Here is a 144,179-nt window from a genome sequence, read left to right as displayed (position 1 = left end):
TGGAATGATGTGTGGAATGCTGTGTGGAATGATGTGTGGAATGATGTATGGAATGACGTGCGGAATAATCTGTGGAATGATGTATTGAATGATGTGAGGAATGATGTGTGAAATGAGGTGTGGAATGATGTTTGAAATGATGTGTGGAATGAGGTGTGTACTGATTTGTGGAATGTTGTTTGGAATGTTAAGGAATGTTGTGGAATGATGTGTGGAATGATGTGTGGAATGATGGGTGGAATGAGATGTGGAATGATGTTAGGAATGATGTGTGGAATGATGTTTGGAATGATGCTTTGAATGAGGTGTGGAATGAGGTGTGGAATGATGTGTGGAATGATGTGTGGAATGATGGGTGGAATGAGGTGTGGAATGAGGTGTGGAATGATGTGTGGAATGACGCGTGGAATGATGTGTGTAATGATGTATGGAATGATATGTGGAATGGTGAATTGAATGATTTGTGGAATGATGTGTGGAATGATGTGTGGAATGATGTGTGGATTGATGTGAGGAATGCTGTGTGGAATGATGTGTGGAATGCTGTGTGGAATGATGTGTGGAATGATGTATGGAATGACGTGCGGAATGATGGGTGGAATGATGTGTGGAATGAGATGTGGAATGTTCCGTGGAATTATATGTGGAATGAGGTGTGCAATGATATTTGGATTGATGTGTGGAATGATGTGTGCAATGCTGTCTAGAATGCTTGTGGAATGATGTGTGGAATGATGTGTGGAATGATATGTGGAAAAATGTATTGAATGATGTGTGGAATGATGTGTGGAATGAGGTGAGGAATGATGTGTGAAATGAGGTGTGGACTGATGTGTTGAATGATGTGTGGAATGATGTGTGGAATGTTATGTGGCATGATGTGTGGAATGATGTGTGGCATGATATGTGGAATAATTAATTGAATGATGTGTGGAATGATGTTTGGAATGAGGTGAGGAATAATGTGTGAAATGAGGTGTGGAATGATGTTTGGAATGATGTGTGGAATGAGGTGTGGACTGATGTGTGGAATGATGTGCGGAATGTTGAGGAATGTTGTGGAATGATGTGTGCAATGACGTTTGGAATGATGGGTGGAATGAGATGTGGAATGATGTTTGGAATGATGTGTGGAATGATGTTTGGAATGTTGCGTGGAATGATGTGTGGAATGAGGTGTGGAATGATGTGTGGAATGATGTGTCGAATGATGTGTGGAATGAGGTGTGGAATGATGTATGGAATGATGAATGGAATGACGTGCGGAAAGATGTGTGGAATGAGGTGTGGAATGATATGAGGAATGAGATGTCGAATGATGCGTAGAATGATATGTGGAATGAGGTTTGGAATGATATTTGGAATGCTGTGTGGAATGATGTGTGGAATGATGTATTGAATGAAGTATTGAATGATGTGTGGAATGATGTGTGGAATGAGGTGAGGAATGATGTGTGGAATGATGTGTGGAATGCGGTGTGGAATGATGTGTGGAATGAGGTGTGGAATGATGTGTGGAATGAAGTGTGGAATGATGTTTGGAATGATGTGTCGAATGATGTGTGGAATAATGTAAGGAATGATGTGTGGAATGAGGTGAGGAATGATGTGTGGACTGAAATGTGGAATGATATGTGGAATGAAGTGTGGAATGATACTTGGAATGATGTGTGGAATGATGTGTGGAATGATGTGTGGAATGATGTGTGGAATGAGGTGAGGAATGATGTGTGGAATGATGTTTGGAATGATGTGTGGAATGATGTGTGGAATGAGGTGTGGACTGATGTGTGGAATGAGGTGTGGAATGATGTATGGAATGATGTGTGGAATGATGTGTGGAATGATGTGTGGAATGATATGTGTAATGAAGTGTGGAATGATATTTGGAATGATGTGTGGAATGATGTGTGGATTGATGTGTGGACTAATGTGTGGAATGATGTGTGGATTGATGTGTGGAATGACATGTGGAACGAGGAGTGTATGATATTTGGATTGAAGTGTGGATGATATTTGGAATGTTGTGTGGAATGATGTGTTGAATGATGTGTGGAATGAGGTGTCGTATGATGTGTGCAATGATGTGTGGAATGTTGTGTGGAATGATGTGTGGAATGGTATGTGGAATGATGTATTGAATGATGTGTGGAATGAGATGAGGAAAAATGTATTGAATGATGTGTGGAATGAAGTGTGGAATGAGGTGAGGAATGATGTGTGAAATGAGGTTTGGACTGATGTGTGGAAAGATGTGTGGAATGAGGTGTGGAATGTTATTTGGAATGATGTGTGGAATGATGTGTGGAATGATATGTGGAATAATGAATTGAATGATGTGTGGAATGATGTTTGGAATGAGGTGAGGAATAATGTGTGAAATGAGGTGTGGAATGATGTTTGGAAAGATGTGTGGAATGAGGTGTGGACTGATGTGTGGAATGATGTGCGGAATGTTGAGGAATGTTGTGGTGTGTGTGCAATGACGTTTGGAATGATAGGTGGAATGAGATGTGGAGTGATGTTTGGAATGATGTGTGGAATGATGTTTGGAATGTTGCGTGGAATGAGGTGTGGAATGAGGTGTGGAATGATGTGTGGAATGATGTGTCGAATGATGGGTGGAATGAGGTGTGGAATGATGTTTGGAATGATGAATGGAATGACGTGCGGAAAGATGTGTGGAATGAGTTGTGGAATGATATGTGGAATGAGATGTCGAATGATGCGTAGAATGATATGTGGAATGAGGTGTGGAATGATATTTGGAATGCTGTGTGGAATGATGTGTGGAATGATGTATTGAATGATGTATTGAATGATGTGTGGAATGATGTGTGGAATGAGGTGAGGAATGATGTGTGGAATGATGTGTGGAATGCGGTGTGGAATGATGTGTGGAATGATGTGTGGAATGAGGTGTGGAATGATGTGTGGAATGAGGTGTGGAATGATGTGTGGAATGAAGTGTGGAATGATGGGTGTAAAGAGGTGTGGAATGATGTGTGGAATGAGGTGTGGAATGATGTTTGGAATGATATGTGGAATGATGTGTGTAATGATGTGTGGAATGATGTGTGTAATGTTGTGTGGAAATATATGTGGAATGGTGAATTGAATGGTTTGTGGAACGATGTATGGAATGATGTGTCGGAATGATGTGTGGAATGATGTGTGGAATGAGGTGTGGAATGATGTGTGGAATGAAGTGTGGAATGCTGTGTGGAATGATGTGTGGAATGCTGTGTGGAATGATGTGTGGAATGATGTATGGAATGACGTGCGGAATAATCTGTGGAATGATGTATTGAATGATGTGAGGAATGATGTGTGAAATGAGGTGTGGAATGATGTTTGAAATGATGTGTGGAATGAGGTGTGTACTGATTTGTGGAATGTTGTTTGGAATGTTAAGGAATGTTGTGGAATGATGTGTGGAATGATGTGTGGAATGATGGGTGGAATGAGATGTGGAATGATGTTTGGAATGATGTGTGGAATGATGTTTGGAATGATGCGTGGAATGAGGTGTGGAATGAGGTGTGGAATAATGTGTGGAATGACGCGTGGAATGATGTGTGTAATGATGTGTGGAATGGTATGTGGAATGGTGAATTGAATGATTTGTGGAATGATGTGTGGAATGATATGTCGGAATGATGTGTCGTAATGATGTGTTGAATGATGTGTGGAATGAGGTGTGGAATGATGTGTGGAAAGAGATGTGGAATGATGCGTGGAATGATGTGTGGAATGCTGTGTGGAATGATGTGTGGAATGCTGTGTGGAATGATGTGTGGAATGATGTGTGGAATGATGTGAGGAATGCTGTGTGGAATGATGTGTGGAATGCTGTGTGGAATGATGTGTGGAATGATGTATGGAATGACGTGCGGAATGATGTGTGGAATGATGTGCGGAATGAGATGTGGAATGTTCCGTGGAATGATATGTGGAATGAGGTGTGAAATGATATTTGGATTGATGTGTGGAATGATTTGTGCAATGCTGTCTGGAATGCTTGTGGAATGATGTGTAGAATGATGTGTGGAATGATATGTGGAAAAATGTATTGAATGATGTGTGGAATGATGTGTGGAATGAGGTGAGGAATGATGTGTGAAATGAGGTGTGGACTGATGTGTTGAATGATGTGTGGAATGATGTGTGGAATGTTATGTGGAATGATGTGTGGAATGATGTGTGGCATGATATGTGGAATGATGTATTGAATGATGTGTGGAATGATGTTTGGAATGAGGTGAGGAATAATGTGTGAAATGAGGTGTGGAATGATGTTTGGAATGATGTGTGGAATGAGGTGTGGACTGATGTGTTGAATGATGTGCGGAATGTTGAGGAATGTTGTGGAATGATGTGTGCAATGACGTTTGGAATGATGGGTGGAATGAGATGTGGAATGATGTGTGGAATGATGTGTGGAATGATGTTTGGAATGTTGCATGGAATGATGTGTGGAATGAGGTGTGGAATGATGTTTGGAATGATGTGTCGAATGATGTGTGGAATAATGTAAGGAATGATGTGTGGAATGAGGTGAGGAATGATGTGTGGACTGAAATGTGGAATGATATGTGGAATGAAGTGTGGAATGATACTTGGAATGATGTGTGGAATGATGTGTGGAATGATGTGTGGAATGATGTGTGGAATGAGGTGAGGAATGATGTGTGGAATGATGTTTGGAATGATGTGGGGAATGATGTGTGGAATGAGGTGTGGACTGATGTGTGGAATGAGGTGTGGAATGATGTATGCAATGATGTGTGGAATGATGTGTGGAATGATGTGTGGAATGATATGTGGAATGAAGTGTGGAATGATATTTGGAATGATGTGTGGAATGATGTGTGGATTGATGTGTGGACTAATGTGTGGAATGATGTGTGGATTGATGTGTGGAATGACATGTGGAACGAGGAGTGTATGATATTTGGATTGAAGTGTGGATGATATTTGGAATGTTGTGTGGAATGATGTGTTGAATGATGTGTGGAATGAGGTTTGGTATGATGTGTGCAATGATGTGTGGAATGTTGTGTGGAATGATGTGTGGAATGGTATGTGGAATGATGTATTGAATGATGTGTGGAATGAGATGAGGAATGATGTATGGAATGAAGTGTGGAAAGATGTGTGGAATGATGTGTCGAATGAAATCTGGAATGATGTATGGAATGATGTGTGGAATGATGCGTGGAATGATGTTTGGAATGATATGTGGAATGATGCATTGGATGATGTGTGGAATGATGTGTGGAATGATGTGAGGAATGCTGTGTGGAATGATGTGTGGAATGCTGTGTGGAATGATGTGTGGAATGATGTATGGAATGACGTGCGGAATGATGTGTGGAATCATATGTGGAATGAGATTTGGAATGATCCGTGGAATGATATGTGGAATGAGGTGTGGAATGATATTTGGATTGATGTGTGGAATGATGTGTGCAATGCTGTCTGGAATGCTTGTGGAATGATGTGTGGAATGATGTGTGGAATGATATGTGGAAAAATGTTTTGAATGATGTGTGGAATGATGTGTGGAATGAGGTGAGGAATGATGTGTGAAATGAGGTTTGGACTGATGTGTGGAAAGATGTGTGGAATGATGTGTGGAATGTTATTTGGAATGATGTGTGGAATGATGTGTGGAATGATATGTGGAATAATGAATTGAATGATGTGTGGAATGATGTTTGGAATGAGGTGAGGAATAATGTGTGAAATGAGGTGTGGAATGATGTTTGGAATGATGTGTGGAATGAGGTGTGGACTGATGTGTGGAATGTTGTGCGGAATGTTGAGGAATGTTGTGGAATGATGTGTGCAATGACGTTTGGAATGATAGGTGGAATGAGATGTGGAATGATGTTTGGAATGATCTGTGGAATGATGTTTGGAATGTTGCGTGGAATGAGGTGTGGAATGAGGTGTGGAATGATGTGTGGAATGATGTGTCGAATGATGGGTGGAATGAGGTGTGGAATGATGTTTGGAATGATGAATGGAATGACGTGCGGAAAGATGTGTGGAATGAGGTGTGGAATGATATGTGGAATGACATGTCGAATGATGCGTAGAATGATATGTGGAATGAGGTGTGGAATGATATTTGGAATGCTGTGTGGAATGATGTGTGGAATGATGTATTGAATGATGTATTGAATGATGTGTGGAATTATGTGTGGAATGAGGTGAGGAATGATGTGTGGAATGATGTGTGGAATGCGGTGTGGAATGATGTGTGGAATGATGTGTGGAATGAGGTGTGGAATGATGTGTGGAATGAGGTGTGGAATGATGTGTGGAATGAAGTGTGGAATGATGGGTGTAAAGAGGTGTGGAATGATGTGTGGAATGAGGTGTGGAATGATGTTTGGAATGATGTGTGGAATGATGTGTGTAATGATGTGTGGAATGATGTGTGTAATGTTGTGTGGAAATATATGTGGAATGGTGAATTGAATGGTTTGTGGAACGATGTATGGAATGATGTGTCGGAATGATGTGTGGAATGATTAGTGGAATGAGGTGTGGAATGATGTGTGGAATGAAGTGTGGAATGCTGTGTGGAATGATGTGTGGAATGCTGTGTGGAATGATGTGTGGAATGATGTATGGAATGACGTGCGGAATAATCTGTGGAATGATGTATTGAATGATGTGAGGAATGATGTGTGAAATGAGGTGTGGAATGATGTTTGAAATGATGTGTGGAATGAGGTGTGTACTGATTTGTGGAATGTTGTTTGGAATGTTAAGGAATGTTGTGGAATGATGTGTGGAATGATGTGTGGAATGATGGGTGGAATGAGATGTGGAATGATGTTAGGAATGATGTGTGGAATGATGTTTGGAATGATGCTTTGAATGAGGTGTGGAATGAGGTGTGGAATGATGTGTGGAATGATGTGTGGAATGATGGGTGGAATGAGGTGTGGAATGAGGTGTGGAATGATGTGTGGAATGACGCGTGGAATGATGTGTGTAATGATGTATGGAATGATATGTGGAATGGTGAATTGAATGATTTGTGGAATGATGTGTGGAATGATGTGTGGAATGATGTGTGGATTGATGTGAGGAATGCTGTGTGGAATGATGTGTGGAATGCTGTGTGGAATGATGTGTGGAATGATGTATGGAATGACGTGCGGAATGATGGGTGGAATGATGTGTGGAATGAGATGTGGAATGTTCCGTGGAATTATATGTGGAATGAGGTGTGGAATGATATTTGGATTGATGTGTGGAATGATGTGTGCAATGCTGTCTAGAATGCTTGTGGAATGATGTGTGGAATGATGTGTGGAATGATATGTGGAAAAATGTATTGAATGATGTGTGGAATGATGTGTGGAATGAGGTGAGGAATGATGTGTGAAATGAGGTGTGTACTGATGTGTTGAATGATGTGTGGAATGATGTGTGGAATGTTATGTGGCATGATGTGTGGAATGATGTGTGGCATGATATGTGGAATAATTAATTGAATGATGTGTGGAATGATGTTTGGAATGAGGTGAGGAATAATGTGTGAAATGAGGTGTGGAATGATGTTTGGAATGATGTGTGGAATGAGGTGTGGACTGATGTGTGGAATGATGTGCGGAATGTTGAGGAATGTTGTGGAATGATGTGTGCAATGACGTTTGGAATGATGGGTGGAATGAGATGTGGAATGATGTTTGGAATGATGTGTGGAATGATGTTTGGAATGTTGCGTGGAATGATGTGTGGAATGAGGTGTGGAATGATGTGTGGAATGATGTGTCGAATGATGTGTGGAATGAGGTGTGGAATGATGTATGGAATGATGAATGGAATGACGTGCGGAAAGATGTGTGGAATGAGGTGTGGAATGATATGAGGAATGAGATGTCGAATGATGCGTAGAATGATATGTGGAATGAGGTTTGGAATGATATTTGGAATGCTGTGTGGAATGATGTGTGGAATGATGTATTGAATGAAGTATTGAATGATGTGTGGAATGATGTGTGGAATGAGGTGAGGAATGATGTGTGGAATGATGTGTGGAATGCGGTGTGGAATGATGTGTGGAATGATGTGTGGAATGAGGTGTGGAATGAGGTGTGGAATGAGGTGTGGAATGATGTGTGGAATGAAGTGTGGAATGATGTTTGGAATGATGTGTCGAATGATGTGTGGAATAATGTAAGGAATGATGTGTGGAATGAGGTGAGGAATGATGTGTGGACTGAAATGTGGAATGATATGTGGAATGAAGTGTGGAATGATACTTGGAATGATGTGTGGAATGATGTGTGGAATGATGTGTGGAATGATGTGTGGAATGAGGTGAGGAATGATGTGTGGAATGATGTTTGGAATGATGTGTGGAATGATGTGTGGAATGAGGTGTGGACTGATGTGTGGAATGAGGTGTGGAATGATGTATGGAATGATGTGTGGAATGATGTGTGGAATGATGTGTGGAATGATATGTGTAATGAAGTGTGGAATGATATTTGGAATGATGTGTGGAATGATGTGTGGATTGATGTGTGGACTAATGTGTGGAATGATGTGTGGATTGATGTGTGGAATGACATGTGGAACGAGGAGTGTATGATATTTGGATTGAAGTGTGGATGATATTTGGAATGTTGTGTGGAATGATGTGTTGAATGATGTGTGGAATGAGGTGTCGTATGATGTGTGCAATGATGTGTGGAATGTTGTGTGGAATGATGTGTGGAATGGTATGTGGAATGATGTATTGAATGATGTGTGGAATGAGATGAGGAAAAATGTATTGAATGATGTGTGGAATGAAGTGTGGAATGAGGTGAGGAATGATGTGTGAAATGAGGTTTGGACTGATGTGTGGAAAGATGTGTGGAATGAGGTGTGGAATGTTATTTGGAATGATGTGTGGAATGATGTGTGGAATGATATGTGGAATAATGAATTGAATGATGTGTGGAATGATGTTTGGAATGAGGTGAGGAATAATGTGTGAAATGAGGTGTGGAATGATGTTTGGAAAGATGTGTGGAATGAGGTGTGGACTGATGTGTGGAATGATGTGCGGAATGTTGAGGAATGTTGTGGTGTGTGTGCAATGACGTTTGGAATGATAGGTGGAATGAGATGTGGAGTGATGTTTGGAATGATGTGTGGAATGATGTTTGGAATGTTGCGTGGAATGAGGTGTGGAATGAGGTGTGGAATGATGTGTGGAATGATGTGTCGAATGATGGGTGGAATGAGGTGTGGAATGATGTTTGGAATGATGAATGGAATGACGTGCGGAAAGATGTGTGGAATGAGTTGTGGAATGATATGTGGAATGAGATGTCGAATGATGCGTAGAATGATATGTGGAATGAGGTGTGGAATGATATTTGGAATGCTGTGTGGAATGATGTGTGGAATGATGTATTGAATGATGTATTGAATGATGTGTGGAATGATGTGTGGAATGAGGTGAGGAATGATGTGTGGAATGATGTGTGGAATGCGGTGTGGAATGATGTGTGGAATGATGTGTGGAATGAGGTGTGGAATGATGTGTGGAATGAGGTGTGGAATGATGTGTGGAATGAAGTGTGGAATGATGGGTGTAAAGAGGTGTGGAATGATGTGTGGAATGAGGTGTGGAATGATGTTTGGAATGATATGTGGAATGATGTGTGTAATGATGTGTGGAATGATGTGTGTAATGTTGTGTGGAAATATATGTGGAATGGTGAATTGAATGGTTTGTGGAACGATGTATGGAATGATGTGTCGGAATGATGTGTGGAATGATGTGTGGAATGAGGTGTGGAATGATGTGTGGAATGAAGTGTGGAATGCTGTGTGGAATGATGTGTGGAATGCTGTGTGGAATGATGTGTGGAATGATGTATGGAATGACGTGCGGAATAATCTGTGGAATGATGTATTGAATGATGTGAGGAATGATGTGTGAAATGAGGTGTGGAATGATGTTTGAAATGATGTGTGGAATGAGGTGTGTACTGATTTGTGGAATGTTGTTTGGAATGTTAAGGAATGTTGTGGAATGATGTGTGGAATGATGTGTGGAATGATGGGTGGAATGAGATGTGGAATGATGTTTGGAATGATGTGTGGAATGATGTTTGGAATGATGCGTGGAATGAGGTGTGGAATGAGGTGTGGAATAATGTGTGGAATGACGCGTGGAATGATGTGTGTAATGATGTGTGGAATGATATGTGGAATGGTGAATTGAATGATTTGTGGAATGATGTGTGGAATGATATGTCGGAATGATGTGTCGTAATGATGTGTTGAATGATGTGTGGAATGAGGTGTGGAATGATGTGTGGAAAGAGATGTGGAATGATGCGTGGAATGATGTGTGGAATGCTGTGTGGAATGATGTGTGGAATGCTGTGTGGAATGATGTGTGGAATGATGTGTGGAATGATGTGAGGAATGCTGTGTGGAATGATGTGTGGAATGCTGTGTGGAATGATGTGTGGAATGATGTATGGAATGACGTGCGGAATGATGTGTGGAATGATGTGCGGAATGAGATGTGGAATGTTCCGTGGAATGATATGTGGAATGAGGTGTGAAATGATATTTGGATTGATGTGTGGAATGATTTGTGCAATGCTGTCTGGAATGCTTGTGGAATGATGTGTAGAATGATGTGTGGAATGATATGTGGAAAAATGTATTGAATGATGTGTGGAATGATGTGTGGAATGAGGTGAGGAATGATGTGTGAAATGAGGTGTGGACTGATGTGTTGAATGATGTGTGGAATGATGTGTGGAATGTTATGTGGAATGATGTGTGGAATGATGTGTGGCATGATATGTGGAATGATGTATAGAATGATGTGTGGAATGATGTTTGGAATGAGGTGAGGAATAATGTGTGAAATGAGGTGTGGAATGATGTTTGGAATGATGTGTGGAATGAGGTGTGGACTGATGTGTTGAATGATGTGCGGAATGTTGAGGAATGTTGTGGAATGATGTGTGCAATGACGTTTGGAATGATGGGTGGAATGAGATGTGGAATGATGTGTGGAATGATGTGTGGAATGATGTTTGGAATGTTGCATGGAATGATGTGTGGAATGAGGTGTGGAATGATGTTTGGAATGATGTGTCGAATGATGTGTGGAATAATGTAAGGAATGATGTGTGGAATGAGGTGAGGAATGATGTGTGGACTGAAATGTGGAATGATATGTGGAATGAAGTGTGGAATGATACTTGGAATGATGTGTGGAATGATGTGTGGAATGATGTGTGGAATGATGTGTGGAATGAGGTGAGGAATGATGTGTGGAATGATGTTTGGAATGATGTGGGGAATGATGTGTGGAATGAGGTGTGGACTGATGTGTGGAATGAGGTGTGGAATGATGTATGCAATGATGTGTGGAATGATGTGTGGAATGATGTGTGGAATGATATGTGGAATGAAGTGTGGAATGATATTTGGAATGATGTGTGGAATGATGTGTGGATTGATGTGTGGACTAATGTGTGGAATGATGTGTGGATTGATGTGTGGAATGACATGTGGAACGAGGAGTGTATGATATTTGGATTGAAGTGTGGATGATATTTGGAATGTTGTGTGGAATGATGTGTTGAATGATGTGTGGAATGAGGTTTGGTATGATGTGTGCAATGATGTGTGGAATGTTGTGTGGAATGATGTGTGGAATGGTATGTGGAATGATGTATTGAATGATGTGTGGAATGAGATGAGGAATGATGTGTGGAATGAAGTGTGGAAAGATGTGTGGAATGATGTGTCGAATGAAATCTGGAATGATGTATGGAATGATGTGTGGAATGATGCGTGGAATGATGTTTGGAATGATATGTGGAATGATGCATTGGATGATGTGTGGAATGATGTTTGGAATGAGGTGAGGAATGATGTGTGAAATGAAGTGTGGAATGATGTTTGGAATGATGTGTGGAATGAGGTGTGGACTGATGTGTGGAATGATGTGTGGAATGTTGAGGAATGTTGTGGAATGATGTGTGGAATGACGTGTGGAATGATGGGTGGAATGAGATGTGGAATGATGTTTGGAATGATGTGTGGAATGATGTGTGGAATGATGTGAGGAATGCTGTGTGGAATGATGTGTGGAATGCTGTGTGGAATGATTGTGGAATGATGTATGGAATGACGTGCGGAATGATGTGTGGAATGATGTGTGGAATGAGATGTGGAATGATCCGTGGAATGATATGTGGAATGAGGTGTGGAATGATATTTGGATTGATGTGTGGAATGATGTGTGCAATGCTGTCTGGAATGCTTGTGGAATGACGTGCGGAATGATGGGTGGAATGATGTGTGGAATGAGATGTGGAATGATCCGTGGAATGATATGTGGAATGAGGTGTTGAATGATATTTGGATTGATGTGTGGAATGATGTGTGCAATGCTGTCTGGAATGCTTGTGGAATGACGTGCGGAATGATGGGTGGAATGATGTGTGGAATGAGATGTGGAATGATCCGTGGAATGATATGTGGAATGAGGTGTGGAATGATATTTGGATTGATGTGTGGAATGATGTGTGCAATGCTGTCTGGAATGCTTGTGGAATGATGTGTGGAATGATGTGTGGAATGATATATGGAAAAATGCATTAAATGATGTGTGGAATGATGTGTGGAATGAGGTGAGGAATGATGTGTGAAATGAGGTGTGGACTGATGTGTTGAATGATGTGTGGAATGATGTGTGGAATGTTATGTGGAATGATGTGTGGAATGATGTGTGGCATGATATGTGGAATAATTAATTGAATGATGTGTGGAATGATGTTTGGAATGAGGTGAGGAATAATGTGTGAAATGAGGTGTGGAATGATGTTTGGAATGATATGTGGAATGAGGTGTGGACTGATGTGTGGAATGATGTGCGGAATGTTGAGGAATGTTGGGGAATGATGTGTGCAATGACGTTTGGAATGATGGGTGGAATGAGATGTGGAATGATGTTTGGAATGATGTGTGGAATGATGTTTGGAATGTTGCGTGGAATGATGTGTGGAATGAGGTGTGGAATGATGTGTGGAATGATGTGTCGAATGATGGGTGGAATGAGGTGTGGAATGATGCATGTAATGATGAATGGAATGACGTGCGGAAAGATGTGTGGAATGAGGTGTGGAATGATATGAGGAATGAGATGTCGAATGATGAGTAGAATGATATGTGGAATGAGGTGTGGAATGATATTTGGAATGCTGTGTGGAATGATGTGTGGAATGATGTATTGAATGATGTATTGAATGATGTATGGAATGATGTGTGGAATGAGGTGAGGAATGATGTGTGGAATGATGTGTGGAATGCGGTGTGGAATGATGTGTGGAATGATGTGTGGAATGAGGTGTGGAATGAGGTGTGGAATGAGGTGTGGAATGATGTGTGGAATGAAGTGTGGAATGATGGGTGGAAAGAGGTGTGGAATGATGTGTGGAATGAGGTGTGGAATGATATTTGGAATGATGTGTGGAATGATGTGTGTAATGATGTGTGGAATGATGTGTGTAATGATGTGTGGACTAATATGTGGAATGGTGAATTGAATGGTTTGTGGAACGATGTATGGAATGATGTGTCGGAATGATGTGTGGAATGATCTGTGGAATGTGGTGTGGAATGATGTGTGGAATGAAGTGTGGGATGCTGTGTGGAATGATGTGTGGAATGCTGCGTGGAATGATGTGTGGAATGATGTGTGGAATGAGGTGAGGAATGATGTGTGAAATGAGTTGTGGAATGATGTTTGAAATGATGTGTGGAATGAGGTGTGGACTGATGTGTGGAATGTTGTGTGGAATGTTGAGGAATGTTGTGGAATGATGTGTGGAATGATGTGTGGAATGAGGTGTGGAATGATATTTGCAATGATGTGTGGAATGATGTGTGCAATGCTTTGTGGAATGTTATGTGGAATGATGTGTGGAATGATGTGTGGAATGATATGTGGAATGATGTATTGAATGATGTGTGGAATGATGTGTGGAATGAGGTGAGGAATGATGTGTGAAAGGAGGTGTGGAATGATGTTTGAAATGATGTGTGGAATGAGGTGTGGACTGAAGTGTTGAATGTTGTGTGGAATGTTAAGGAATGTTGTGGAATGATGTGTGGAATGATGTGTGGAATGATGGGTGGAATGAGATGTGGAATGATGTTTGAAATGATGTGTGGAATGATGTTTGGAATGATGCGTGGAATGAGGTGTGGAATGAGGTGTGGAATGATGTGTGGAATGATGTGTGGAATGATGGGTGGAATCATGTGTGGAATGATGTGTGGAATGAGGTGTGCAATGATGTGTGGAATGCTGTGTGGAATGATGTGTGAAATGATGAATGGAATGACGTGCGGAATGATGTGTGGAATGATGTGCGGAATGATGTGTGGAATGATGTGCGGAAGGAGATGTGGTATGATGCGTGGAATGGTATTTGGAATGCTGTGTAGAATGATGTGTGCAATGATGTGTGGAATGATGTGTGGAATGCGGTGTTGAATGCATGTGGAATAATATGTGGAATGATGCATGGAATGATGTATGGAATAACGTGCGGAATGAGATGTGAAATGATGCGTGGAATGATATTTGGAATGCTGTGTAGAATGAGGTGTGCAATGATGTGTGGAATGCTGCGTGGAATGATGTGTGGAATGATGTATGGAATGATTTGTGGAATGAGATGTGGAATGATGGTGGAATGATATTTGGAATGCTGTGTGGAATGATGTGTGCAATGATGTGTGGAATGATGTGTTGAATGCGGTGGGAATGATGTGTGGAATTCTGTGGTGTGGAATGATATGTGGAATGAAGTGTGGAATGATGTTTGGAATGATGTGTGGAATGATGTGTGGAATGATGTGTGGAATGAGGTGAGGAATGATGTGTGGAATGAAGTGTGGAATGATGTTTGGAATGGTGTGTGGAATGATGTGTGGAATGATGTGTGGAATGATGTGTGCAATGAAGTGTGGAATGATGTTTGGAATGATGTGTCGAATGCTGTGTGGAATGATGCGTGGAATGATGTGTGGAATGAGGTGAGGAATGATGTGTGGAATGAAATGTGGAATGATATGTGGAATGAAGTGTGGAATGATGTTTGGAACGATGTGTGGAATGATGTGTGGAATGATGTTTGGAATGATGTGTGGAATGATGTGTGTAATGATGTTTGGAATGATGTGTGGAATGATGTGTGGAATGATGTGTGGAATGAAGTGTGGAATGATGTTTGGAATGGTGTGTGGAATGATGTGTGTTATGATGTGTGAAATGATGTGTGGAATGAAGTGTGGATGATGTTTGGAATGATGTGTCGAATGATGTGTGGAATAATGTAAGGAATGATGTTTGGAATGAGGTGAGGAATGATGTGTGGACTGAAATGTGGAATGATATGTGGAATGAAGTGTGGAATGATATTTGGAATGATGTGTGGAATGATGTGTAGAATGATGTGTGGACTGATGTGTGGAATGAGGTGAGGAATGATGTGTGGAATGATGTTTGGAATGATGTGTGGAATGATGTGTGGATTGAGGTGTGGACTGATGTGTGGAATGAGGTGTGGAATGATGTATGGAATGATGTGTGGAATGATGTGTGGAATGATATGTGGAATGATATGTGGAATGAAGTGTGAAATGATGTTTGGAATGATGTGTGGAATGATGTGTGGATTGATGTGTGGAATGAGATGTGGAATGAGGAGTGGATGATATTTGGAATGTTGTGTGGAATGATGTGTTGAATGATATGTTGAATGATATGTGGAAATATGTATTGAATGATGTGTGGAATGATGTGTGGAATGATGTGTGGACTAATGTGTGGAATGATGTGTGGATTGATGTGTGGACTAATGTGTGGAATGATGTGTGGATTGATGTGTGGAATGATATGTGGAACGAGGAGTGGATGATATTTGGATTGAAGTGTGTATGATATTTGGAATGTTGTGTGGAATGATGTGTTGAATGATATGTGGAATGAGGTGTGGTATGATGTGTGGAATGATGTGTGGAATGGTATGTGGAATGATGTATTGAATGATGTGTGGAATGAGATGAGGAATGATGAGTGGAATGAAGTGTGGAAAGATGTGTGGAATGATGTGTCGAATGGAATCTGGAATGATGTATGGAATGATGTGTGGAATGATGTGTGGAATGATGTGTGGAATGATATGTGGAATGATGCATTGGATGATGTGTGGAATGATGTTTGGAATGAGGTGAGGAATGATGTGTGAAATGAGGTGTGGAATGATGTTTGGAATGATGTGTGGAATGTTGAGGAATGTTGTGGAATGATGTGTGGAATGTCGTGTGGAATGATGGGTGGAATGATGTGTGCAATGAAGTGTGGAATGCTGTGTGGAATTATGTGTGGAATGATGTGTGGAATGATGTGTTGAATGATATGTGGAAACATGTATTGAATGATGTGTGGAATGATGATTGGAATGATGTGTAAAATAATGTGTGGACTAATGTGTAGAATGATGTGTGGAATAATGTGTGGAATGATATGTGGAATGGTGCATTGAATGATGTATTGAATGATGTGTGGAATGATGTGTGAAATGAGGTGAGGAATGATGTTTGGAATGATGTTTGGAATGATGTGTGGAATGATGTGTGGAATGATGTGTGGAATGAGGTGTGGAATGATGTGTGGAATGAGGTGTGGACTGATGTGTGGAATGATGTGTGGAATGATGTGTGGAATGGTGTGTGGAATGATGTGTGGAATGATGTGTGCAATGAAGTGTGGAATGCTGTGTGGAATTATGTGTGGAATGATGTGTGAAATGATGTGTTGAATGATATGTGGAAACATGTATTGAATGATGTGTGGAATGATGATTGGAATGATGTGTAAAATAATGTGTGGACTAATGTGTAGAATGATGTGTGGAATAATGTGTGGAATGATATGTGGAATGGTGCATTGAATGATGTATTGAATGATGTGTGGAATGATGTGTGAAATGAGGTGAGGAATGATGTTTGGAATGATGTTTGGAATGATGTGTGGAATGATGTGTGGAATGATGTGTGGAATGAGGTGTGGAATGATGTGTGGAATGAGGTGTGGACTGATGTGTGGAATGATGTGTGGAATGATGTGTGGAATGATGTGTGGAATGATGTGTGGAATGATATGTGGAATGAAGTGTGGAATGATGTTTGGAATGATGTGTGGAATGAGGTGTGGATTAATGTGTGGAATGATATGTGGAATGAGGAGTGAATGATATATAGGATCGTTGTGTGGAATGATGTGTTGAATGATATGTTGAATGATATGTGGAAATATGTATTGAATGATGTGTGGAATGATGAGTGGAACGATGTGTGGAATGATGTGTGGAATAATGAGTGGAATGATGTGTGGTTTGATGTGTGGAATAATATGTGGAATGCTGTGTGGAATGATGTGTGGAATGATGTGTGGAATGAGATGTGGAATGATCCGTGGAATGATATGTGGAATGAGGTGTGGAATGATATTTGGATTGATGTGCGGAATGATGTGTGGAATGCTATGTGGAAAAATGTATTGAATGATGTATGAAATGATGTGTGGAATGAGGTGAGGAATGATATGTGAAATGAGGTGTGGACTGATGTGTGGAATGATGTGTGGAATGATGTGTGGAATGTTATGTGGAATGATGTTTGGAATGATGTGTGGAATGATGTTTGGAATGATGCTTGGAATGAGGTGTGGAATGAGGTGTGGAATGATGTGTGGAATGATGGGTGGAATGAGGTGTGGAATGAGGTGTGGAATGATGTGTGGAATGACGCGTGGAATGATGTGTGTAATGATGTATGGAATGATATGTGGAATGGTGAATTGAATGATTTGTGGAATGATGTGTGGAATGATATGTCGGAATGATGTGTCGTAATGATGTGTTGAATGATGTGTGGAATGAGGTGTGGAATGATGTGTGGAAAGAGATGTGGAATGATGCGTGGAATGATGTGTGGAATGATGTGTGGAATGATGTGTGGAATGCTGTGTGGAATGATGTGTGGAATGATGTGTGGAATGATGTGAGGAATGCTGTGTGGAATGATGTGTGGAATGCTGTGTGGAATGATGTGTGGAATGATGTATGGAATGACGTGCGGAATGATGGGTGGAATGATGTGTGGAATGAGATGTGGAATGTTCCGTGGAATTATATGTGGAATGAGGTGTGGAATGATATTTGGATTGATGTGTGGAATGATGTGTGCAATGCTGTCTAGAATGCTTGTGGAATGATGTGTGGAATGATGTGTGGAATGATATGTGGAAAAATGTATTGAATGATGTGTGGAATGATGTGTGGAATGAGGTGAGGAATGATGTGTGAAATGAGGTGTGGACTGATGTGTTGAATGATGTGTGGAATGATGTGTGGAATGTTATGTGGCATGATGTGTGGAATGATGTGTGGCATGATATGTGGAATAATTAATTGAATGATGTGTGGAATGATGTTTGGAATGAGGTGAGGAATAATGTGTGAAATGAGGTGTGGAATGATGTTTGGAATGATGTGTGGAATGAGGTGTGGACTGATGTGTGGAATGATGTGCGGAATGTTGAGGAATGTTGCGGAATGATGTGTGCAATGACGTTTGGAATGATGGGTGGAATGTGATGTGGAATGATGTTTGGAATGATGTGTGGAATGATGTTTGGAATGTTGCGTGGAATGATGTGTGGAATGAGGTGTGGAATGATGTGTGGAATGATGTGTCGAATGATGGGTGGAATGAGGTGTGGAATGATGTATGGAATGATGAATGGAATGACGTGCGGAAAGATGTGTGGAATGAGGTGTGGAATGATATGAGGAATGAGATGTCGAATGATGCGTAGAATGATATGTGGAATGAGGTTTGGAATGATATTTGGAATGCTGTGTGGAATGATGTGTGGAATGATGTATTGAATGAAGTATTGAATGATGTGTGGAATGATGTGTGGAATGAGGTGAGGAATGATGTGTGGAATGATGTGTGGAATGCGGTGTGGAATGATGTGTGGAATGATGTGTGGAATGAGGTGTGGAATGAGGTGTGGAATGAGGTGTGGAATGATGTGTGGAATGAAGTGTGGAATGATGTTTGGAATGATGTGTCGAATGATGTGTGGAATAATGTAAGGAATGATGTGTGGAATGAGGTGAGGAATGATGTGTGGACTGAAATGTGGAATGATATGTGGAATGAAGTGTGGAATGATACTTGGAATGATGTGTGGAATGATGTGTGGAATGATGTGTGGAATGATGTGTGGAATGAGGTGAGGAATGATGTGTGGAATGATGTTTGGAATGATGTGTGGAATGATGTGTGGAATGAGGTGTGGACTGATGTGTGGAATGAGGTGTGGAATGATGTATGGAATGATGTGTGGAATGATGTGTGGAATGATGTGTGGAATGATATGTGTAATGAAGTGTGGAATGATATTTGGAATGATGTGTGGAATGATGTGTGGATTGATGTGTGGACTAATGTGTGGAATGATGTGTGGATTGATGTGTGGAATGACATGTGGAACGAGGAGTGTATGATATTTGGATTGAAGTTTGGATGATATTTGGAATGTTGTGTGGAATGATGTGTTGAATGATGTGTGGAATGAGGTGTGGTATGATGTGTGCAATGATGTGTGGAATGTTGTGTGGAATGATGTGTGGAATGGTATGTGGAATGATGTATTGAATGATGTGTGGAATGAGATGAGGAAAAATGAATTGAATGATGTGTGGAATGAAGTGTGGAATGAGGTGAGGAATGATGTGTGAAATGAGGTTTGGACTGATGTGTGGAAAGATGTGTGGAATGATGTGTGGAATGTTATTTGGAATGATGTGTGGAATAATGTGTGGAATGATATGTGGAATAATGAATTGAATGATGTGTGGAATGATATTTGGAATGAGCTGAGGAATAATGTGTGAAATGAGGTGTGGAATGATGTTTGGAAAGATGTGTGGAATGAGGTGTGGACTGATGTGTGGAATGATGTGCGGAATGTTGAGGAATGTTGTGGAATGATGTGTGCAATGACGTTTGGAATGATAGGTGGAATGAGATGTGGAATGATGTTTGGAATGATGTGTGGAATGATGTTTGGAATGTTGCGTGGAATGAGGTGTGGAATGAGGTGTGGAATGATGTGTGGAATGATGTGTCGAATGATGGGTGGAATGAGGTGTGGAATGATGTTTGGAATGATGAATGGAATGACGTGCGGAAAGATGTGTGGAATGAGTTGTGGAATGATATGTGGAATGAGATGTCGAATGATGCGTAGAATGATATGTGGAATGAGGTGTGGAATGATATTTGGAATGCTGTGTGGAATGATGTGTGGAATGATGTATTGAATGATGTATTGAATGATGTGTGGAATGATGTGTGGAATGAGGTGAGGAATGATGTGTGGAATGATGTGTGGAATGCGGTGTGGAATGATGTGTGGAATGATGTGTGGAATGAGGTGTGGAATGATGTGTGGAATGAGGTGTGGAATGATGTGTGGAATGAAGTGTGGAATGATGGGTGTAAAGAGGTGTGGAATGATGTGTGGAATGAGGTGTGGAATGATGTTTGGAATGATATGTGGAATGATGTGTGTAATGATGTGTGGAATGATGTGTGTAATGTTGTGTGGAAATATATGTGGAATGGTGAATTGAATGGTTTGTGGAACGATGTATGGAATGATGTGTCGGAATGATGTGTGGAATGATGTGTGGAATGAGGTGTGGAATGATGTGTGGAATGAAGTGTGGAATGCTGCGTGGAATGATGTGTGGAATGCTGTGTGGAATGATGTGTGGAATGATGTATGGAATGACGTGCGGAATAATCTGTGGAATGATGTATTGAATGATGTGAGGAATGATGTGTGAAATGAGGTGTGGAATGATGTTTGAAATGATGTGTGGAATGAGGTGTGTACTGATTTGTGGAATGTTGTTTGTAATGTTAAGGAATGTTGTGGAATGATGTGTGGAATGATGTGTGGAATGATGGGTGGAATGAGATGTGGAATGATGTTTGGAATGATGTGTGGAATGATGTTTGGAATGATGCGTGGAATGAGGTGTGGAATGAGGTGTGGAATAATGTGTGGAATGACGCGTGGAATGATGTGTGTAATGATGTGTGGAATGATATGTGGAATGGTGAATTGAATGATTTGTGGAATGATGTGTGGAATGATATGTCGGAATGATGTGTCGTAATGATGTGTTGAATGATGTGTGGAATGAGGTGTGGAATGATGTGTGGAAAGAGATGTGGAATGATGCGTGGAATGATGTGTGGAATGCTGTGTGGAATGATGTGTGGAATGCTGTGTGGAATGATGTGTGGAATAATGTGTGGAATGATGTGAGGAATGCTGTGTGGAATGATGTGTGGAATGCTGTGTGGAATGATGTGTGGAATGATGTATGGAATGACGTGCGGAATGATGTGTGGAAAGATGTGCGGAATGAGATGTGGAATGTTCCGTGGAATGATATGTGGAATGAGGTGTGAAATGATATTTGGATTGATGTGTGGAATGATGTGTGCAATGCTGTCTGGAATGCTTGTGGAATGATGTGTGGAATGATGTGTGGAATGATATGTGGAAAAATGTATTGAATGATGTGTGGAATGATGTGTGGAATGATGTGAGGAATGATGTGTGAAATGAGGTGTGGACTGATGTGTTGAATGATGTGTGGAATGATGTGTGGAATGTTATGTGGAATGATGTGTGGAATGATGTGTGGCATGATATGTGGAATAATTAATTGAATGATGTGTTGAATGATGTTTGGAATGAGGTGAGGAATAATGTGTGAAATGAGGTGTGGAATGATGTGTGGAATGATGTGTGGAATGAGATGTGGAATGTTCCGTGGAAGGATATGTGGAATGAGGTGTGGAATGATATTTGGATTGATGTGTGGAATGATGTGTGCAATGCTGTCTGGAATGCTTGTGGAATGATGGGTGGAATGATGTGTGGAATGATATGTGGAAAAACGTATTGAATGATGTGTGGAATGATGTGTGGAATGAGGTGAGGAATGATGTGTGAAATGAGGTATGGACTGATGTGTTGAATGATGTGTGGACTGATGTGTGGAATGTTATGTGGAATGATGTGTGGAATGATGTGTGGCATGATATGTGGAATAATTAATTGACTGATGTGTGGAATGATGTTTGGAATGAGGTGAGGAATAATGTGTGAAATGAGGTGTGGAATGATGATTGGAATGATGTGTGGAATGAGGTGTGGACTGATGTGTGGAATGATGTGCGGAATGTTGAGGAATGTTGTGGAATGATGTGTGCAATGACGTTTGGAATGATGGGTGGAATGAGATGTGGAATGATGTTTGGAATGATGTGTGGAATGATGTTTGGAATGTTGCGTGGAATGATGTGTGGAATGAGGTGTGGAATGATGTGTGGAATGATGTGTCGAATGATGGGTGGAATGAGGTGTGGAATGATGTATGGAATGATGAATGGAATGACGTGCGGAAAGATGTGTGGAATGAGGTGTGGAATGATATGAGGAATGAGATGTCGAATGATGCGTAGAATGATATGTGGAATGAGGTGTGGAATGATATTTGGAATGCTGTGTGGAATGATGTGTGGAATGATGCATTGAATGATGTATTGAATGATGTGTGGAATGATGTGTGGAATGAGGTGAGGAATGATGTGTGGAATGATGTGTGGAATGCGGTGTGGAATGATGTGTGGAATGATGTGTGGAATGAGGTGTGGAATGAGGTGTGGAATGAGGTGTGGAATGATGTGTGGAATGAAGTGTGGAATGATGTTTGGAATGATGTGTCGAATGATGTGTGGAATAATGTAAGGAATGATGTGTGGAATGAGGTGAGGAATGATGTGTGGACTGAAATGTGGAATGATATGTGGAATGAAGTGTGGAATGATACTTGGAATGATGTGTGGAATGATGTGTGGAATGATGTGTGGAATGATGTGTGGAATGATGTGTGGAATGAGGTGAGGAATGATGTGTGGAATGATGTTTGGAATGATGTGTGGAATGATGTGTGGAATGAGGTGTGGACTGATGTGTGGAATGAGGTGTGGAATGATGTATGGAATGATGTGTGGAATGATGTGTGGAATGATGTGTGGAATGATATGTGGAATGAAGTGTGGAATGATATTTGGAATGATGTGTGGAATGATGTGTGGATTGATGTGTGGACTAATGTGTGGAATGATGTGTGGATTGATGTGTGGAATGACATGTGGAACGAGGAGTGTATGATATTTGGATTGAAGTGTGGATGATATTTGGAATGTTGTGTGGAATGATGTGTTGAATGATGTGTGGAATGAGGTTTGGTATGATGTGTGCAATGATGTGTGGAATGTTGTGTGGAATGATGTTTGGAATGGTATGTGGAATGATGTATTGAATGATGTGTGGAATGAGATGAGGAATGATGTGTGGAATGAAGTGTGGAAAGATGTGTGGAATGATGTGAGGAATGCTGTGTGGAATGATGTGTGGAATGCTGTGTGGAATGATTGTGGAATGATGTATGGAATGATGTGTGGAATGATGTGTGGAATGAGGTGTGGAATGATGTGTGGAATGAGGTGTGGACTGATGTTTGGAATGATGTGTGTAATGATGTGTGGAATGATGTGTGGAATGATGTGTGGAATGATATGTGGAATGAAGTGTGGATTAATGTGTGGAATGATATGTGGAATGAGGAGTGAATGATATATAGGATCGTTGTGTGGAATGATGTGTTGAATGATATGTTGAATGATATGTGGAAATATGTATTGAATGATGTGTGGAATGATGAGTGGAACGATGTGTGGAATGATGTGTGGAATAATGAGTGGAATGAGATGTGGAATGATCCGCGGAATGATATGTGGAATGATATGTGAAATGATGTGTGGAATGAGATGTGGAATGATGTTTGGAATGATGTGTGGAATGATGTTTGGAATGTTGCGTGGAATGAGGTGTGGAATGAGGTGTGGAATGAGGTGTGGAATGATGTGTGCAATGATGTGTGGAATGATGTGTGGAATGATGTGTGGAATGCTGTGTGGAATGATGTGTAGAATGATGTTTGGAATGATGAATGGAATGACGTGCGGAATGATGTGTGGAATGATGTGTGGAATGAGATTTGGAATGATCAGTGAAATGATATGTGGAATGCTTGTGGAATGATGTGTGGAATGATGTGTGGAATGATATGTGGAAAAATGTATTGAATGATGTGTGGAATGATGTGTGGAAGGAGGTGAGGAATGATGTGTGAAATGAGGTGTGGAATGATGTTTGGAATGATGTGTGGAATCATGTTTGGAAAGTTGCGTGGAATGAGGTGTGGAATGAGGTGTGGAATGAGGTGTGGAATGATGTGTGCAATGATGTGTGGAATGCTGTGTGGAATTATGTGTGGAATGATGTGTGGAATGATTTGTTGAATGATATGTGGAAATATATATTGAATGATGTGTGGAATGATGAGTGGAATGATGTGTGCAATGATGTGTGGAATGCTGTGTGGAATTATGTGTGGAATGATGTGTGGAATATTATGTGGAATGATGTATTGAATGATGTATTGAATGATGTGTGGAATGATGTGTGGAATGAGGTGAGGAATGATGTCTGAAATGAAGTTTGGAATGATGTGTGGAATGTTCTGTGGAATGAGGAGTGGAATGATGTTTGGAATGATGTTTGGAATGATGTGTGGAATGATGTGTGTAATAAAGTGTGGAATGAGGTGTGGAATGAGCTGTGGAATGAGGTGTGGAATGATGTGTGGAATGATGTATGGAATGATGTGTGTAATGAGGTGTGGAATGAGGTGTGGAATGAGGTATGGAATGATGTATGGAATGATATGTGGAATGATGTGTGGAATGAGGTGTGGAATGAGGTGTGGAATGATGTTTGTAATGATGTGTGGAATGATGTGTGAAATGATGCGTGGAATGTTATGTGGAATGCGGTGTGGAATGAGGTGTGGAATGAAGTTTGGAATGATGTGTGGAATGATGTATTGAATGATGTGTGGAATGATATGTGGAACGAGGTGTGTAATGATGTGTGGAATGATGTGTATAATGATGTGTGGAATGATTAGTGGAATGGTGAATTGAATGATTTGTGGAATGATGTGTGGAATAATGTGTGGAATGCTGTATGGAATGATGTGTGGAATGCTGTGTGGAATGATGTGTGGAATGATGTGTGGAATGACGTGCGGAATGATGTGTGGAATAAAGTGTGGAATGAGATGTAGAATGATCCGTGGAATGATATGTGGAATGAGGTGTGGAATTATATTTGGATTGATGTGCGGAATGATGTGTGCAATGCTGTCTGGAATGCTTGTGGAATGATGTGTGGAATGATGTGTTGAATGTTATGTGGAAAAATGTATTGAATGATGTGTGGAAAGATGTGTGGAATGAGGTGAGGAATGATGTTTGAAATGAGGTGTGGACTGATGTGTGGAATGATGTGTGGAATGATGTGTGGAATGTTATGAGGAATGATGTGTGGAATGATGTGTGGAATGATATGTGGAATGATGTATTGAATGATGTGTGGAATGATGTTTGGAATGAGGTGAGGAATGATGTGTGAAATGAGGTGTGGAATGATGTTTGGAATGATGTGTGGAATGAGGTGTGGGCTGATGTGTGGAAGGATGTGCGGAATGTTGAGGAATGTTGTGGAATGATGTGTGGAACTACGTGTGGAATGATGAATGGAATGAGATGTGGAATGATGTTTGGAATGATGTGTGGAATGATGTTTGGAATGTTGCGTGGAATGAGGTGTGGAATGAGGTGTGGAATGATGTGTGAAATGATGTGTCGAATGACGTGCGGAAAGATGTATGGAATGAGGTGTGGAATGATATGTGGAATGAGATGTGGAATGATGCGTGGAATGAAAGCTGGAATGAGGTGTGGAATTATATTTGGAATGCTGTGTGGAATGATGCGGAATGATGTATTGAATGATGTATTGAATGCTGTGTGGAATGATGTGTGGAATGAGGTGAGGAATGATGTGTGGAATGATGTGTGGAATGATGTGTGGAATGATGTCTGGAATGATGTGTGGAATGATGTGTGGAATGATGTGTGGAATGATATGTGGAATGATGTATTAAATGATTTATTGAATGATGTGTGGAATGATGTGTGGAATGAGGTGAGGAATGATGTGTGAAATGAAGTGTGGAATGATGTATGGAATGTTATGTGGAATGAGGTGTGTAGTTACGTTTGGAATGATGTTTGGAATGATGTGTGGAATGATGTGTGGAATGAGGTGTGGAATGAGGTGTGGAATGAGGTGTGGAATGATGTGTGGAATGATGTGTGGAATGATGGGTGGAATGAGGTGTGGAATGAGGAGTGGAATGAGGTGTGGAATGATGTTTGGAATGATCTGTGAATGATGTGTGGAATGAGGTGTGGAATGATGTGTCAATGATGTGTGGAATGATTTGTGGAATGATGTGTGTAATGACGTGTGTAATGATGTGTGGAATGCTGTGTGGAATGATGTGTGGAATGATGAATGGAATGACATGCGGAATGATGTGTGGAATGATGTGCGGAATGAGATGTGGAATGATGTGTGGAATGCGGTGTGGAATGCTGTGTGGAATGATGTGTGGAATGCTGTGTGGAATGATGTGTGGAATGATGTGTGGAATGATGTGTGGAATGCTGTGTGGAATGATGTGTGGAATGCTGTGTGGAATGATGTGTGGAATGATGTATGGAATGACGTGCGGAATGATCTGTGGAATGATATGTGGATTGAGATGTGGAATGATCCGTGGAATGATATGTGGAATGAGGTGTGGAATGATATTTGGAATGATCTGTGGAATGATGTGTGCAATTCTGTGTGGAATGTTACGTGGAATGATGTGTGGAATGATGTGTGGAATGATATGTGGAATGATGTATTGAATGATGTGTGGAATGATGTGTGGAATGAGGTGAGGAATGATGTGTGAAATGAGGTGTGGAATGAAGTTTGGAATGATGTGTGGAATGAGGTGTGGGCTAATGTGTGGAATGATGAGTGGAATGTTGAGGAATGTTGTGGAATGATGTGTGGAATGATGTGTGGAATGATGGGTGGAATGAGATGTGGAATGATGTTTGGAATAACGTGTGGAATGATGTGTGGAATGTTGTGTGGAATGTGTGCTATGATGCGTGGAATGCTGTGTGGAATGATGTGTGGAATGATGAATGGAATGACATGCGGAATGATGTGTGGAATGCAGTGTGGAATGCTTGTGGAATGATATGTGGAATGATGTTTGGAATGATGAAAGGAATGACGTGCGGAATGTGATGTGGAATGATGCGTGGAATGATATTTGGAATGCTGTGTGGAATGAGGTGTGCAATGATGTGTGGAATGCTGTGTGGAATGATGTGTGGAATTATGTATGGAATGACGTGCGGAATGAGATGTGGAATGATGGTGGAATGATATTTGGAATGCTGTGTGGAATGATGTGTGCAATGATGTGTGGAATGATGTGTTGAATGCGGTGCGGAATGATGTGTGGAATTCTGTTTGGAATGATATGTGGAATGAAGTGTGGAATGATGTTTGGAATGATATGTGGAATTATGTGTGGAAATTATGTGTGGAATGATGTGTGGAATGAGGTGAGGAATGATGAGTGAAATGATGTTTGGAATGATGTGTGGAATGAGGTGAGGAATGATGAGTGGAATGAAAAGTGGAATGATATGTGGAATGAAGTGTGGAATGATATGTGGAATGATGTGTGGAATGAGGTGTGGAATGATATGTGGAATGATGTGTGGAATGATGTGTGGACTGAGGTGTGGAATGATGTGTGGAATGAGGTGTGGACTGATGTGTGGAATGATGTGTGGAATGATGTGTGGAGTGATGTGTGGAAAGATGTGTGGAATGAGGTGAGGAATGATGTGTGGAATGATGTTTGGAATGATGTGTGGAATGATGTGTGGAATGATGTGTGGAATGATGTGTGGAATGAGGTGTGGACTGATGTGTGGAACGATGTGTGGAATGATGTGTGGAATGATGTGTGGAAAGATGTGTGGAATGAGGTGAGGAATGATGTGTGGAATGATGTTTGGAATGATGTGTGGAATATGTGTGGAATGATGTGTGGAATGATGTGTGGAATGAGGTGTGGACTGATGTGTGGAATGATGTGTGGAATGAGGTGCGGACTGATGTGTGGAATGATGTGTGGAGTGATGTGTGGAATGATGTGTGGAATGATGTGTGGAATGATGTGTGGAATGAGGTGAGGAATGATGTGTGGAATGAAATGTGGAATGTTATGTGGAATGAAGTGTGAAATGATGTGTGGAATGATGTGTGGAATGAGGTGTGCTATGATGTGTGGAATGTTGTGTGGAATGATGTGTGGAATGATGAATGGAATGACATGCGGAATGATGTGTGGAATGATGTGCGGAATGAGATGTGGAATGATGTGTGGAATGCGGTGTGGAATGCTTGTGGAATGATATGTGGAATGATGTATGGAATGATGTAAGGAATGACGTGCGGAATGAGATGTGGAATGATGCGTGGAATGATATTTGGAATGCTGTGTGGAATGAGGTGTGCAATGATGTGTGGAATGCTGTGTGGAATGATATGTGGAATGATGTGTGGAATAATGTGTTGAATGATGTGTGGAATGAGCTGAGGAATGATGTGTGAAATGATTTTTGGAATGATGTGTGGAATGAGGTGAGGAATGATGAGTGGAATATAATGTGGAATGATATGTGGAATGAAGTTTGGAATGATGTGTAGAATGATGTGTGGAATGAGGTGTGGAATGATGTGTGGAATGATGTGTGGAATGAGGTTTGGACTGAGGTGTGGAATGATGTGTGGAATGAGGTGTGGACTGATGTGTGGAATGATGTGTGGAATGATGTGTGGAAAGATGGTTGAAATGATGTGTGGAATGAGGTGAGGAATGATGTGTGGAATGATATTTGGAATGATGTGTGGAATGATGTGTGGAATGATGTGTGGAATGAGGTGTGGACTGATGTGTGGAATGATGTGTGGAATGAGGTGTGGACTGATGTGTGGAATGATGTGTGGAATGATGTGTGGAATGATGTGTGGAATGACGTGCGGAATGAGATGTGGAATGATGCGTGGAATGATATTTGGAATGCTGTGTGGAATTAGGTGTGCAATGATGTGTGGAATGCTGTGTGGAATGATGTGTGGAATGAGGTGTGGGCTGATGTGTGGAAGGATGTGCGGAATGTTGAGGAATGTTGTGGAATGATGTGTGGAATGACGTGTGGAATGATGATTGGAATGAGATGTGGAATGATGTTTGGAATGATGTGTGGAATGATGTTTGGAATGTTGCGTGGAATGAGGTGTGGAATGAGGTGAGGAATGATGTGTGAAATGATGTGTCGAATGACGTGCGGAATGATGTATGGAATGAGGTGTGGAATGATATGTGGAATGAGATGTGGAATGATGCGTGGAATGAAAGCTGGAATGAGGTGTGGAATGATATATGGAATGCAGTGTGGAATGATGTGGAATGATGTATTGAATGATGTATTGAATGATGTGTGGAATGATGTGTGGAATGAGGTGAGGAATGATGTGTGGAATGATGTGTGGAATGATGTGTGGAATGATGTCTGGAATGATGTGTGGAATGATGTGTGGAATGATGTGTGGAATGATATGTGGAATGATGTATTAAATGATTTATTGAATGATGTGTGGAATGATGTGTGGAATGAGGTGAGGAATGATGTGTGAAATGAAGTGTGGAATGATGTATGGAATGTTATGTGGAATGAGGTGTGTAGTTAAGTTTGGAATGATGTTTGGAATGATGTGTGGAATGATGTGTGGAATGAGGTATGGAATGAGGAGTGGAATGAGGTGTGGAATGATGTTTGGAATGATCTGTGGAATGACGTGTGGAATGAGGTGTGGAATGATGTGTCAATGATGTGTGGAATGATTTGTGGAATGATGTGTGTAATGACGTGTGTAATGATGTGAGTAATGATGTGAGGAATGATACGTGGAATGGTGAATTGAATGATTTGTGCAACGATGTGTGGAATGATGTGTCGGAATGATGTGAGGAATGATGTGTGGAATGAGGTGTGGAATGATGTGTCAATGATGTGTGGAATGATTTGTGGAATGATTTGTGGAATGATGTGTGGAATGTGATGTGGAATGATGTGTGGAAAGAGATGTGGAATGATGTGTGGAATGATGTGTGGAATGCTGTGTGGAATGATGTGTGGAATGCTGTGTGGAATGATGTGTGGAATGATGTGTGGAATGATGTGTGGAATGCTGTGTGGAATGATGTGTGGAATGCTCTGTGGAATGATGTGTGGAATGATGTATGGAATGATCTGTGGAATGAAGTGTGCAATTCTGTGTGGAATGTTAAGTGGAATGATGTGTGGAATGATGTGTGGAATGCTGTGTGGAATGATGTGTGGAATGCTCTGTGGAATGAGGTGTGGAATGATATTTGGAATGATCTTTGGAATGAAGTGTGCAATTCTGTGTGGAATGTTAAGTGGAATGATGTGTGGAATGATGTGTGGAATGATATGTGGAATGATGTATTGAATGATGTGTGGAATGATGTGTGGAATGAGGTGAGGAATGATGTGTGAAATGAGGTGTGGAATGATGTTTGGAATGATGTGTGGAATGAGGTGTGAGCTGATGTGTGGAATGATGAGTGGAATGTTGAGGAATGTTATGGAATGATGTGTGGAATGATGTGTGGAATGATGATGGAATGAGATGTGGAATGATGTTTGGAATAATGTGTGGAATGATGTGTGGAATGTTGTGTGGAATGAGGTGTGCTATGATGTGTGGAATGCTGTGTGGAATGATGTGTGGAATGATGAATGGAATGACATGCGGAATGATGTGTGGAATGATGTGCGGAATGATATGTGGAATGATGTGTGGAATGCAGTGTGGAATGCTTGTGGAATGATATGTGGAAAGATGTTTGGAATGATGTAAGGAATGACGTGCGGAATGTGATGTGGAATGATGCGTGGAATGATATTTGGAATGCTGTGTGGAATGAGGTGTGCAATGATGTGTGGAATGCTGTGTGGAATGATGTGTGGAATGTTGTATGGAATGACGTGCGTAATGAGATGTGGAATGATGGTGGAATAATATTTGGAATGCTGTGTGGAATGATGTGTGCAATGATGTGTGGAATGATGTGTTGAATGCGGTGTGGAATGATGTGTGGAATTCCGTTTGGAATGATATGTGGAATGAAGTGTGTAATGATGTTTGGAATGATATGTGGAATTATGTGTGGAACTATTTGTAGAATGATGTGTGGAATGATGTGAGGAATGATGTGTGAAATGATGTTTGGAATGATGTGTGGAATGAGGTGAGGAATGATGAGTGGAATGAAATGTGGAATGATATGTGGAATGAAGTGTGTAATGATATGTGGAATGATGTGTGGAATGAGGTGTGGAATGATATGTGGAATGATGTGTGGAATGATGTGTGGACTGAGGTGTGGAATGATGTGTGGAATGAGGTGTGGATTGATGTGTGGAATGATGTGATGAATGATGTTTGGACTGATGTGTGGAAAGATGTGTGGAATGAGGTGAGGAATGATGTGTGGAATGATGTTTGGAATGATGTGTGGAATGATGTGTGGAATGATGTGTGGAATGATGTGTGGAATGAGGTGTGGAGTGATGTGTGGAATGATGTGTGGAATGAGGTGTGGACTGATGTGTGGAATGATGTGTGGAATGATGTGTGGAATGATGTGTGGAATGATGTGTGGAATGATGTGTGGAATGAGGTGAGGAATGATGAGTGGAATGAAATGTGGAATGATATGTGGAATGAAGTGTGGAATGATGTGTGGAATGATGTGTAGAATGAGGTGTGCTATGATGTGTGGAATGCTGTGTGGAATGATGTGTGGAATGATGAATGGAATGACATGCGGAATGATGTGTGGAATGATGTGCGGAATGAGATGTGGAATGATGTGTGGAATGCGGTGTGGAATGCTTGTGGAATGATATGTGGAATGATGTATGGAATGATGTAAGGAATGACGTGCGGAATGAGATGTGGAATGTTGCGTGGAATGATATTTGGAATGCTGTGTGGAATGAGGTGTGCAATGATGTGTGGAATGCTGTGTGGAATGATGTGTGGAATGATGTATGGAATGACGTGCGGAATGAGATGTGGAATGATGGTGGAATGATATTTGGAATGCTGTGTGGAATGATGTGTGCAATGATGTGTGGAATGATGTGTTGAATGCGGTGTGGAATGATGTGTGGAATTCTGTTTGGAATGCTATGTGGAATGAAGTGTGGAATGATGTTTGGAATGATATGTGGAATGATGTGTGGAAGAATGTGTTGAATGATGTGTGGAATGAGCTGAGGAATGATGTGTGAAATGATTTTTGGAATGATGTGTGGAATGAGGTGAGGAATGATGAGTGGAATGAAATGTGGAATGATATGTGGAATGAAGTTTGGAATGATGTGTAGAATGATGTGTGGAATGAGGTGTGGAATGATGTGTGGAATGATGTGTGGAATGAGGTTTGGACTGAGGTGTGGAATGATGTGTGGAATGAGGTGTGGACTGATGTGTGGAATGATGTGTGGAATGATGTGTGGAAAGATGTGTGGAATGAGGTGTGGAATGAGGTGAGGAATGGTGTGTGGAATGATGTTTGGAATGATGTGTGGAATGACGTGTGGAATGATGTGTGGAATGAGGTGTGGAATGAGGTGTGGACTGATGTGTGGAATGATGTGTGGAATGAGGTGTGGACTGATGTGTGGAATTATGTGTGGAATGATGTGTGGAATGATATGTGGAATGATGTGTGGAATGATGAGTGGAATGAGTTGAGGAATGTTGTGTGGAATGAAATGTGGAATGATATGTGGAATGAAGTGTGGAATGATGTTTGGAATGATGTGTGGAATTATGTGTGGAATGACGTGCGGAATGAGATGTGGAATGATGCGTGGAATGATGTGTGGAATGACGTGCGGAATGAGATGTGGAATGATGCGTGGAATGATATTTGGAATGCTGTGTGGAATTAGGTGTCCAATGATGTGTGGAATGCTGTGTGGAATGATGTGTGGAATGAGGTGTGGGCTGATGTGTGGAAGGATGTGCGGAATGTTGAGGAATGTTGTGGAATGATGTGTGGAATGACGTGTGGAATGATGATTGAAATGAGATGTGGAATGATGTTTGGAATGATGTGTGGAATGATGTTTGGAATGTTGCGTGGAATGAGGTGTGGAATGAGGTGAGGAATGATGTGTGAAATGATGTGTCGAATGACGTGCGGAATGATTAATGGAATGAGGTGTGGAATGATATGTGGAATGAGATGTGGAATGATGCGTGGAATGAAAGCTGGAATGAGGTGTGGAATGATATATGGAATGCTGTGTGGAATGATGTGGAATGATGTATTGAATGATGTATTGAATGATGTGTGGCATGATGTGTGGAATGAGGTGAGGAATGATGTGTGGAATGATGTGTGGAATGATGTGTGGAATGATGTCTGGAATAATGTGTGGAATGATGTGTGGAATGATGTGTGGAATGATATGTGGAATGATGTATTAAATGATTTATTGAATGATGTGTGGAATGATGTGTGGAATGATGTTTGGAATGATGTGTGGAATGATGTGTGGAATGAGGTGAGGAATGATGAGTGGAATGAAATGTGGAATGATATGTGGAATGAAGTGTGGAATGATGTGTGGAATGAGGTGAGGAATGATGTGTGGAATGATGTTTGGAATGATGTGTGGAATGATGTGTGGAATGATGTGTGGAATGATGTGTGGAATGAGGTGTTGAGTGATGTGTGGAATGATGTGTGGAATGAGGTGTGGACTGATGTGTGGAATGATGTGTGGAATGATGTGTGGAATGATGTGTGGAATGATGTGTGGAATGATGTGTGGAATGAGGTAAGGAATGATGAGTGGAATGAAATGTGGAATGATATGTGGAATGAAGTGTGGAATGATGTGTGGAATGAGGTGTGGACTGATGTGTGGAATGATGTGTGGAATGATGTGTGGAAAGATGTGTGGAATGATGTGTGGAATGAGGTGAGGAATGATGTGTGGAATGATGTTTGGAATGATGTGTGGAATGATGTGTGGAATGATGTGTGGAATGAGGTGTGGAATGAGGTGTGGACTGATGTGTGGAATGATGTGTGGAATGAGGTGTGGACTGATGTGTGGAATTATGTGTGGAATGATGTGTGGAATGATGTGTGGAATGATGTGTGGAATGATGAGTGGAATGAGTTGAGGAATGTTGTGTGGAATGAAATGTGGAATGATATGTGGAATGAAGTGTGGAATGATGTTTGGAATGATGTGTGGAATGATGTGTGGAATGATGTGTGGAATGATGTGTGGAATGAGGTGTGGACTGATGTGTGGAATGATATGTGGAATGAGGTGTGGACTGATGTGTGGAATGATGTGTGGAACGATGTGTGGAATGATGTGTGGAATGACGTGCGGAATGAGATGTGGAATGATGCGTGGAATGATATTTGGAATGCTGTGTGGAATTAGGTGTGCAATGATGTGTGGAATGATGTGTTGAATGCGGTGTGGAATGATGTGTGGAATTCTGTTTGAAATGATATGTGGAATGAAGTGTGGAATGATGTTTGGAATGATATGTGGAATGATGTGTGGAATGATGTGTGGAATGATGTGTGGAATGAGGTGAGGAATGATGTGTGAAATGATGTTTGGAATGATGTATGGAATGATGTGTGGAATGATGTGAGGAATGATGTGTGGAATGAGGTGAGGAATGATGTGTGGAATGATGTTTGGAATGATGTTTGGAATGATGTGTGGAATGATGTGTGGAATGATGTGTGGAATGATGTGTGGAATGAGGTGTGGACTGATGTGTGGAATGATGTGTGGAATGAGGTGTGGACTGATGTATGGAATGATGTGTGGAATGATGTGTGGAATGATGTGTGGAATGATGTGTGGAATGAGGTGAGGAATGATGTGTGGAATGAAATGTGGAATGATATGTGGAATGAAGTGTGGAATGATATTTGGAATGATGTGTGGAATTAGGTGTGCAATGATATGTGGAATGCTGTGTGGAATGATGTGTGGAATGATGTATGGAATGACGTGCGGAATGAGATGTGGAATAATGGTGGAATGTTATGTGGAATGAAGTGTGGAATGATGTTTGGAATGATGTGTGGAATGATGTGTGGAATGATGTGTGGAATGATGTGTGGAATGATGTGTGGAATGATGTGTGCAATGATGTGTGGAATGAGGTTGGGACTGAGGTGTGGAATGATGTGTGGAATGAGGTGTGGACTGATGTATGGAATGATGTGTGGAATGATGTGTGGAATGATGTGTGGAATGAAGTGTGGAATGATATTTGGAATGCTGTGTGGAATTAGGTGTGCAATGATGTGTGGAATGCTGTGTGGAATGATGTGTGGAATGATGTATGGAATGACGTGCGGAATGAGATGTGGAATGATGGTGGAATAATATTTGGAATGCTGTGTGGAATGATGTGTGCACTGATGTGTGGAATGATGTGTTGAATGCGGTGTGGAATGATGTGCGGAATTCTGTTTGGAATGCTATGTGGAATGAAGTGTGGAATGATGTTTGGAATGATACGTGGAATGATGTCTGGAATAATGTGTTGAATGATGTGTGGAATGAGGTGAGGAATGATGTGTGAAATGATGTTTGGAATGATGTGTGGTATGAGGTGAGGAATGATGAGTGGAATGAAGTGTGGAATGATGTGTAGAATGATGTGTGGAATGAGGTGTGGAATGATGTGTGGAATGATGTGTGGAATGAGGTTTGGACTGAGGTTTAGAATGATGTGTGGAATGAGGTGTGGACTGATGTGTGGAAAGATGTGTGGAATGATCTGTGGAATGATGTGTGGAATGATGTGTGGAATGAGGTGAGGAATGATGTGTGGAATGATGTTTGGAATGATGTGTGGAATGAGTTGTGGACTGCTGTGTGGAATGATGTGTGGAATGAGGTGTGGACTGATGTGTGGAATGATGTGTGGAATTATGTGTGGAATGATGTGTGGAATGATGTGTGGAATGAGGTGAGGAATGATGTGTGGAATGAAATGTGGAATGATATGTGGAATGAAGTTTGGAATGATGTGTAGAATGATGTGTGGAATGAGGTGTGGAATGATGTGTGGAATGATGTGTGGAATGAGGTTTGGACTGAGGTGTGGAATGATGTGTGGAATGAGGTGTGGACTGATGTGTGGAATGATGTGTGGAATGATGTGTGGAAAGATGTGTGGAATGATGTGTGGAATGAGGTGAGGAATGATGTTTGGAATGATGTGTGGAATGATGCGTGGAATGATGTGTGGAATGATGTGTGGAATGAGGTGTGGATTGATGTGTGGATTGATGTGTGGAATGATGTGTGGAATGAAGTGTGGACTGATTTGTGGATCTATGTGTGGAATGATGTGTGGAATGATGTGTGGAATGATGTGTGGAATGATGTGTGGAATGAGGTGAAGAATGTTGTGTGGAATGAAATGTGGAATGATATGTGGAATGAAGTGTGGAATGATGTTTGGAATGATGTGTGGAATGATGTGTGGAATGATGTGTGGAATGATGTGTGGAATGAGCTGTGGACTGATGTGTGGAATGATGTGTGGAATGAGATGTGGACTGATGTGTGGAATGATGTGTGGAATGATGTGTGGAATGATGTGTGGAATGACGTGCGGAATGAGATGTGGAATGATGCGAGGAATGATATTTGGAATGCTGTGTGGAATTAGGTGTGCAATGATGTGTGGAATGCTGTGTGGAATGATGTGTGGAATGATGTATGGAATGACGTGCGGAATGAGATGCGGAATGATGGTGGAATGATATTTGGAATGCTGTGTGGAATGATGTGTGCAATGATGTGTGGAATGATGTGTTGAATGCAGTATGGAATGATGTTTGGAATTCTGTTTGAAATGATATGTGGAATGAAGTGTGGAATGATGTTTGGAATGATATGTGGAATGATGTGTGGAATGATGTGTGGAATGATGTGTGGAATGAGGTGAGGAATGATGTGTGAAATGATGTTTGGAATGATGTATGGAATGATATGTGGAATGAGGTGAGGAATGATGTGTGGAATGAAATGTGGAATGATATGTGGAATGAAGTGTGGAATGATTTTTGGAATGATGTGTGGAATGATGTGTGGAATGATGCGTGGAATGATGTGTGGAATGATGCGTGGAATGATATTTGGAATGCTGCGTGGAATGAGGTGTGCAATGATGTGTGGAATGCTGTGTGGAATGATGTGTGGAATGATGTATGGAATGACGTGCGGAATGAGATGTGGAATGATGGTGGAATGATATTTGGAATGCTGTGTGGAATGATGTGTGCAATGATGTGTGGAATGAGGTTTGGACTGAGGTGTGGAATGATGTGTGGAATGAGGTGTGGACTGATGTAAGGAATGATGTGTGGAATGATGTGTGGAATGATGTGTGGAATGATGTGTGGAATGAGGTGAGGAATGATGTGTGGAATGATGTTTGGAATGATGTGTGGAATGATGTGTGGAATGATGTGTGGAATGATGTGTGGAATGAGGTGTGGACTGATGTGTGGAATGTTGTGTGGAAAGAGGTGTGGACTGATGTGTGGAATGATGTGTGGAATGATGTGTGGAATGATGTGTGGAATGACGTGCGGAATGAGATGCGGAATGATAGTGGAATGATATTTGGAATGCTGTGTGGAATCATGTGTGCAATCATGTGTGGAATGATGCGTTGAATGCGGTGTGGAATGATGTGTGGAATTCTGTTTGAAATGATATGTAGAATGAAGTGTGGAATGATGTTTGGAATGCTATGTGGAATGATGTGTGGAATGATGTGTGGAATAATGTGTGGAATGAGGTGAGGAATGATGTCTGAAATGATGTTTGGAATGATGTATGGAATGATGTGTGGAATGAGGTGAGGAATGATGTGTGGAATGAAATGTGGAATGATATGTGGAATGAAGTGTGGAATGATTTTTGGAATGATGTGTGGAATGATGTGTGGAATGATGTGTGGAATGATGTGTGGAATGATGCGTGGAATGATATTTGGAATACTGTGTGGAATGAGGTGTGCAATGATGTGTGGAATGCTGTGTGGAATGATGTGTGGAATGATGTATGGAATGACGTGCGGAATGAGATGTGGAATGATGGTGGAATGATATTTGGAATGCTGTGTGGAATGATGTGTGCAATGATGTGTGGAATGAGGTTTGGACTGAGGTGTGGAATGATGTGTGGAATGAGGTGTGGACTGATGAAAGGAATGATGTGTGGAATGATGTGTGGAATGATGTGTGGAATGATGTGTGGAATGAGGTGAGGAATGATGTGTGGAATGATGTTTGGAATGATGTGTGGAATGATGTGTGGAATGATGTGTGGAATGATGTGTGGAATGAGGTGTGGACTGATGTGTGGAATGATGTGTGGAATGAGATGTGGACTGATGTGTGGAATGATGTGTGGAATGATGTGTGGAATGATGTGTGGAATGATGTGTGGAATGATGTGTGGAATGAGGTGAGGAATGATGTGTGGAATGAAATGTGGAATGATATGTGGAATGAAGTGTGGAATGATGTTTGGAATGATGTGTGGAATAATGTGTGGAATGATGTGTGGAATGATGTGTGGAATGAGGTGTGGACTGATGTGTGGAATGATGTGTGGAATGAGGTTCTGGACTGATGTGTGGAATGATGTGTGGAATGATGTGTGGAATGATGTGTGGAATGACGTGCGGAATGAGATGTGGAATGATGCGTGGAATGATATTTGAAATGCTGTGTGGAATAAGGTGTGCACTGATGTGTGGAATGCTGTGTGGAATGATGTGTGGAATGAGGTGAGGAATGATGTGTGAAATGAAGTTTGGAATGATGTTTGGAATGATGTGTGGAATGAGGTGAGGAATGATGTGTGGAATGAAATGTGGAATGATATGTGGAATGAAGTGTGGAATGATGTTTGGAATGATGTGTGGAATGATGTGTGGAATGATGTGTTGAATGATGTGTGGAATGAGGTGAGGAATGATGTGTGGAATGATGTTTGGAATGATGTGTGGAATGATGTGTGGAATGATGCGTGGAATGATATTTGGAATGCTGTGTGGTATGAGGTGTGCAATGATGTGTGGAATGCTGTGTGGAATGATGTGTGGAATGATGTATGGAATGACGTGCGGAATGAGATGTGGAATGATGGTGGAATGATATTTGGAATGCTGTGTGGAATGATGTGTGCAATGATGTGTGGAATGATGTGTTGAATGCGGTGTGGAATGATGTGTGGAATTCTGTTTGGAATGCTATGTGGAATGAAGTGTGGAATGATGTTTGGAATGATATGTGGAATGATGTGGGGAATAATGTGTTGAATGATGTGTGGAATGAGGTGAGGAATGATGTGTGAAATGATGTTTGGAATGATGTGTGGAATGAGGTGAGGAATGATGAGTGGAATGAAGTGTGGAATGATGTGTAGAATGATGTGTGGAATGAGGTGTGGAATGATGTGTGGAATGATGTGTGGAATGAGGTTTGGACTGAGGTGTGTAATCATGTGTGGAATGAGGTGTGGACTGATGTGTGGAATGATGTGTGGAATGATGTGTGGAATGATGTGTGGAATGATGTGTGGAATGATGTGTGGAATGATGTGTGGAATGAGGTGTGGACTGATGTGAGGAATGCTGTGTGGAATGAGGTGTGGACTGATGTGTGGAATGATGTGTGTAATGATGTGTGGAATGATGTGTGGAATGAGGTGTGGAATGATGTGTGGAATGAGGTGAGGAATGATGTGTGGAATGAAATGTGGAATGATATGTGGAATGAAGTGTGGAATGATGTTTTGAATGATGTGTGGAATGATGTGTAGAATGATGTGTGGAATGATGTGTGGAATGAGGTGTGGACTGATGTGTGGAATGATGTGTGGAATGAGGTGTGGACTGATGTGTGGAATGATGTGTGGAATGATGTGTGGAATGATGTGTGGAATGATGTGCGGAATGAGATGTGGAATGTTGCGTGGAATGATATTTAGAATGCTGTGTGGAATTAGGTGTGCAATGATGTGTGGAATGCTGTGTGGAATGATGTGTGGAATGATGTATGGATTGACGTGCGGAATGAGATGCGGAATGAAGGTGGAATGAAATTTGGAATGCTGTGTGGAATGATGTGTGCAATGATGTGTGGAATGATGTGTTGAATGCGGTGTAGAATGATGTGTGGAATTCTGTTTGAAATGATATGTGGAATGAAGTGTGGAATGATGTTTGGAATGATATGTGGAATGATGCGTGGAATGATGTGTGAAATGATGTGTGGAATGAGGTGAGGAATGATGTGTGAAATGATGTTTGGAATGATGTATGGAATGATGTGTGGAATGAGGTGAGGAATGATGTGTGGAATGAAATGTGGAAAGATATGTGGAATGAAATGTGGAATGAAGTTTGGAATGATGTGTGGAATGATGTGTGGAATGATGTGTTGAATGATGTGTGGAATGAGTGAGGAATGATGTGTGGAATGATGTTTGGAATGATGTGTGGAATGATGTGTGGAACGATGTGTGGAATGATGTGTGGAATGAGGTGTGGACTGATGTGTGGAATGATCTGTGGAATGATGTGTGGAATGATGTGTGGAATGATGTGTGGACTGATGTGTGGAATGATATGTGGCATGATGTGTGGAATGATGTGTGGAATGATGTGTGGAATGAGGTGTGCACTGAGGTGTGGAATGATGTGTGGAATGAGGTGTGGACTGATGTGTGGAATGATGTGTGGAATGATGTGTGGAATGATGTGTGGAATGATGTGTGAATGATGTGTGGAATGATGTGTGGAATGATATGTGGAATGAAGTGTGGAATGATGTTTGGAATGATGTGTGGAATGATGTGTGGATTGAAGTGTGGAATGATATGTGGAATGAGGAGTGGATGATATTTGGAATGTTGTGTGGGTTGATGTGTTGAATGATGCGTTGAATGATATGTGGAAATATGTATTGAATGATGTGTGGAATGATGAGTGGAATGATCTGTGAAATGATGTGTGGACTAATGTGTGGAATGATGTGTGGATTGATGTGTGGAATGATATGTGGAAAGAGGAGTGGATGATATTTGGAATGTTGTGTGGAATGATGTATTGAATGATGTGTGGAATGAGGTGAGGAATGATGTGTGGAATGAAGTGTGGAAAGATGTGTGGAATGATGTGTCGAAGGAACTCTGGAATGATGTATGGAATAATGTTTGGAATGATGTGTGGAATGATGTGTGGAATGAAATGTGGAATGATGTATTGAATAATGTGTGGAATAATGTTTGGAATGAGGTGAGGAATGATGTGTGGAATGATGTGTGGAATGTTGAGGAATGTTGTGGAATGATGTGTGGAATGACATGTGGAATGATGGGTGGAATGAGGTGTGGACTGATGTGTGGAATGATGTGTGGAATGAGGTTTGGACTGAGGTGTGGAATGATGTGTGGAATGAGGTATGGAATGATGTGTGGAATGATGTGTGGAATGAGATTTGGACTGAGGTGTGGAATGATGTGTGGAATGAGGTGTGGACTGATGTGTGGAATGATGTGTGGAATGATGTGTGGAATGATGTGTGGAATGATGTGTGGTATGAGGTGAGGAATGATGTGTGGAATGATGTTTGGAATGATGTACGGAATGATGTGTGGAATGATGTGTGGAATGAGGTGTGGACTGATGTGTGGAATGATGTGTGGAATGATGTGTGGAATGATGTGTGGAATGATGTGTGAATGATGTGTGGAATGATATGTGGAATGATATGTGGAATGAAGTGTGGAATGATGTTTGGAATGATGTGTGGAATGATGTGTGGATTGAAGTGTGGAATGATATGTGGAATGAGGAGTGGATGATATTTGGAATGTTGTGTGGGTTGATGTGTTGAATGATGTGTTGAATGATATGTGGAAATATGTATTGAATGATGTGTGGAATGATGAGTGGAATGATCTGTGAAATGATGTGTGGACTAATGTGTGGAATGATGTGTGGATTGATGTGTGGAATGATATGTGGAAAGAGGAGTGGATGATATTTGGAATGTTGTGTGGAATGATGTATTGAATGATGTGTGGAATGAGGTGAGGAATGATGTGTGGAATGAAGTGTGGAAAGATGTGTGGAATGATGTGTCGAAGGAACCCTGGAATGATGTATGGAATAATGTTTGGAATGATGTGTGGAATGATATGTGGAATGAAATGTGGAATGATGTATTGAATAATGTGTGGAATAATGTTTGGAATGAGGTGAGGAATGATGTGTGGAATGATGTGTGGAATGTTGAGGAATGTTGTGGAATGATGTGTGGAATGACATGTGGAATGATGGGTGGAATGAGGTGTGGACTGATGTGTGGAATGATGTGTGGAATGAGGTTTGGACTGAGGTGTGGAATGATGTGTGGAATGAGGTATGGAATGATGTGTGGAATGATGTGCGGAATGAGGTTTGGACTGAGGTGTGGAATGATGTGTGGAATGAGGTGTGGACTGATGTGTGGAATGATGTGTGGAATGATGTGTGGAATGATGTGTGGAATGATGTGTGGTATGAGGTGAGGAATGATGTGTGGAATGATATTTGGAATGATGTACGGAATGATGTGTGGAATGATGTGTGGAATGAGGTGTGGAATGATGTGTGGAATGAGGTGTGGACTGATGTGTGGAATGATGTGTGGAATGAGGTGTGGACTGATGTGTGGAATGATGTGTGGAATGATGTGTGGAATGATGTGTGGAATGATGTGTGGAATGAGGTGAGGAATGATGTGTGGAATGAAATGTGGAATGATATGTGGAATGAAGTGTGGAATGAGGTTTGGAATGATGTGTGGAATGATGTGTGTAATGATGAGTGGAATGATGTGTGGAATGAGGTGTGGACTGATGTGTGGAATGATGTGTGGAATGAGGTGTGGACTGATGTGTGGAATGATGTGTGGAATGATGTGTGGAATGATGTGTGGAATGACGTGCGGAATTATATGTGGAATGATGCGTGGAATGATATTTGGAATGCTGTGTGGAATTAGGTGTGCAATGATGTGTGGAATTCTGTGTGGAATGATGTGTGGAATGATGTATGGAATGACGTGCGGAATGAGATGCGGAATGATGGTGGAATGATGTTTGCAATGATGTGTGGAATGATGTGTTGAATGCGGTGTGGAATGATGCGTGGAATTCTGTTTGAAATGATATGTGGAATGAAGTGTGGAATGATGTTTGGAATGATATGTGGAATGATGTGTGGAATGATGTGTGGAATGAGGTGAGGAATGATGTGTGAAATGAAGTTTGGAATGATGTATGGAATGATGTTTGGAATGATGTGTGGAATGAAGTGTGGAATGATATGTTGAATGATGTGTGGAATGAGGTGAGGAATGATGTGTGGAATGATGTTTGGAATGATGTGTGGAATGATGTGTGGAATGATGCGTGGAATGATATTTGGAATGCTGTGTGGAATGAGGTGTGCAATGATGTGTGGAATGCTGTGTGGAATGATGTGTGGAATGATGTATGGAATGACGTGCGGAATGAGATGTGGAATGAAGGTGGAATGATATTTGGAATGCTGTGTGGAATGATGTGTGCAATGATGTGTGGAATGATGTGTTGAATGCGGTGTGGAATGATGTGTGGAATTCTTTTTGGAATGCTATGTGGAATGAAGTGTGGAATGATGTTTGGAATGATATGTGGAATGATGTGTGCAATAATGTGTTGAATGATGTGTGGAATGAGGTGAGGAATGACGTGTGAAATGATGTTTGGAATGATGTGTGGAATGAGGTGAGGAATAATGAGTGGAATGAAGTGTGGAATGGTGTGTAGAATGATGTGTGGAATGAGGTGTGGAATGATGTGTGGAATGATGTGTGGAATGAGGTTTGGACTGAGGTGTGGAATGATGTGTGGAATGAGGTGTGGACTGATGCGTGGAATGATGTGTGGAATGATGTGTGGAATGATGTGTGGAATGATGTGTGGTATGAGGTGAGGAATGATGTGCGGAATGATGTTTGGAATGATGTGTGGAATGATGTGTGGAATGATGTGTGGAATGAGGTGTGGAATGATGTGTGGAATGAGGTGTGGACTGATGTGTGGAATTATGTGTGGAATGAGGTGTGGACTGATGTGTGGAATGATGTGTGGAATGATGTGTGGAATGATGTGTGGAATGATGTGTGGAATGATGTGTGGAATGAGGTGAGGAATGATGTGTGGAATGAAATGTGGAATGATATGTGGAATGAAGTGTGGAATGATGTTTGGAATGATGTGTGGAATGATGTGTGGAATGATGTGTGGAATGATGTGTGGAATGCGGTGTGGACTGATGTGTGGAATGTTGTGTGGAATGAGGTGTGGACTGATATGTGGAATGATGTGTGGAATGATGTGTGGAATGATGTGTGGAATGATGTGCGGAATGAGATGTGGAATGATGCGTGGAATGATATTTGGAATGCTGTGTGGAATTAGGTGTGCAATGATGTGTGGAATGCTTTGTGGAATGAAGTGTGGAATGATATATGGAATGACGTGCGGAATGAGATGCGGAATGATGGTGGAATGATATTTGGAATGCTGTGTGGAATGATGTGTGCAATGATGTGTGGAATGATGTGTTGAATGCGGTGTAGAATAATGTGTGGAATTATGTTTGAAATGATATGTGGAATGACGTGTGGAATGATGTTTGGAATGATATGTGGAATGATGTGTGGAATGATGTGTGGAATGATGTGTGGAATGAGGTGAGGAATGATGTGTGGAATGATGTGTGGAATGAGGTGAGGAATGATGTGTGAAATTTTGTTTGGAATGATGTATGGAATGATGTGTGGAATGAGGTGAGGAATGATGTGTGGTATGAGGTGAGGAATGATGTGCGGAATGATGTTTGGAATGATGTGTGGAATGATGTGTGGAATGATGTGTGGAATGAGGTGTGGAATGATGTGTGGAATGAGGTGTGGACTGATGTGTGGAATGATGTGTGGAATGATGTGTGGAATGATGTGTGGAATGATGTTTGGAATGATGTGTGGAATGATGTGTGAAATGATGTGTGGAATGATGTGTGGAATGAGGTGAGGAATGATGTGTGGAATGATATTTGGAATGATGTGTGGAATGATGTGTGGAATGATGTGTGGAATGATGTGTGGAATGAGGTGTGGACTGATGTGTGGAATGATGTGTGGAATGAGGTGTGGACTGATGTGTGGAATGATCTGTGGAATGATGTGTGGAATGATGTGTGGAATGATGTGTGGAATGAAGTGTGGAATGAGGTGAGGAATGATGTGTGGAATGAAATGTCGAATGATATGTGGAATGAAGTGTGGAATGATGTTTGGAATGATGTGTGGAATGATGTGTGGAATGATGTGTGGAATGATGTGTGGAATGAGGTGTGGACTGATGTGTGGAATGATGTGTGGAATGATGTGTGGACTGATGTGTGGAATGATATGTGGCATGATATGTGGAATGATGTGTGGAATGATGTGTGGAATGAGGTTTGGACTGAGGTGTGGAATGATGTTTGGAATGAGCTGTGGACTGGTGTGTGGAATGATGTGTGGAATGATGTGTGGAATGATGTGTGGAATGATGTGTGAATGATGTGAGGCCAATTCACTAAATATATTCAAAAGGAGTTTGATGAGGTACTTACTGCTAGGGGGATCAAGGGGTATGGCGAGAAAGCAGGAATGGGGTACTGAAGTTGAATGTTCAGCCATGAACTCATTGAATGGCGGTGCAGGCTAGAAGGGCCGAATGGCCTACTATGCACCTATTTTCTATATTTCTATGTTTCTATGATGTATGGAATGTTATGTGGAATGAAGTGTGGAATGATGTTTGGAATGATGTGTGGAATGATGTGTGGATCGATGTGTGGAATGATATGTGGAATGAGGAGTGGATGATATTTGGAATGTTGTGTGGGTTGATGTGTTGAATGATGTGTTGAATGATATGTGGAAATATGTATTGAATGATGTGTGGAATGATGAGTGGAATGATGTGTGGAATGATGTGTGGACTAATGTGTGGAATGATGTGTGGATTGATGTGTGGAATGATATGTGGAATGAGGAGTGGATGATATTTGGAATGTTGTGTGGAATGAGGTGTTGAATGATGTGTGGAATGAGGTGTGGAATGATGTGTGCAATGATGTGTGGAATGTTGTGTGGAATGATTCGTGGAATGGTATGTGGAATGATGTATTGAATGATGTGTGGAATGAGGTGAGGAATGATGTGTGGAATGAAGTGTGGAAAGATGTGTGGAATGATGTGTCGAAGGAAATCTGGAATGATGTATGGAATGATGTGTGGAATGATGTGTGGAATGATGTGTGGAATGATGTTTGGAATGATGTGTGGAATGATGTGTGAAATGTGGTGTGGAATGATGTTTGGAATGATGTGTGGAATGAGGTGTGGACTGATGTGTGGAATGATGTGTGGAATGATGTGTGGATTGATGTGTGGAATGATATGTGGAATGAGGTGTGGACTGAGGTGTGGAATGATGTGTGGAATGAGGTGTGGACTGATGTGTGGAATGATGTGTGGAATGATGTGTGGAATGATGTGTGGAATGATGTGTGAATGACGTGTGGAATGATGTGTGGAATGATATGTGGAATGAAGTGTGGAATGATGTTTGGAATGATGTGTGGAATGATGTGTGGATTGATGTGTGGAATGATGTGTGGAATGAGTTGTGGACTGATGTTTGGAATGATGTGTGGAATGATGTGTGGACTGATGTGTGGAATGATATGTGGCATGATGTGTGGAATGATGTGTGGAATGATGTGTGGAATGAGGTGTGGACTGAGGTGTGGAATTATGTGTGGAATGAGGTGTGGACTGATGTGTGGAATGATGTGTGGAATGATGTGTGGAATGATGTATGAATGATGTGTGGAATGATATGTGGAATGATATGTGGAATGATGTGTGGAATAATGTGTGGACTAATGTGTGGAATGATGTGTGGATTGATGTGTGGAATGATATGTGGAATGATGTGTGGAATGATGTTTGGAATGATGTGTGGAATGATGTGTGGATTGAAGTGTGGAATGATATGTGGAATGAGGAGTGGATGATATTTGGAATGTTGTGTGGGTTGATGTGTTGAATGATGTGTTGAATGATATGTGGAAATATGTATTGAATGATGTGTGGAATGATGAGTGGAATGATGTGTGAAATGATGTGTGGACTAATGTGTGGAATGATGTGTGGATTGATGTGTGGAATGATATGTGGAAAGAGGAGTGGATGATATTTGGAATGTTGTGTGGAATGATGTATTGAATGATGTGTGGAATGAGGTGAGGAATGATGTGTGGAATGAAGTGTGGAAAGATGTGTGGAATGATGTGTCGAAGGAACTCTAAAATGATGTATGGAATGATGTTTGGAATGATGTGTGGAATGATGTGTGGAATGAAATGTGGAATGATGTATTGAATAATGTGTGGAATAATGTTTGGAATGAGGTGAGGAATGATGTGTGGAATGATGTGTGGAATGTTGAGGAATGTTGTGGAATGATGTGTGGAATGACATGTGGAATGATGGGTGGAATGAGATGTGGAATGATGTTTGGAATGATGTGTGGAATGATGAATGGAATGACGTGCGGAATGATGTGTGGAATGATGTGCGGAATGAGATGTGAAATGATGCGTGGTATGATATTTGGAATGCTGTGTGGAATGATGTGTGCAATGATGTGTGGAATGATGTGTGGAATGCGGTGTGGAATGCTTGTGGAATGATATGTGGAATGATGCATTGAATAATGTGGGGAATGATGCTTGGAATGAGGTGAGGAATGATGTGTGAAATGTGGTGTGGAATGATGTTTGGAATGATGTGTGGAATGAGGTGTGGACTGATGTGTGGAATGATGTTTGGAATGATGTATGGAATGATGTGTGGAATGAGGTGAGGAATGATGTGTGGAATGAAATGTGGAATGATATGTGGAATGAAGTGTGGCATGATGTTTGGAATGATGTGTGGAATGATGTGTTGAATGATGTGTGGAATGAGGTGAGGAATGATGTGCGAATGATGTTTGGAATGATGTGTGGAATGATGTGTGGAATGATGCGTGGAATGATATTTGGAATGCTGTGTGGAATGAGGTGTGCAATGATGTGTGGAATGACGTGTTGAATGCGGTGTGGAATGATGTGTGGAATTCTGTTTGGAATGCTATGTGGAATGAAGTGTGGAATGATGTTTGGAATGATATGTGGAATGATGTGTGCAATAATGTGTTGAATGATGTGTGGAATGAGGTGAGGAATGATGTGTGAAATGATGTTTGGAATGATGTGTGGAATGAGGTGAGGAATGATGAGTGGAATGAAGTGTGGAATGGTGTGTAGAATGATGTGTGGAATGAGGTGTGGAATGATGTGTGGAATGATGTGTGGAATGAGGTTTGGACTGAGGTGTGGAATGATGTGTGGAATGAGGTTTGGACTGATGTGTGGAATGATGTGTGGAATGATGTGTGGAATGATGTGTGGAATGATGTGTGGTATGAGGTGAGGAATGATGTGTGGAATGATGTTTGGAATGATGTACGGAATGATGTGTGGAATGATGTGTGGAATGAGGTGTGGAATGATGTGTGGAATGAGGTGTGGACTGATGTGTGGAATGATGTGTGGAATGAGGTGTGGAATGATGTGTGAATGATGTGTGGAATGATGTGTGGAATGATGTGTGGAATGAGGTGAGGAATGATGTCTGGAATGAAATGTGGAATGATATGTGGAATGAAGTGTGGAATGATGTTTGGAATGATGTGTGGAATTATGTGTGGAATGATGTGTGGAATGATGTGTGGAATGAGGTGTGGACTGATGTGTGGAATGATGTGTGGAATGAGGTGTGGACTGATGTGTGGAATGATGTGTGGAATGATGTGTGGAATGATGTGTGGAATGACGTGCGGAATGAGATGTGGAATGATGCGTGGAATGATATTTGGAATGCTGTGTGGAATTAGGTGTGCAATGATGTGTGGAATTCTGTGTGGAATGATGTGTGGAATGATGTATGGAATGACGTGCGGAATGAGATGCGGAATGATGGTGGAATGATGTGTGCAATGATGTGTGGAATGATGTGTTGAATGCGGTGTGGAATGATGCGTGGAATTCTGTTTGAAATGATATGTGGAATGAAGAATGGAATGATGTTTGGAATGATATGTGGAATGATGTGTGGAATGATGTGTGGAATGATGTGTGGAATGAGGTGAGGAATGATGTGGGAAATGAAGTTTGGAATGATGTATGGAACGATGTTTGGAATGATGTGTGGAATGATGTGTGGAATGATGTGTTGAATGATGTGTGGAATGAGGTGAGGAATGCTGTGTGGAATGATGTTTGGAATGATGTGTGGAATGATGTGTGGAATGATGCGTGGAATGATATTTGGAATGCTGTGTGGAATGAGGTGTGCAATGATGTGTGGAATGCTGTGTGGAATGATGTGTGGAATGAGGTGTGCAATGATGTGTGGAATGCTGTGTGGAATGATGTGTGGAATGATGTATGGAATGACGTGCGGAATGAGATGTGGAATGATGGTGGAATGATATTTGGAATGCTGTGTGGAATGATGTGTGCAATGATGTGTGGAATGATGTGTTGAGTGCGGTGTGGAATGATGTGTGGAATTCTGTTTGGAATGCTATGTGGAATGAAGTGTGGAATGATGTTTGGAATGATATGTGGAATGATGTGTGCAATAATGTGTTGAATGATGTGTGGAATGAGGTGAGGAATGACGTGTGAAATGATGTTTGGAATGATGTGTGGAATGAGGTGAGGAATGATGAGTGGAATGAAGTGTGGAATGGTGTGTAGAATGATGTGTGGAATGAGGTGTGGAATGATGTGTGGAATGATGTGTGGAATGAGGTTTGGACTGAGGTGTGGAATGATGTGTGGAATGAGGTGTGGACTGATGTGTGGAATGTTTGTGTGGAATGATGTGTGGAATGATGTGTGGAATGATGTGTGGTATGAGGTGAGGAATGATGTGCGGAATGATGTTTGGAATGATGTGTGGAAAGATGTGTGGAATGATGTGTGGAATGAGGTGTGGAATGATGTGTGGAATGAGGTGTGGACTGATGTGTGGAATTATGTGTGGAATGAGGTGTGGACTGATGTGTGGAATGATGTGTGGAATGATGTGTGGAATGATGTGTGGAATGATGTGTGGAATGATGTGTGGAATGAGGTGAGGAATGATGTGTGGAATGAAATGTGGAATGATATGTGGAATGAAGTGTGGAATGATGTTTGGAATGATGTGTGGAATGATGTGTGGAATGATGTGTGGAATGATGTGTGGAATGAGGTGTGGACTGATGTGTGGAATGATGTGTGGAATGAGGTGTGGACTGATATGTGGAATGATGTGTGGAATGATGTGTGGAATGATGTGTGGAATGATGTGCGGAATGAGATGTGGAATGATGTTTGGAATGATATTTGGAATTCTGTGTGGAATTAGGTGTGCAATGATGTGTGGAATGCTGTGTGGAATGAAGTGTGGAATGATGTATGGAATGACGTGCGGAATGAGATGCGGAATGATGGTGGAATGATATTTGGAATGCTGTGTGGAATGATGTGTGCAATGATGTGTGGAATGATGTGTTGAATGCGGTGTAGAATGATGTGTGGAATTCTGTTTGAAATGATATGTGGAATGACGTGTGGAATGATGTTTGGAATGATATGTGGAATGATGTGTGGAATGATGTGTGGAATGATGTGTGGAATGAGGTGAGAAATGATGTGTGGAATGATGTGTGGAATGAGGTGAGGAATGATGTGTGAAATGATGTTTGGAATGATGTATGGAATGATGTGTGGAATGAGGTGAGGAATGATGTGTGGAATGGAGTGTGGACTGATGTGTGGAATGATGTGTGGAATGATGTGTGGAATGATGTGTGGAATGATGTTTGGAATGATGTGTGGAATGATGTGTGAAATGATGTGTGGAATGATGTGTGGAATGAGGTGAGGAATGATGTGTGGAATGATGTTTGGAATGATGTGTGGAATGATGTGTGGAATGATGTGTGGAATGATGTGTGGAATGAGGTGTGGACTGATGTGTGGAATGATGTGTGGAATGAGGTGTGGACTGATGTGTGGAATGATCTGTGGAATGATGTGTGGAATGATGTGTGGAATGATGTGTGGAATGATGTGTGGAATGAGGTGAGGAATGATGTGTGGAATGAAATGTCGAATGATATGTGGAATGAAGTGTGGAATGATGTTTGGAATGATGTGTGGAATGATGTGTGGAATGATGTGTGGAATGATGTGTGGAATGATGTGTGGACTGATGTGTGGAATGATGTGTGGAATGATGTGTGGACTGATGTGTGGAATGATATGTGGCATGATATGTGGAATGATGTGTGGAATGATGTGTGGAATGAGGTTTGGACTGAGGTGTGGAATGATGTTTGGAATGAGCTGTGGACTGGTGTGTGGAATGATGTGTGGAATGATGTGTGGAATGATGTGTGGAATGATGTGTGAATGATGTGAGGCCAATTCACGAAATTTATTCAAAAGGAGTTAGATGAGGTCCTTACTGCTAGGGGGATCAAGGGGTATGGCGAGAAAGCAGGAATGGGGTACTGAAGTTGAATGTTCAGCCATGAACTCATTGAATGGCGGTGCAGGCTAGAAGGGCCGAATGGCCTACTATGCACCTATTTTCTATGTTTCTATGTTTCTATGATGTGTGGAATGATATGTGGAATGAAGTGTGGAATGATGTTTGGAATGATGTGTGGAATGATGTGTGGATTGATGTGTGGAATGATATGTGGAATGAGGAGTGGATGATATTTGGAATGTTGTGTGGGTTGATGTGTTGAATGATGTGTTGAATGATATGTGGAAATATGTATTGAATGATGTGTGGAATGATGAGTGGAATGATGTGTGGAATGATGTGTGGACTAATGTGTGGAATGATGTGTGGATTGATGTGTGGAATGATATGTGGAATGAGGAGTGGATGATATTTGGAATGTTGTGTGGAATGAGGTTTTGAATGATGTGTGGAATGAGGTGTGGAATGATGTGTGCAATGATGTGTGGAATGTTGTGTGGAATGATTTGTGGAATGGTATGTGGAATGATGTATTGAATGATGTGTGGAATGAGGTGAGGAATGATGTGTGGAATGAAGTGTGGAAAGATGTGTGGAATGATGTGTCGAAGGAAATCTGGAATGATGTATGGAATGATCTTTGGAATGATGTGTGGAATGATGTGTGGAATGAAATGTGGAATGATGTATTGAATAATGTGTGGAATAATGTTTGGAATGAGGTGAGGAATGATGTGTGGAATGATGTGTGGAATGTTGAGGAATGTTGTGGAATGATGTGTGGAATGACGTGTGGAATGATGGGTGGAATGAGATGTGGAATGTTGTTTGGAATGATGTGTGGAATGATGAATGGAATGACGTGCGGAATGATGTGTGGAATGATGTGCGGAATGAGATGTGAAATGATGCGTGGTATGATATTTGGAATGCTGTGTGGAATGATGTGTGCAATGATGTGTGGAATGATGTGTGGAATGCGGTGTGGAATGCTTGTGGAATGATATGTGGAATGATGTATTGAATAATGTGTGGAATGATGCTTGGAATGAGGTGAGGAATGATGTGTGAAATGTGGTGTGGAATGATGCTTGGAATGATGTGTGGAATGAGGTGTGGACTGATGTGTGGAATGATGTGTGGAATGATGTGTGGATTGATGTGTGGAATGATATGTGGAATGAGGTGTGGACTGAGGTGTGGAATGATGTGTGGAATGAGGTGTGGACTGATGTGTGGAATGATGTGTGGAATGATGTGTGGAATGATGTGTGGAATGATGTGTGAATGACGTGTGGAATGATGTGTGGAATGATATGTGGAATGAAGTGTGGAATGATGTTTGGAATGATGTGTGGAATGATGTGTGGATTGATGTGTGGAATGATGTGTGGAATGAGGTGTGGACTGATGTGTGGAATGATGTGTGGAATGATGTGTGGACTGATGTGTGGAATGATATGTGGCATGATGTGTGGAATGATGTGTGGAATTATGTGTGGAATGAGGTGTGGACTGAGGTGTGGAATGATGTGTGGAATGAGGTGTGGACTGATGTGTGGAATGATGTGTGGAATGATGTGTGGAATGATGTGTGAATGATGTGTGGAATGATGTGTGGAATGATATGTGGAATGAAGTGTGGAATGATGTTTGGAATGATGTGTGGAATGATGTGTGGATTGATGTGTGGAATGATATGTGGAATGAGGAGTGGATGATATTTGGAATGTTGTGTGTGTTGACGTGTTGAATGATGTGTTGAATGATATGTGGAAATATGTATTGAATGATGTGTGGAATGATGAGTGGAATGATGTGTTGAATAATGTGTGGACTAATGTGTGGAATGATGTGTGGATTGATGTGTGGAATGATATGTGGAATGAGGAGTGGATGATATTTGGAATGTTGTGTGGAATGAGGTGTTGAATGATGTGTGGAATGAGGTGTGGAATGATGTGTGCAATGATGTGTGGAATGTTGTGTGGAATGATTTGTGGAATGGTATGTGGAATGATGTGTGGAATGATGTGTGGAATGATGTGTCGATTGAAATCTGGAATGATGTATGGAATGATGTTTGGAATGATGTGTGGAATGATGTGTGGAATGAAATGTGGAATGATATATTGAATAATGTGTGGAATAATGTTTGGAATGAGGTGAGGAATGATGTGTGGAATGATGTGTGGAATGTTGTGGAATGTTGTGGAATGATGTGTGGAATGACGTGTGGAATGATGGGTGGAATGAGATGTGGAATGATGTTTGGAATGATGTGTGGAATGATGTGTGGAATGAGTTGTGGAATGATGTGTGGAATGAGTTGTGGATTGAGGTGTGGAATGAGGTGTGGAATGTTATGTGGAATGAGTTATGGACTGATGTGAGGAATGATGTGTGGAATGACGTGTGGAATGAGGTGTGGAATGATGTGTCAATGATGTGTGGAATGACGTGTGGAATGATGTGTGGAATGATGTGTGGAATGAGTTGTGGAATCAGGTTTTGAATGATGTGTGGAATGTTATGAGAAATGAGGTATTGACTGATGTGAGGAATGATGTGTGGCATGATGTGTGGAATGTTGTGGAATGATGTGTGGAATGATGTGTGGAATGATGTGTGGAATGAGTTGTGGAATGAGGTGTGAATTTAAGTGTGGAATGATGTGTGGAATGTTATGTGGAATGAGCTGCGGAATGATGTTTGGAATGATGTTTGGAATGATATGTGGAATGTTGTGTGGAATGATGTGTGGAATGAGGTGTGGAATGAGGTGTGGAATGAGGTGTGGAATGAGGTGTGGAATGTGGTGTGGAATGAGGTATGGACTGATGTGTGGAATAATGTGTGGAATGAGGTGTGGAATGAGGTGTGGAATGATGTTTGGAATGATGTGTGGAATGATGTGTGGAATGATGCGTGGAATGATGCGTGGAATGATGCGTGGAATGATATGTGAAATGATATGTGGAATGAGGTGTGGAATGAGGTGTGGAATGATGTTTGGAATGATGTGTGGAATGATGTATTGAATGATGTGTGGAATGATGTGTGGAACGTGGTGTGGAATGAGGTGTTTAATGATGTGTGGAATTAGGTGTGGAATGATGTGTGGAACGATCTTTGGAATGATGTGTGGAATGATGTGTGGAATGTCGTATGTAATGATGTTTGAAATTAAGTGTGGAATGAGGTGTGGAATATGGTGTGGAATGATGTGTGGAATGATGTTTGGAATGATGTGTGGAATGATGTGTGGAATGAGTTGTGGAAGGTTGTGTGGAATGATGTGTAGAATGATGTGTGAAATGATGTGTGGAATGAGGTGTGGAATGATGTGTCAATAATGTGTGGAATGATGTGTGGAATGATGTGTGGAATGAGTTGTGGAATGAGGTGTGGAATGATGTGTGGAATGTTATGTGGAATGAGATATGGACTGATATGAGGAATTATGTGTGGAATGATGTGTGGAATGTTGTGGAATGATGTGTGGAATGATGTGTTGAATGATGTGTGGAATGATGTGTCGAATGATATCTGGAATGATGTGTGGAATTATGTGCGGAATGATGTGTCGAATGCTTTCTGGAATTATGTGTTAATGATGTGTCGAATGATATCTGGAATGATGTGTGGAATGATGTGTGGAATGTTATGTGGAATGATGTTTGGAATGATGTGTGGAATGATGTGTGGAATGCTGTGTGGAATGATGTATGAAATGATGTTTGGAATTATGTGTGGAATGAGGTGTGGAATGAGGAATGGAATGATTTGTGGAATGATGTATGGAATGATGTGTGGAATGATGTGTTGAATGATGTATGTAATGATGTTTGGAATTATGTGTGGAATGAGGTGCGGAATGTGATTTGGAATTGTGTGTGGAATGATGTGTGGAATGATGCGTGGAATGATTTGTGGAATGATGTGTGGAATGAGTTGTGGAATGAGATGTGGAATGTGATTCAATGTTGTGTGGAATGAGTTGTGGAATGATGTTTGGAATGATGTGTGGAATAATGTGTGGCATGATGTGTGGATTGATGTGAGGAATGATGTGTGGAATGTTATGGAATGATGCGTGGAATGAGGTGTGGAATGATGCGTGGCATGTTGTGTGGAATGATATGTGGAATGATGTATTGAATGATGTGTGGAATGATGTATGGAATGATGTTTGGAATGATGTGTGGAATGATGTGTGGAATGATGTGTGGAATGTTATGTGGAATGAGGTATGGACTGATGTGAGGAATGATGTGTGGAATGATGTGTGGATAGTTGTGGAATGATGTGTGGAATGATGTCTGGAATGATGTGTGGAATGAGTTGTGGATTGAGGTGTGGAATGAGGTGTGGAATGTTATGTGGAATGAGTTATGGACTGATGTGAGGAATGATGTGTGGAATGATGTGTGGAATGAGGTGTGGAATCATGTGTCAATGTTGTGTGGAATGACGTGTGGAATGATGTGTGGAATGATGTGTGGTATGAGTTGTGGAATCAGGTTTGGAATGATGTGTGGAATGTTATGAGAAATGAGGTATGGACTGATGTGAGGAATGATGTGTGGAATGATGAGTGGAATGTTGTGGAATGATGTGTGGAATGATGTGTGTAATGATGTGTGGAATGAGTTGTGGAATGAGGTGTGAAATTAAGTGTGGAATGATGTGTGGAATGTTATGTGGAATGAGGTGCGGAATGATGTTTGGAATGATGTTTGGAATGATATGTGGAATGTTGTGTGGAATGATGTGTGGAATGAGGTGTGGAATGAGGTGTGGAATGAGGTGTGGAATGAGGTGTGGAATGTGGTGTGGAATGAGGTATGGAATGATATGTGGAATGATATGTGGAATGAGGTTGGAATGAGGTGTGGAATGATGTTTGGAATGATGTGTGGAATGATGTATTGAATGATGTGTGGAATGATGTGTGGAACGTGGTGTGGAATGAGGTGTTTAATGGTGTGTGGAATTAGGTGTGGAATGATGTGTGGAACGATCTTTGGAATGATGTGTGGAATGATGTGTGGAATGATGTGTGGAATGACGTATGTAATGATGTTTGAAATTAAGTGTGGAATGAGGTGTGGAATATGGTGTGGAATGATGTGTGGAATGATGTTTGGAATGATGTGTGGAATGATGTGTGGAATGAGTTGTGGAATGTTGTGTGGAATGATGTGTGGAATGAGGTGTGGAATGAGGTGTGGAATGAGGTGTGGAATGAGGTGTGGAATGTGGTGTGGAATGAGGTATGGACTGATGTGTGGAATAATGTGTGGAATAAGGTGTGGAATGAGGTGTGGAATGATGTTTGGAATGATGTGTGGAATGATGTGTGGAATGATGCGTGGAATGATGCGTGGAATGATGCGTGGAATGATATGTGGAATGATATGTGGAATGAGGTGTGGAATGAGGTGTGGAATGATGTTTGGAATGATGTGTGGAATGATGTATTGAATGATGTGTGGAATGATGTGTGGAACATGGTGTGGAATGAGGTGTTTAATGATGTGTGGAATTAGGTGTGGAATGATGTGTCGAACTATCTTTGGAATGATGTGTGGAATGATGTGTGGAATGATGTGTGGAATGTCGTATGTAATGATGTTTGAAATTAAGTGTGGAATGAGGTGTGGAATATGGTGTGGAATGATGTGTGGAATGATGTTTGGAATGATGTGTGGAATGATGTGTGGAATGAGTTGTGGAATGTTGTGTGGAATGATGTGTAGAATGATGTGTGGAATGATGTGTGGAATGAGGTGTGGAATGATGTGTCAATAATGTGTGGAATGATGTGTGGAATGATGTGTGGAATGAGTTGTGGAATGAGGTGTGGAATGATGTGTGGAATGTTATGTGGAATGAGGTATGGACTGATATGAGGAATGATGTGTGGAATGATGTGTGGAATGTTGTGGAATGATGTGTGGAATGATGTGTTGAATGATGTGTGGAATGATGTGTCGAATGATATCTGGAATGATGTGTGGAATGATGTGTGGAATGTTATGTGGAATGATGTTTGGAATGATGTGTGGAATGGTGTGTGGTAATGATGTGTGGAATGCTGTGTGGAATGATATATGAAATTATGTTTGGAATTATGTGTGGAATGAGGTGTGGAATGAGGAATGGAATAATTTGTGGAATGATGTATGGAATGATGTGTGGGATGGTGTGTGGAATCATATGAGGGTGATGTGTGGAACGATGTGTGGAATGATGTGTGAATGAGTTGTGGAATGAGGTGTGGAATGATTTGTGGAATGATGTGTGGAATGAGGTGTGGAATGATGTTTGGAATGATGTATAGAATGAAGTGTGGAATGATGTGTTGAATGATGTGTTGAATGACGTGTGGAATGAGTTGTGCAATGAGGTGTGGAATGATGTGTGGAATGAGTTGTGGAATTAAGTGTGGAATAATGTGTGTAATGATGTATGTAATGATGTTTGGAATTATGTGTGGAATGAGGTGCGGAATGTGATTTGGAATTGTGTGTGAAATGATGTGTGGAATGATGTGTGGAATGATTTGTGGAATGTTGTGAGGAATGAGTTGTGGAATGAGATGTGGAATGTGATGGAATGTTGTGTGGAATGAGGTGTGGAATGATGTTTGGAATGATTTGTGGAATAATGTGTGGCATGATGTGTGGATTGATGTGAGGAATGATGTGTGGAATGTTATGGAATGATGCGTGGAATGAGGTGTGGAATGATGCGTGGCATGTTGTGTGGAATGATATGTGGAATGATGTATTGAATGATGTGTGGAATGATGTATGGAATGATGTTTGGAATGATGTGTGGAATGATGTGTGGAATGTTATGTGGAATGAGGTATGGACTGATGTGAGGAATGATGTGTGGAATGATGTGTGGATAGTTGTGGAATGATGTGTGGAATGATGTGTGGAATGATGTTTGGAATGAGTTGTGGATTGAGGTGTGGAATGAGGTGTGGAATGTTATGTGGAATGAGTTATGGACTGATGTGAGGAATGATGTGTGGAATGATGTGTGGAATGAGGTGTGGAATGATGTGTCAATGTTGTGTGGAATGACGTGTGGAATGATGTATGGAATGATGTGTGGAATGAGCTGTGGAATCAGGTTTGGAATGATGTGTGGAATGTTATGAGAAATGAGGTATGGACTGATGTGAGGAATGATGTGTGGAATGATGAGTGGAATGTTGTGGAATGATGTGTGGAATGATGTGTGTAATGATGTGTGGAATTAAGTGTGGAATGATGTGTGGAATGTTATGTGGAATGAGGTGCGGAATGATGTTTGGAATGATGTTTGGAATGATATGTGGAATGTTGTGTGGAATGATGTGTGGAATGAGGTGTGGAATGAGGTGTGGAATGAGGTGTAGAATGAGGTGTGGAATGTGGTGTGGAATGAGGTATGGAATGATATGTGGAATGATGTATTGAATGATGTTTGGAATGATGTGTGGAATGATGTGTGGAATGATGTGTGGAATGAAGTGTAGAATAATGTGTGGAATGATGTGTTGAATGATGTGTGGAATGATGTGTGGAATGAGGTGTAGAATGAGGTGTGGAATAACGTGTGGAATGATGTGTGGAATGATGTGTGGAATGATGTGTGGAATGATGTGTGGAATGACGTATGTAATGATGTTTAAATTATGTGTGGAATGAGGTGCGGAATATGGTGTGGAATGATGTGTGGAATGTTATGGAATGATGCGTGGAATGAGGTGTGGAATGATGTGTGGCATTTTGTGTGGAATGATATGTGGAATGATGTATTGAATGATGTGTGGAATGATGTATGGAATGATGTTTGGAATGATGTGTGGAATGATGTGTGGAATGATGTGTGGAATGAAGTGTAGAATAATGTGTGGAAAGATGTGTTGAATGATGTGTGGAATGATGTGTAGAATGAGGTGTAGAATGAGGTGTGGAATAAGGTGTGGAATGATGTGTGGAATGATGTTTGGAATGAGGTGCGGAATGATGTTTGGAATGATGTTTGGAATGATATGTGGAATGTTGTGTGGAATGATGTGTGGAATGAGGTGTGGAATGAGGTGTGGAATGAGGTGTGGAATGAGGTGTGGAATGTGGTGTGGAATGAGGTTTGGAATGATATGTGGAATGATATGTGGAATGAGGTGTGGAATGAGGTGTGGAATGATGTTTGGAATGATGTGTGGAATGATGTATTGAATGATGTGTGGAATGATGTGTGGAACGTGGTGTGAAATGAGGTGTTTAATGATGTGTGGAATTAGGTGTGGAATGATGTGTGGAACGATCTTTGGAATGTTGTGTGGAATGATGTGTGGAATGATGTGTGGAATGACGTATGTAATGATGTTTGAAATTAAGTGTGGAATGAGGTGTGGAATATGGTGTGGAATGATGTGTGGAATGATGTTTGGAATGATGTGTGGAATGATGTGTGGAATGAGTTGTGGAATGTTGTGTGGAATGATGTGTGGAATGAGGTGTGGAATGAGGTGTGGAATGAGGTGTGGAATGAGGTGTGGAAAGTGGTGTGGAATGAGGTATGGACTGATGTGTGGAATAATGTGTGGAATGAGGTGTGGAATGAGGTGTGGAATGATGTTTGGAATGATGTGTGGAATGATGTGTGGAATGATGCGTGGAATGATGCTTGGAATGATGCGTGGAATGATATGTGGAATGATATGTGGAATGAGGTGTGGAATGAGGTGTGGAATGATGTTTGGAATGATGTGTGGAATGATGTATTGAATGATGTGTGGAATGATGTGTGGAACGTGGTGTGGAATGAGGTGTTTAATGATGTGTGGAATTAGGTTTGGAATGATGTGTGGAACGATCTTTGGAATGATGTGTGGAATGATGTGTGGAATGATGTGTGGAATGTCGTATGTAATGATGTTTGAAATTAAGTGTGGAATGAGGTGTGGAATATGGTGTGGATTGATGTGTGGAATGATGTTTGGAATGATGTGTGGAATGATGTGTGGAATGAGTTGTGGAATGTTGTGTGGAATGATGTGTAGAATGATGTGTGGAATGATGTGTGGAATGAGGTGTGGAATGATGTGTCAATAATGTGTGGAATGATGTGTGGAATGATGTGTGGAATGAGTTGTGGAATGAGGTGTGGAATGATGTGTGGAATGTTATGTGGAATGAGGGATGGACTGATATGAGGAATGATGTGTGGAATGATGTGTTGAATGTTGTGGAATGATGTGTGGAATGATGTGTTGAATGATGTGTGGAATGATGTGTCGAATGATATCTGGAATGATGTGTGGAATTATGTGCGGAATGATGTGTCGAATGCTTTCTGGAATTATGTGTTAATGATGTGTCGAATGATATCTGGAATGATGTGTGGAATGATGTGTGGAATGATGTGTGGAATGAGGTGTAGAATGAGGTGTGGAATAAGGTGTGGAATGATGTGTGGAATGATGTTTGGAATGATGTGTGGAATGATATGTGGAATGATGTGTGGAATGTCGTATGTAATGATGTTTGAAATTAAGTGTGGAATGAGGTGTGGAATATGGTGTGGATTGATGTGTGGAATGATGTTTGGAATGATGTGTGGAATAATGTGTGGAATGAGGTGTGGAATGAGGTGTGGAATGATGTTTGGAATGATCTGTGGAATGATGTTTGGAATGATATGTGGAATGTTGTGTGGAATGATGTGTGGAATGAGGTGTGGAATGAGGTGTGGAATGAGGTGTGGAATGAGGTGTGGAATGTGGTGTGGAATGAGGTATGGACTGATGTTTGGAATAATGGGTGGAATGAGGTGTGGAATGATGCGTGGAATGATGCGTGGAATGATGCGTGGAATGATATGTGGAATGATATGTGGAATGAGGTGTGGAATGAGGTGTGGAATGAGGTGTGGAATGTGGTGTGGAATGAGGTATGGAGTGATGTGTGGAATAATGTGTGGAATGAGGTGTGGAATGAGGTGTGGAATGATGTTTGGAATGATGTGTGGAATGATGTGTGGAATGATGCGTGGAATGATGCGTGGAATGATGCGTGGAATGATATGTGGAATGATATGTGGAATGAGGTGTGGAATGAGGTGTGGAATGATGTTTGGAATGATGTGTGGAATGATGTATTGAATGATGTGTGGAATGATGTGTGGAACGTGGTGTGGAATGAGGTGTTTAATGATGTGTGGAATTAGGTGTGGAATGATGTGTGGAACGATCTTTGGAATGATGTGTGGAATGATGTGTGGAATGATGTGTGGAATGACGTATGTAATGATGTTTGAAATTAAGTGTGGAATGACGTGTGGAATATGGTGTGGAATGATGTGTGGAATGATGTTTGGAATGATGTGTGGAATGATGTGTGGAATGAGTTGTGGAATGTTGTGTGGAATTATGTGTAGAATGATGTGTGGAATGATGTGTGGAATGAGGTGTGGAATGATGTGTCAATAATGTGTGGAATGATATGTGGAATGATGTGTGGAATGAGTTGTGGAATGAGGTGTGGAATGATGTGTGGAATGTTATGTGGAATGAGGTATGGACTGATATGAGGAATGATGTGTGGAATGATGTGTGGAATGTTGTGGAATGATGTGTGGAATGATGTGTTGAATGATGTGCGGAATGATGTGTCGAATGCTTTCTGGAATTATGTGTTAATGATGTGTCGAATGATATCTGGAATGATGTGTGGAATGATGTGTGGAATGTTATGTGGAATGATGTTTGGAATGATGTGTGGAATGATGTGTGGTAATGATGTGTGGAATGCTGTGTGGAATGATATATGAAATGATGTTTGGAATTATGTGTGGAATGAAGTGTGGAATGAGGAATGGAATGATGTGTGGAATGATGTATGGAATGATGTGTGGGATGATGTGTGGAATCATATGAGGATGATGTGTGGAACGATGTGTGGAATGATGTGTGAATGAGTTGGAGAATGATGTGTGGAATGATTTGTGGAATGATGTGTGGAATGAGGTGTGGAATGATGTTTGGAATGATGTATAGAATGAAGTGTGGAATGATGTGTTGAATGATGTGTTGAATGACGTGTGGAATGAGTTGTGCAATGAGGTGTGGAATGATGTGTGGAATGAGTTGTGGAATGATGTGTGGAATAATGTGTGTAATGATGTATGTAATGATGTTTGGAATTATGTGTGGAATGAGGTGCGGAATGTGATTTGGAATTGTGTGTGGACTGATGCGTGGAATGATATGTGGAATGAGATGTGGAATGAGGTGTGGAATGAGGTGTGGAATGATGTTTGGAATGATGTGTGGAATGATGTATTGAATGATGTGTGGAATGATGTGTGGAACGTGGTGTGGAATGAGGTGTTTAATGATGTGTGGAATTAGGTGTGGAATGATGTGTGGAACGATCTTTGGAATGATGTGTGGAATGATGTGTGGAATGGTGTGTGGAATGATGTATGTAATGATGTTTGAAATTAAGTGTGGAATGAGGTGTGGAATATGGTGTGGAATGATGTGTGGAATGATGTATGGAATGATGTGTGGAATGATGTGTGGAATGAGTTGTGGAATGTTGTGTGGAATGATGTGTAGAATGATGTGTGGAATGATGTGTGGAATGAGGTGTGGAATGATGTGTCAATAATGTGTGGAATGATATGTGGAATGATGTGTGGAATGATGTGTTGAATGATGTGTGGAATGATTTGTCGAATGATATCTGGAAAGATGTGTGGAATTATGTGCGGAATGATGTGTCGAATGCTTTCTGGAATTATATGTTAAAGATGTGTCGAATGATATCTGGAATGATGTGTGGAATGATGTGTGGAATGTTATGTGGAATGATGTTTGGAATGATGTGTGGAATGATGTGTGGTAATGATGTGTGGAATGCTGTGTGGAATGATAGATGAAATGATGTTTGCAATTATGTGTGGAATGAAGTGTGGAATGAGGAATGGAATGATTTGTGGAATGATGTATGGAATGATGTGTGGGATGATGTGTGGAATCATATGAGGATGATGTGTGGAACGATGTGTGGAATGATGTGTGAATGAGTTGTAGAATGATGTATGGAATGATTTGTGGAATGATGTGTGGAATGAGGTGTGGAATGATGTTTGGAATGATGTATAGAATGAAGTGTGGAATGATGTGTAATGAGTTGTGGAATGATGTGTGGAATAATGTGTGTAATGATGTATGTAATGATGTTTGGAATTATGTGTGGAATGAGGTGCGGAATGTGATTTGGAATTGTGTGTGGAATGATGTGTGGAATGATGTGTGGAATGATTTGTGGAATGATGTGTGGAATGAGTTGTGGAATGAGATGTGGAATGTGATGGAATGTTGTGTGGAATGAGGTGTGGAATGATGTTTCGAATGATGTGTGGAATAATGTGTGGCATGATGTGTGGATTGATGTGAGGAATGATGTGTGGAATGTTATGGAATGATGCGTGGAATGAGGTGTGGAATGATGCGTGGCATGTTGTGTGGAATGATATGTGGAATGATGTATTGAATGATGTGTGGAATGATGTATGGAATGATGTTTGGAATGATGTGTGGAATGATGTGTGGAATGATGTGTGGAATGAAGTGTAGAATAATGTGTGGAATGATGTGTTGAATGATGTGTGGAATGATGTGTGGAATGAGGTGTAGAATGAGGTGTGGAATAAGGTGTGGAATGATGTGTGGAATGATGTTTGGAATGATGTGTGGAATGATATGTGGAATGATGTGTGGAATGACGTATGTAATGATGTTTGAAATTATGTGTGGAATGAGGTGCGGAATATGGTGTGGAATGATGTGTGGAATGTTATGGAATAATGCGTGGAATGAGGTGTGGAATGATGCGTGGCATGTTGTGTGGAATGATATGTGGAATGATGTATTGAATGATGTGTGGAATGATGTATGGAATGATGTTTGGAATGATGTGTGGAATGATGTGTGGAATGAGGTGTGGAATGTTATGTGGAATGAGGTATGGACTGATGTGTCAATGTTGTATGGAATGACGTGTGGAATGATGTGTGGAATGATGTGTGGAATGAGTTGTGGAATCAGGTTTGGAATGATGTGTGGAATGTTATGAGAAATGAGGTATGGACTGATGTGAGGATGGTTGTGTGGAATGATGAGTGGAATGTTGTGGAATGATGTGTGGAATGATGTGTGTAATGATGTTTGGAATGAGTTGTGGAATGAGGTGTGAAAGTAAGTGTGGAATGATGTGTGGAATGTTATGTGGAATGAGGTGCGGAATGATGTTTGGAATGATGTTTGGAATGATATGTGGAATGTTGTGTGGAATGATGTGTGGAATGAGGTGTGGAATGAGGTGTGGAATGAGGTGTGGAATGAGGTGTGGAATGTGGTGTGGAATGAGGTGTGGAATGATGTTTGGAATGATGTGTGGAATGATGTGTGGAATTATGCGTGGAATGATGCGTGGAATGATGCGTGGAATGATATGTGGAATGATATGTGGAATGAGGTGTGGAATGAGGTGTGGAATGATGTTTGGAATGATGTGTGGAATGATGTATTGAATGATGTGTGGAATGATGTGTGGAACGTGGTGTGGAATGAGGTGTTTAATGATGTGTGGAATTAGGTGTGGAATGATGTGTGGAACGATCTTTGGAATGATGTGTGGAATGATGTGTGGAATGATGTGTGGAATGACGTATGTAATGATGTTTGAAATTAAGTGTGGAATGAGGTGTGGAATATGGTCTGGAATGATGTTTGGAATGATGTGTGGAATGATGTATTGAATGATATGTGGAATGATGTGTGGAACGTGGTGTGGAATGACGTGTGGAATGATGTTTGGAATGATGTGTGGATTGATGTGTGGCATGATGTGTGGATTGTTGTGTGTAATGATATGTCGATAGGTGAACTGAATGATTTGTGGAATGATGTGTGGAATGATGTTTGAAATGATGTGTGGAATGATGTCTGGAATGATGTATTGAATGATCTGTGGAATGATGTGTCGAATGAAATCTGGAATGATGTGTGGAATGATTTGTGGAATGATGTGGCATGATGTTTGGAATGATGTGTGGAATGATGTGTGGAATGATTTGTGGAATGAGGTGTGGAATGATGTGTGGAATGAGGTGTGGAATGAGGTGTGGAATGATGTGTGGAATGATGTGCAGTATGATGTGTGGAATGATGTGTTGAAAGATGTGTCGAAAGATGTGTGGAATGATGTGTGGAAAGAGATGTGGAATGGTGTTTGGCATGAGGTGTGGAATGATGCGTGGAATGTAGTGTGCAATGATGTGTGGAATGCTGTGTGGAATGATGTGTGGAATGCTGTTAGGAATGAATTGTGGAATGATGTATGGAATGACGTGCGGAATGATGTGTGGAATGAGGTGTGGAATGATGTGTGGAATGATGTGTGGAATGAGGTGTGGAATGATGTGTGGAATGATGTGTGGAATGATGTGTGGAATGATGTGTGGAATGATGTGTGGTATGATTTGTGGAATGATGAGTGGAATGATGTGTGGAATGATATGTGGAATGATGTATAGAATGATGTATTGAATGATGTGTGGAATGATGTGTGGAATGCGGTGAGGATTGATGTGTGAAATTAAGTGTGGAATGATGTGTGGAATGATGTGTGGAATGATGTGTGGAATGATGTGTAGAATAACGTGTGGAATGATGTGTTGAATGATGTGTGGAATGATGTGTGGAATGAGGTGTAGAATGAGGTGTGGAATGATGTGTGGAATGAGGTGTTGAATGATGTGTGGAATGATGTATGGAATGATGTGTGGAATGATGTGTGGAATGACGTATGTAATGATGTTTGAAATTATGTGTGGAATGAGGTGTGGAATATGGTGTGGAATGATGTGAGAAATGATGTGTGGAATGATGTGTGGAATGATGTGTGGAATGATGTGTGGAATGATGTGTGGAATGATGTTTGGAATGAGTTGTGGAATCATGTGTGGAATGATGTGTAGAATGACGTGTGGAATGATGTGTGGAATGAGGTGTGGAATGAGGTGTGGAATGAGGAGTGGAATGATGTTTGGAATGATGTGTGGAATGATGTGTGGAATGATGCGTGGAATGATGCGTGGAATGATGCGTGGAATGATGCGTGGAATGATATGTGGAATGATATGTGGAATGAGGTGTGGAATGAGGTGTGGAATGATGTTTGGAATGATGTGTGGAATGATGTATTGAATGATGTGTGGAATGATGTGTGGAACGTGGTGTGGAATGAGGTGTTTAATGATGTGTGGAATTAGGTGTGGAATGATGTGTGGAACGATCTTTGGAATGATGTGTGGAATGATGTGTGGAATGATGTGTGGAATGACGTATGTAATGATGTTTGAAATTAAGTGTGGAATGACGTGTGGAATATGGTGTGGAATGATGTGTGGAATGATGTTTGGAATGATGTGTGGAATGATGTGTGGAATGAGTTGTGGAATGTTGTGTGGAATTATGTGTAGAATGATGTGTGGAATGATGTGTGGAATGAGGTGTGGAATGATGTGTCAATAATGTGTGGAATGATATGTGGAATGATGTGTGGAATGAGTTGTGGAATGAGGTGTGGAATGATGTGTGGAATGTTATGTGGAATGAGGTATGGACTGATATGAGGAATGATGTGTGGAATGATGTGTGGAATGTTGTGGAATGATGTGTGGAATGATGTGTTGAATGATGTGCGGAATGATGTGTCGAATGCTTTCTGGAATTATGTGTTAATGATGTGTCGAATGATATCTGGAATGATGTGTGGAATGATGTGTGGAATGTTATGTGGAATGATGTTTGGAATGATGTGTGGAATGATGTGTGGTAATGATGTGTGGAATGCTGTGTGGAATGATATATGAAATGATGTTTGGAATTATGTGTGGAATGAAGTGTGGAATGAGGAATGGAATGATGTGTGGAATGATGTATGGAATGATGTGTGGGATGATGTGTGGAATCATATGAGGATGATGTGTGGAACGATGTGTGGAATGATGTGTGAATGAGTTGGAGAATGATGTGTGGAATGATTTGTGGAATGATGTGTGGAATGAGGTGTGGAATGATGTTTGGAATGATGTATAGAATGAAGTGTGGAATGATGTGTTGAATGATGTGTTGAATGACGTGTGGAATGAGTTGTGCAATGAGGTGTGGAATGATGTGTGGAATGAGTTGTGGAATGATGTGTGGAATAATGTGTGTAATGATGTATGTAATGATGTTTGGAATTATGTGTGGAATGAGGTGCGGAATGTGATTTGGAATTGTGTGTGGACTGATGCGTGGAATGATATGTGGAATGAGATGTGGAATGAGGTGTGGAATGAGGTGTGGAATGATGTTTGGAATGATGTGTGGAATGATGTATTGAATGATGTGTGGAATGATGTGTGGAACGTGGTGTGGAATGAGGTGTTTAATGATGTGTGGAATTAGGTGTGGAATGATGTGTGGAACGATCTTTGGAATGATGTGTGGAATGATGTGTGGAATGGTGTGTGGAATGATGTATGTAATGATGTTTGAAATTAAGTGTGGAATGAGGTGTGGAATATGGTGTGGAATGATGTGTGGAATGATGTATGGAATGATGTGTGGAATGATGTGTGGAATGAGTTGTGGAATGTTGTGTGGAATGATGTGTAGAATGATGTGTGGAATGATGTGTGGAATGAGGTGTGGAATGATGTGTCAATAATGTGTGGAATGATATGTGGAATGATGTGTGGAATGATGTGTTGAATGATGTGTGGAATGATTTGTCGAATGATATCTGGAAAGATGTGTGGAATTATGTGCGGAATGATGTGTCGAATGCTTTCTGGAATTATATGTTAAAGATGTGTCGAATGATATCTGGAATGATGTGTGGAATGATGTGTGGAATGTTATGTGGAATGATGTTTGGAATGATGTGTGGAATGATGTGTGGTAATGATGTGTGGAATGCTGTGTGGAATGATAGATGAAATGATGTTTGCAATTATGTGTGGAATGAAGTGTGGAATGAGGAATGGAATGATTTGTGGAATGATGTATGGAATGATGTGTGGGATGATGTGTGGAATCATATGAGGATGATGTGTGGAACGATGTGTGGAATGATGTGTGAATGAGTTGTAGAATGATGTATGGAATGATTTGTGGAATGATGTGTGGAATGAGGTGTGGAATGATGTTTGGAATGATGTATAGAATGAAGTGTGGAATGATGTGTAATGAGTTGTGGAATGATGTGTGGAATAATGTGTGTAATGATGTATGTAATGATGTTTGGAATTATGTGTGGAATGAGGTGCGGAATGTGATTTGGAATTGTGTGTGGAATGATGTGTGGAATGATGTGTGGAATGATTTGTGGAATGATGTGTGGAATGAGTTGTGGAATGAGATGTGGAATGTGATGGAATGTTGTGTGGAATGAGGTGTGGAATGATGTTTCGAATGATGTGTGGAATAATGTGTGGCATGATGTGTGGATTGATGTGAGGAATGATGTGTGGAATGTTATGGAATGATGCGTGGAATGAGGTGTGGAATGATGCGTGGCATGTTGTGTGGAATGATATGTGGAATGATGTATTGAATGATGTGTGGAATGATGTATGGAATGATGTTTGGAATGATGTGTGGAATGATGTGTGGAATGATGTGTGGAATGAAGTGTAGAATAATGTGTGGAATGATGTGTTGAATGATGTGTGGAATGATGTGTGGAATGAGGTGTAGAATGAGGTGTGGAATAAGGTGTGGAATGATGTGTGGAATGATGTTTGGAATGATGTGTGGAATGATATGTGGAATGATGTGTGGAATGACGTATGTAATGATGTTTGAAATTATGTGTGGAATGAGGTGCGGAATATGGTGTGGAATGATGTGTGGAATGTTATGGAATAATGCGTGGAATGAGGTGTGGAATGATGCGTGGCATGTTGTGTGGAATGATATGTGGAATGATGTATTGAATGATGTGTGGAATGATGTATGGAATGATGTTTGGAATGATGTGTGGAATGATGTGTGGAATGAGGTGTGGAATGTTATGTGGAATGAGGTATGGACTGATGTGTCAATGTTGTATGGAATGACGTGTGGAATGATGTGTGGAATGATGTGTGGAATGAGTTGTGGAATCAGGTTTGGAATGATGTGTGGAATGTTATGAGAAATGAGGTATGGACTGATGTGAGGATGGTTGTGTGGAATGATGAGTGGAATGTTGTGGAATGATGTGTGGAATGATGTGTGTAATGATGTTTGGAATGAGTTGTGGAATGAGGTGTGAAAGTAAGTGTGGAATGATGTGTGGAATGTTATGTGGAATGAGGTGCGGAATGATGTTTGGAATGATGTTTGGAATGATATGTGGAATGTTGTGTGGAATGATGTGTGGAATGAGGTGTGGAATGAGGTGTGGAATGAGGTGTGGAATGAGGTGTGGAATGTGGTGTGGAATGAGGTGTGGAATGATGTTTGGAATGATGTGTGGAATGATGTGTGGAATTATGCGTGGAATGATGCGTGGAATGATGCGTGGAATGATATGTGGAATGATATGTGGAATGAGGTGTGGAATGAGGTGTGGAATGATGTTTGGAATGATGTGTGGAATGATGTATTGAATGATGTGTGGAATGATGTGTGGAACGTGGTGTGGAATGAGGTGTTTAATGATGTGTGGAATTAGGTGTGGAATGATGTGTGGAACGATCTTTGGAATGATGTGTGGAATGATGTGTGGAATGATGTGTGGAATGACGTATGTAATGATGTTTGAAATTAAGTGTGGAATGAGGTGTGGAATATGGTCTGGAATGATGTTTGGAATGATGTGTGGAATGATGTATTGAATGATATGTGGAATGATGTGTGGAACGTGGTGTGGAATGACGTGTGGAATGATGTTTGGAATGATGTGTGGATTGATGTGTGGCATGATGTGTGGATTGTTGTGTGTAATGATATGTCGATAGGTGAACTGAATGATTTGTGGAATGATGTGTGGAATGATGTTTGAAATGATGTGTGGAATGATGTCTGGAATGATGTATTGAATGATCTGTGGAATGATGTGTCGAATGAAATCTGGAATGATGTGTGGAATGATTTGTGGAATGATGTGGCATGATGTTTGGAATGATGTGTGGAATGATGTGTGGAATGATTTGTGGAATGAGGTGTGGAATGATGTGTGGAATGAGGTGTGGAATGAGGTGTGGAATGATGTGTGGAATGATGTGCAGTATGATGTGTGGAATGATGTGTTGAAAGATGTGTCGAAAGATGTGTGGAATGATGTGTGGAAAGAGATGTGGAATGGTGTTTGGCATGAGGTGTGGAATGATGCGTGGAATGTAGTGTGCAATGATGTGTGGAATGCTGTGTGGAATGATGTGTGGAATGCTGTTAGGAATGAATTGTGGAATGATGTATGGAATGACGTGCGGAATGATGTGTGGAATGAGGTGTGGAATGATGTGTGGAATGATGTGTGGAATGAGGTGTGGAATGATGTGTGGAATGATGTGTGGAATGATGTGTGGAATGATGTGTGGAATGATGTGTGGTATGATTTGTGGAATGATGAGTGGAATGATGTGTGGAATGATATGTGGAATGATGTATAGAATGATGTATTGAATGATGTGTGGAATGATGTGTGGAATGCGGTGAGGATTGATGTGTGAAATTAAGTGTGGAATGATGTGTGGAATGATGTGTGGAATGATGTGTGGAATGATGTGTAGAATAACGTGTGGAATGATGTGTTGAATGATGTGTGGAATGATGTGTGGAATGAGGTGTAGAATGAGGTGTGGAATGATGTGTGGAATGAGGTGTTGAATGATGTGTGGAATGATGTATGGAATGATGTGTGGAATGATGTGTGGAATGACGTATGTAATGATGTTTGAAATTATGTGTGGAATGAGGTGTGGAATATGGTGTGGAATGATGTGAGAAATGATGTGTGGAATGATGTGTGGAATGATGTGTGGAATGATGTGTGGAATGATGTGTGGAATGATGTTTGGAATGAGTTGTGGAATCATGTGTGGAATGATGTGTAGAATGACGTGTGGAATGATGTGTGGAATGAGGTGTGGAATGAGGTGTGGAATGAGGAGTGGAATGATGTTTGGAATGATGTGTGGAATGATGTGTGGAATGATGCGTGGAATGATGCGTGGAATGATGCGTGGAATGATGCGTGGAATGATATGTGGAATGATATGTGGAATGAGGTGTGGAATGAGGTGTGGAATGATGTTTGGAATGATGTGTGGAATGATGTATTGAATGATGTGTGGAATGATGTGTGGAACGTGGTGTGGAATGAGGTGTTTAATGATGTGTGGAATTAGGTGTGGAATGATGTGTGGAACGATCTTTGGAATGATGTGTGGAATGATGTGTGGAATGATGTGTGGAATGACGTATGTAATGATGTTTGAAATTAAGTGTGGAATGACGTGTGGAATATGGTGTGGAATGATGTGTGGAATGATGTTTGGAATGATGTGTGGAATGATGTGTGGAATGAGTTGTGGAATGTTGTGTGGAATTATGTGTAGAATGATGTGTGGAATGATGTGTGGAATGAGGTGTGGAATGATGTGTCAATAATGTGTGGAATGATATGTGGAATGATGTGTGGAATGAGTTGTGGAATGAGGTGTGGAATGATGTGTGGAATGTTATGTGGAATGAGGTATGGACTGATATGAGGAATGATGTGTGGAATGATGTGTGGAATGTTGTGGAATGATGTGTGGAATGATGTGTTGAATGATGTGCGGAATGATGTGTCGAATGCTTTCTGGAATTATGTGTTAATGATGTGTCGAATGATATCTGGAATGATGTGTGGAATGATGTGTGGAATGTTATGTGGAATGATGTTTGGAATGATGTGTGGAATGATGTGTGGTAATGATGTGTGGAATGCTGTGTGGAATGATATATGAAATGATGTTTGGAATTATGTGTGGAATGAAGTGTGGAATGAGGAATGGAATGATGTGTGGAATGATGTATGGAATGATGTGTGGGATGATGTGTGGAATCATATGAGGATGATGTGTGGAACGATGTGTGGAATGATGTGTGAATGAGTTGGAGAATGATGTGTGGAATGATTTGTGGAATGATGTGTGGAATGAGGTGTGGAATGATGTTTGGAATGATGTATAGAATGAAGTGTGGAATGATGTGTTGAATGATGTGTTGAATGACGTGTGGAATGAGTTGTGCAATGAGGTGTGGAATGATGTGTGGAATGAGTTGTGGAATGATGTGTGGAATAATGTGTGTAATGATGTATGTAATGATGTTTGGAATTATGTGTGGAATGAGGTGCGGAATGTGATTTGGAATTGTGTGTGGACTGATGCGTGGAATGATATGTGGAATGAGATGTGGAATGAGGTGTGGAATGAGGTGTGGAATGATGTTTGGAATGATGTGTGGAATGATGTATTGAATGATGTGTGGAATGATGTGTGGAACGTGGTGTGGAATGAGGTGTTTAATGATGTGTGGAATTAGGTGTGGAATGATGTGTGGAACGATCTTTGGAATGATGTGTGGAATGATGTGTGGAATGGTGTGTGGAATGATGTATGTAATGATGTTTGAAATTAAGTGTGGAATGAGGTGTGGAATATGGTGTGGAATGATGTGTGGAATGATGTATGGAATGATGTGTGGAATGATGTGTGGAATGAGTTGTGGAATGTTGTGTGGAATGATGTGTAGAATGATGTGTGGAATGATGTGTGGAATGAGGTGTGGAATGATGTGTCAATAATGTGTGGAATGATATGTGGAATGATGTGTGGAATGATGTGTTGAATGATGTGTGGAATGATTTGTCGAATGATATCTGGAATGATGTGTGGAATTATGTGCGGAATGATGTGTCGAATGCTTTCTGGAATTATGTGTTAAAGATGTGTCGAATGATATCTGGAATGATGTGTGGAATGATGTGTGGAATGTTATGTGGAATGATGTTTGGAATGATGTGTGGAATGATGTGTGGTAATGATGTGTGGAATGCTGTGTGGAATGATAGATGAAATGATGTTTGCAATTATGTGTGGAATGAAGTGTGGAATGAGGAATGGAATGATTTGTGGAATGATGTATGGAATGATGTGTGGGATGATGTGTGGAATCATATGAGGATGATGTGTGGAACGATGTGTGGAATGATGTGTGAATGAGTTGTAGAATGATGTATGGAATGATTTGTGGAATGATGTGTGGAATGAGGTGTGGAATGATGTTTGGAATGATGTATAGAATGAAGTGTGGAATGATGTGTAATGAGTTGTGGAATGATGTGTGGAATAATGTGTGTAATGATGTATGTAATGATGTTTGGAATTATGTGTGGAATGAGGTGCGGAATGTGATTTGGAATTGTGTGTGGAATGATGTGTGGAATGATGTGTGGAATGATTTGTGGAATGATGTGTGGAATGAGTTGTGGAATGAGATGTGGAATGTGATGGAATGTTGTGTGGAATGAGGTGTGGAATGATGTTTCGAATGATGTGTGGAATAATGTGTGGCATGATGTGTGGATTGATGTGAGGAATGATGTGTGGAATGTTATGGAATGATGCGTGGAATGAGGTGTGGAATGATGCGTGGCATGTTGTGTGGAATGATATGTGGAATGATGTATTGAATGATGTGTGGAATGATGTATGGAATGATGTTTGGAATGATGTGTGGAATGATGTGTGGAATGATGTGTGGAATGAAGTGTAGAATAATGTGTGGAATGATGTGTTGAATGATGTGTGGAATGATGTGTGGAATGAGGTGTAGAATGAGGTGTGGAATAAGGTGTGGAATGATGTGTGGAATGATGTTTGGAATGATGTGTGGAATGATATGTGGAATGATGTGTGGAATGACGTATGTAATGATGTTTGAAATTATGTGTGGAATGAGGTGCGGAATATGGTGTGGAATGATGTGTGGAATGTTATGGAATGATGCGTGGAATGAGGTGTGGAATGATGCGTGGCATGTTGTGTGGAATGATATGTGGAATGATGTATTGAATGATGTGTGGAATGATGTATGGAATGATGTTTGGAATGATGTGTGGAATGATGTGTGGAATGAGGTGTGGAATGTTATGTGGAATGAGGTATGGACTGATGTGTCAATGTTGTATGGAATGACGTGTGGAATGATGTGTGGAATGATGTGTGGAATGAGTTGTGGAATCAGGTTTGGAATGATGTGTGGAATGTTATGAGAAATGAGGTATGGACTGATGTGAGGATGGTTGTGTGGAATGATGAGTGGAATGTTGTGGAATGATGTGTGGAATGATGTGTGTAATGATGTTTGGAATGAGTTGTGGAATGAGGTGTGAAAGTAAGTGTGGAATGATGTGTGGAATGTTATGTGGAATGAGGTGCGGAATGATGTTTGGAATGATGTTTGGAATGATATGTGGAATGTTGTGTGGAATGATGTGTGGAATGAGGTGTGGAATGAGGTGTGGAATGAGGTGTGGAATGAGGTGTGGAATGTGGTGTGGAATGAGGTGTGGAATGATGTTTGGAATGATGTGTGGAATGATGTGTGGAATTATGCGTGGAATGATGCGTGGAATGATGCGTGGAATGATATGTGGAATGATATGTGGAATGAGGTGTGGAATGAGGTGTGGAATGATGTTTGGAATGATGTGTGGAATGATGTATTGAATGATGTGTGGAATGATGTGTGGAACGTGGTGTGGAATGAGGTGTTTAATGATGTGTGGAATTAGGTGTGGAATGATGTGTGGAACGATCTTTGGAATGATGTGTGGAATGATGTGTGGAATGATGTGTGGAATGACGTATGTAATGATGTTTGAAATTAAGTGTGGAATGAGGTGTGGAATATGGTCTGGAATGATGTTTGGAATGATGTGTGGAATGATGTATTGAATGATATGTGGAATGATGTGTGGAACGTGGTGTGGAATGACGTGTGGAATGATGTTTGGAATGATGTGTGGATTGATGTGTGGCATGATGTGTGGATTGTTGTGTGTAATGATATGTCGATAGGTGAACTGAATGATTTGTGGAATGATGTGTGGAATGATGTTTGAAATGATGTGTGGAATGATGTCTGGAATGATGTATTGAATGATCTGTGGAATGATGTGTCGAATGAAATCTGGAATGATGTGTGGAATGATTTGTGGAATGATGTGGCATGATGTTTGGAATGATGTGTGGAATGATGTGTGGAATGATTTGTGGAATGAGGTGTGGAATGATGTGTGGAATGAGGTGTGGAATGAGGTGTGGAATGATGTGTGGAATGATGTGCAGTATGATGTGTGGAATGATGTGTTGAAAGATGTGTCGAAAGATGTGTGGAATGATGTGTGGAAAGAGATGTGGAATGGTGTTTGGCATGAGGTGTGGAATGATGCGTGGAATGTAGTGTGCAATGATGTGTGGAATGCTGTGTGGAATGATGTGTGGAATGCTGTTAGGAATGAATTGTGGAATGATGTATGGAATGACGTGCGGAATGATGTGTGGAATGAGGTGTGGAATGATGTGTGGAATGATGTGTGGAATGAGGTGTGGAATGATGTGTGGAATGATGTGTGGAATGATGTGTGGAATGATGTGTGGAATGATGTGTGGTATGATTTGTGGAATGATGAGTGGAATGATGTGTGGAATGATATGTGGAATGATGTATAGAATGATGTATTGAATGATGTGTGGAATGATGTGTGGAATGCGGTGAGGATTGATGTGTGAAATTAAGTGTGGAATGATGTGTGGAATGATGTGTGGAATGATGTGTGGAATGATGTGTAGAATAACGTGTGGAATGATGTGTTGAATGATGTGTGGAATGATGTGTGGAATGAGGTGTAGAATGAGGTGTGGAATGATGTGTGGAATGAGGTGTTGAATGATGTGTGGAATGATGTATGGAATGATGTGTGGAATGATGTGTGGAATGACGTATGTAATGATGTTTGAAATTATGTGTGGAATGAGGTGTGGAATATGGTGTGGAATGATGTGAGAAATGATGTGTGGAATGATGTGTGGAATGATGTGTGGAATGATGTGTGGAATGATGTGTGGAATGATGTTTGGAATGAGTTGTGGAATCATGTGTGGAATGATGTGTAGAATGACGTGTGGAATGATGTGTGGAATGAGGTGTGGAATGAGGTGTGGAATGAGGAGTGGAATGATGTTTGGAATGATGTGTGGAATGATGTGTGGAATGATGCGTGGAATGATGCGTGGAATGATGCGTGGAATGATGCGTGGAATGATATGTGGAATGAGGTGTGGAATGAGGTGTGGAATGAGGTGTGGAATGATGTTTGGAATGATGTGTGGAATGATGTATTGAGTGATATGTGGAATGATGTGTGGAACGTGGTGTGGAATGAGGTGTGGAATGATGTGTGGAATGATGTGTAGTATGATGTGTGGAATGATGTGTTGAATGATGCGTGGAATGAAATCTGTAATGATGTGTGGAATGATGTGTGGAATGATGTGGCATAATGTTTGGAATGATGTGTGGAATGATGTGTGGAATGATGCGTGGAATGAGGTGTGGAATGATGTGTGGAATGAGGTGTGGAATGAGGTGTCGAATGATGTGTGGAATGATGTGTAGTATGATGTGTGGAATGATGTGTTGAATGATGTGTGGAAAGATGTGTGGAATGATGTGTGGAAAGAGATGTGGAATGGTGTGTGGCATGAGGTGTGGAATGATTCGTGGAATGTAGTGTGCAATGATGTGTGGAATGCTGTGTGGAATGATGTGTGGAATGCTGTGTGGAGTGATTTGTGGAATGTTGTATGGAATGACGTGCGGAATGATGTGTGGAATGAGGTGTGGAATGATGTGTGGAATGATGTGTGGAATGAGGTGTGGAATGATGTGTGGAATGATGTGTGGAATGATGTGTGGAATGATGTGTGGAATGATGTGTGGAATGATATATGGAATGATGTATAGAATGATGTGTGGAATGATGTGTGGAATGCTGTGTGGAATGCGGTATGGACTGATGTGTTGAATGATGTGTGGAATGATGTGTGGAATGAGGTGTAGAATGAGGTGTGGAATGATGTGTGGAATGAGGTGTGGAATGATGTGTGGAATGATGTATGGAATGATGTGTGGAATGATGTGTGGAATGACGTATGTAATGATGTATGAAATTATGTGTGGAATGAGGTGTGGAATATGGTGTGGAATGATGTGTGGAATGAGGTGTGGAATGATGTGTGGAATGATGTGTGGAATGATGTGTGGAATGATGTGTGGAATGAGTTGTGGAATCATGTGTGGAATGATGTGTAGAATGACGTGTGGAATGATGTGTGGAATGAGGTGTGGAATGATGTGTCAATGATGTGTGGAATGATGTGTGGAATGATGTGTGGAATGATGTGTGGAATGAGTTGTGGAATAAGGTGTGGAATGATGTGTGGAATGTTATGTGAAATGAGGTATGGACTGATGTGAGGAATGATGTGTGGAATGATGTGTGGAATGTTGTGGAATGATGTGTGGAATGATGTGTGGAATGATTTGTGGAATGAGTTGTGGAATGAGGTGTGGAATGATGTGTGGAATGTTATGTGGAATGAGGTATGGACTGATGTGAGGAGTGATGTGTGGAATGATGTGTGGAATGTTGTGAAATGATGTGTGGAATGATGTGTGGAATGATGTGTGGAATGATGTGTGGAATGAGGTGTGGAATGAGGTGTGGAATGATGTGTAGAATGATATCTGGAATGATGTGTGGAATTATGTGCGGAATGATGTGTCGAATGCTTTCTGGAATTATGTGTTAATGATGTGTCGAATGATATCTGGAATGATGTGTGGAATGATGTGCGAAATGATGTGCCGAATGCGTTCTGGAATTATGTGTGGAATGATGTGTCAAATGATATCTGTAATGATGTGTGGAATGTTACGTGGAATGATGTTTGGACTGATGTGTGGAATGATGTGTGGAATGATGTGTGGAATGATGTGTGGAATGATGTGTGGAATGATGTGTGGAATGAAGTGTGAAATGATGTGTGGAATGATGCGTGAAAAGATGTGTGGAATGATGTTTGGAATGATGTGTGGAATGAGTTGTGGATTGAAGTGTGTAATGACGTACGTAATGATGTTTGGAATGATGTGTGGAATGAGGTGCGGAATGTGGTTTGGAATGGTGTGTGGAAAGATGTGTGGAATGCTATGTGGAATTATTTGTGGAATGAGGTGTGGAATGATGTGTGGAATGATGTGTGGAATGATGTGTGGAATGATGTGTGGAATGATATGTGGAATGATGTATAGAATGATGTGTGGAATGATGTGTGGAATGATGTGTGGAATGATGTGTGGAATGAAGTGTAGAATAATGTGTGGAATGATGTGTTGAATGATGTGTGGAATGATGTTTGGAATGAGGTGTAGAATGAGGTGTGGAATGATGTGTGGAATGAGGTGTGGAATGATGTGTGGAATGATGTATGCAATGATGTGTGCAATGATGTGTGGAATGACGTATGTAATGATGTTTGAAATTATGTGTGGAATGAGGTGTGGAATATGGTGTGGAATGATGTGTGGAATGATGTGTGGAATGATGTGTGGAATGATGTGTGGAATGATGTGTTGAATGATGTGTGGAATGATGTGCCGAATGATATCTGGAATGATGTGTGGAATTATGTGCGGAATGATCTGTCGAATGCTTTCTGGAATTATGTATTAATGATGTGTCGAATGATATCTGGAATGATGTGTGGAATGATGTGTGGAATGTTACGTGGAATGATGTTTGGAATGATGTGTGGAATGATGTGTGGTAATGATGTGTGGAATGCTGTGTGGAATGATATATGAAATGATGTTTGGAATTATGTGTGGAATGAGGTGTGGAATGATGTGTGGGATGATGTGTGGAATCATATGAGGAATGATGTGTGGATCGATGTGACGAATGATGTGTGAATGAGTTGTGGAATGAGGTGTGGAATGATTTGTGGAATGAGGTGTGGAATGATGTTTGGAATGATGTATAGAATGAAGTGTGGAATGATGTTTTGAATGATGTGTTGAATGACGTGTGGAATGAGTTGTGCAATGAGGTGTGGAATGATGTGTGGAATGAGTTGTGGAATGATGTGTGGAATGATGTGTGTTATGATGTATGTAATGATGTTTGGAATTATGTGTGGAATGAGTTGCGGAATGTGAGTTGGAATTGTGTGTGGAATGATGTGTGGAATGATGTGTGGAATGATTTGTGGAATGATGTGTGGAATGAGTTGTGGAATGAGATGTGGAATGTGATGGAATGTTGTGTGGAATGAGGTGTGGAATGATGTTTGGAATGATGTGTGGAATAATGTGTGGCATGATGTGTGGATTGATGTGAGGAATGATGTGTGGAATGTTATGGAATGATGCGTGTAATGAGGTGTGGAATGATGCGTGGCATGTTGTGTGGAATGATATGTGGAATGATGTATTGAATGATGTGTGGAATGATGTATGAAATGATGTTTGGAATGATGTGTGGAATCATGTGTGGAATGATGTGTGGAATGAAGTGTAGAATAATGTGTGGAATGATGTGTTGAATGATGTGTGGAATGATGTGTAGAATGAGGTGTAGAATGAGGTGTGGAATGATGTGTGGAATGACGTGTGGAATGATGTGTGGAATGATGTTTGGAATGATGTGTGGAATGATGTGTGGAATGATGTGTGGAATGACGTATGTAATGATGTTTGATATTATGTGTGGAATGAGGTGTGGAATATGGTGTGGAATGATGTGTGGAATGATGTGTGGAATGGTGTGTGGAATGATGTGTGGAATGAGTTGTGGAATCATGTGTGAAATGATGTGTAGAATGACGTGTGGAATGATGTGTGGAATGAGGTGTGCAATGATGTGTCAATGATGTGTGGAATGATGTGTGGAATAATGTGTGTAATGATATGTGGAATGAGTTGTGGAATGAGGTGTGGAATGATGTGTGGAATGTTATGTGGAATGAGATATGGACTGATGTGAGGAATGATGTGTGGAATGATGTGTGGATAGTTGTGGAATGATGTGTGGAATGATGTGTTGAATGATGTGTGGAATGAGTTGTGGAATGAGGTGTGGAATGATGTGTGGAATATTATGTGGAATGAGTTATGGACTGATGTGAGGAATGATGTGTGGAATGAAGTGTGGAATGGTGTGTGGAATGATGTGTGGAATGATGTTTTGAATGATGTGTTGAATGACGTGTGGAATGAGTTGTGCAATGAGGTGTGGAATGATGTGTGGAATGAGTTGGGGAATGATGTGTGGAATGATGTGTGTAATGAGGTGTGTAATGATGTTTGGAAATATGTGTGGAATGAGGTGCGGAATGTGATTTGGAATTGTGTGTGGAATGATGTGTGGAATGATGTGTGGAATGATTTGTGGAATGATGTGTGGAATGAGTTGTGGAATGAGATGTGGAATGTGTTGGAATGTTGTGTGGAATGAGGTGTGGAATGATGTTTGGAATGATGTGTGGAATAGAAACATAGAAACATAGAAACATAGAAACTAGGTGCAGGAGTAGGCCATTCGGCCCTTCTAGCCTGCACCGCCATTCAATGAGTTCATGGCTGAACATTCAACTTCAGTACCCCATTCCTGCTTTCTCGCCATACCCCTTGATCCCTCTAGCAGTAAGGACCTCATCTAACTCCTTTTTGAATATATTTAGTGAATTGGCCTCAACAACTTTCTGTTGTAGAGAATTCCACAGGTTCACCACTCTCTGGGTGAAGAAGTTCCTCCGCATCTCGGTCCTAAATGGCTTACCCCTTATCCTTAGAATGTGACCCCTGGTTCTGGACTTCCCCAACATTGGGAACATTCTTCCTGCATCTAACTTGTCTAACCCCGTCAGAATTTTATATGTTTCTATGAGGTCCCCTCTCATTCTTCTGAACTCCAGTGAATACAAGCCCAGTTGATCCAGTCTTTCTTAATAGGTCAGTCCCGCCATCCCGGGAATCAGTCTGGTGAACCTTCGCTGCACTCCCTCAATAGCAAGAATGTCCTTCCTCAGGTTAGGAGACCAAAACTGTACACAATACTCCAGGTGTGGCCTCACCAATGCCCTGTACAACTGTAGCAACACCTTCCTGCCCCTGTACTCAAATCCCCTTGCTATGAAGGCCAACATGCCATTTGCTTTCTTAACCGCCTGCTGCACCTGCATGCCAACCTTCAATGACTGATGTACCATGACACCCAGGTCTCTTTGCACCTCCCCTTTTCCTAATCTGTCACCATTCAGATAATAGTCTGTCTCTCTGTTTTTACCACCAAAGTGGATAACCTCACATTTATCCACATTATACTTCATCTGCCATGCATTTGCCCACTCACCTAACCTATCCAAGTCGCTCTGCAGCCTCATAGCATCCTCCTCGCAGCTCACACTGCCACCCAACTTAGTGTCATCCGCAAATTTGGAGATACTACATTTAATCCCCTCATCTAAATCATTAATGTACAGTGTAAACAGCTGGGGCCCCAGCACAGAACCTTGCGGTACCCCACTAGTCACTGCCTGCCATTCTGAAAAGTACCCATTTACTCCTACTCTTTGCTTCCTGTCTGACAACCAGTTCTCAATCCATGTCAGTACACTACCCCCAATCCCATGTGCTCTAACTTTGCACATCAATCTCTTGTGTGGGACCTTGTCGAACGCCTTCTGAAAGTCCAAATATACCACATCAACTGGTTATCCCTTATCCACTCTACTGGAAACATCCTCAAAAAATTCCAGAAGATTTGTCAAGCATGATTTCCCTTTCACAAATCCATGCTGACTTGAACCTATCATGTCACCTCTTTCCAAATGCACTGCTATGACATCCTTAATAATTGATTCCATCATTTTACCCACTACCGATGTCAGGCTGACCGGTCTATAATTCCCTGTTTTCTCTCTCCCTCCTTTTTTAAAAAGTGGGGTTACATTGGCTACCCTCCACTCCATAGGAACTGATCCAGAGTCAATGGAATGTTGGAAAATGACTGTCAACGCATCCACTATTTCCAAGGCCACCTCCTTAAGTACTCTGGGATGCAGTCCATCAGGCCCTGGGGATTTATCGGCCTTCAATCCCATCAATTTCCCCAACACAATTTCCCGGCTAATAAGGATTTCCCTCAGTTCCTCCTCCTTACTAGACCCCCCGACCCCTTTTATAACCGGAAGGTTGTTCGTGTCCTCCTTCGTGAATACCGAACCAAAGTACTTGTTCAATTGGTCCGCCATTTCTTTGTTCCCCGTTATGACTTCCCCTGATTCTGACTGCAGGGGACCTACATTTGTCTTTACTAACCTTTTTCTCTTTACATATCTATAGAAACTTTTGCAATCCGTCTTAATGTTCCCTGCAAGCTTCTTCTCATACTCCATTTTCCCTGCCCTAATCAAACCCTTTGTCCTCCTCTGCTGAGTTCTAAATTTCTCCCAGTCCCCAGGTTCGCTGCTATTTCTGGCCAATTTGTATGCCACTTCCTTGGCTTTAATACTATCCCTGATTTCCCTTGATAGCCACGGTTGAGCCACCTTCCCTTTTTTATTTCTATGCCAGACAGGAATGTACAATTGTTGTAGTTCATCCATGCGGTCTCTAAATGTCTGAAATTGCCGATCCACAGTCAACCCCTTAAGTATCATTCGCCAATCCATCTCAGCCAATTCACGCCTCATACCTTCAAAGTTAGCCTTCTTTAAGTTCTGGACCATGGTCTCTGAATTAACTGTTTCATTCTCCATCCTAATGCAGAATTCCACCATATTATGGTCACTCTTCCCCAAGGGGCCTCGCACAACGAGATTGCTAATTAATCCTTTCTCATTACATAACACCCAGTCTAAGATGGCCTCGCCCCTAGTTGGTTCCTCGACATATTGGTCTAAAAAACCATCCCTTATGCACTCCAGAAAATCCTCCTCCACCGTATTGCTTCCAGTTTGGTTAGCCCAATCTATGTGCATATTAAAGTCACCCATTATAACTGCTGCACCTTTATTGCACGCACCCCTAACTTCCTGTTTGATGCCCTACCCAACATCACTACTACTGTTTGGAGGTCTGTACACAACTCCCACTAACGTTTTTTGCCCTTTGGTGTTCTGCAGCTCTACCCATATGGATTCCACATCATCCAAGCTAATGTCCTTCCTAACTATTGCCTTAATCTCCTCCTTAACCAGCAATGCTACCCCACCTCCTTTTCCTTTTATTCTATCCTTACTGAATGTTGAATACTCCTGGATGTTGAGTTCCCAGCCCTGCTCATCCTGGAGCCACGTCTCCGTAATCCCAATCACATCATATTTGTTAACATCTATTTGCACAGTTAATTCATCCACCTTATTACGGATACTCCTTGCATTAAGACACAAAGCCTTTAGGCTTGTTTTTTTAACACCCTCTGTCCTTTTAGAATTTTGATTTACAATGGCCCTTTTTGTTCTTTGCCTTGGGTTTCTCTGCCCTCCACTTTTCCTCATCTCCTTTCTGTCTTTTGTTTTTGCCTCCTTTTTGTTTCCCTCTATCTCCCTGCATTGGTTCCCATCCCCCTGCCATGTGTGGCATGATGTGTGGATTGATGTGAGGAATGATGTGTGGAATGTTATGGAATGATGCGTGTAATGAGTGTGGAATGATGCGTGGCATGTTGTGTGGAATGATATGTGGAATGATGTATTGAATGATGTGTGGAATGATGTATGGAATGATGTTTGGAATGAAGTGTGGAATGATGTGTGGAATGATGTGTGGAATGAAGTGTAGAATAATGTGTGGAATGATGTGTTGAATGATGTGTGGAATGATGTGTAGAATGAGGTGTAGAATGAGGTGTGGAATGATGTTTGGAATGACGTGTGGAATGATGTGTGCAATGATGTTTGGAATGATGTGTGGAATGATGTGTGGAATGATGTGTGGAATGACGTATGTAATGATGTTTGATATTATGTGTGGAATGAGGTGTGGAATATGGTGTGGAATGATGTGTGGAATGATGTGTGGAATGAGGTGTGCAATGATGTGTCAATGATGTGTGGAATGATGTTTGGAATGATGTGTTGAATGACATGTGGAATGAGTTGTGGAATGAGGTGTGGAATGATGTGTGGAATGTTATGTGGAATGAGGCATGGACTGATGTGAGGAATGATGTGTAGAATGATTTGTGGATAGTTGTGGAATGATGTGTGGAATGATGTGTGGAATAATGTGTGGAATGAGTTGTGGAATGTGGTGTGGAATGATATGTGGAATGTTATGTGGAATGAGTTATGGACTGATGTGAGGAATGATGTGTGGAATGATGTGTGGAATGTTGTTGAATGATGTGTGGAATGATGTGTGGAATCATGTGTGGAATGATGTGTGGAATCATGTGTGGAATGATGTCTGGAATGAGGTGTGGAATGATGTGTCAATGATGTGTGGAATGACGTGTGGAATGATGTGTGGAATGATGTTTGGAATGAGTTGTGGAATCAGGTGTGGAATGATGTGTGGAATGTTATGAGAAATGAGGTATGGACTGATGTGAGGAATGATGTGTGGATTGATGTGTGGAATGTTGTGCAATGAAGTGTGGAATGATGTGTGGAATGATGTGTGGAATGATGTGTGGAATGAGTTGTGGAATGAGGTGTGAAATTAAGTGTGGAATGATGTGTGGAATGTTATGTGGAATGAGGTGCGGAATGATGTTTGGAATGATGTTTGGAATGATATGTGGAATGATGTGTGGAATGATGTGTGGAATGAGGTGTGGAATGAGGTGTGGAATGAGGTGTGGAATGAGGTGTGTAATGAGGTGTGGAATGAGGTATGGACTGATGTGTGGAATAATGTGTGGAATGAGGTGTGGAATGAGGTGTGGAATGATGTGTGGAATGATGTGTGGAATGATGCGTGGAATGATGCGTGGAATGATGCGTGGAATGATATGTGGAATGAGGTGTGGAATGAGGTGTGGAATGATGTTTGGAATGATGTGTGGAATGTTGTATTGAATGATGTGTGGAATGATGTGTGAAAGGTGGTGTGGAATGAGGTGTGGAATGATGTTTGGTATGATGTGTGGATTGATGTGTGGCATGATGTGTGGATTGTTGTGTGTAATGATATGTCGATAGATGAATTGAATGATTTGTGGAATGATGTGTGGAATGATGTTTGAAATGATGTGTGGAATGATGTGTGGAATGATGTATTGAATGATCTGTGGAATGATGTGTCGAATTAAATCTGGAATGATGTGTGGAATGATGTGTGGAATGACGTGGCATGATGTTTGGAATGATGTGTGGAATGATGTGTGGAATGATTTGTGGAATGAGGTGTGGAATGATGTGTGGAATGAGGTGTGGAATGAGGTGTGGAATGATGTGTGGAATGATGTGTAGTATGATGTGTGGAATGATGTGTTGAATGATGTGTCGAAAGATGTGTAGAATGATGTGTGGAAAGAGATGTGGAATGGTGTGTGGCATGAGGTGTGGAATGATGCGTGGAATGTAGTGTGCAATGATGTGTGGAATGCTGTGTGGAATGATATATGGAATGCTGTGTGGAATGATTTGTGGAATGATGTATGGAATGACGTGCGGAATGATGTGTGGAATGATGTGTGGAATGATGTGTGGAATGATATGTGGAATGAGGTGTAAATGATGTGTGGAATGGTGTGTGGAATGATGTGTGGAATGATGTGTGGAATGATGTGTGGAATGATGTGTGGAATGATGGGTGGAATGATGTGTGGAATGATATGTGGAATGATGTATAGAATGATGTATTGAATGATGTGTGGAATGATGTGTGGAATGCGGTGAGGATTGATGTGTGAAATTAAGTGTGGAATGATGTGTGGAATGATGTGTGGAATGATGTGTGGAATGAAGTGTAGAATAATGTGTGGAATGATGTGTTGAATGATGTGTGGAATGATGTGTGGAATGAGGTGTGGAATGATGTGTGGAATGACGTGTGAAATGATGTGTGGAATGATGTTTGGAATGATGTGTGGAATGATGTGTGGAATGACGTATGTAATGATGTTTGATATTATGTGTGGAATGACGTGTGGAATATGGTGTGGAATGATGTGTTGAATGATGTTTGGAATGATGTGTGGAATGATGTTTGGAATGAGTTGTGGAATCTTGTGTGGAATGATGTGTAGAATGATGTGTGGAATGATGTGTGGAATGAGGTGTGGAAAGGTGTGTCAATAATGTGTGGAATGATGTGTGGAATGATGTGTGGAATGAGTTGTGGAATGAGGTATGGACTGATATGAGGAATGATGTGTGGAATGATGTGTGGAATGTTGTGGAATGATGTGTGGAATGATGTGTTGAATAATGTGTGGAATGATGTGTCGAATGATATCTGGAATGATGTGTGGAATTATGTGCGGAATGATGTGTCGAATGCTTTCTGGAATTATGTGTTAATGATGTGTGGAATGATATCTGGAATGATGTGTGGAATGATGTGTGGAATGTTATGTGGAATGATGTTTGGAATGATGTGTGGAATGATGTGTGGTAATGACGTGTGGAATGCTGTGTGGAATGATATATGAAATGATGTTTGGAATTATGTGTGGAATGAGGTGTGGAATGAGGAGTGAAATGATGTGTGGAATGATGTATGGAATGATGTGTGGGATGATGTGTGGAATCATATGAGGAATGATGTGTGGATCGATGTGTCGAATGATGTGAATGAGTTGTGTAATGAGGTGTGGAATTATTTGTGGAATGATGTGTGGAATGAGGTGTGGAATGATGTTTGGAATGATGTATAGAATGAAGTGTGGAATGATGTTTTGAATGATGTGTTGAATGACGTGTGGAATGAGTTGTGCAATGAGGTGTGGAATGATGTGTGGAATGAGTTGTGGAGTGATGTGTGGAATGATGTGTGTAATGATGTATGTAATGATGTTTGGAATTATGTGTGGAATGAGGTGCGGAATGTGATTTGGAATTGTGTGTGGAATGATGTGTGGAATGGTGTGTGGAATGATTTGTGGAATGATGTGTGGAATGAGTTGTGGAATGAGATGTGGAATGTGATGGAATGTTGTGTGGAATGAGGTGTGGAATGATGTTTGGAATGATGTGTGGAATAATGTGTGGCATGATGTGTGGATTGAATTGAGGAATGATGTGTGGAATGTTATGGAATGATGCGTGGAATGATGTATTGAATGATGTGTGGAATGATGTATGGAATGATGTTTGGAATGATGTGTGGAATGATGTGTGGAATGATGTGTGGAATGAAGTGTAGAATAATGTGTGGAATGATGTGTTGAATGATGTGTGGAATGATGTGTAGAATGAGTTGTAGAATGAGGTGTGGAATGATGTGTGGAATGACGTGTGGAATGATGTGTGGAATGATGTTTGGAATGATGTGTGGAATGATGTGTGGAATGATGTGTGGAATGACGAATGTAATGATGTTTGATATTATGTGTGGAATGAGGTGTGGAATATGGTGTGGAATGATGTGTGGAATGATGTGTGGAATAATGTGTGAAATGATGTGTGGAATGGTGTGTGGAATGAGATGTGGAATCATGTGTGGAATGATGTGTAGAATGACGTGTGGAATGATGTGTGGAATGAGGTGTGCAATGATGTGTCAATGATGTGTGGAATGATGTGTGGAACGATGTCTGGAATGATGTGTGGAATGAGTTGTGGAATGAGTTGTGGAATGATGTGTGGAATGATGTGTGGAATGATGTGTGGAATGAGTTGTGGAATGAGGTGTGGAATGATGTGTGGAATGTTATGTGGAATGAGTTATGGACTGATGTGAGGAATGATGTGTGGAATGAGGTGTGGAATGATGTGTCCATGATGTGTGGAATGAAGTGTGGAATGAGGTGTGGAATGATGTGTGGAATGACGTGTGGAATGATGTGTGGAATGATGTTTGGAATGATGTGTGGAATGATGTGTGGAATGATGTGTGCAATGACGTATGTAATGATGTTTGATATTATGTGTGGAATGATGTGTGGAATATGGTGTGGAATGATGTGTGGAATGATGTGTGGAATGATGTGTGGAATGATTTGTGGAATGTTGTGTGGAATGAGTTGTGGAATCATGTGTGGAATGATGTGTAGAATGACGTGTGGAATGATGTGTGGAATGAGGTGTGCAAATGATGTGTCAATGATGTGTGGAATGATGTGTGGAATGATGTGTGTAATGATGTGTGGAATGAGTTGTGGAATGAGGTGTGGAATGATGTGTGGAATGTTATGTGGAATGAGGTATGGACTGATGTGAGGAATGATGTGTGGAATGATGTGTGGATAGTTGTGGAATGATGTGTGGAATGACGTGTGGAATGATGTGTGTAATGATGTGTGGAATGAGTTGTGGAATGAGGTGTGGAATGATGTGTGGAATGTTATGTGGAAAGAGGTATGGACTGATGTGAGGAATGATGTGTGGAATGATGTGTGGAATGTTGTGGAATGATGTGTGGAATGATGTATGGAATGATGTGTGGAATGATGTGTGGAATGAGTTGTGGAATGAGGTGTGAAATTAAGTGTGGAATGATGTGTTGAATGTTATGGGGAATGAGGTGCGGAATGATGTTTGGAATGATGTTTGGAATGATATGTGGAATGATGTGTGGAATGATGTGTAGAATGAGGTGTGGAATGAGGTGTGGAATGAGGTGTGGAATGAGGTGTGTAATGTGGTGTGGAATGAGGTATGGACTGATGTGTGCAATAATGTGTGGAATGAGGTGTGGAATGACGTGTGGAATGATGTGTGGAATGATGTGTGGAATGATGTGTGGAATGATGCGTGGAATGATGCGTGGATTGATGCTTGGAATGATATGTGGAATGAGGTGTGGAATGAGGTGTGGAATGATGTTTGGAATGATGTGTGGAATGATGTATAGAATGATGTGTGGAATGATGTGTGAAACGTGGTGTGGAATGTGGTGTGGAATGATGTTTGGAATGATGTGTGGATTGATGTGTGTAATGATATGTCGATAGATGAATTGAATGATTTGTGGAATGATGTGTGGAATGATGTTTGAAATGATGTGTGGAATCATGTGTGGAATGATGTATTGAATGATCTGTGGAATGATGTGTCCAATGAAATCTGGAATGATGTGTGGAATGATGTGCTGAATGATGTGTCGAAAGATGTGTGGAATGATGTGTGGAAAGAGATGTGGAATGGTGTGTGGCATGAGGTGTGGAATGATGCTTGGAATGTAGTGTGCAATGATGTGTGGAATGCTGTGTGGAATGATGTGTGGAATGCTGTTTGGAATGATGTGTGGAATGATGCGTGGAATGTAGTGTGCAATGATGTGTGGAATGCTGTGTGGAATGATGTGTGGAATGCTGTGTGGAATGATGTGTGGAATGATGTGTGGAATGATTTGTGGAATGTGTTGTGGAATGAGGTGTGGAATGAGGTGTGGAATGAGGTGTGGAATAATGGGTGGAATGTTATGTGGAATGAGGTAGGGACTGATGTGAGGAATGATGTGTGGAATGATGTGTGGTAATAATGTGTGGAATGCTGTGTGGAATGATATATGAAATTATATTTGGAATTATGTGTGGAATGAGGGGTGGAATGAGGAGTGGAATGATGTGTGGAATGATGTATGGAATGATGTGTGGGATGATGTGTGGAATCATATGAGGAATGATGTGTGGATCGATGTGTGGAATGATGTGTGAATGCGTTGTGGAATGAGGTGTTGAATGATTTGTGGAAAGATGTGTGGAATGAGGTGTGGAATGATGTTTGGAATGATGTTTCGAATGAAGTGTGGAATGATGTGTAGAATGATGTGTTGAATGACGTGTGGAATGAGTTGTGCAATGAGGTGTGGAATGATGTGTGGAATGAGTTGTGGAATGATGTGTGGAATTATGTGTGTAATGATGTATGTAATGATGTTTGGAATTATGTGTGGAATGAGGTGCGGAATGTGATTTGGAATTGTGCGTGGAATGATGTGTGGAATGATGTGTGGAATGATTTGTGGAATGATGTGTGGAATGAGTTGTAGAATGAGATGTGGAATGTGTTGGAATGTTGTGTGGAATAAGGTGTGGAATGATGTTTGGAATGATGTGTGGAATAATGTGTGGCATGATGTGTGGATTGATGTGAGGATTGATGTGTGGAATGTTATGGAATGATGTGTGGAATGAGGTGTGGAATGATGCGTGGCATGTTGTGTGGAATGATATGTGGAATGATGTATCGAATGTTGTGTGGAATGATGTATGGAATGATGTTTGGAATGATGTGTGGAATGATGTGTGGAATGATGTGTGGAATGATGTGTGGAATGAAGTGTAGAATAATGTGTGGAATGATGTGTTGAATGATGTGTGGAATGATGTGTAGAATGAGGTGTAGAATGAGGTGTGGAATGATGTGTGGAATGAATTGTGGAATGATGTGTTGAATGATGTGTGGAATGATGTGTGGAATGATGTGTAGAATGACGTGTGGAATGATGTGTGGAATGAGGTGTGGAATGATGTGTGGAATGAGGTGTGGAATGAGGTGTGGAATGTTTTGTGGAATGAGTTATGGACTGATGTGAGGAATGATGTGTGGAATGTTGTGTGGAATGTTGTTGAATGATGTGTGGAATGATGTGTGGAATGATGTGTGGAATGAGTTGTGGAATCATGTGTGGAATGATGTGTGGAATGAGGTGTGGAATGATGTGTCAATGATGTGTGGAATGACGTGTGGAATGATGAGTGGAATGATGTGTGGAATGAGTTGTGGAATCAGGTGTTGAATGATGTGTGGAATGTTATGAGAAATGAGGTATGGACTGATGTGAGGAATGATGTGTGGAATGATGTGTGGAATGTTGTGGAATGATGTGTGGAATGATGTATGGAATGATGTGTGGAATGATGTGTGGAATGAGTTGTGGAATGAGGTGTGAAATTAAGTGTGGAATGATGTGTAGTATGATGTGTGGAATGATGTGTTGAATAATGTGTCGAAAGATGTGTGGAATGATGTGTGGAAAGAGATGTGGAATGGTGTGTGGCATGAGGTGTGGGATGATGCGTGGAATGTAGTGTGCAATGATGTGTGGAATGCTGTGTGGAATGATGTGTAGAATGCTGTGTGGAATGATGTGTGGAATGATGTGTGGAATGATTTGTGGAATGTGTTGTGGAATGAGGTGTGGAATGAGGTGTGGAATGAGGTGTGGAATGATGGGTGGAATGTTATGTGGAATGAGGTATGGACTGATGTGAGGAATGATGTGTGGAATGATGTGTGGAATGTTGTGGAATGATGTGTGGAATGATGTTTGGAATGATGTGGGCAATGATGTGTGGAATGAAGTGTGGAATGATGTGTGGAATGATGTGTGAAAAGATGTGTGGAATGATGTTTGGAATGATGTGTGGAATGAGTTGTGGATTGAAGTGTGGAATAATGTGTGAATGAGTTGTGGAATGATGTGTGGAATGATGTGTGGAATGAGTTGTTCAATGAGGTGTGGAATGATGTGTGGAATGAGTTGTGGAATGATGTGTGGAAAGATGTGTGTAATGACGTCCGTAATGATGTTTGGAATGATGTGTGGAATGAGTTGCGGGATGTGGTTTGGAATGGTGTGTGGAATGATGTGTGGAATGATGTGTGGAATGATTTGTGGAATGTTGTGGAATGATGAGTGGAATGATGTATGGAATGATGTGTGGAATGATGTGTGGAATGAGTTGTGGAATGAGGTGTGAAATTAAGTGTGGAATGATGTGTTGAATGTTATGTGGAATGAGGTGCGGAATGATGTTTGGAATGATGTTTGGAATGATATGTGGAATGATGTGTGGAATGATGTGTAGAATGAGGTGTGGAATGAGGTGTGGAATGAGGTGTGGAATGAGGTGTGGAATGTGGTTTGGAATGAGGTATGGACTGATGTGTGGAATAATGTGTGGAATGAGGTGTGGAATGAGGTGTAGAATGATGTGTGGAATGATGTGTGGAATGATGTGTGGAATGATGCGTGGAATGATGCGTGGAATGATGCTTGGAATGTTATGTGGAATGAGGTGTGGAATGAGGTGTGGAATGATGTTTGGAATGATGTGTGGAATGATGTATTGAATGATGTGTGGAATGATGTGTGAAACGTGGTGTGGAATGTGGTGTGGAATGATGTTTGGAATGATGTGTGGATTGATGTGTGGCATGATGTGTGGATTGTTGTGTGTAATGATATGTCGATAGATGAATTGAATGATTTGTGGAATGATGTGTGGAATGATGTTTGAAATGATGTGTGGAATCATGTGTGGAATGATGTATTGAATGATCTGTGGAATGATGTGTCGAATGAAATCTGGAATGATGTGTGGAATGATGTGTGGAATGATGTGGCATGATGTTTGGAATGATGTGTGGAATGATGTGTGGAATGATTTGTGGAATGAGGTGTGGAATGATGTGTGGAATGAGGTGTGGAATGAGGTGTGGAATGAAGTGTGCAATGATGTGTAGTATGATGTGTGGAATGATGTGTGGAATGATGTGTGGAATGATGTGTGGAATGAGTTGTGGAATGAGGTGTGGAATGATGTGTGGAATGTTATGTGGAATGAGGTATAGACTGATATGAGGAATGAAGTGTGGAATGATGTGTGGAATGTTGTGGAATGATGTGTGGAATGATGTGTGGAATGATGTGTGGAATGATGTGTCGAATGATATCTGGAATGATGTGTGGAATTATGTGCGGAATGATGTGTCGAATGCTTTCTGGAATTATGTGTTAATGATGTGTCGAATGATATCTAGAATGATGTGTGGAATGATGTGTGGAATGTTATGTGGAATGATGTTTGGAATGATGTGTGGAATGATGTGTGGTAATAATGTGTGGAATGCTGTGTGGAATGATATATGAAATGATAATTGGAATTATGTGTTGAACGAGGGGTGGAATCAGGAGTGGAATGATGTGTGGAATGATGTATGGAATGATGTGTGGGATGATGTGTGGAATCATATGAGGAATGATGTGTGGATCGATGTGTGGAATGATGTGTGAATGCGTTGTGGAATGAGGTGTGGAATGATTTGTGGAAAGATGTGTGGAATGAGGTGTGGAATGATGTTTGGAATGATGTATAGAATGAAGTGTGGAATGATGTGTAGAATGATGTGTTGAATGACGTGTGGAATGAGTTGTGCAATGAGGTGTGGAATGATGTGTGGAATGAGTTGTGGAATGAAGTGTGGAATGATGTGTGTAATGATGTATGTAATGATGTTTGGTAATATGTGTGGAATGAGGTGCGGAATGTGATTTGGAATTGTGTTTGGAATGATGTGTGGAATGATGTGTGGAATGATTTGTGGAATGATGTGTGGAATGAGTTGTAGAATGAGATGTGGAATGTGTTGGAATGTTGTGTGGAATAAGGTGTGGAATGATGTTTGGAATGATGTGTGGAATAATGTGTGGCATGATGTGTGGATTGATGTGAGGAATGATGTGTGGAATGTTATGGAATGATGCGTGGAATGAGGTGTGGAATGATGCGTGGCATGTTGTGTGGAATGATATGTGGAATGATGTATTGAATGTTGTGTGGAATGATGTATGGAATGATGTTTGGAATGATGTGTGGAATGATGTGTGGAATGATGTGTGGAATGAAGTGTAGAATAATGTGTGGAATGATGTGTTGAATGATGTGTGGAATGATGTGTAGAATGAGGTGTAGAATGAGGTGTGGAATGATGTGTGGAATGAATTGTGGAATGATGTGTGGAATGATGTGTGGAATGATGTGTGGAATGACGTATGTAATGATGTTTGAAATTATGTGTGTAATGAGGTTTGGAATATGGTGTGGAATGATGTGTGGAATGATGTGTGGAATGATGTGTGGAATGATGTGTAGAATGACGTGTGGAATGATGTGTGGAATGAGGTGTGGAATGATGTGTCAATGATGTGAGGAATGATGTGTGGAATGATGTGTGGAATGTTGTTGAATGATGTGTGGAATGCTGTGTGGAATGATGTGTGGAATGTTAAGTGGAATGAGGTGTGGACTGATGTGAGGAATGATGTGTGGAATGATGTGTGGATAGTTGTGGAATGATGTGTGGAATGATGTGTGGAATGATGTGTGGAATGAGTTGTGGAATGAGGTGTGCAATGATGTGTGGAATGTTATGTGGAATTAGTTATGGACTGATGTGAGGAATGATGTGTGGAATCATGTGTGGAATGTTGTTGAATGATATGTGGAATGATGTGTGGAAAGATGTGTGGAATGATGTGTGGAATGATGTGTCGAATGATATCTGGAATGATGTGTGGAATGATGTGCGGAATGATATGGCGAATGCTTTCTGGAATTATGTGTGGAATGATGTATCGAATGATATCTGGAATGATGTGTGGAATGTTATGTGGAATGATGTTTGGAATGATGTGTGGAATGATGTGTAGAATGATGTGTGGAATGAGGTGTGGAATGCGCAATGGACTGATGTGTGGAATGATGTGTGGAATGATGTGTGGAATGATGTGTGGAATGATGTGTGGAATGATGTGTGGAATGAAGTGTGGAATGATGTGTGGAAAGATGTTTGGAATGATGTGTGGAATGATGTGTGCATTAAGTTGTGGAATGATGTGTAGAATGATGTGTGGAATGATGTGCGGAATGATGTATGTAATGATGTTTGGAATTATGTGTGCAATGAGGTGTGGTATATGGTGTGGAATGATGTGTGGGATGATGTGTGGATGAGGTGTGGAATGAGGTGTGGAATTAGTTGTGGAATCATGTGTGGAATGATGTGCAGAATGTTGTGTGGAATGACGTGTGGAATGATGTTTGGAATGATGCGTGGAATGATGGGTGGAATGATATGTGGAATGAGGTGTGGAATGAGATGTGGAACGAGGTGTGGAATGAGGTGTGGAATGATGTGTGAAATGCAGTGTGGAATGATGTGTGGAATGATTTGTGGAATGATGTGTGGAATGAGGTTTGGAATAATGTGTAGAATGAGGTTTGGAATGAGATGCGGAATTACATGTGGAATGAAGTGTAGAATGATTTGTGGAATGATATGTTGAATGATGTGTGGAATGATGTGTGAAATGAGTTGTGGAATGAGGTTTGGAATGATGTGTGGAATGAGTTTTGGAATGATGTGTGGAATGTTGTGTGGAATGACGTGTGAAATGATGTTTCGAATGATGCGTGGAATGATATGTGGAATGAGGTTTGGAATGAGGTTTGGAATGAGATGTGGAATGAGTTGTGGAATGAAGTGTGGAATGATGTGTGAAATGCCGTGTGGAATGAGGTGTGGAATGAAGTGTGGAATGATGTGTGAAATGCCGTGTGGATTGATGTGGGAATGAGGTGTGGAATGATGTGTCGAATGATTTGTGGAATGAGATGTGGAATGATGTGTGGAATGATAGCAGAATGAGGAGTGGATGATATTTGGAATGTTGTGTGGAATGATGTTCAAATGATGTGTGAAATGAAGTGTGGAATGACGTGTGGAATGATGTGTGAAATGATGTGTGCAATGAGGTGCGGAATAATGTGTGGAATGATGTGTGGAATTACTTGTGGAATGAGGTGTGGAATGAGGTATGGAATGATGTGTGGAATGATGTGTGGAATGATGTGTGGAATGATGTATGGAATGACGAGTGGATTGAAATGTGGAATGCTGTATGGAATGCTGTGTGGAATGATACGTGGAATGACTTGTGGAATGTTGTGAGGAAAGATGTGTGGAATGATGTGTGGAACGAGGTGTGGAATGAGGTTTGGAATGACGTGCGGTATGATGTGTGGAATGAAATGTGGAATGATGCGTGGAGTGATATGTGGAATGATGTGTGGAATGATGTATTGTATGATGTGTGGAATGATGTATGGAACGAGGTATGGAACGAGGCTTGGAATGAGGTGTGGAATGATGTTTGGAATGATGTGTGAAATGATGTGTGGAATGATGTGTGGAATGAGGTGTGGAATGAGGTATGGACTGACGTGTGGAATGATTTGAGGAATGAGATGTGGAATGAGGAGTGGAATGATGTGTGGGATGATGTGTGGAATGATGTGGAATGATGTTTTGAATGATATGTGGAATGATGTGTGGAATGAGTTGTGTAATGTAGTGTGGAATGATGTGTGGAATGTTGTTTGGAATGATGTGTGGAATGATGTGTGGAATGATGTGTGGAATGATGTATGGAATGACTAGTGGATTGAAATGTGGAATGCTGTATGGAATGCTGTGTGGAATGATACGTGGAATGACTTGTGGAATGTTGTGTGGAAAGAAGTGTGGAATGATGTGTGGAACGAGGTGTGGAATGAGGTGTGGAATGACGTGCGGAATGATGTGTGGAATTAAATGTGGAAATATGCGTGGAATGATATGTGGAATGATGTGTGGAATGATGTATTGAATGATGTGATGAATGCTGTATGGAACGAGGTATGGAACGAGGTTTGGAATGAGGTGTGGAATGATGTTTGAAATGATGTGTGGCATGATGTGTGGATTGATGTGAGGAATGATGTGTGGAATGATGTGTGGATTGCTGTGTGTAATGATGTGTGGAATGTTATGGAATGATGTGTGGAATGATATTGTGTAGAATGATGTGCAGAATGAAGTTGTATAGAATGATGTGTAGAATGATGTGTAGAATGATGTGTAGAATGATGTTTAGAATGATGTTGTGTCGAATGATGTGCAGAATGATGTGTAGAGTGATGTTGTGTCGAATGATGTGTCGAATGATGTGTAGAATGACGAGGAGAATGATGTGTGGAATGATGTATAGAATGATGTGCAGTGATGTGTAGAATGATGTGTAGAATGATGAGTAGATTGATGTTGTGCCGAATAATGTGTAGAATGATATGTAGAATGGTGTGTAGAATAAAGTGTAGAATCATGTGTCGAATGCTGTATAGAATGACGTTCTGTAGAATGACGTGTAGAATGACGTGAAGAATGATGTGTAGAATGATTTGTAGAATGATGTGTAGAATGATGTTATGTAGAATGATGTGTAGAATGATATGCATAATGATGTTTAGAATGATATTGTGTAGAATGATGTGCAGAATGAAGTTGTGTAGAATGATGTGTAGAATGATGTGTAGAATGATGTGTAGAATGATGTTTAGAATGATGTTGTGTCGAATGATGTGCAGAATGATGTGTAGAGTGATGTTGTGTCGAATGATGTGTCGAATGATGTGTAGAATGACGAGGAGAATGATGTGTGGAATGATGTATAGAATGATGTGCAGAGTGATGTGTAGAATGATGTGTAGAATGATGAGTAGATTGATGTTGTGCCGAATAATGTGTAGAATGATATGTAGAATGGTGTGTAGAATAAAGTGTAGAATCATGTGTCGAATGCTGTATAGAATGACGTTCTGTAGAATGACGTGTAGAATGACGTGTAGAATGATGTGTAGAATGATTTGTAGAATGATGTGTAGAATGATGTTATGTAGAATGATGTGTAGAATGATATGCATAATGATGTTTAGAATGATATTGTGTAGAATGATGTGCAGAATGAAGTTGTATAGAATGATGTGTAGAATGATGTGTAGAATGATGTGTAGAATGATGTTTAGAATGATGTTGTGTCGAATGATGTGCAGAATGATGTGTAGAATGATGTGTAGAATGATGTGTAGAATGATGTTTAGAATGATGTGTAGAAGCATGTGTAGAATGAAGTGTAGAATGATGTGCAGAGTGATGTTGTGTAGAATGATGTGTAAAATGACGTGTAGAATGATGTGCAGAATGATGTGTAGAATGATGTGTAGTATGATGTGTAGAATGATGTGTAGAATGATGTTATGTAGAATGATGTGTAGAATGATATGCATAATGATGTGTAGAATGATATTGTGTAGAATGATGTGCATAATGAAATTTAGAATGGTGTGTAGAATAAAGTGTAGAATGATGTGTCGAATGCTGTATAAAATGACGTTCTGTAGAATGACGTGTAGAATGACGTGTAGAATGATGTGTAGAATGATTTGTAGAATGATGTGTAGAATGACGTTATGTAGAATGATGTGTAGAATGATATGCGCAATGATGTGTAGAATGATATTGTGTAGAATGATGTGCAGAATGAAGGTGTATAGAATGATGTGTAGAATGATGTGTAGAATGATGTTTAGAATGATGTTTAGAATGATGTTGTGTCGAATGATGTGCAGAATGATGTGTAGAATGATGTGTAGAATGATGTGTAGAATGATGTATAGAATGATGTGTAGAATGATGCGTAGAATGATGTTGTTTAGAATGTTGTGTCGAATGATTTGTGGAATGATGTGAGAATGATGTGTATAAAGATGTAGTGTAGAATGTTGTGTCGAATGATGTTTAGAATGATGTGCAGAATGATGTGTAGAATGATGTGGAAATGATGTTGTTAGAATGATGTGTAGAATGATGTTTAGAATGATGTGTAGAATGATGTGAAGAATGATGTGTAGAATGATGTATAGAGTGATGTTGTGTCGAATGATGCGTCGAATGATGTGTAGAATGATGTGTAGAGTGATGTTTAGAATGATGTTATGCAGAATGATGTGTCGAATGAAGTGTGGAATGATGTTGTGTAGAATGATGTGAAGAATGATGTGTAGAATGATGTTGTGTAGAAGCTTGTGTAAAATTATGTGAGAATGATATGTAGATTGATGTTGTGTAGAATGAAGTGTAGAATGATGTGTAGAATGATGTGTCTAATGAGGTGTCGAATAATGTTGTGTAGAATGATGTGTAGAATGATTTGTAGAATGATGTGCAGAATGATATGTGGAATGATGTGTAAAATGAGGTGTCGAATGATGTTGTGAAGCATGATGTGTGGAATGATTTTGTGTAGAATGATGTGTAGAATGATGTGTAGAATGATGTGTAGAGTTATGTTGTGTGGAATGATGTGTAGCATTATGTGTAGAATGATGTTTTAGAATGATGTTTACAATGATGTTGTGTCGAATGATGTGCAGAATGATGTGTAGAATGATGTGTAGAATGATGTGTAGAATGATGTTTAGAATGATGTGTAGAAGCATGTGTAGAATGAAGTGTAGAATGATGTGCAGAGTGATGTTGTGTAGAATGATGTGTAAAATGACGTGTAGAATGATGTGCAGAATGATGTGTAGAATGATGTGTAGTATGATGTGTAGAATGATGTGTAGAATGATGTTATGTAGAATGATGTGTAGAATGATATGCATAATGATGTGTAGAATGATATTGTGTAGAATGATGTGCATAATGAAATTTAGAATGGTGTGTAGAATAAAGTGTATAATGATGTGTCGAATGCTGTATAAAATGACGTTCTGTAGAATGACGTGTAGAATGACGTGTAGAATGATGTGTAGAATGATTTGTAGAATGATGTGTAGAATGACGTTATGTAGAATGATGTGTAGAATGATATGCACAATGATGTGTAGAATGATATTGTGTAGAATGATGTGCAGAATGAAGGTGTATAGAATGATGTGTAGAATGATGTGTAGAATGATGTTTAGAATGATGTTTAGAATGATGTTGTGTCGAATGATGTGCAGAATGATGTGTAGAATGATGTGTAGAATGATGTGTAGAATGATGTATAGAATGATGTGTAGAATGATGCGTAGAATGATGTTGTTTAGAATGTTGTGTCGAATGATTTGTGGAATGATGTGAGAATGATGTGTATAAAGATGTTGTGTAGAATGTTGTGTCGAATGATGTTTAGAATGATGTGCAGAATGATGTGTAGAATGATGTGGAAATGATGTTGTTAGAATGATGTGTAGAATGATGTTTAGAATGATGTGTAGAATGATGTGAAGAATGATGTGTAGAATGATGTATAGAGTGATGTTGTGTCGAATGATGCGTCGAATGATGTGTAGAATGATGTGTAGAGTGATGTTTAGAATGATGTTATGCAGAATGATGTGTCGAATGAAGTGTGGAATGATGTTGTGTAGAATGATGTGAAGAATGATGTGTAGAATGATGTTGTGTAGAAGCTTGTGTAAAATTATGTGAGAATGATATGTAGATTGATGTTGTGTAGAATGAAGTGTAGAATGATGTGTAGAATGATGTGTCTAATGAGGTGTCGAATAATGTTGTGTAGAATGATGTGTAGAATGATTTGTAGAATGATGTGCAGAATGATATGTGGAATGATGTGTAAAATGAGGTGTCGAATGATGTTGTGAAGCATGATGTGTGGAATGATTTTGTGTAGAATGATGTGTAGAATGATGTGTAGAATGATGTGTAGAGTTATGTTGTGTGGAATGATGTGTAGCATTATGTGTAGAATGATGTTTTAGAATGATGTGTATAATGATGTGTAGATGATGTGTAGAATGATGTGTCGAATCATGTTGTTTAGAAGGATGTGCAGAATGATGTGTATAATGATGTGTAGAATGATGTGTAGAATGATGTTGCGTAGAATGATGTGTAGAATGAAGTTGTGCAGAATGATGTGTAGAATGATGTGTAAAATGATGATGTTTAGAATGATATGTAAAATGATGTGTAGAATAATGTGTGGAAAGATGTGTAGAATGATGTGAAAATGATGTGTAAATTGATGTTGTGTAGAATGATGTGTAGAATGATGTGTCGAGTGATGTGCAGAATGATGTGTAGAATGATGTGTAAAATGATGTTGTTTAGAATGATATGTAAAATGATGTGTAGAATAATGTGTAGAATGATGTTGTGTAGAATGATGTGCAGACCGATGTGTAGAATGATCTGTAGAATGAGGTTGTGTAGAATGAAGTGTCGAATGATGTGTAGAATGATGTGTCGAGTGATGTGCAGAATGATGTGTAGAATGATGTGTAGTGCGATGTTGTGTCGAATGATGTGCAGAATGCAATGTAGAATTATGTGTAGAATGGTGTGTAGAACAATGTGTGGAATGATATGTAGAATGCTGTGTAGAATGATGTTGTGTAGAATGACGTGTAGAATGATGTGTAGAATGATGTGTTGAATGATGTGTAGAATGATGTGCAGAATGATGGGTAGAATAATGTTGTGTATAATAATGTGTAGAATGAAGTTGTGCAGAATGATGTGTAGAATCATGTGTCGAATGGTGTTGTTTAGAATAATGTGTGGAATGATTTGTAGAATGATGTGTAAAATGATGTGTAGAATGATGTTGTTTAGAAAGACGTGTGGAATGATATGCAGAGTGATGTTGTGTAGAATGATGTGTCGAATGACGTTGAGAATGACGAGTGGAATGATGTGTAGAATGATGTGAGAATGATATGTCGATTGATGTTGTGTAGAATGATGTGCAGAAAGATGTTGTGTCGAATGATGTGTCGAATGATGTGTAGAATGATGTGTAGAAAGATACGTGAAATGATGTGTAGAATGATGTGTAGAATGATGTTGTGCAGTATGATGTGTAGAACGATGTGCAGAATGACGTGTAGAATGATGTGTAGAATGATGTTGTGTAGTATAATGTATAGATTCTACAACATCATTCCACACATCATTCTCCACATCATTCTACACATCAATCTACATGTCATTCTGCACATCATTCTTTCTTTCCATCATTCTACACATCATTCAACACATCACTATACACATCATTCTACACATCATTGATTCGTAACATTATTCCACACATCATTCTAAACATCATTCTGCTCATCATTCATTTTACAAATCTTTCGACACATCATTCTACACATCATTCTACACATCATTCTACACGTCATTCTGCACATGATTCGAATCATAATTCTACACATCATTCTCCACGTCATTCTACACATCATTAATTTTACAAATCTTTCGACATATCATTCAACACCTCATTCTACACATCATTCTACACATCATTCATTCTACAGGTCATTCTACACTTCATTCTATACATCATTCTGCACATCATTCTGCACATCCTTCTGCACTTCATTCTACACATCATTCTACACAACATCCATTCTACACATCATTCTGCACATCATTGATTCTACACATAATTCTACTCATCATTCTACTCATCATTCTGCACATCATTCTACACATCATTCTACAAATCATTCATTCGACACACCATTCTACATATCATTCTACACATCACTCATCACTTCATTCTGCACATCATGTAATCATCTTTCATTCTGCACGTCATTCTACACATCATTCTACACATCAATCTACACATCATTCATTCTACACATCATTCTACACATCACTCCGCACATCATTCACTCTCCACATCATTCTTCACATCATTCTACACATCATTCTGCACATCACTGTACACATCATTCTACATATAATTGATTCTTAACATCATTCAACACGTCATTCTATACATCTTTCGACACATCAATCGACACATAATTCTACACATCATTCGACACATCATTCTAAACATCATTCTACACATCATTCTGCACATCTTTCATGCTGCACGTCATTCTACACATCATTCTACACATCATTCCACACATAATTCTACACATCATACTACACATCATTATACTCATCTTTCTGCACATTATTCAATCTGCACATCATTCTACTTAGCATTCTACACATCATTCTAAACATCAGTCATTCGACACATCATATTATACATCATTCATTCTACACATTATTCTACACATCATTTTTCACATCATTCTGCACGTCAGTCTACAAATCATTTTACAAATCATTCATTCTACACATCTTTCTACACGTCAGTCTGCACATCATTCTGCAAATCATTCATTCTACACAGCTTTCGAAACATCATTCATTCTAAACATCATTCCAAACATCATTCTACGCATCATTCGACATGTCATTTTACACATCATTCTTTCTGCACATCATTCTGCACATCATTAAGCAAATCATTCTGCACATCATTCTACACATCATTCGATACATTATTCCACACATCATTCTACACATCATCATTCTACACATTATTCGAAACATCATTCTACACATCATTATACTCATCATTCTACACATCATTCATTCTGCTCAGCATTCTACACATCATTCGACATGTCAATCTATACATCAATCTATACAGTATTCATTCTGCACATCATTCTACACGTCATGCTACACATCGTTCTACACATCATTCTACACATCATTGATTCTGCAAATAATTTTATGCATCATTCTACATATCATCATTCTACAAATCGTTATACACATCATGCTGCACATCATTCTACACAGCAATCGACACATCGTTGTCCATATCATTCTACACATCATTGATTTTGCAAATGATTCTACTCATCATTCTACACATCATTATACTCATCATTCTACTCATCATTCATTCTACACATTGTTCTACACATCATTCTGCACATCATTCTCCACATCATTCTCCGCATCATTGTGCACTTCAATCTACACGTCATTCCACACATCATTCATTCTACACATCGTTCTCCACACCATTCTACACGTCACTACAAACATCATTCTACACATCATTGATTCTTAACATCATTCTACACATCTTTCTACACATCAATCTACACATCATTCTGCACATCATTCGACACATCATTCTAAACATCATTCTGCACATCATTCTACACATCCTTTATGCTGAACGTCATTCTACACATGATTCTACACATCAATCATTCGACACATCAATCTACACATCATTCTACACATAATCATTCTACACATCATTCTATACATCATTCTACGCATCATTCTTCACATCAATCTACACATCATTCTTCACATCATTCTTCACATCGTTCTACACATCATTCTACTCATAATTGTACACTTCATTCCACACTTCATTATACTCATCATTCTACACTTCATTCATTCTTCACATCATTCTACACGTCATCATTCGACACGTCATTCTACACTTCATTCTAGGATTAATTCTACACATTATTATAATCATTATTCTGCACATCACTCATTCTACACATTATTCTACACATCATTCTACACATCATTCTGCACATGATTCTACACATAATTCTACACATCATTCTACACATCATTCATTTTACAAATCTTTCGAAACATCATTCTACACATCATTCTACACATCATTCATTCCAAACATCATTCTACACATCATTCTACACATCATTCTAAACATCATTCATTCCACACGTCATTCTTCACATCGTTCTATACTTCAATCTACACATCATTCTGCACATGATTCTACACATAATTCTACACATCATTCTATACGTCATTCTACACATCATTCATTTTACAAATCTTTCGACACATCATTCAACAATACATTCGACACATCGTTCTGCACATCATTCATTCTAAACCTAATTCTTGACATCATTCTACACACCATTCTACACATCATTCTCCACATGTTTGATTCTACTCATCATTCTACACTTCATTCTACACATCATTCTCCACATTCGTCTGCACATCCTTCTGCACGTCATTCTACACATCATTCTACTCCTCATTCCACACATAATTCTACACATCATACTACACATCATTATACTCATCATTCTACACATTATTCAATTTGCACATCATTCTACTTAGCATTCTACACATCATTCTACACATCAGTCATTCGACACATCATATCATACATCATTCATTCTACACATCATTCTACACATCATTTTTCACATCATTCTGCAAGTCAGTCTACAAATCATTTTACAAATCATTCATTCTACACATCTTTCAACACGTCAGTCTCCACATCATTCTGCAAATCATTCATTCTACACAGCTTTCGACACATCATTCTTTCTAAACATCATTTCAAACATCATTCTACGCATCATTTTACATGTCATTATACACATCATTCATTCTACACATCATTCTGCACATCATTAAGCGAATCATTCTACACATCATTCTACACATCATTCGATACGTCATTCCACACATCATTCTACACATCATCATTCTACACATTATTCGACACATCATTCTACACATCATTATACTCATCATTCTACATATCGTTCATTCTGCTCAGCATTCTACACATCATTCTACTCATCATTCGACATGTCAATCTAGACATCAATCTATACAGTATTCATTCTACACATCATTCTACACGTCATGCTACACATCGTTCTACACATCATTCTACACATCATTGATTCTGCAAATAATTTTATGCATCATTCTATATATCTTCATTCTACAAATCGTTATACACATCATGCTACACATCATTCTACAAAGCATTCGACACATCGTTCTACATATCATTCTACACATCATTGATTCTGCAAGTTATTCTACACATCATTCTGCACATCATTCTACACATCATTCTACACATTATTATAATCATTATTCTGCACATCACTCATTCAACGCATCATTCTACACATCATTCTGCACATCATGCATTCGACACATCATTCTGCACATCATTCTACACATCATTCTACACATCATTCATTCGACACACCATTCTACATATCATTCTACACATCATTCATCACATCATTCTGCACATCATGTAATCATCTTTCATTCTGCACGTCATTCTACACATCATTATACACAACATCCATTCTACACATCATTCTGCACATCATTCTACACATCATTCTACACATTATTATAATCATTATTCTGCACATCACTCATTCAACGCATCATTCTACACATCATTCTGCACATCATGCATTCGACACATCATTCTGCACATCATTCTACACATCATTCTACACATCATTCATTCAACGCATCATTCTACACATCATTCTGCACATCATGCATTCGACACATCATTCTACACATCATTCGACACAACATTCTACACATGATTCTGCACATAATTCTACACATCATTTTACACATAATTCTGCATATCCTTTTACACGTCATTCTACACATCATTCTACACATCATTCTATGCATCATTCTGCACATCATTATACACATCTTTCATGCTGCACGTCATTCTACACATTATTCTACACATCATTCGGCACATAAGTCTAAACATCATTCTACATATCATTGTATTCATCATTCTACAAATCATTCATTCTACACATTATTCGACACATCATTATGCAAACATTCTCCACATCATTCTCCGCATCATTCTACACATGAATCTACACGTCATCCCACACATCATTCATTCTAGACATCGTTCTACACATCATTCTACTCATCACTATACACATCATTCTACACATCATTGATTCTTAACATCATTCAACACATCATTCTATACATCTTTCTACACATCAATATACACATCATTCTACACATCATTCGACACAACATTCTACACATCATTCCACACATCATTCTAAACATCATACATTCTGCTCATCATTCAACACATCACTTTACACTTAATTCTACACATCATTCATTCTACACAGCAAGCCACACATCATTCAACACATCATTCTACACATCATTCTACACATCATTCATTCCACACATCACTCTACACATCATTCTACACATCATTCTACACATCATTCTACACATGATTCTACACATCCTTCTACACATTATTCTACACATCATTCAAATCATCATTCTACACCGCATTCTAAACATCAATCATTCGACACATAATTCTATACATCATTCTGCACCTAATTCTATACATCATTCTACACATCATTCTACACATAATAATTCTACACATCATTCAGCACATCATTCATTCTACACATCATTATACACATCATTCAACACATTATTCTACATGTCATCCGACGCATCATTCATTCTACACATCATTCTACACATCTTTCTACACATCAATCTACACATCATTCAACACATCATTCTGCACCTCATTCTACACATCATTCCACACATCATGCATTTTACTCATCATACTATACATCATTCTACACTTCATTCTACATATCATTTATTCTAAACATAATTCTACACAAAAATCTACTCATCATTCTACACATCATTGATTCTACACATCATTCTGCACATCATTCGACACATCATTCGACACATCATTCTTCACATCATTCTACACATTAATCTACACGTTATTCTAAACATCATTCATTCTACACATCATTCTACACATCAGTTTACACATCATTGATTCATAACATAATTCTACATAACATTCTACACATCATTTATTGTACACATCATTCTACACATCATTCTCCCTTTCATTCCAGATATTATTCTACACATCAATCTACACATCATTCTACACATCATGCATTCACACATCATTCTATACAACATTCTACACATCATTCCACACATAATTCTAAACATCATACATTCTGCTCATCATTCAACACATCATTCTGCACCGCATTCTACACATTATTCTTCACATCATGCATACTACTCATCATTCTACACATCAATCAAAACGTCATTCATTCTACACATCATTCTACACATCATGCTAAACATCATTCTACACATCTTTCATTCCACACATCATTCCAGACATCATTTTACACATCAATCTACACGTCATTCTACACATCATTCATTCTCACATCTTTCTACACATCATTCTACACATCATTGATTCTTAACATAATTCTGCACATCATGATACAATTCATTCTACACATCATTCTACACTACACATCATTCTACACGTCGTTCATTCTACACATCATTCTGCACATCATTCAAAACTTCAATCTACACATCATTCATTCTTCACATCAGTCGACACATCATTCTATACATCATGCTGCAGGTCATTCAACACATCATGTTACACATCATTCATTCGACACATCGTTCTATACATCATTCTACACAACATTCTACAAATCATTCTGCACATCTTTCAACGCATCATTCTACAAGTCCTTCTACAAACCATTCTACACATCATTCTACACATCATTCTGCACATCATCGTACACATCATTCGACACATCATTCGACACACCATTCTACACATCATTCTACACATCTTTCATTCTACACATCATTATACACATCATTATACACATCATTCTATACATCATTCTACACATCCTTCTGCACATCATTCTACACATCATTCTACACATGATTCTACACATCCTTCTACACATTATTCTACACATCATTCAAGTCATCATTCTACACCGCATTCTAAACTTCAATCATTCGATACCTAATTCTATACATCATTCGGCACCTAATTCTATACATCATTCTACACATCATTCTACACATCATTAATTCTACACATCATTCAGCACATCATTCATTCTACACATCATTATACACATCATTCAACACTTTATTCTACACGTCAACCGACGCATCATTCTTTCTACACATCATTCTACACATCTTTCTGCACATCATTCGACACATCATTCTACACATCATGCATTCTTCTCATCATTCACCGTATCATTCTGCACTTCATTCTGCTCATCTCACATTCTGCACATCAATCTACACATCATTCAACACATCATTCTGCTCCTCATTCTACACATCATTCTACACATCATGCATTTTACTCATCATACTATACATCATTCTACACTTCATTCTACGTATCATTTATTCTACACATCATTCTACACAAAAATCGACTCATCATTCTACACATCATTGATTCTACACATCATTCTACACATCATTCGACACATCATTCTTCACATCATTCTACACATTAATCTACACGTTATTCTAAACATCATTCAATCTACACTTCATTCTACACATCATTCTACACATCAGTTTACACATCATTGATTCATAACATAAACCTACACATAATTCTACATATCATTCTACACATCATTTATTGTACACATCATTCTACACATCATTCTCCCTTTCATTCCAGATATTATTCTACACATCAATCTCCACATCATTCTACACATCAATCTACACGTCATTCTACACATCATTCATTCACACATCATTCTACACAACATTCTAAACATCATACATTCTGCTCATCATTCAACACATCATTTTACACTTAATTCTACACATCATTCATTCTACACAGCAGGCCACGCATCATTCAACACATCATTCTGAAGCGCATTCTACACATTATTCTTCACATCATGCATACTACTCATCATTCTACTCATCATTCTACAATTCATTCTACACATCATTCATTCTACACATCAATCAAAACGTCATTCATTCTACACATCATTCTACACATCATGCTGAACATCATTTTACACATCTTTCATTCCACACATCATTCCAGCCATCATTCTACACATCATTCTCTGCATCATTCGACACATCAATCTACACGTCATTCTACACATCATTCATTCAAACATCTTTCTACACATCATTCTACACATCATTCTACACATCATTGATTCTTAACATAATTCTGCACATCATTATACAATTCATTCTACACATCATTCTACAAATCATTCTACACGTCGTTCATTCTACACATCATTTTGCACATCATTCAAAACTTCAATCTACACATCATTCATTCTTCACATCAGTGGACACATCATTCTATACATCATGCTGCAGTTCATTCAACACATCATGTTACACATCATTCATTCTACACATCGTTCTATACATCATTCTACACAACATTCTACAAATTATTCTGCACATCTTTCAACGCATCATTCTACAAGTCCTTCTACACATCCTTCTACACATCATTCTACACGTCATTCGTTCCACTCATCATTCTGAACATCATTCTACACAACATTCTAAACATCAATAATTCTGCACTTAATTCTACACATAATTCTACACATCATTCTGCCCATCATTGATTCTATGCATCATTCCACACATCAATCGACACATCATTCTACACAACATTCTAAACATCAATCTTTCTAACCATAACTCTATTCAATTTTCTACACATAATTTTATACATCATGCTGCACCTCATTCTGCACATCATTTTACACATCAAGCATTCTACTAATCATTCTACACATCATGCTATATTTCATTCTACACTTCATACATTCCACACATCATTCTCCACATCATTCTACCCATCATTCTACACATCAATCTACACATCATTCTATACATCATTGAATCTACACATCATTCTAAACATCATTCTACACATCATTCTACACATCTTTCATGCTGCACTTCATTCTATACATCATTCTACACATCAATCATTCTGCACATCATTCTACACATCATTGTATACATCATCATTCTACACATCATCATTCTACACATCATTCTACGCATCATTCTACACATCAATCTACGCATCATTCTACACATCAATCTACTCATCATTCTTCACATAATTCTTCACATCATTCAACACATTATTCTACACATCATTCATTCGACACATGATTCTACACATCATTCTACACTTCATTCTGCACGTCCTTCCTTCTGCACATCAATCTACACTTCATTCTACACATTATCTACACATCATTCTACTCATCATTCTACACATCATTCATTCAGCTCATCATTCTGCACATCATTCTTCACATGAATCTACACATCATTCTACACATCATCTACACATCATTCTACACGTCATTCAGCACATCATTCATTCTGCACGTTTTTCGATACATTATTCTACACAAAATTCTACACATCATTCATTCTACACATTATTCTACACATCATTCTACACATCATTCTGCACATCATTCTACACATCATTCATTCTACACATCATTCTACACATCATTCTACACATCATTCTGCACATCATTCTACACGTCATTCGACGCATCATTCTGCACATCATTCTACACATCATCATTCTACACTTCATTCTACACGTCATTCTACACATCATACATTCTACACATCATTCTACACATCATTCTAAACATCATTCTTTACATCTTTATACACATCATTCTACACATCATTCGGCACATTCAATACATCATTCTACACATCATTCTACAACATCATTCTACACATCATTCTTCGCATCATTCCACAGATCATCATTGTACACTTCATTCATTCTGCACATCATTCTTCCCATCTTTCTACACATCATTCTACATATCATTCTACACATCATTCATTCTGCACATCATTCTACACATCATTCTTCACGTGAATCTACACATCATTCTACACATCATTAACAACGTCATTCTGCACATCATTCATTCTGCACGTTTTTCGATACGTTATTCTACACTTCATTCTGCACGTCATTCTGCACATCATTCATTCTACACTTTATTCTACACATCATTCTACACATCATTCTGCACATCATTCTACACATCATTCATTCTACACATCATTCTACACATCATTCTGCACATCATTCTGCACATCATTCTACACATCATTCGACGCATCATTCGACACATCCTTCGACACAACATTCTACACATAATTCATTCTACTCCTCATTCTCCACATCATTTCACACGTCATTTTACACGTCATTCTGCACATCATTCAATCTACACATCATTCGACACATCATTCTGCACATTATTCTGCACATCATTCGATACATCATTCTACACATCATTCTTCACATCCTCAGTCTAGTCATCATTCTGCACATCATTCTACACATCATTCTACACATCATTCTACACATCATTCTACACATCATTCTTCACATCATTCTCCCATTAATTCTACACATCATTCTACACATCATTCTACAAATCAATCAGCACATCACCATTCTACGCATCATTCTACACATCATTCTACACACAATTATACACATCATTCTACATATCATTCATTCTACAAATCATTCGGCACATCATTCTACACATCATTCTGCACTTCATCCTGCACTTAAGTCTACACAACATTCATTCTAGACACCAATCTTCACATCATTATACACATCATTCTACAGGTCATTCTACACATCATTCATTCTACACCTCATTCTACACATCATTCTACACCTATTTCTATACATCATTCGACACATCATTCGATACGCCATTCATTCTACACATCATTCCACACATCTTTCATTCTACACGTCATTCTTCAGATTGTTCTATACATCATTCTTTCTCCATTTCATTCCAAACATCATTCTACACATCATTGTTCACATCTTTGTACAAATCATTCATTTCACACATCATTCTGCACATCATTCGATACATCATTCATTCCACACATCATTCTACACATCTTTCCACACATCATTCTGCACAACATTCATTCTACACATCATTCTAAACATCATTCGACTCATCATTCTACACATCATTCTACGCATCATTCTACAAATCTTTGATTCTGCACATTATTCTACACATCATTCTACACATAATTCGACACATCATTCCAATCATCATTCTACACGTCATTCTACACATCATTCATTACACTTATCATTCTACACATCATTCTACACATCATTCTGCACGTCATTCCTTCTACACATCAATCTTCACATCATTCTACACATCATTCATTCCACTCATCATTCTAAACATCATTCTATACAATATTCTAAATATCATTCATTCTACACATAATTCTGCACATCATTCAACACATCATTCTACCCATCATTCATTCGACACATCATTCTATACATGAATCTACACATCATTCTACACTTCATTCAACACATCATTCTGCACATCATTCTTTCTGCACGTTTTTCGATACATCGTTCTCCACATCATTCTGCACATCATTCTACACATCATTCATTCTACACATCATTCTACACATCATTCTACACATCAGTCTGCACATCATTCTACACATCATTCATTCTACACATTATTCTACACATCATTCTGCACATCATTCTGCACATTATTCGACGCATCATTCTACACATCCTTCAACACATCATTCTGCACATCATTCATTCTACACATCATTCTAGACATGATTCGATACATCATTCTGCACATTATTCTTCACATCCTCAGTCTACTCATCATTCTGAACATCATTCTACACGTCATTCTACACATCATTCTACACATCAATCTACACATCATTCATTCAACACATAATTTTACACATCATTCCACACATCATTCTACACATCATTCTACAACTCATTCTACACATCATTCTATATATAAATCTACACGTCATTCTACAGATCATTGATTCCACACATCATTCGTCACATCATTCTGCACATCATCCTACACATTATCCTACACATCATTCTACACATCATTCTACATATTCTTCTACAAATCACTCTACACATCATTCTACACAACATTCTGCACATCATCCATTCTGCACAGCATTCGTCACATCATTCTACACTTCATTATACACATTATTCTACACATCATTCTACACATCATTCTACACATCATTCAACACATCATGCTACACATCATACTACACATCATTCTACATGTCATTCTACACATCATTCTACACATCATTGTACACATCATCATTCTTCACATCATTCTCCATATCATCATTCTACACATCATTATTCTACACATCAATCTGCACATCATTCTTCACCTCAATCTACACATCATTCTACATATATTCTGCACATCATTCTACGCATCATTCTGCACATCATTCTACACGTCATTCCACACATCATTCCACATATCAATCTACACATCATTCTACACATCGTCATTGTACACATCATTCTGCAGATCATTCATTCTACACATCATTCTGCACATCATCATTCGAGACATCATCATTGCACATAAATCAATCCACACATCATTCTACACATCATTCTACACCTCGATCTACACATCATTCTGCACGTCAATCTACAGAACATTCTGCACATCATTCTACATATCATTCTGCACATCATTCTACACGTCATTCTACACATCATTCTGCACATCATTCTGCACATCATTCTCCACAACATTCTACATATCATTCTACACATCATTCCACACATCAAGCTACACATCATTGTACACATCATACTACACACGATTCGCCACTTAATTCTCCACGTCATTCATACTACATGTCATTCCACACATCATTCTGCATATCATTCATTCTACACATAATTCTACACATCATTCTACACATCATTCTAAACAACATTCAACACATCATTCCACTCATCATTCTGCACATCATTCTACACATAATTCTGCACATCATTCTTCACAACATTCTACATATCATTCTGCACATCATTCTATATATCATTCTGCACTTCATTCGACACATTATACACATCATTCTACACATCATTCGAAACATCATCCTACACATCATTCTGCACATCATTCTATACATCAGACACATGATTATACACATCATTCTGCACATCAATCTACACATCATTCTGCACATCATTCTGCACATCATTCTACACATCATTCGACTCATAATTATACACATCATTCTACACAGCATTCATTCTGCACATCATTCTACACGTCATTCCACAAATCATTATACACATCATTCATACAACACATCTTTCGACACATCTTTCTTCACATCATTCTATACATCCTACTACACATGATTCTACACTTCATTTTACACGTCATTCACACTACATGTCATTCCACACATCATTCGACATATCATTCATTCTACACATAATTCTACACATCATTCTACACATCATTCTACACAACAGACACATCATTCTACACGTCATTCGAGATATCATCCGACACATCATTCTGCACATCATTCGACACAACAGACATATCATTCTACACATCATTCTGCACATCATTCTACATATCATTCTGCACATCATTCTATACATCATTCTACTCATCATTCTACGCATCATTCCAGACATCATCATGCTACACATCATTCATTCTTCACATCATTCTACACATCATTCTACACATCATTCCAAACATCATTCTACACATCATTCTACACATCATACTACATTCATTCGATACATATTATTTTGGACATCATTATACGCATCATTCTACATATCATTCTACACATCATTCTGCACATCATTCTACACATCATTAATTCTACACATCAATATACACATCATTCTCCACATCATTCTCCACATCATTCGACACATCATTCATTTTACACATCATTCTACACATCATTCTACACATCATTCATTCTACACATCATTCTCAACATCACACTACACGTCATTCTACGCATCATTCTACAAATCATTCATTCTACACATCATTCTACACATCATTCTGCACATCATTCTACACATCATTCTGCACATCATTCTACACATCATTCATTCTACACATCAATCCGCACATCATTCTACACATCATTCTAAACTTCATTCTACACAACTTTGTAAACATCAATCATTCTAATCAGATTTCTACGCATAATTATACACATCATTCTACACATCATTCTACACATCATTCTGCACGTTATTCTACACATCATTAATTCTACACATCATTCTACGTATCATTATACACATCATTATACCCGTCATTCTACACATCATTCCACAAATCATTAATTCTACACGACATTCTATACATCTTTCTGCAATTCACTCCACACATCATTCATTCTACACATCAATATACACATGATTCTACACATCATTCATTCGACACATCTTTCGACTCATCACTCCACACATCATTCTACACGTCACTTTGCACATCATTCATTCTACACAACATTCTACACATCACACTGCACATCATTTCACACATCATTCTACACTTCATTCTACACATCATTCTACACGTACATCAACACATCATTCTGAACATCATTCTGTACATCAAACTACACGGCATTCTACACATCATTGATTCCACACATCATTCTACACATCATTCTCAACATCATTCTGGACATCATTCTACATATCATTTTCCACATCATTCTACACATCATTCATTCTACACATCATTCTAAACATCATTCTACACATCATTCTACACATCATTCATTTTACACATCTTTCAACACATCATTCTACAGATCATCATTCTACACTTTTTCTACACGTCATTCTACACATCATTAATTCGACACATCATTCTACACATCATTCTAAACATCATTCTATACATCTTTATACACATCATTCTACACATCATTCTCCACATCATTCTACAACATCATTCTACACATCATTGATTCTACACATCATTCTTCACATCATTCTACACATCATTCTGCACATCATTCTAAACATCATTCATTCTACCCATCATTCTACATAACATTATATACATCATTCTACACATCATTCTACACATCATCATTACACACATCATTCATTCTACACATCATTCTACACAACATTCTAATCATCATTCTACACTTGATTCTCCACATCTTTCATTCCACACATCAATCTACACGTCATTCGACACATCATTCTACACATAATTCAACACGTCATTCTAAACATCATTCTACACATCAATCTAAACATAATTCTACATTTCATAGATTCCACTATTATTCCACACATCATTCTCCAGATCATTCTACACATCATTCTCAACATCATTCTCCAAGTCATCATTCTACACATCATTCTGCAAATCATTCTACACATCATTCTACACATCATTCTACACGTCATTCAGCACATTATTCATTCTACACATCATTCCACACGTCATTCTACACATCATTCATTCTACACATCATTCTACACATCATTCTACACATCAATCGACACATCATTCCAAACATCATTCTAAACTTCATTCTACACAACATTCTAAACATCAATCATTAATTCTACAAATCATTCATTCTACACGTCATTCTATACATCATTCTGCAATTCATTCCACACATCATTCATTCTACACATCAACATACACATCATTCTCCACATCATTCGACACATCATTTATTTTACACATCATTCTACACATCATTCTACACATCATTCATTCTACACATCATTCGACACATCATTCATTCTACACATCATTCTACACATCATTCTAAACATCATTCTATACATCTTTATACACATCATTCTACACATCATTCGGCACATTCAATACATCATTCTACACATCATTCTACAACATCATTCTACACATCATTCTTCCCATCATTCCACAGATCATCATTCTACACATCATTCATTCTGCACATCATTCTTCCCATCATTCAACACATTATTCTACACATCATTCATTCTACACATCTTTCGACACATCATTCTACACGTCATTCCGCACATCATTCATTCTACACATCATTCTACACATCACTCTGCACATCATTCCACACGTCATTCTACACATCATTCTCCACATCATTCTGCACATCTTTCTACCCGTCATTCTACAAATCTTTCATTCTACACATCATTCTACACGTCATTCTGCACATCATTCTGCACATCATTCATTCTACACATCAATCCGCACATCATTCCACACATCATTGTACACATCATTCTAAACATCATTCATTTTACAAATCATTCTGCACATCATTCTGCACATCATTCTGCACATCATTCTGCACATCATTCATTCTACACATCATTCTACACATCACTCTGCACATCCTTCCACACATCATTCTCCACATCATTCTACACATCAATCTACACGTCCTTTTGCAAATCATTCATTCTACACGTCATTCTATACATCATTCTGCAATTCATTCCACACAACATTCATTCTACACATCTATATATACATCATTCTACACATCATTCGACACAATATTCATTCTACACATCATTCTGCACATCATTCTACACATCATTCTACACATCGTTCTGCACTTCATTCTGCACATCGTTCATTCTAAACATCAATCCGCACATCATTCTACACATCATTAATTCTACACATCATTATACACATCATTCTATCCGTCATCCTACACATTATTCTACAACTCATTCATTCTACACGTCATTCTATACATCATTCTCATATTCACTCCACAAAACATTCATTCAACACATCAATATACACATCATTCTACACATCATTCTACACATCATTCATTCTACACATCATTCTGCACATCATTCTACACATCATTCTACGCATCATTCTAGAAATCATTCATTCTACACATCATTCTACACATCATTCTACACATCATCATTCTACACATCATCATTATACGTCATTCTACACATCATTCATTCTACACATCATTCTACACATCATTCTACACATCATTCTATACATCTTTATACACATCATTCTACACATCATTTGGCATATTTAATACATCATTCTACACATCATTCATTCTAAACATCATCATTATACACATCACTCTACACATCATTCTCCACATCATTCTACAACATCATTCTACACATCATTCTTCACATCATTCCACAGGTCATTATTCTACACATCATTCATTCTGCACATCATTTTTCACATCGTTCTACACATCATTCTCCACGTCATTCTACAACATCATTCTACACATCATTCTTCACATCATTCTACAGGTCATCATTCTACACATCATTCATTCTGCACATCATTTTTCACATCGTTCTACACATCATTCTACACATCATTCTGCACACCAACCATTCTACATATCATTATATACATAATTCTACACATCATTCTTCGCATCTTCATTCCACACATCATTTATTCTACAGATCATTCTACACAAAATTGTAATCTTCATTCTACACATCATTCTACACTTCATTCTACACATCATTCATTCTACACATCAATCTACACATCATTCGACACATCATTCTACACATAATTCTACACTTCATAGATTCCACTATTGTTCCACACATCATTCTCCACATCATTCTACACGTCATCATTCTACACATTATTCATTCTACACATCATTCTACACATCAATCTGCACGTGATTCTACAGATCATTCTACGCATCATTCTGCAAATCATTCTACACATCATTCTAAACATCATTCATTCTACATGCAGGTACAGCAGGCGGTTAAGAAAGCAAATGGCATGTTGGCCTTCATAGCGAGGGGATTTGAATACAGGGGCAGGGAGGTGTTGCTACAGTTGTACAGGGCCTTGGTGAGGCCACACCTGGAGTATTGTGTACAGTTTTGGTCTCCTAACTTGAGGAAGGACATTCTTGCTATTGAGGGAGTGCAGCGAAGGTTCACCAGACTGATTCCAGGGATGGCGGGACTGACCTATCAAGAAAGATTGGATCAACTGGGCTTGTATTCACTGGAGTTCAGAAGAATGAGAGGGGATCTCATAGAAACGTTTAAAATTCTGACGGGTTTAGACAGGTTAGATGCAGAAAGAATGTTCCCAATGTTGGGGAAGTCCAGAACCAGGGGTCACAGTCTGAGGATAAGGGGTAAGCCATTTAGGACCGAGATGAGGAGAAACTTCTTCACCCAGAGAGTGGTGAACCTGTGGAATTCTCTACCACAGAAAGTAGTTGAGGCCAATTCACTAAATATATTCAAAAGGGAGTTAGATGAAGTCCTTACTACTCGGGGGATCAAGGGTTATGGCGAGAAAGCAGGAAGGAGGTACTGAAGTTTCATGTTCAGCCATGAACTCATTGAAAGGCGGTGCAGGCTAGAAGGGCTGAATGGCCTACTCCTGCACCTATTTTCTATGTTTCTATGTTTCTATACACATAATTATAAACATCATTCTATCCGTCATTCTACACATTATTCTACAAATCATTCATTCTACACGAAATCTATACATCATTCTACAATTCATTCCAAAAAACATTCATTCAACACATCAATATACACATCATTCTACACATCATTCTACACATCATTCATTCTACACATCATTCTGCACATCATTCTACACATCATTCTACGCATCATTCTAGAAATCATTCATTCTACACATCATTCTACACATCTTCATTCTACACTTCATTTTCCACGTCATTCTACACATCATTCATTCTACACATCATTCTACACATCATTCTACAAATCATTCTATCCATCTTTATACACATCATTCTTCACATCATTTGGCACATTCAATACATCATTCTACACATCATTCATTCTAAACATCATCATTATACACATCATTCTACACATCATTCTCCACATCATTCTACAACATCATTCTACACATCATTCTTCACATCATTCCACAGGTCATCATTCTACACATCATTCATTCTGCACATCATTCTTCACATCATTCTACACATCATTCTACACATCATTCTACACACCAATCATTCTACATATTATTTTCTGCATCATTCTACACATCATTCTTCACATCATCATTCCACACATCATTCATTCTACACATCATTCCACACAAAATTGTAATCATCATTCTACACATCATTCTACACTTCATTCTACGCATCATTCATTCCACACATCAATCTGCACATCATTCGACACATCATTCTACACATAATTCTAGACTTCATAGATTCCACTATTGTTCCACACATCATTCTCCACATTATTCTACACATCATTCGAAACATCATTCTCCACGTCATCATTCTACACATCAATCTGCACGTGATTCTACACATCATTCTACACATCATTCTGCAAATCATTCTCCACGTCATACTGCACATCAATCTACACGTCATTCTACACATCATTCATTCTACACATCTTTCGACCCATCATTCTACACGTCTAACTGCACATCATTCATTCTACACATCATTCTGCACATCATTCTGCACATCATTCCGCAAATCATTCTACACATCATTATCCGCATCATTCTGCACATCAATCTGCACGTCATTCTGCACATCATTGATTCTACACATCATATTCCACATGATTCTACACATCATTCTGCACATCCTTCTCCACATCATTCACCACATCATTCTACACATCATTCATTCTACTCATCATTCTTCACTTCATTCTATACATCATTCTAAACTTCAATCTACACAACATTCTAAACATTAATCATTCTACACAGATTTCTACACAGATTTCTACACAGAATTCTACACATCATTCTACACATCATTCATTCTATACATCATTCTACAAATCATTCTGCACATCATTCTACACACCATTAATTCCACACATCATTAGAAACATCATTCTACCCGTCATTCTACACATTATTGTACAAATCATTAATTCTACACATCATTCTATACATCATTCTGCAATTCATTCCACACATCATTCATTCTACACATCAATACACACATCATTCTACACATCATTCGACACATCATTCATTCTACACATCATTCTACACATCATTCCACACATCATTCTTTATACACATCATTCTACACATTATTCTGCACTTCATTCTGCACATCATTCATTCTACACATCAATCCGCACATCATTCTACACATCATTCTACACTTCATTCTACACATCATTCATTCTGCACATCATTCTACACATCATTCTACCCATCATTCTATGCATCATTCTACACATCTTTCAACACATCATTCTACACATCATCATTCTACACTTCATTCTACCCATCTTTCTACACATCATCTAATACATCATTCGGCGCATTCAATACATCATTCTACACATCATTCTACAACATCATTCTACACATCATTCTTCGCATCATTCCACAGATCATCATTCTACACATCATTCATTCTGCACATCATTCTTCCCATCTTTCTACACATCATTCTACACATCATTCTAAACATCATTCATTCAACCCATCATTCTACATATCATTATGTACATCATTCTTCACATCATTCTACACATCATCATTCCACACATCATTCATTCGACACATCATTCTACACAACATTCTAATCATCATTCTACACATCATTCTGCACATAATTCATTCCACACATCAATCTACACATCATTCGACACATCATTCTACACATCAATCTATACATCATTCTACAATTCATAGATTCCACTATTATTCCACACATCATATTCCACATCATTCTACACATCATTCTAAACATCATTCTCCGCGTCATCATTCTACACATCATTGAACCTACACATCATTCTACACATCAATCTACACGTCATTCTACACATCTTTCGACACATCATACTACACGTCATTCTGCACATCATTCATTCTACACATCATTCTACACGTCACTCTGCACATCATTCCACACATTATTCCACACATAATTCTCCACATCATTATACACATCATTCTACCCGTCATTTTACACATTATTCTACAAATCATTCATTCTACACGTCGTTCTAAACATCATTCTGCAATTCATTCCACACATCATTCATTCGACACATCAATATACACATCATTCTGCACATCATTCATTCTGCACATCATTCTGAACATCATTCTACACATCATTATACTCATCATTCTACAAATCATTCATTCTACACAGCATTCTACACATCATTCTGCACTTCATTCTGCACATCAATCATTCTACACATCAATCCGCACAACATTCTACACATCATTCTACACATCATTCGACACATCATTCATTCTACACATCATTCTGCACATCATTCTACACATCATTTCTACACATCATTCTACACATCATTCAACACTTCATTCATTCTACACATCTTTCAAAACATCATTCTGCACATCATCATTCTACACTTCATTCTACACGTCATTCTACACATCATTCATTCTACACATTATTCGGCACATTCAGTACATCATTCTACAAATCATTCTGCAACATCATTCTACACATCATGCTTCGAATCATTCCACAGATCATCATTCTACACATCATTTATTCTGCACATCATTCTTCCCATCATTCTACACATCATTCAATCTACACATCATTCTACACATCATTCTACACATCATTCTACACATCATTCTGCACATCATTCTACACACCATTAATTCTACACATCATTATACACATCATTCTATCCGTCATTCGACACATTATTTAACAAATCATTCATTCTACACGTCATTCTATATACCATTCTGCAATACATTCCACACATCATTTAATCTACACATCAATATACACATCATTCTACGCATCATTCGACACATCATTCATTCTACACATCATTCTACAAATCATTCTACACATCATTCTTGCTAGACATCATTCTGTACATCACTCCATACTTCATTCTACGCATCATTCTACAAATAATTCATTCTACATATCATTCTACACATCATTCTGCACTTCATTCAGCACATCATTCATTCTACACATCATTCTACACATCATTCATTCTACACATCATCATTCCACACATCATTCATTCGACACATCATTCTGCACAACATTCTAATCATCATTCTACACATCATTCTACACTTGATTCTACACATCATTCATTCCACACATCAATCTACACATCATTCGACACATCATTCTCCACATCATTCTTCACATCATTCTAAACATCATTCTACACTTGATTCTACACATCATTCATTCCACACATCAATCTACACGTCATTCGACACATCATTCTGCACATAATTTAACATATCATTCCAAACATCATTCTACACATAAATCTACACGTCATTCTACACATCATTCTATACATCATTCTGCAAATCATTCTACACATCATTCTACACATTATTCTACACATCATTCATTCTACACATCTTTCGACACATCATTCTACACGTCATTCTGCACATCATTCATTCTACACATCATTCTGCACATCACACTGCACATCATTCCACACATCATTCTACACATCATTCTCCACATCATTCTACACATCTTTCTACCCGTCATTCTACACATTATTCTACAAATCATTCATTCTACACGTCGTTCTATGCATCATTCTGCAATTCATTCCACACATCATTCATTCCACACATCAATATACACATCATGCAACACATCATTCTACACATCATTCATTCTACACATCATTCTGAACATCATTCTACACGTCATTCTACACATCATTCTGCACTTCATTCTTCACATCATTCATTCTACACATCAAGCCGCAGATCATTCCACACATAATCGTATACATCAGTCTACACATCATTCATTTTACAAATCATTCTACACATCATTCTACCATCATTCTACACGTCATTTTGCACATCATTCATTCTACACATCATTCTACACATCTCTCTGCAAACCATTTCACACATCATTCTACACATCATTCTACACATACATCAACACATCATTCTGAACATAATTCTGTAAATCAACCTACAGAGCATTCTACACATCATTGATTCCACACATCATTCTACACATCATTCTCAACATCATTCTGGACATCATTCTACACGTCATTCTCCACATCATTCTACACATCAATCTACATGTCATTCTGCACATCATTCTACACATCATTCTACACACCATTAATTCTACACATCATTATACACATCATTCTATAATTCATTCGACACATTATTTTACAAATCATTCATTCTACACGTCATTCTATACATCATTCTGCAATTCATTCCACACATCATTTATTCTACACATCAATATACACTTCATTCTACGCATCATTCGACACATCATTCATTCTACACATCATTCTACAAATCATTCTACACATCATTCTTTGTAGACATCATTCTGTACATCACTCTACACTTCATTCTACGCATCATTCTACAAATCATTCATTCTACATATCATTCTACACATCATTCTGCACTTCATTCTGCACATCATTCATTCTGCACATCAATCTGCACATCATTCGACACGTCATTCTACACATCATTCTAAACATCATTCATTCTACACATCATTCTAAACATCATTCTACACATCATTCTACACATCATTCTACACTTCATTCATTCTACACATCTTTCAACACATCATTCTACACATCATCATTCTACACTTCATTCTACACGTCATTCTACACATCATTCTAAACATCATTCTATACAACTTTATACACATCATTCTACACATCATTCGGCACATTCAATACATCATTCTACACATCATTCTTCCCATCACTCCACAGCTCATCATTCTACACATCATTCATTCTGCACATCATTCTTCCCATCATTCTACATATCATTCTACACATCATTCATTCTACCCTCATTCTACATATCATTATATACATCTTTCTACACATCATTCTACACATCATCATTCCACACATCATTCATTCGACACATCATTCTACACAACATTCTAATCATCATTCTACACATCATTCTACACTTGATTCTACACATCATTCATTCCACACATCAATCTACACATCGTTCGACACATCATTCTCCACATCATTCTTCACATCATTCTAAACATCATTCTAAACTTGATTCTACACATCATTCATTCCACACATCAATCTACACGTCATTCGACACATCATTCTACACATAATTTAACACATCATTGTAAACATCATTCTGCAAATCATTCTACACATCATTCTACACATTATTCTACATATCATTCATTCTACACATCTTTCGACACATCATTCTACACGTCATTCTGCACATCATTCATTCCACACATCATTCTACACGTCACTCTGCACATCATTCCACACATCATTCTACACATCATTCTCCACATCATTCTACACATCTTTCTACCCGTCATGCTACACATTATTCTACAAATCATTCATTCTACACGTCGTTCTATGCATCATTCTGCAATTCATTCCACACATCATTCATTCCACACATCATTCCGAACATCATTCTACACATCATTCTACGCATCATTCTACAAATCTTTCATTCTACACATCATTCTACACATCATTCTGCAATTCATTCTACACAACATTCGAAACATCATTCTCCACGTCATAATTCTACACATCAATCTGCACGTGATTCTACACATCATTCTACACATCATTCTGCAAATCATTCTCATCATCATACTACACATCAATCTACACGTCATTCTACACATCATTCATTCTACACATCTTTCGACACATCATTATTCACGTCTAACTGCAAATCATTCATTCTACACATCATTCTGCACTTCATTCTGCACATCATTCCACAAATCATTCTACACATCATTCTCCGCATCATTCTGCACATCAATCTGCACGTCATTCTGCACATCATTGATTCTACACATCATATTCCACATGATTCTACACTTCATTCTGCACATCATTCTACACATCATTCACCACATCATTCTACACATCATTCATTCTACTCATCATTCTACACTTCATCCTACACATCATTCTAAACTTCATTCTACACAACATTCTAAACATCAATCATTCTACACAGATTTCTACACAGAATTCTACACAGAATTCTATACACATCATTCTACACATCATTCATTCTATACATCATTCTACACAACATTCTGCACATCATTCTTCGAATCATTCCACAGATCATCATTCTACACATCATTTATTCTGCACATCATTCTTCCCATCATTCAACACATCATTCAATCTACACATCATTCCACACATTATTCTTCACATCATTCTACACATCATTCTGCACATCATTCTACACACCATTAATTCCACACATCATTAGAAACATCATTCTACCCGTCATTCTACACATTATTGTACAAATCATTAATTCTACACATCATTCTATACATCATTCTGCAATTCATTCCACACATCATTCATTCTACACATGAATATACACATCACTCTACACATCATTCGACACATCATTCATTCTACACATCATTCCGCACATCATTCCACACATCATTCTTTATACACATCATTCTACACATTATTCTGCACTTCATTCTGCACATCATTCATTCCACAGATCAAACCGCATATCATTCTACACATCATTCTACACTTCATTCTACACATCATTCATTCTGCACATCATTCTACACATCATTCTACACATCATTCTACACATCATTCTGCACTTCATTCATTCTACACATCTTTCAACACATCATTCTACACATCATCATTCTACACTTCATTCTACACGTCATTCGACACATCATACATTCTACACATCATTCTACACATCATTCTAAACATCATTCTATACATCTTTGTACACATCATTCTACACATCATTAGGCACATTCAATACATCATTCTACACATCATTCTACAACATCATTCTACACATCATTCTTCGCATCATTCCACAGATCATCATTGTACACATCATTCATTCTGCACATCATTCTTCCCATCTTTCTACACATCATTCTACACATCATTCTAAACATCATTCATTCTACCCATCATTCTACATATCATTATGTACATCATTCTTCACATCATTCTACACATCTTCATTCCACACATCATTCATTCGCACATCATTCTACACAACATTCTAATCATCATTCTACACATTATTCTACACATAATTCATTCCACACGTCAATCTACACATCATTCGACACATCATTCTACACATCAATCTATACATCATTCTACAATTCATAGATTCCACTATTATTCCACACATCATATTCCACATCATTCTACACATCATTCTAAACATCATTCTCCACGTCATCGATCCTACACATCATTCTACACATCAATCTACACGTCATTCTACACATCTTTCGACACATCATTCTACACGTCATTCTGCACATCATTCATTCTACACATCATTCTACACATCACTCTGCACATCATTCCACACATTATTCTACACATAATTCTCCACATCATTATACACATCATTCTACCCGTCATTTTACACGTTATTCTACAAATCATTCATTCTGCACGTCATTCTATACATCATTCTGCACATCATTCTACACATCATTCTACACATCATTCTACACTTCATTCATTCTACACATCTTTCAACACATCATTCTACACATCATCATTCTACACTTCATTCTACACGTCATTCTACACATCATTCATTCTACACATCATTCGGCACATTCAATACATCATTCTACAAATCATTCTACAACATCATTCTACACATCATTCTTCGAATCATTCCACAGATCATCATTCTACACATCATTTATTCTGCACATCATTCTTCCCATCATTCTACACATCATTCAATCTACACATCATTCCACACATCATTCTTCACATCATTCTACACATCATTCTGCACATCATTCTACACACCATTAATTCTACACATCATTATACACATCATTCTATCCGTCATTCGACACATTATTTTACAAATCATTCATTCTACACGTCATGCTATACATCATTCTGCAATACATTCCACACATCATTTATTCTACACATCAATATACACATCATTCTACGCATCATTCGACACATCATTCATTCTACACATCATTCTACAAATCATTCTACACATCATTCTTGCTAGACATCATTCTGTACATCACTCTACACTTCATTCTACGCATCATTCTACAAATCATTCATTCTACACATCAATCTGCACATCATTCTACACATCATTCTACACATCATTCTACACATCATTCATTCTACACATCATTCGTCACATCATTCTGCACATCATGATTCTAAACAACATTCGACACATCATTCTACAGATTATCATTCTGCACATCATTCTACACATCATTCACCACATCATTATACACATCATTCTGCACATCATCATTCTACACATTATTCATTCTACACATCATTCTGCACATCAATCTGCACGTGATTCTACACATCATTCTACACATCATTCTGCAACTCATTCTACACATCATTCTACACATCATTGATTCTACACATATTTCGACACATCATTCTACACGTCTAACTGCACATCATTCATTCTACACATCATTCTACACATCACTCTGCACATCATTCCACAAATCATTCCACACATCATTCCCCACATCATTCTGCACATCAATCTACACGTCATTCTGGTCATCATTCATTCTACACATCATATTCCACATGATTCTACACTTCATTCTACACATCATTCTACACATCATTCTACACATTGTTCCACACATCATCTGCACATCATTCTACACATCATTCATTCTACTTATCATTCTACACGTCATTCTACACATCATTCTAAATTTCATTCTACACAACATACGAAACATCAATCATTCTACACAGATTTCTACACAGCATTCTACACATCATTCCACACATCATTCATTCTACACATCAATATTCACATCATTCTATCCGTCATTCTACACGTTATTTTACAAATCATTCATTCTACACGTCATTCTATACATCATTCTGCAATTCATTCCACACATCATTCATTCGACATATCAATATACACATCATTCTACACAACATTCTACACATCATTCATTCTACACATCATTCTGCACATCATTCTACACATCATTCTACGCATCATTCTAGAAATCATTCATTCTACACATCATACTACACATCATTCTACACATCATCATTCTACACTTCATTTTCCACGTCATTATACACATCATTCATTCTACACATTATTCTACTCATCATTCTACAAATCATTCTATACATCTTTATACACATCATTCTACACATCATTTGGCACATTCAATACATCATTCTACACATCATTCATTCTAAACATCATCATTATACACATCATTTTACACATCATTCTCCACATCATTCTACAACATTTTCTGCACATCATTCTTCACATCATTCCACAGGTCATCATTCTACACATCATTCATTCTGCACATCATTCTTCACATCATTCTACACATCATTCTACACATCATTCTCCACACCAATCATTCTACATATCATTATATGCATCATTCTACACATCATTCTTCACATCATCATTCCACACATCATTCATTCTGCACATCATTCTACACAAAATTGTAATCATCATTCTACACATCATTCCACACTTCATTCGACACATCATTCATTCTACACATCAATCTACACATCATTCGACACATCATTCTACACATAATTGTACAGTTCTTAGATTACACTATTGTTCCACACATCATTCACCACATCATTCTACACATCTATCGAAACATCATTCTCCACGTCATCATTCTACACATCAATCTGCACGTGATTCTACACATCATTCTAGACATAATTCTGCAAATCATTCTCCACATCATACTACACATCAATCTACACGTCATTCTACACATCATTCTACACATCATTCTGCAAATAATTCTACACATCATTCTACACATCATTCTACACATCATTCGTTCTACACATCTTTCGACACATCATTCTACACGTCTAACTGCACATCATTCCATGCATTATTCTACACATAATTCTCCACATCATTATACACATCATTCTACCCGTCATTTTACACTTTAATCTATATATCATTCATTCTACACGTCGTTCTATACATCATTCTGCAATTCATTCCACACATCATTCATTCGACACATCAATATACACATCATCTACACATCATTCATTCTGCACATCAATCTGCACATCATTCTGAACATCATTCTACACATCATTCATTCTACACATCTTTCGACACATCATTCTACACGTCTAACTGCACATCATTCATTCTACACATTATTCTGCACATCATTCAGCACATCATTTCACAAATCATTCTACAAATCATTCTCCGCATCATTCTGCACATCAATCTGCACGTCATTCTGCACATCATTGAATCTACACATCATATTCCACATGATTCTACACTTCATTCTACACATCATTCTGCACATCATTCATTCCATACTCATTCAGCACATCATTCTGCACACCATTAATTCCACAAATCATTATAAACATCATTCTACCCGTCATTCTACACATTATTCTACAAATCATTAATTCTACACATTATTCTATACATCATTCTGCAATTCATTCCACACATCATTCATTCTACACATCAATATACACATCATTCTACACATCATTCGACACATCATTCATTCTACACATCATTCCACACATCATTCTTTATACACATCATTCTATACATTATTCTGCACTTCATTCTGCACATCATTCATTCCACACATCAATCCGCACATCATTCTACACATCATTCTACACTTCATTCTACACATCATTCATTCTGCACGTCATTCTACACATCATTCTACACATGATTCTACACTTCATTCTGCACTTCATTCATTCTACACATCTTTCAACACATCATTCTACACATCATCATTCTACACTTCATTCTACACGTCATTCTACACATCATTCATTCTACACATCATTCTAAACATCATTCTTTACATCTTTATACACATCATTCTACACATCATTCGGCACATTCAATTCAAGATTCTACACATCATTCTACACATCATTCTTCGCATCATTCCACAGATCATCATTGTACACATCATTCATTCTGCACATCATTCTTCCCATCTTTCTACACATCATTCTACACATCATTCGAAACATCATTCATTCCACCCATCATTCTACATATCATTATGTACATCATTCTTCACATCATTCTACACATCATCATTCCACACATCATTCATTCGACACATCATTCTACACAACATTCTAATCATCATTCTACACATCATTCTACACATAATTCATTCCACACATCAATCTACACATCATTCTACACATCATTCTACACATCAATCTACAATTCATAGATTCCACTATTATTCCACACATCATATTCCACATCATTCTACACATCATTCTAAACTTCATTCTCCACGTCATCATTCTACACATCATTGATCCTACTCATCATTCTACACATCAATCTACACGTCATTCTACACATCTTTCTGCACCTCATTCTACACGTCATTCTGCACATCATTCATTCTACACAACATTCTACACATCACTCTGCACATCAATCCACACATTAGTCTACACATAATTCTCCACATCATTATACACATCATTCTACCCGTCATTTTACACGTTATTCTACAAATCATTAATTCTGCACATCGTTCTATACATCATTCTGCAATTCATTCCACACATCATTCATTCGACACATCAATATACACATCATTCTACACATCATTCATTCTGCACATCATTCTGAACATCATTCTACACATCATTCTACTCATCTTTCTACAAATCACTCATTCTACACAAAATTCTACACATCATTCTGCACTTCATTCTGCACGTTATTCAATCTACACATCAATCCGCACATCAGTCTACACATCATTCTACACATCATTCTACCCACCATTCATTCTACACATCATTCTGCACATCATTCTACACATCATTTCTACACATCATTCTACACATCATTCTACACATTCAATACATCATTCTACACATCATTCTACAACATCATTCTACACATCATTCTGCACATCATTCTACACATCATTTCTACACATCATTCTACAGATCATTCTACACTTCATTCATTCTACACATCTTTCAAAACATCATTCTGCACATCATCATTCTACACTTCATTCTAAATGTCATTCTACACATCATTCATTCTACACATCATTCGGCACATTCAATACATCATTCTACAAATCATTCTACAACATCATTCTACACATCATTCTTCGAATCATTCCACAGATCATCATTCTACACATCATGTATTCTGCACATCATTCTTACCATCATTCTACACATCATTCAATCTGCACATCATTCTACACATCATTCTACACATCATTCTACACATAATTCTGCACATCATTCTACACACCATTAATTCTACACATCATTATACACATCATTCTATCCGTCATTCGACACATTATTTTACAAATGATTCATTCTACACGTCATTCTAAACATCATTCTGCAATTCATTCCACACATCATTTATTCTACACATCAATATACACATCATTCTACGCATCATTCGACATATCATTCATTCTACACATCATTCTACAAATCATTCTACACATCATTCTTTCTAGACATCATTCTGTACATCACTCTACAGTTCATTCTGCGCATCATTCTACAAATCATTCATTCTACATATCATTCTACACATAATTCTGCACTTCATATTGCACATCATTCATTCTACACATCAATCTGCACATCATTCTACACATCATTCTACACATCATTATACACATCATTCATTCTACACATCATTCTACACATCATTCTACACATCATTCTACACATCATTCTATACTTCATTCATTCTACACATCATTCTACACATCTTTCAACACATCATTCTACACACATCATTCTACACATCATTCGGCACATTCAATACATCATTCTACACATCATTCCACAACATCATTCTACACATCATTCTTCCCATCATTCCACAGATCATCATTCTACACATCATTCATTCTACACATCATTCTACACTTCATTCTACACTTCATTCATTCTCCACATCTTTCAACACATCATTCTACACATCATCATTCTACACTTCATTCTACACGTCATTCTACACATCATTCTAAAGATCATTCTATACATCTTTATTCACATCATTCTACACATCATTCGGCACATTCAGTACATCATTATACACATCATTCTACTACATCATTCTACACATCATTCTTCCCATCATTCCACAGATTTTCATTCTGCACATCATTCATTCTGCACATCATTCTTTCCATCATTCTACCTATCATTCTACACATCATTCTACACATCATTCATTCTACCCATCATTCTACATATCATTATATACATCTTTCTACACATCATTCTACACAACCTCATTCCACACATCATTCATTCGACACATCATTCTACACAACATTCTAATCATCATTCTACACATCATTCTACACTTGATTCTACACATCATTCATTCCACACATCAATCTACACATCATTCGACACATCATTCTCCACATCATTCTTCACATCATTCTAAACATCATTCTACACTTGATTCTACACATCATTCATTCCACACGTCAATCTACACGTAATTCGACACATCATTCTACACATAATTTAACACATCATTCTAAACATCATTCTACACATAAATCTACAGGTCATTCTACACATCATTCTATACATCATTCTGCAAATCATTCTACACATCATTCTACACATTATTCTACACATCTTTCGACACATCATTCTACACGTGATTCTGCACATCATTCATTCTACACATCATTCTACACATCACTCTGCACAACATTCCACACATCATTCCACACATCATTCTCCACATCATTCTACACATCTTTCTACCCGTCATTCTACACATTATTCTACAAATCATTCATTCTACACGTCGTTCTATGCATCATTCTGCAATTCATTCCAAACATCATTCATTCCACACATCAATATACACATCATGCTACACATCATTCTACACATCATTCATTCTACACATCATTCTGAACATCATTCTACACATCATTCTACGCATCATTCTACAAATCTTTCATTCTACACATCATTCTACACATCATTCTGCACTTCATTCTACACATCAAGCCGCAGATCATTCCACACATAATTGTACACATCATTCTACACATCATTCTTTCTACAAATCATTCTACACATCATTCTACACATCATTCTACACGTCATTTTGTACATCATTCATTCTACACATCATTCTACACATCTCTCTGCACACAATTTCACATATCATTCTACACATCATTCTACACATCATCCTAAATATCATTCTACACATGATTCTACAAATCATAGTACACAACAATATACACATCATTCCACATATCATTCTACACATCATTCTGCACATCATTCTACACATCATTCTAAACATCATTCTACACATATTTCATTCTACACATCAGTCTACAAATCATTCTACACATCATTCTACACTTCATTCTACACGTCATTTTGCAGATCATTCATTCTACACATCATTCTACACATCGCTCTGCACACCATTTCACATATCATTCTACACATCATTCTACACATCATTCTAAATATCATTATAAACATGATTCTACACATCATAGTACACATCAATATACACATCATTCCACATATCATTCTACACATCATTCTACACATCATTCTAAATATCATTATACACATGATTCTACACATCATAGTACACATCAATATACACATCATTCCACATATCATTCTACACATCATTCTAAACATCATTCTACACATCTTTCATTCTACACATCATTCTACACATCATTCTACACATCATTCTGCACTTCATTCATTCTACACATCTTTCGACACATCATTATAAACATCATCATTCGACACTTAATTCTACACGTCATTCTACACATCATTCATTCCGCACATCATTCTACACATCATTCTACACATCATTCTATACATCTTTATACATATCATTCTACACATCATTCGGCACATTCAATAAATCATTCTACACATCATTCATTCTAAACATCATCATTCGACACGTCATTCTACACATCATTCTCCACATCATTCTACAATATGATTCTGCACATCATTCTTCGAATTATTCCACAGATCATCACTGTGCACATCATTCATTCTGAACATCATTTTTCACATCATTCTACACATCATTCTGCACATCATTCTGCACATCATTCATTCTACCAATCATTCTGCATATCATTATATACATCATTCTACAAATCATCATTCCACACATCATTCATTGTACACATCCTTCTGCACAAAATTCTAATCATCATTCTACACATCATTCTACACTTCATTCTACACATCATTCATTCTACACATCAATCCACACATCATTCGACACATCATCCTACACATCATTCTACACTTCATAGATTCCACTATTGTTCCACACATCATTCTCCATATCATTCTGCACATCATTCTAAACATCATTCTCCACGTCATCATTCTGCACATGATTCATTCTACACATCATTCTACACATCAATCTGCACGTCATTCTACACATCATTCTACACATCATTCTGCAAAATATTTTGCACATCATTCCACACATCATTCTACACATCATTCTCCACATCATTCTACACATCAATCTACACGTCCTTCTGCACATCATTCATTCGACAAATCATATTCCACATGATTCTACTATTCTTTCTACATATCATTCTACTCATCATTCTACACATCATTCTATACATCATTCTACACATCAATATATGCATCATGCTACACTACTTTCTACTCATCATTCTACATATCATTCTACGCCTCATTCTACACATCATTCTACACATCATTCTACACATCTTTCCACACATCATTCTACTCATCATTCTACAGATCATTCTACACATCATTCTACACATCATTCTACACATCATTCTACACATCACTCTGCACATCATTCCACACATCATTCTACACATCATTCTCCACATCATTCTACACATCAATCTACACGTCCTTCTGCACATCATTCATTCGACAAATCATATTCCACATAATTCTACAATTCTTTCCACATATCATTCTACTCATCATTCTAAACATCATTATAGACATCATTCTCACCGTCATTCTTCACGTCATTCTTCAAATCATTCATTCTTCACGTCATTCTATACATCATTCTGCAATTCATTCGACACATCATTCATTCTACACATCATTCTAAACATTATTCATTCTACACATCATTCTGCACATCATTCTACACATCATTCTACGCATCATTCCAGAAATCATTCATTCTACACATCATTCTGCACTTCAATCTGCACATCATTCATTCTACACATCAATCCGCACATCATTGTGCACATCATTCTACACATCATTCATTCTGCACCGCATTCTACACATCATTCTACACATCATTCTGCACGTCATTCTACACTTCATTCATTCTACATATCTTTCGACACATCATTCTACACATCATCATTCTACACTTCATTTTTCACGTCATTCTACACATCATGCATTCTACACATCATTCTACACATCATTCTGCACATCATTCTATACATCTTTATACACATCATTCTACACAACATTCGGCACATTCAATACATCATTCTACACTTCATTCATTCTAAACATCATCATTAGACACATCATTCCACATATCATTCTCCACTTCATTCTACAACATCATTCTGCACATCATTCTTCGCGTCATTCCACAGACCATCATTCTACACATCATTCACGCTGCATATCATTCTTCACATCATTATACACTTCATTCTACACATCATTCATTCTACACATCAATCTTCACGTGATTCGACACATCATTCGACACATCATTCATTCTACACATCATTCTACACATCATTCTTTCTACACATCATTCTGAACATCACTCTACACTTCATTCTATGCATCATTCTACACATCATTCATTCCACACATCAATCTACACATCATTCGAAACATCATTCTTCATATAATTCAACACATCATTCTACACGTCATTCTACACATCATTCCAAACTTCATTCTACACAACATTCCAAACATCAATCATTCTACACAGATTTCTACACAGAATTCTACACATCATTCTACACATCATTCATTCTACACATCATTCTACACATCATTCTACACATCATTCTACACTTCATTCATTCTACACATCTTTCAACACATCATTCTAAACATCATCATTCTACACTTCATTCTACACGTCATTCTACACACCAATCTTTCTACATATTATTATATACATCATTCTACACATCATTCTTCACATCATTCTACACATCATTCATTCTACACATATTTCGACACATCATTCTACACGTCTAACTGCACATCATTCATTCTACACATCAATCTACACATCATTCGACACATCATTCTGCACATAATTCTACACATCTTTCTAAACAGCATTCTCCACGTCATCTTTCTACACATCATTCATTCTACACATCATTCTACACATCAATCTGCACGTGATTCTACACATCATTCTACACATCATTCTGCAAATCATTCTACACATCATTCTACACATCATTCTACACATCATTCATTCTACACATATTTCGACACATCATTCTACACGTCTAACTGCACATCATTCATTCTACACATCATTCTACACATCACTCTGCACATCATTCCACAAATCATTCTACACATCATTCTCCACATCATTCTACACATCAATCTACACGTCATTCTGCACATCATTCAATCTACACATCATATTCCACATGATTCTACACTTCATTCTACACATCATTCTACACATCATTCTACACATTGTTTCACACATCATCTACACATCCTTCTACACATCATTCTCCACATCATTCTACACATCATTCATTATACTCATCATTCTACACGTCATTCTACACAACATTCTAAACATCAATCATTCTACACAGATTTTTACACTGCATTCTACACATCATTCTACACATCATTCATTCTACACTTCATTCTACACATCATTCTGCACATCATTCTACATATTATTAATTCTACACATCATTATACACATCATTCTATCCGTCATTGTACATATTATTCTACAAATCATTCATTCTACACGTCATTCATTCTACACATCATTCTGCAATTCATTCCACACAACATTCATTCAACACATCAATATACACATCATTCTACATATCATTCTACACATCATTCTACACATCATTCATTCTACACATCATTCTGCACATCATTCTACACATCATTCTACACAACAATCATTCTACATATCATTATATGCATCATTCTACACATCATTCTTCACATCATTATTCCACACATCATTCATTCGACACATCATTCCACACGAAATTCTAATCATCATTATACACATCATTCTACACTTCATTCTACACATCATTCATTCTGCACATCAATCTGCACATCATTCGACACATCATTCTACACATAATTCTACACTTCATAGATTCCACTATTGTTCCACACATCATTCTCCACATCATTCTTCACATCATTCCACATATCATCATTCTACACATCATTCATTCTGCACATCATTCTTCACATCATTCTACACATCATTCTACACATCATTCTACACACCAATCATTCTACATATCATTATATGCATCATTCTACACATCATTCTTCACATCATCATTCCACACAGCATTCATTCTACACATCATTCCACACGAAATTCTAATCATCATTATACACATCATTATACACTTCATTCTACACATCATTCATTCTGCACATCAATCTGCACATCATTCGACACATCATTCTGCACATAATTCTACACTTCATAGATTCCACTATTGTTCCACACATCATTCTGCACATCATTCTTCACATCATTCTACACATCATTCTACACATCATTCTACACACCAATCATTCTACATATCATTATATGCATCATTCTACACATCATTCTTCACATCATCATTCCACACAGCATTCATTCTACACATCATTCCACACGAAATTCTAATCATCATTATGCACATCATTATACACTTCATTCTACACATCATTCATTCTACACATCAATCTTCACGTGATTCTACACATCATTCGACACATCATTCATTCTACACATCATTCTACACATCATTCTACACATCATTCTTTCTACACATCATTCTGAACATCACTCTACACTTCATTCTATGCATCATTCTACACATATTCATTCTACACATCATTCTACACATCATTCTACACATCATTCTTTCTACACATCATTCTGAACATCAATCTACACTTCATTCTATGCATCATTCTACACATCATTCATTCCACACATCAATCTACACATCATTCCAAACTTCATTCTACACAACATTCCAAACATCAATCATTCTACACAGATTTCTACACAGAATTCTACACATCATTCTACACATCATTCAATCTACACATTATTCTACACATCATTCTACACATCATTCTACAAATCATTCTTTCGACACGTCATTCTATACATCAATCTGCAATTCATTCCATACATCATTCATTCTACATATCAATATACACATCATTCTACACACCATTCTGCACATCATTCTACACATAATTAATTCTACACATCATTCTACACATCGTTCTGCACATCATTAATTCTACAAATCTTTCGACACTTCATTCTACACATCATTCTACACGTCATTCTGCACATCATTCAATCTACACATCATTCTGCACATCACTCTGCACATCATTCCACATATCATTCTACACATGATTCTCCACATCATTTTACACATCAATCTACACGTCATTCTGCACATCATTCATTCTGCACATCATTCTGCACGTCATTCTACACGTCATTCTACACATTATTCATTCTACACATCATTCTGCACATCATTCTACACATCATTCATTCTACACATCATTGTACACATCATTCTTTACATCATTCTACAATTTATTCAACACATCATTCATTCTACACATCAATATACACATCATTCTACACACCATTCTGCACATCATTCTACACATAATTCATTCCACACATCCTTATACAAATCATTCTACACGTCATTCTGCACATCATTCATTCCACACATCATTCTGCACATCACTCTGCACATCATTCCACACACGATTCTACACATCATTCTCCACATCATTACACACATCAATCTACACGTCATTCTGCACATCATTCATTCTGCACATCATTCTGCACATCATTCTACACATCATTCATTTTACACATCATTCTACACATCATTCTACACATCATTCATTTTACACATAATTCTAAACATCATTCTACACATAATTCTATGCATAATTCTACAAATCGTTCATTCTACACATCATTCTACATATCATTCTACTCTTCATTCCACACATCGTTCATTCTACACATCAATCTACACATCATTCTACACATCATACTGCACATCATTCTACACATCATTCATTCTACACATCATTCCAACCATCATTCTACACATCATTCTACACATCATTCTACACTTCATTAATTCTACACATCTTTCAACACATTATTCTAAACATCATCATTTTACACCTCATTCTACACGTCATTCTGCACATCATTCATTCTACACATCATTCTTCACATCATTCTAAACATGATTCTATACATCTCTATACACATCATTCTACACATCATTCGGCACATTCAATACATCATTCTCCACATCATACATTCTAAACATCATCATTCTACACAGCATTGTACACATCATGCTCCACATCATTCTACAACATCATTCTACACATCATTCTTCGCATCATTCCACATATCATCATTCTGCACATCATTCATTCTGCACATCATTCTACACATCATTCTAAACATCATTCATTCTACCCATCATTCTACATTTCATTCATTCTACACAACATTCTAAACATCAATCATTCTACACATCATTCTACACATCATTCTGCACCTCATTCTACACATCATTAATTCTGCACATCATTCTACACATCATTATACACATCATTCTACCCGTCCTTCTACACGTCATTCTACAAATCATTCATTCTACACGTCATTCTATACATCATTCTGCAATTCATTGCACACATCATTCAATCTGCACATCAATATACACATAATTCTACACACCATTCTAAACATCATTCATTCTACACATCTTTCGACTCATCACTCCACACATCATTCTACACGTCATTTTGCACATTATTCATTCTGCACATCATTCTACACATCACTCTGCACTTCATTTCACACATCATTCCACACTTCATTCTACACACCATTCGACACAAACATCAACACATCATTCTGAACATCATTCTGTACATCAATCTACACAGCATTCTACACATCATTGATTCCACACATCATTCTTCACATCATTCTGCACATCATTCTGCACATCATACTGGACATCATTCTACACATCATTCTCCACATCATTCTACACATCAATCTACATGTCATTCTACACAGCATTCATTCTACACATCTATCTACACATCATTCATTCTACACATCATTCTCGACATGATTCGACACTTCATTCTACCCTTCATTCTGCACATCCTTCTACACATCATTCTCCACATCATTCTACACTTCATTCTGCAAATCATTTTACACATCATTTTACACATCATTCTACACATCATTTATTCTACACATATTTCGACACATCATTCTACACGTCATTCTGCACATCATGCATTCGAAACATCATTCTACACATCATTCTGCACATCAATCAACACATCATTCTGCACATCATTCATTCTACACATCATATTCCACATGATTCTACACTTCATTCTAGACATCCTTCGACACATCATTCTCCACATCATTCTACACATCATTCATTCTACTCATCATTCTACACATCATTCTACACGTCATTCTAAACATCATTCTACACAACATTCTAAACATCAATCATTTTACACATCATTCTACACATCAATCTACACTTCATTCTACGCATCATTCTACAAATCATTCATTCGACAAATCATTCTACACATCATTCTGCACATCATTCTGCACATCATTCATTCTACTCATCAATGCGCACATCATTCTACACATCATTCTACACATCATTCTACACATCATTCTACACATCATTTATTCTACACATCATTCAACACATCTTTCAACACATTTTTCTAAACATCATCATTTTACACTTCATTCTACACGTCATTCTACACATCATTCATTCTACACATCATTCGACACAACATTCTAAACATCATTCTATACATCTTTATACACATCATTCTTCACATCATTCGGCACATTCAATACATCATTCTACACATCATTCATTCTAAACATCATCATTCTACACATCATTCTACACATCATG

The sequence above is a fragment of the Pristiophorus japonicus genome, unplaced genomic scaffold (genome assembly GCF_044704955.1).
Source record: "Pristiophorus japonicus isolate sPriJap1 unplaced genomic scaffold, sPriJap1.hap1 HAP1_SCAFFOLD_377, whole genome shotgun sequence".
Taxonomy (NCBI): Eukaryota; Metazoa; Chordata; class Chondrichthyes; family Pristiophoridae; genus Pristiophorus; species Pristiophorus japonicus.
This window is presented reverse-complemented; position numbering follows the sequence as displayed.